Source organism: Chenopodium album, chromosome 5 (assembly GCF_948465745.1).
Source record: "Chenopodium album chromosome 5, dcCheAlbu1.1, whole genome shotgun sequence".
In the NCBI taxonomy this organism is placed as follows: domain Eukaryota; kingdom Viridiplantae; phylum Streptophyta; class Magnoliopsida; order Caryophyllales; family Amaranthaceae; genus Chenopodium; species Chenopodium album.
This window is the reverse complement of record NC_137838.1, coordinates 12,861,227-13,005,405: the sequence shown is the minus strand read 5'-3', so window position 1 is coordinate 13,005,405 and position 144,179 is coordinate 12,861,227. Positions and strand designations below refer to the sequence as shown.

Below are 144,179 nucleotides of genomic sequence, written 5' to 3'. Positions count from 1 at the left end.
GCGCCAGGCACCAATGGCTAGCGTCTGGCGCCAAGCCTGGTTCTAGGCGCCAAGGCCTGGGGTTGGACGCCAGTCTTGATTCTAACGCGTTTTCGAAAATCCGATAAATTTACCGTACTGGAGGATAAAATAATATAATTTCTTCGAAAATGCTATTTGATCTTGATTGAAACTCTAAAAAGTCAACAAAGTCAACTTATCAATGCTAATTGAATTAGGAACGAAAAGAACCTTCTAGAAGATTCTAGAAGACTAAAACCATTCCTAATTGCATTAGGAATGATAAATCATATTAGGCCCTCCCCTAGATCATTGGGCCGCGCATAAAGCTCAAACCTGGTCCAGTTCAGTAAATTGGCCATAACTTCCTCAATATTCATTGGAATTGGACTTATAATATATCGTTGGAAAGGTCTTTGCAAGCCCCATCCAACTACACTACTATTGGACCCATATCATGGACCAACCAAACTGGATTGGCTGTTTTCTTTAAAATAAAGTTTTCAAAAACAGAGAGAAGAGAAAAGAAATAAAAACTTTCCGCAACACTAGACCTTTCCACACTTTCGTTTCATTCGATTATGATTCGACGTGAAAGGTACTCATCACTGGGTTTGGTTTTGGGGAGACACAAATGGGTGTCTACAACATGGCTAGTTTGCGTGACGAATTTCCATCAAAAGGTGAAAGGGCAATTATGCAATTGCATAATAAGAGGTTTGTCAATTGGTTTTGTAATTGAATAATGGGTCGATTGGATGATACTAATTTGTCCGATACAGTACGGTGGCTTGCGTACGGTCCTAGGGATGATGTTCGTTCATTTGAGGGATATGACATCAATAGGTACACTTTTTGGAGTGAGGGTCGGGATTTGAAATCTTCCTCCACCCAAAACAGTGGTGTAACTCTTGTGGCATCGTCAAGGGAGTTTGCAAGTGCTAAGGATAAATCACCTGTCGATGCAAAGTTGTCATACTATGGTCAAATTCAAGAAATATGGGAGCTTGATTATTGTAACTTCACGGTTGCTCTTTTCAAGTGTAAGTGGGTTGATAATATTAGTCGTAACGTCAAATATGATGCTTTACTCTTGTAGATCTTGGCCACTTGAATGATAGTGCGAAAACCATTTATCCTTGCATCTCAAGCTAAGAAAGTGTTCTACGTAACTGACCCAGTCGATTCAAAATGGTCTATTTTTCTAGCTGAAAAAAGAAGAATCCGGCATTAGAGATATTGAGGATGAGGAAGAATATGATGCGTTTGATGATTCTGCACCTTTCACTGTTCCTAGACCTGTTGTACCAAATGACATAGACGATGTAGCAAGTTATATGCGATCACACCACAACGAAGGAATTTCAGATTGAGATAGTATAATCAAAACACTAGTAGAAAAATAGCAAATGGCACCGGTTCAAACCCGGTTTAAGGCACCGGTTTGAACCTGTGCCTATGTGGGGGCTGCCAATTACACCCCTTTTTGGCACCGGTTCAAAACCGGTGCCATAAACCAGTTTTGGCACCGGTTAACCGGTGCCTTAAATAATTTCGCGGAATATTTTTTGTTAGTGGAAGTTGTTTTAGGCACCGGTTAACTGGTGCCTTTTTGGTATTTTTTTTATTTAAATTTACTTTTTTCTTGCAATAATAATAAAAATAATATACAAACAAACATGAAATACGAACCAAACAAAAAAAAATGGTGAAATACGGATTCTTGAAATTGTTATATTCAACATCAAAACAATGGTAAATCACATTATATTCAACAAGTAAATTGTTATTGTACCATACAAAAAAAAAAAAAAAAAAAAATTACAATGAATTATAATGAAATTTAACTCAGAAATTGAAATTGTAAAACAATAAAAAAAAAAAAATTTACAACATCAAAATAATATTCCAAAATCAAAATCTTGAATCCTTGTTGCATGAATTAACACCTGCATCAATTAAAACCCAGAAATTATTAAAACTAAAAAAAAAAAAAAAAAAAAAAGAGAAGCAATAACCCAGAAAACTAATGCATGAACGAGAAAGAGAAAATCAATTCAAAACAATGAATTATAATGACAAAATCAATTAGCCCAAAATCAAACCCAGCAATCAAATAAACCCAGCAAACCCAGAAAATCAATTAACCCCAAAACTTTCGAAAATCAATTTAACCCAGAAATTTCGAAAAATCAATTAAGTGCAAAAAATGACAAAATCAATTAACCCAAATAATTCCAAGATCAATTACACCAATCAATTTCAAACAATATTACAACAATCAAACCCAAAAAAATTAAGGCACATAGCATAAATAATTAAACCCAGAAACCCTTACCCCGAATTATTAAACCCAGAAACATTGAGTTCGTCGCCTATAACCCACTCCTTTGAGTTCGTCGCCTATAACTCGCCAATTCACTTAGAAGATAGAGTCGCAAATCAGGCTCTTTCTAAGGAGGTGGTTCTCAAAAGAGATCCGAGGCGAGGCGAGGCGGTTAACCGGGAAACATAGCATGCATGTCACAAGAGCGAGGCGAGCAAGAAGCACCTACTGCGAGAGGGGCGCCTCGCGTCTTAAGGCCGGGCTTAGATGTAGTTTTCAGGTCAGAAGAAGAGGACAAAGAGGGGAGAGAGACAAAGAAGAGAGGTCGGAAAGCTGAGAGGAGAAAGAGAGGAGAGAGAAGGAGGAGAGGCGCTCAGTTGGAGGAGAAAGAGAGGAGAGAGAAGCTAAGAGGAGGCAAGTAAACAGCTAAGAGGAGAGATAAGGACGTTAGGGTTTATAAATGAACAAACCCGGTTTTTTTTTTTTTTGGTGCACCGGTTCAGTGGCACCGGTTCAAACCGGTGGCCTTGTTATATTTGGCACCGGTTCAAACCGGTGGCCTTGTTATATTTGGCACCGGTTTGATCTGAACCGGTGCCATTGTTCTTGGTCTAAATCCCCGCCCAATTTTAGGCCGGTTTTTGGCACCGGTTTGGTCTGAGCCGGTGCCAATTGGGGGTTGCCTATTTGTATTTTTCTACTAGTGAAAGTTAGTAATGGTTTCATTGCAAATTTAGTTTAGTTATCATGTATATATGAGCATAGGTAGGCAAAAATGACATAAATGAGCTTGTATTTGACCCAAATCCTTTGTTTTGTATATAAACTAACATGTTTGTCGTTTGAAATTTCCTAAGTGTACTCATTATCATGCATATACAAGGTTATAGGACCATAAGTAGGTGAAAATGGCTTAAATAATGAGCTTCTACTTAACCCAAGTCCTTTGTTTTGTATATAAATTGTCATTTAATCATTCTAACAACTCATATTCATTATAAATTTAACATGTTTGTAGTTTGAAATTGCCTAAGTGTACTCATTATCATGTAAATACAAGGTTATATGACCATAAGTAGGTGAAAAAATGGCTTAAATGAGTTTCTACTTAACCCAAGTCCTTTGTTTTGTATATAAACTAACACTTAATCATTCTAACAACTCATATTCATTATATTTAACATGTTTTTAGTTTGAAATTGTCTAAGTGTACTCATTATCATGTAAATACAAGGTTATAGGACCATAAGTAGGTGAAAATGGATTAAATGAGCTTCTACTTAACCCAAGTCCTTTGTTTTGTGTATGAACTAACATTTAATCATTCTAACAACTCGTATGCATTATATTTAACTTTTTTTATGTTTGAAATTTCATAAGAGTATTCATTTGCACTAATACTTTACTATACACTAATATCGTTTTATGTTTGTTTTGATAGGTGCTTATATCTCATGGAGGACGATCATAACCTTCATTGTGTAGAGGACATTGAGGATGATGACTATGAGGACGAGGACGAGGATGAGCCTTATGATGTGAACAAGGAGGTTGATTTGGGTGAGCCAAAGGACCAGGCTCAAGATAAGTTTGAGCGTAGGCTTGAAGAATTTGAAATTTCAGTTGAACGTGTGCCACCTATTGAAAATACAGTATGTGAGCTTGTTGGTGAGAAATCGACTCCTAAAACTCATGGCCAAGGACAGGATCAAAACAACATAGGTGGTGGGGGGGGGGGTAAAGGCACCAGCTCAGAGAAAGGGTAGGGGTCCGACGACAAGTTTTAAGAAACCTAACGGTCCCATGGTCTTGAAGTATGACAACAACGGCCAACCCGCGGGAAAATGGCGTCGACAATATGCTAATCATGTTGGCATGTGTGCGCGCAAAATCCCCATTACACTTATAATGCGGCATGTACCTCCGGGTTTGATTCAAACCTTTTCGGATGATACAAGGGTATTTGTTTTTTTGGCACATTTAGACAATTTAAGAAACCTTCACCTTACGGTTGTTTGTAAATAGAAACTAATAATCAGTTTGTATTTGTGCTTGCAGAAGCTATTTTCTATTCCTAATGATGCCGAGAAGAGAAGGGTGTTTGAATCTTTATTAGCGGAAAGATTCAGAGGCTTTAAGACCACCTTAACTAATGGATGGATATATAAGAAGAAGAAATCAAAGAAGAAGAAAGATGTTGAGGATGACCTTCTCCCGTGGCAAAAATGGTCGAGCGTGTCAAAAGATGACTGGGAAAATTTCGTTATTCAAATAATTCAAAAGAAAGCTGTAAGTATGGGTAAATCTGATGCCAATTGAATAATAGCTTGACTCTTTTTATAGTATTGATACTAACATTTGTTTTTATGTAGGAACTTCTAGCGCAAAATATAAAAAATGCATTGCGGAAGGAGTACACCCATCATATAGGGGCTAAGACATTTGCTGAAAAGAGACTTGAGTGGATAAAAAAGGATTTATACCCTAAATCGCTTCTAGTGCCATCGACAAAACCCTCTAGTTCCACGGTCACTACTTTGGTGATTCGTGCCGGTGATTTCTTTTGTTCTCTCCATATGTTTGATAAGAAAATCGGAAAATAGGTCATCAAGGGTCCGGAAACCAAAAAAAATGGCAGATGAACTTGTAAGTTACCTATGAACTGTTGAATTTTAAGAAGCTTTTGTATCTAAATCACTATACAAACCATTAACTATATTATATTGACATCCTTTTTCCTTTTGCTATAGCTTAAGCACACTAAAGAACTAGGTGAGGGCAAATTGGTCCCAACTGTGGAGAATGACCCTTTCACCTTAGCTTTGGGAAAGCCATACCATCCAGGACGAGTAATAGGTTTGGGAGGGTCATTGCTAGGATAGAAAAAGGTGATGGGTCTAGAATACACAAAATCAGGTCAATCTCGAGCAAGTGTTAACTCACCGGATGAGTTGGATGCCAAGGCGGCATCAATTAAGGAACAAGTACGCAACGAGTTAGTAGGTGAATTCAATGCTTGGGCGAAGCAGATGAACTTACCGAGTTTGTCATTTCCCGCGACTACACCAGTCGACTCATGTAGTCACCCGCAAGGACAAGGAGAAAGTGATAGACATGGAGGAGATGAGATACATGGAGAAGATGTGCTACCTGAGGTAGTTTCAATTGTATTAAAAGTTTTAAAATATTGAGTTACGTGAGATATGGGGTGGCATGATTGATGAACTATTGCAGGCTGCTACTCCTACACATGTGGACTCCAGATTTACAGGTGATTTGTTTGGTTCTAGCGTAATGAATTTCGTTATATTATCAATGGTGTAGGAAAAGACCTATTTTAATAATATCTTTTTTTACAAGTGTAGGCAGACCCCCGGTGTGCACTTCTAGCCCCGGGGCTTGCAAACAGGGTAGTGTGGGGAATAAATTTCAAGCGTTAATCCCCTTTGCTTGAACCCCACTGTGATCATACACTAAAGTACGGTGGCGTCCAAAAGGGAAGAAGATAGAGCAAAAGAGTCGCCAAAAAGTTTTAGGAACTTGTAAACCGTTCACAAGGTGAAGGTCACACCCCTTAACTATCCAAGAGATCGTCAACTCCATAAGGTCTTGAACCAAATAAGGGTTCGGGGATGAAGGTACAAATCCAACCTAAAAGAGATTGAACCTGCCATAATAATAGGCCTCTACTTTATTCTGATCGTATTCATGTGCGCTTTCTGATTAACATGCAATCAATAGGATTAACCCTAAACCTGTTTAATCTATGTTGGTTGAATATAATGCACAAATAAACCTATTATTGGCGATCACTTGAATTATAATCATAATTAACCCTAAACAAGATTATTAATTATCTTATTAAGCGTGATTACAAGTACCAAAATTCCCTTTAAACATGCATAAAAGGTGTGATCAAGCAATAACAATAAATATCAAGCAACATAATAATAAACAAAATAATAATTATAATCATCATAATAATAATTAAAATTATAATAATCATAATAATAATCATGTTAAAGAATAATAATAATAGCAAGATCCTAGGCATGATACTAACAAGATTAATAACAAACTCTAGCATGTCACTAAGCAATAAAAATCAAAGCTTTAGCCCTAACATGATACTAACAATAATAAATATTAGGAAGAACATAGGAAGCATCATACTTTCAATCATACTTGATATTAAAATTACCCTAGACATGATACTGGGAATATCAAAATAACAATCTAAACATGATTTCTATATCATAACATCAATAAAAACCATTAAAGTACTTACTTTGATGCCTCGTACCTCTTTGTAATAACAAAATATACACGTTAGTAACTTCAAGGAAAATAATAAACAAACAATCAAATTAAATAATGGAAAGAGAGATTTGGGACCAAAACCTCAGAAATTAAACCTTTCACGTCTAGGGCGAAGGCAACTTCGAATATGGCTAGGTGTATCTAGATCTAATGAATGCGGAATTTTGTATGTAAAAGGCTAGTTTAAAAAGAGAGAGGGAGAGAATTGATGAGAATTGATGATTGTGGGTGAATGAAAACTGGTTATCGAAAACGGAGTTTTTAATACGTTATTTATAGAGAAAATCAGCCAAAAATATAAAATATCAAAATAGAGCATTGGCGCACAAAAAACAGAACCAGCGCCAACGCTGGTTGTTGGCGGCTTGGCGCCAAGCGTAGCGCCAGGAGCTACAGCTGGCGTTTGACGCTGATCTGGAATTTCACGCGTTTTCTTAAAATCAGATAAAAATTGTCGTACAGGAGGATAAAATCGTATTTTCCTCAAAAATGCTCTTTGATTTTAATTAAAACTCTGAAAAGTCAATTTATCAATGCTAATTGAATTAGGAAAGAAAAGAACCTTCTAGAAGAATCTAGAAGACTAAAACCATTCCTAATTTCATTAGGAATGATAAAACATATTAGTCCCTCCCCTAGATCATTGGGTCGCATATAAGGCTCAAAACGGGCCCAGTTCAGTAAATTGGCCATAACTTCCTCAGTATTCATCGGAATTGGACTTATAATATATCGTTGGAAAGCTCTTGTCAAACCCCATCCAAATACACTACTATTTGACCCATATCATGGACCAACCAAACTGGATTGGCTGTTTTCTTAAAATAAGTTTTCAAAAACAGAAAGAAGAGAAAAGAAATTAAAACTATCCACAACACTAAACTTTCCACACTTTCGCTTCATTCGATTATGATTCGACGTGAAAGGTACTCATCACTGGGTTTGGTTTTGGGGAGACACAAATGGGTGTTTACAGGTAGAATTAAATTTCGTGGCGTATGTTAGTGCACAAGCGACAACGGTGATACGGAGGGGCCACATTATTACTCGGTTAGGATCGCTTCGGTGATTGCGGGGTTCGAAGACATCCCACTACCTGTACCGATAGAGGAGGTTGAGATAACAAAGCTTTGGAAAGCTGTAGGTAGCTTAATTGATTGGCCACGTGCGTGGGTGAGGTTGATCAACGAGGTAATTTATTTATTTTCATTTTATTTAGTGTTAAATAACCGTTAGGCACTCTCTAACTGCACCTCTGAAAATAAAACCGTCGAAATAACACGACTCCCCGGCCCCCATCTCTGATGCCAAGGCTGCGGTGGCCTCGGCTGCCGCTCTTTGGGCTGCTCCGGCCTCGGCAGCAGCTGCCTGCTTGGGCTGCAGCAGCCCCGGCAGCCGATGCCGCGGCATGCTGCAGCCCGCTGCAGCCTCGGCAGGCGGCTGCCAGGGTTGTTGTGGCCTCAGCGGGGGCTGCCTAGGCAGGAGCGGCCTTTGAGGCGGCTGCCTAGGCTGTTCCGGCCTCTGCGGCTCCCTCAGCTGTTCCGGCCTCTTCGGAAGCTGCACTTTTTTTAGGGATTATTTTGAGCCATTATTTTTTTTCTTAACTCATTCGGTCGTTGAAGTTTCAGATTTCGCATAGAAGCTAAATTTCAAAGAGGAGGGTAGAGAAGCCTAAAAGAATTGATCAACCTAACAAGAAGCTGAGTGAACAACAGTCCAAGAGTGAACAAGCGTTGAAGTTGCACTCTTCGAGAGGTTCACCCATGCAACCTACTCCACTTGTTGAAGACATTGTTCTTCAATCTCTCTCTGCTGATTTAACCTTTCTTCACAATCGTGCTTGTCATTTGGTCGATCCCATGGAAGTTGCACTTCCTAAGGCAATGTTCCAGATGAGGATGCAGTTGCATGGATTAGCAAAGAAGATGTGAAGGAATTTCTACGGGTTTCAAAGCTTAACATTTCCCTCATTTAAACATTCATGAGGTACTTCAATGCCCACATAATCTACACTTTTTTCAAGTTATTCAAATTTGTGGTGATTATCCTTCATTTGATTAATTATTCAATGTTCATGCACACAGAACACTACATGAGCACTTATCTGAAACTGATTCTCCTTGTAAAGTTGGGTGGTTATGCCCCGAGAATTTCTCCACTCCTAGAATCATAGGCAACCCCCGTGACGTGTTGTATTATGTTGAACAGAGTATTAGAGAATCAGTGCGTGCGGGAGACAGTACAAGTTTATATTCGCCCCATGTTATATAGAGTAAGTCTAACCATGTCAAATTCAATCGTTTGGCCTCATTATATGTTGACTCCTAGATATTAATTTGTTTGTCTATTGTGAACTTATGTAGGGAGCATTGGAGCCTCATGGTGATTTGTAATTCCAATAACACAATCTATCACCTTGATTCAGCTCGATCATCGGAGAAGTGGCTCGTGAAGTCTATATTGCAAAAGTAAATATATATAGCTACCTAGTGATGATTATTGCTAACTAATTTAGTAGTCAGACGACTAATCAAATTTGAATGTACTTTATTTACTACAGTGTTATGAAGAAGCTACATTGTCGTGCTCCTCAGGGTCCAACATGGAAGTCACCGATGGTAATTTACACGATATTGTGATTATCTTAAAAATCTATGTTAGTAAATATTTGCTAATTTCCTTTGCATGTTTCACTGATGTAATTTGTTTGTCATATGCTAGTACGCACAACAAGAAAATGGACTTGATTGTGCTATGTATGTGATGAGATTCATGCTTGACATAGTGACTCATTATACGGACAGTCAACAGCTTGATGAGGTAAGTCCTAAAACTTAATGAAATGATCTTTTGATATGATTTCAAGAATTAGACATCTAAAAGTATATAACATTAACATGTTATGAGAAATAAATAGTTCATTTGATAAAAAAAGGTAGAAAATGGGCTAAATAGAAGTCATATAGGCCATATTTGTGCCATTTTTTGTTAATATGCTCTTTTGATGTGATTTCAAGCCTTAGACACATAAAAATAGGTAACAGTGACATGTTATGAGAAAGAAATAGTTCATTTGATAAGAAAGGTAGAAAATGGGCTAAATAGAAGTCATATATGCCATATTTGGGCCATTTTTTGTTAAAATGCTCTTTTGATGTGATTTCTAACCTTATACACCTAAAACTAGATAATATTGAAATATGATAAAGAAATAGTTCATTTGATAAGAAATGTAGGAAATGGGCAAAGTAGAAGTCATATAGGCCATATTTGGGCCTTTTTTAGTAAAATGTGTCTTAAATCTTAATAATATGTTATTTTAATTCAATTTTAAGCCTTAGAAATCTGAAACTAGGTAAAAATGGCATGTTATGTGAAAGAAATAGTTCATTTGATAAGAAATATAGGAAATGGGCAAAGTAGAAGTCATATATATAGGCCGTATTTGGGCCATTTTGAGTACAATGCGTCTTAAAACTTAATAAAATTCTCTATTGATGTGATTTCAAGCCTTAGAAACATAAAAATAGGTAACATTGACATGTTATGAGAAAAAAAATAGTTCATTTGATAAAAAGGTAGAAAATGGGCTAATTAGAAGTCATATAAGCCATATTTGGGCCTTTTTTTGTTAAAATGCTCTTTTGATGTGATTTCTAACCTTATACACCTAAAACAAGATAATATTGACATGTTATGAGAATGAAATAGTTCATTTGTGTTATTTCGGATGATATACTACAAGAGGGGGGATGAATTGTAGTATGTTCCTAGTGCCTACTTTTCGTGGAATATAAAGTGATTGTTGTTAGGAACTTAGACAATGCAAAGCGGATTTAACGAGGAAACCTTCCAGGGCCCAACTAGAAGTAAAACCTCGACCCACCAAGGGATTTTCAACACAAACATTTCACTATAATAGGGCAATACCAAATTACAACCTATTATACACAGACCTTTCTCACAAGTTCCACCAAGGACACTTGTTACTTGATAGAACCCTATCCTACCCAACCCAAGTCCCACACTTAGATTCACTCGTACTCCCAAAGTACTACTCATAGCTCTAACTCGAATTTTAGAGACTTTCAAACTCCTCACACCCCAATACATAAAACACCCAAAACCCTTTTTCCCAATTACAAGATCTCAAAGAATAACTCTAAATACATATAAATGAATAAAGTGATAAAACTAATATGCTGGATGTAGACACCCAAGAGTGTCTCCCCAAAACCAAACCTAGTGATGAATACATTTCATGTCATTTGATTATCGAACAAAGTGAAAGTGTAAAAAGTCTAGTGATGAGGATGTTTTTATTAAAATATCTCTTCTTTCTGTTTTTTAAAATATTTCTTTTCATACCCTATTTATGAAAAAGGTGCATTCCAATTTAGTTTGTTCCATGATATGGGTCCAATAATGGTGTAGTTGGATGGGGCTTGAAAAGACCTTTCCAACGATATATTATAAGCCCAATTTCGATGAATAATGAGGAAGTTATGGCCAAAATACTAAACTGGGCTCAAACCGGATTTTACCTACGGCCCAATGATCATGTGGAGGGTCCAAAGGTCTAATCCTATTCCTAAACTAATTAGGATTAATTAGAAGCTTCTATAATTTTCTAAAAGATTTTAATTATCCTTTTTGAAAAGATAAGATTAAAGAATTTGAGTTAAATAAAAACTTTCCGTTTATAAAAACTTTCCTTGTTAAAAAATCCTAATTCTACTCGAATTTAAAGATATTCAAAGACAGTCAGATATTATTTTAGTGCCTCATAATCTTTATCCAAATTTTATATGGTTGGATAGATCTTGAAATTATCTTTCCAATGATTATTATAATATTAAATTCGAGCTATAATGAAAAAGATATGAATGGAATATGAAACTCTATCCAAAACTGACACCCTTCCACTATTTTGGTCATATCTTTTTATCTACAAACGATTTTAATCTGATACTAATTGTGTTGGAAACTACACTTCAAGATATTTCAAACGACATATTATATGACTTATTTGGACTTCTGGATCAAAAGATATGATAAAAACAAAATCCGCAAAAAACTGTTTTTTAGCCTCGGACGACAGGCCTGTCGCCTGGCGACAGGTCATGTTGTTGGCGACAACGTCGTGTTTTATTATTCTTCAAACTCTAATTCTTTTTTATCATATCCGGCTGACTTTCTTATAAATAGCCTCCTAAAACCTCTATTTTCAATTATCAACTATAACCAACTCTCATCAACTATAATCAACTCTCATTAAGAATTTCTTGATTCTCTCTCTCTTTTTCTAAACCAACCCTTTTTAAACAAAATTCTGCATTCACAAGATCTAGACACGCCTAGCCAAGTTCGAAGTTGCCTTCGCCCTAGACGTGAAAGGTTTGATTTCTGAGGGTTTGGTCCCAAATCTAGTCTAAACTTTCTTAAATCTCTATTTCAATTATTTAATTTAATTGTCTTGATTCTATTATTTACCTTGAAGTTACTAACGTGTGTGTAGACACCCATTTGTGTCTCCCCAAAACCAAACCCGGTGATGAGTACCTTTCGCGTCGAATCATAATCGAATGAAGTGAAAGTGTGGAAAGTCTAGTGTTGCGGATAGTTTTAATTCTTTTCTCTTCTCTCTGTTCTTGAAAACTTATTTTTAAGAAAACAGTCAATCCAGTTTGGTTGGTCCATGATATGGGTCCGATAGTAGTGTAGTTGGATGGGGCTTGCAAAGACCTTTCCAATGATATATTATAAGCCCAATTCCAATGAATATTGAGGAAGTTATGGCCAATTTACCAAACTGGGCCCGGTTTGAGCTTTATATGCGGCCCAATGATCTTGGGGAGGCCTAATATGATTTATCATTCCTAATGCAATTAGGAATGGTTTTAGTCTTCTGGATTCTTCTAGAAGGTTCTTTTCATTCCTAATTCAATTAGCATTGATAAATTGACTTTGTTGACTTTTCAGAGTTTTAATCAAAATCAAATAGCATTTTCGAAGAAATTATATTATTTTATCCTCCAGTACGGTAAACTTATCGGATTTTCGAAAACGCGTTAAAATCAAGCTTGGCGTCTGACCCAGGCCTTGGCGCCTAGAATCAGGCCTGGCGCCTGGAATCAGGCCTGGCGCCTGGCGCTAGTGCTGGTGCCTGGCGCCAGCTAGCCAGGGTTGGCGCCAGCTCTGTTTTCTGAGCGTCAGACTCTGTTTTGTTAATTTATCTTTTTTGGCTGATTTTCTCTATAAATATCGTATCAAAAACTCCGTTTTCATTCATCAAGATTCACCAATTCTCTCCATTCATTCACCAATTCTCCTCATTCACAAGTTTTTCTTTATCATTCATCTCTCTCATTCATCTTCTTCCAAACTCTGTATTTTAATACAAAATTCCGCATTCGCAAGATCTAGAAACTCCTAGCCATATTTGAAGTTGCCTTCGCCCTAGACGTGAAAGGTTTAATTTATGAGGGTTTGGTCCCAAATCTCTCTTTCAATTATTTAATTTAATTGTTTTTATTATTATTTTCCTTGAAGTTACTAACGTGTGTATTTTGTTATTAGAAAGAGGTACGAGGCATCAAAGTAAGTACTTTAATGGTTTTAATTGATATTATGATGTAGAAATCATGTTTAGATTGTTATTATGATTCCTAGTATCATGTCTAGGGTAATTTTAATATTAAATATGATTGCTATGATGCATTTTATTCTCTTCCTAATATTTATTCATGTTAGTATCATGTTAGGGTTAAAGATTTGATTTTTATTGCTTAGTGACATGCTAGGGCTTGTTATTAATCTTGTTAGTATCATGCCTAGGATCTTACTATTATTATGCCTTAATATTAACATGAACATTATATTTATTATTTTGATGATGATTATTATTATTCATGTTATTTCCAATTATTATAATTTATTATGATTATTATGTTGCTTGATGATATTTATTCTTTATTGCTTGATCACGCCTTTTATGCATGCTTAAAGGGAATTTTGGTACTTGTAATCACGCTTAATAAGATAATTAATAATCTTGTTAGGTTAACTTTGATTATAATTCAAGTGATCGCCAATAATAGTTTATTTGTGCATTAATATTCAACCAACATAGATAAACAGGTTTAGGGTTAATCCTATTGATTGCATGTTAATTAAAAAGCGCACATGAATACGATCAGAATAAAGTAGAGGCCTATTATTAGGGCAGGTTCAATCTCTTTTAGGTTGGATTTGTACCTTCATCCCCGAACCCTTATTTGGTTCTAGACCTTATGGAGTTGACGATCTCTTGGATCGTTAAGGGGTGTAACCTTCATCCTATGAACGGTTTACAAGTTCCTAAAAAAAACTTGTTGGCGACTCTTTTGCTCTATCTTCTTCCCTTTTGGACGCCACCGTACTTTAGTGTATGATCACAGTGGGGTTCAAGATAGTGGGATTAAAGCTTGAAAATATTCCCTACAGTGTGTATTTTGTTATTAGAAAGAGGTACGAGGCATCCAAGTAAGTGCTTTATTTGATTAATTGATATTATGATATAGAAATCATGTTTAAGTTGTTATTTTATTTCCTAGTATCATGTTAGGATGCTTTTCTTAGTATGATGTTTAGGGTAATTTCTAATATCAATTATGATTTTTAGAATGCTTCCTATTTTCTTTCTTAATAGCATGTTAGTATCGTGTTAGGGTTAAAGCTTTGATTTTTATTGTTTAGTGACATGCTAGGATTTGTTATTAATCTTGTGAGTATCATGCCTAGGATCTTGCTATTATTTTTCTTTAACATGATGATGATGATTATTGATTATAATTATTATTATGATTATTTTTATAATTGTTATGATTATAATTTTGATTATTATTTATGATGATTATGTTGCTTGCTTGATATTATATTATTTTTATTGTTTGATCACACCTTTTTTGCATGTTTAAAGGGAATTGGTACTTGTATTCACGCTTAATAAGATAATTAATAATCTTGTTTAGGGTTAATATGATTATAATTCAAGTGATCACCAATAATAGTTTTGTTTGTGCATTATATTCAACCAACATAGATAAACAAGTTTAGGTTAACCTAATGATTGTATGTTAGTCAGAAGCGCACATGAATACGAGAAGAATAAAGGAGAGGCCTATTTTTAGGGCAGCTTCTTTCTCTTTTAGATTAGATTTGTACCTTCATCCCTGAACTTCCAGTCATGGTTCCAGACCTATTGGATTTTACGATCTCAGGGATTGTTAAGGGGTGTAACCTTCATCCTGTGAACGGTTTACAAGTTCCTAAAACTTGTTGGCGACTCTTTTGCTCTAGCTTCCTTCCCTTTGGGCGCCACCATTCTTAAGTGTATGATCACAGTGGGGTTCAAGTTTGGGGTAATTCTTGAAATATTCCCTACACAGGACACTTAAGATCTGTCTGGAACTTACTGGACAAACTGAAACCAAACCTGACTGGAACTTTGACCTGGAGGTTTGATTTAGCTTCGTGGTGAAGGATGAAACCATTAAGCACGACCACTAAGCTTCGTCAGCCAAGCCTTTGAATGAATACATATGAGCATATTTATAGTACACCCAAATCGTTCTTTCCGTAAAAGATAAGTTTTCTCAAAAGATATATTTAAAAGATATTTACCAAAAATAAGTATTCCAAAAATATATCTTTTTGTTAAGAATATATTCTGTCAATAATAATAAGATATATTTGCTATAAACTCAGATTTTATTTAAAATTTATACTTTCCAAATATGTGAACTTATCTTTTTCCAAAAGATATACATATCATAAAATCAGATTTTATTCCAAACTTATATTTTCCACATATACTAGTTTATCTTTTTCAAAGATCTACTTTTAATAAAATCAGATTTTATTCTAAACTTATTTTTGCTTAAAATACTTTCCAAAAATAACTTATCTTTTTCCAAAAGGGATTTATTAGAAAATAAATATTTTTATTCTGTAAAACCAGATCCCTAAAAGATATGCACGTATTAGGTAAATATTTAAATCATTAAACCGACCTTTAACGACATATAGGCTTAACTTTCGATTAGGTTCTGGAACTCTGACAGTCTTTGAGTTGTCAGAGTTCCTGACAAGTCAGTAACTCTAATTTCATTGACTATCATGAGTTCACCTTGGTTCTTTAGTCTTGTTCCAGGCTGACTTTTATGTCCAACATACTTACATGAATCCTAGAGCAATATACTTCGATTTCTCCGTCTTCATTATGTTTCTTTGAAACTCTTGATCTGGAACCATGTAGTATTGATGTATTCTAGATATTAGGGCAACGTTCCACTTCTGGAACCGCAGGACAAGTTCCTAACTGGAACTTGCTGTCTTCAACGCAGACCAAGTCAACTCCTTAACTTGCTGTCCTCAAGTTCCTGTTAGGGAACTTAGATAGTTCTTGTTAGAGAACTAAGTTCCTGTTAGGGAACTCTTCATTTATCTGTTAGGGAACATGGAACTCTTCATGTACCTGTTAGGGAACATGCTCCGGATTTTGTGGGAAAGCCTGCCAAAAGTTCCTTCTAGATCTTGTTAGAGAATACCTTCAGGTTCCTTCGTGGTTTAGTTCTCATGGGAGAACCTGCTTTAGGTTCATTCATTCTCTCTTGTTCCTCTTGAAGTCTTCTATGTTCCAACCCATTGAATTCACCTAAGTCATTTCCTGTCTTCACATAAACACTTAAGAGAAACATTAGATTGAAGTTTGTTTTGTCATAAAAAAACTTCAAGTGAGAGAACTAATTAAACTTAAAGCTTATGTAAAATACTTCTACACATATACAACTCGTGTATGCATAGTGTACTTACCTCATGAAGCTAACATATGCAAACACCTATTTACATAGTTACCTTCATGGTTCTTTAGCCATCATCATGCTTATCAATCATGAGACTCATCATTGTTCTTGTTTCTCTATTGCTTATCATATTTGCTCTGGTTCCTTATATATATACTTGACATTGCTCAGGTTCCTTGTATCCTATTCCAAGCATAACTTGTTCTTTCTAAGCACAACTTAATAAACACGTTAGATAGATATTCATCATTAGTTTACAACCATCAAAACCTAATTACTCAACAATTTGATAAGAAATGTAGGAAATGGGCAAAGTAGAAGTCATATAGGCCATATTTGGGCCATTTTGAGTAAAATGCATCTTAAACCTTAATAAAATGTTCTTTTGATTCAATTTTAAGACTTAAACACATAAAACTATGTAACATTGACATGTTATGAGAAAAAAATAGTTCATTTGATAAGAAAGGTAGAAAATGGGCTAAATAGAAGTCATATAGGCCATATTATAGCCATTTTTTGTTAACTTGTTCTTTTGATGTGATTTCTAACCTTATACACCTAAAACTAGATAATATTGACATGATATGAGAAAGAAATAGTTCATTTGATAAGAAATGTAGGAAATGGGCAAAGCAGAAGTCATGCATGTAGGCTATATTAGGGTAATTTTTGGTAAAATGCTCTTTTGATTCAATTTTAAGCCTTAGACACCTAACACTAGGTAATATTGACATGTTATGAGAAAGAAATAGTTCATTTAATAAGAAATGTAGGAAATGGGCAACGTAGAAGTCACATAGGCCATATTTGGGCCATTTTGAGTAAAATGCGTCTTAAAACTTAATAAAATGCTTTATTGATGTGATTTCAAGCCTTAGACACCTAATAATAGCCAGCATTGACATGTTATAAGAAATAAATAGTTCATTTAATAAGAAATGTAGAAAATGGGCAAAGTAGAAGTCATATAGGCCATTTTTGATAAAAGACATATTGTTTAACCTATTAATTAATTCTAACATAATTTTCTGTATTTCAAGTTTTGCAAGGTACAAAAGGATGGTCCGTTGACAATCAAGGAACTTAATGAAGTTCATGACATGTTGGCGTCTTTTATCACCTTTAACGTGTAAATGTCACTATTACTGTGAATTTATATTTTGTTAACTTTTTAAGTATATTATTATCCATTATTAATTACTTACTATCCTTTGTGTGTGTGTGTGTGTGTGTGTATATATAACATTTTTTTATTGTATTGCATTTGGGAATATATATATATATATATATATATATATATATATATATATATATATATATATATATATATATATATATATATATATATATATACCGGTGCCAAAAGTGGCTGCCACCAAAAAAAATGCGCGGGCTTTATTATTGGCTCCGATTAACCGGTGCCAAATCCAGCTTATACCACCGGTTTTAAACTGGTGGCAAAATTGGGAGGTATTGGCACCCCCCACATTGTGACCGGTTCGAACCGGTGGCTTAAACCGGGTTTGAACCGGTGCCTTTCACGTTTATTCTACTAGTGGGGTGGGTAGCGAAAATGGGGATTGGAAAGGTCGCCGGCCAAGGGCGGGGGAGTTTAGGCGTCGCCGGCCGATGGCGGGGGAGGTCAGGCATCGCCGGAAGGGGCCTAGCCGCCTGCAATAGGGAGAGGCTGATGGTTTGGTTGGGGAGGGGTTTTGTTTTTTTTTTTTTTTTTTTTTTGAAAAATATTTTTTTAATAATTCAATTATATTTTTAAAAAAAATCTACCTATAGTTAAGGATTTTTATTAAAATAACACTTATCAATGGTAATTAATAATTTAAGTTTACCTTTGATAATAAAATTTTAAAACGTTTACCACTTAGAAAATTAAAAAGTTGGAGTTCAGCGATGAGAATTTCCTCTAAAAATAAAAATTATAATAAAAATATTTAATAGCTTATTTCTTAATAATTTTTTTTTTTAATCCATTGTATATCCTAAATTACCAAACAATACAAATTGAATTTCATAAGCATATAACTTATCCAAAATTATGTAATCACCAGCTAAGCATTTTGTGTTATTACAATCTCATTGTAATTACATAATCATGTCATATATCTCTTAAGATACATTATCAAAATTGATCACAAATGATCATATAATACATAATCAAAATAGATCACAAATGATATGATTATATAATATTGTACAAATATTTTGTTAAAATCAAAAGAATATTGCATAATCAAATCTATAAATACTCTCTTAAGACTTCAATCTATTCATCCATCATATTAATTTCACTCATCTCCAACCTATAGCTCTTCATTCCTATATTCTCAAAATGGTTAGGAAAAAGGTGAAACTAGCTTTCATAGAAAATGACTCTTCTAGGAGAGTGACATACCGAAAAAGAGTGAAAAACTTGGTAAAAAAGACTAGGGAACTAAGTGTCTTATGTGGAGTTGATGCTTGTGCTATCATCTACGGGCAAGAGGAGCAAGCCCCGGTAGTGTGGCCTTCTTCCGAGGAAGAGGTAAAAAGGATTATCTCCGACTATTATAGTAAGTCGGAAATTGATCCATCTCAAAGGGGGTTTAACCAATACACCTTCTTAAATGATAGCGTGATCAAGGCAAAGGAAAGATTGTTGAAGCTCCAAAGAAAGAACCGTGAGAAACAAATCTCGAATATGGTGAGTGAAATCTTGAGTGGAAAATCCTCTCTTAACCAAGTTAACCCTAGTGATTTAGGGGACTTGCTATGGGTGATTGAGGATAAGATAAGAACAATCCAATATCGGATTAGAGTTACTAAGGAGGGTGATAATAATAATAATAATAATAATAATCCTTTTATTTGTGAATCTATAAATTCAACTAATAACGATGATCCAGGTAGAATGTGCGCTATTATCAATCATACTCCATCGTGATCGACAAAAGTGGGATGTTTCACCTTAGAAAAAATTGAAATGATGCTTCGTTAAGATTAATGCAAGTCCACAAACTCATATTAGTTGCTAATATTTTGTTTTTTTTCTTCATTATTGTTGTCCCATAGATTTTACCTAAGCATAAATTTCAATGAGATTATTAATCACAATTTTATAATCTTACGCAAATTAAATTTGGAATTGCCAATGAATTTGATATTTTCTCCTATAATTATTAGAGTAATGCTATACATAGCCCTTAGGGATATATATAAGTATTAAAAACACACTTGGAAATTGTATAAAATTAGGAATTCATGACAAAAACAGTGTAATTAGTGTGAATTTGTCATGATTTCTTAAATTTAAACAGTTTTCAAGAGTATTTTTAATGCTTATATGTAGCCCTAAGGGTTATGTATAACATTTTTCTAATTATTATTTCATATTTAAAATATGTGACATGTAATTTTCTTTTTATATATTACAATAAACAAGGCTGGCTTAAGGAGCTAAATACAAATCGTAGATTTCAATGTTACAAATATGTGTAAAGTATGTAGAGACAAGATTAAGGTGTTTATACTAGGAGTAGTAGTGATGCCATCATATTCACACGAAGACGGACAGTTTTGTAGTTTAGGAGAGAGAGCGAGATAATGAAATCGTAACTTAACAATGGATATAGGATTATGCTAGGGTATTCATAGGAAAACAACCAAGCCGGTGCCACTTATAAACATCGGTGGCAAGTTGACTTTGTAGGCAACAAGTGCCTATGTGTTCGTAAGTAGCTCTTCATGTGGCCGTGATTAGGGTCGTTATGGAGAGTAAGCCGATATGCGTAATAATGGATCACTAATAGCGTAACATATTTTAGTGGACAAACCCTAACAACGTCCCGTACAGAATCTATAATACTTTTAATTTCTAATATGGTTATTTGAGCACATGTTAATCAACCATATAATAGTGTCCCCTCCATTCCATGATATAATGATCGTTATAATAGCTATCCGTACGTCTCATCATTAAATCTGAATTGAAAAAATTAAGAAGATAAGCATAAGAAGGGAGAAAAAAAAAATAGAAATACAATTAATAGAGAAAATTTGAGAAAGAGAGAAACACAAACATTATAATGCAAATTGCACTCTTTTTTTGTTTTGTTTTTGACAAAGAGAACTTCATAAATAAAGAGCAACTTACAACCTAAGCTAATTGAAAGAAAAATTACACTTATGTTTAGCGGCAATTGGAAGTGAACCAAGTCACTCAGTTTTGAAACAAATTATCCTTGATCTAAGTATCATACATTCATACATCTATTACATAAGACACTATTGGAAATTCCAGCAACGTGTTGTTCAAATTTTACATCATTAGAAGAGCATTATTCATCAATTAGAAAGTACATCAGTAGATTATGCTGTTCATTGACTTTAGAGGATCGATTCAAACTCTACAGAAGATTAATTTGAAAAATAACACAAGAACTATGTACGAAAATTAATTTCTGCGATAAATTTAATTCATGGGAAGTGTAGTACAAAAATATTAGAGCACAATGCTACACTTGTTATTAATTCCTAGTTTACAAAAGTTTCTGAGTACATTTTAGGAAACTTTTTGAGAAATGTCCTTTTTAAGTATGTCTTTTGTTGTAAAGGTTTTTTTTTAATAAAAAGGTAGCACAATAGGTCCTTTTATCTCACTTAGGTTGTGGTGAGGGTCTTTTGACCGGATTCCGGCAATTGACTCCGATTCTAGTGTTTCACATTAAACTTGAAGACAAATTATTAAACTCCGATTTTAGTGTTTCGAAATAAAATTGAAGACAAATCGAACAAGGTAATGGGAAAAGTGGGTAAAAGTGGATAAAATGGGAAAAAAAAATTTAGATGTCATGTACAACACACATAATTTTTTTTTTTTGCTGGAAAAAGGTAGGCCAATGGTCAAAATCCAGTCAAAGGACCGTCGGCACAACCTAGGTGCTATAAAATAACTTTTTGTGCCACTTTTTTTATATAAAAAGCTTTACGGCTATTTCACCGAATGTCACTGAGTACTTACAAAATTCACCAAATGCCATCAAAGTTTTTAAAATTCACCAAATGTCACTGACAAACAATACAATGACACCTCGTGCCACTAATAGCATATGGATGTTAGTTTTCCGTTAATGCAATTCTTATTTCACCAAATTCCATTACTTTGGAAAATTATTTCACCAAATGCCATTACTTTTTAAAATTAATGCACAATAATTATTTATTTTAATTTTTTTTTTTTTTTGGTGCAAACGAGGGGCAAGGCCCCGGGAAAACAATAAATAAACAACTACGGGGGGATAAAACGTGGCATAGCCACACCTACTACATCATTATGCAAAATACGCCCTAGAGCTAAGGTGGGGACTTGAATCAACTGAAATTTGTTGTTCTGGTTTACTCCTTGATTGGCTAACCAATCCGCCGCTTGATTTGCTTCTCGATAAATATGTTTCACTTGAATTTCCCAATTTTGCAGCTTGATTAGCTTCTTGCAATGATTTACATCATGGATGCATTCACCATTATAGTTATCATCATCATTTGAGAGGATTTGCACTACTGCCAAATTATCCATTTGCAAAATTAATTTGGTAACCCCCATATTTCAAGCCAATTCAAGCCCATATTCTGCTGCCAACACTTCTGCTTTGAAAGCGCTGCAATTTCCCAACTTCAAAGAGTAGGCATACTTGAGTCTTCCAGAGCAGTCCCTTATAATGCCTCCTCCACCATCTGGGCCTGGTGAACCCTTAGCTGCGCCATCTGAATTTAAAGTCATCCACCCAACTGGTGGTGCAGTCCATTTGATGAAGGCTTCCCTCCTTGCAACCACTTGGGAATTATCTGTTGCACTATCTCCCATAACTCTCCACACTTCCTCAAAGCGTTCCAATAGGAATTGCTTAACATCTACTGGGATTTCGTGGCTTTTCCCAAATGCAACCGCACACCTCCACCTCCAAATCCACCATATAACAATAGCAAAATAAGTAGGCCAAATCTTAGGAGATAAGTTATTTCTATATTGTACCTTGATATTTCGAATTAGCCATTGTTGTAAATTGCCACTTCGAAAGTCAAACGCATTTGCAGGCCCTCCTACTTGTCTCCATACTTCCCTAGCCGCTTTACAGTCTCTTAATGTATGAAGAGTGCACTCCTCAATATTTGCACACAACTTGCAGCATGGGTCATTTGTTAAAGATCTCTTAAATCAATTTGCATTTGTCATCACTCTGTCATGAAGAACCAACCAAAGGAATACTCGAATTCGTTGCTGAACTTTTAGTCTCCAAACCAGCTCCCAGGAGCCATCATCCTGCTCTACATTATCATTTCTAATTATTTGCAGAGCTGACTTGATTGAGAACTTGCCCTTAGGACCAGTTTGCCAGTATACCAGATCCCCTTGCTCCGGATTCTCAATCAGGTTATGAGACTCGATTTCACGTATTATATCTTAAGGCAACAAATCAGCAAAAATAGCCCACTTCCAACCTAGATTTTCATCCCACATCTCCGCAACTGTAGCCCCTTCAATGTCTAAGGGGATAATACCAGTTGTCAGCTCCCTTAAAGTCTTCGAGCAAGCCCACTTATGATCCCAGAACAGAGTTTTTCTTCCATCACTAACAGCCACACGAGTTCCCTTTGCAATTATTTTAGCATTTTCCGTAATTCCCCTCCATACATTTGACATATTTGCTTTTGGCTCAAACATATCAACATCGCATCTTCCCTTACAATATTTGCTTCTAAGAACGCAAGCCCATAGAGCATTTGGCTCGGTAAGAACCCTCCACCCAAGCTTTGTTAGGAAAGCCGAGTTAGTTTCCCTTGATGATCGAATTCCCAATCCCCCTAAATTTCTTGGCTTTTGCAACTTTTCCCATGAGATGAGATGAATTTTTCTCCTTTCTTCATCCCCTCCCCAGATAAATCTCCTTGTACGTTTGTCAATATCATCGCAAATTGTTCTTGGAATTCTTGCGGTTTGCATTGCATAGGAGGCCATAGTTGTGATAGTTGACTTGGCTAAAGTAATTCTCCCTGCCAAGGAGATATACTTAGATTTCCATCCCGACAACCTTCGATCAATTTTCTCACAAAGGTATCCAAATGTATCTCTAGTAACACGGCTAGTTAAAGTAGGCATACCCAAGTATGTGCCTAAATCATCAGTTTGCTCAATCCCCAAGAATTCAGTGATATCATGACGCTGCCCCTCACTAGTATTTCCCGAGAAATAAATCCTTGATTTTGAGCAACTCACCTTCTGCCCTGAAGCTGCACAAAAATGATCTAAGCATTGTTTCACCCATTTTGCTTGATCCAATTTGGCCTCAGCAAATAAAATGATATCATCGGCAAAAGCTAGGTTCGATAGTTGTGGTCCATTGCGACTAGCCCTTATTGGTTTCCAGCAATTAAGAATAATTGATTCTTCAATTATCTGATTTAACCGCTCCATACAAAGTACAAAAATATAGGGAGATAAGGGGTCTCCTTGTCTAATTCCACGCTTAGGAGAGAAGGCTTGGGTTGGCTCTCCGTTCCATAACACACGCATAGAAGATGTTGTTATACATTCCATGATCACATCCACAAGCAAAATAGGGAACCTAATTTCCATCAGAGTATCCCGAATAAAATCCCATCTCAATCGATCGTATGCTTTCTCAAAATCAATTTTTATAGCCATAAACCTGGTAACACCTTGTTTATTCTTCATAGTATGAATTACTTCTTGGACTATAACAATATTATTAGTAATTTGTCTCCCTGGCACGAAACTAGTTTGTTTGCTCGAAGTAAGGTGTGGCATCATAGGTTTAATTCGATTAACAATAGCTTTCGTAATGATTTTATAAGCAACATTACATAAGCTAATAGGGCGAAATTGAGAAGCTACCTCCGGATTATCAACTTTGGGGATGAGAACCAAGAATGTATCATTCAAATGTTGCGGCATTCCTTTTCCATTGAGCACATCAAAGACTAGGGTGTACACATTTTTTGCAACAAGATCCCAGTTTTTCTGATAAAATAAAACTTGAAATTCGTCTGGCCCCGGAGCTTTGAGCGCACCCATTTCTTTTATCACCCTATCAATTTCACACTTGATGAATGGCCTTGTTAAATTATTCCAATCATACGTAGTAAATTCTGGAAATATGTCACGGGGGAGTTCAACTTGAGGTTGCTCATCATCACTGTCGACCAAGGTCTTAAAGTAATTCACAATATTGTTTTGAACCTCCTCTTTCTCTGTTAACCATCGACCCTCAGTGCTCTCTTTGATAGCAGAGATTTTATTCCGCCATCTACGGGCTATAGTACTTAAGTGAAAGAACGTGGTATTACGATCACCATCTTTTATCCACTCCACCCTAGATTTTTGATACCACAACAATTCCTCTTGTGCAAGTACTTCATCCAATTCAATCCTTAATTTAGACTCAAGTTTAATTAGATCTCGAGCCTTTTGAAGTGCCAGAGCCCGCTGTACCCAATAACATTAGCTATTTTATCCGCTTGCGCCCCTCCCATATGAGTTTCCACGAAAGCTACTACATTCGGTTTATTCACTCTAATAATTTCTTTAAGAGCATAAATAAATTCTCTACTTCCTGCACCTTGAACGTTCCAAATCATACAGGAGATTGCAACATAATTTGCGGCTAAGATAGGAAGAGTTGTATTCATGTTATCAATTGAATAATTGGGATTACTTAAATAAGCTTCTTGAATCAATCGAATAAGTCGATTAACTTCAACAGGAATTTGGAGATATACCACTAACTCTGGTGGCTCCGGCATCGGTTCTATCCATGTCTCCGTACGGACCTCCATCACATGGGTACAAATAATACTTTTTTTCCATGAATAAAAATAATAATTTTTTTCTAATACTTTTTTTCTAATGAATAAAAATAATACTTTTTTTTATTTTCGTGACGAATATTATTCGGGTAAGGCTTTGGGGGTCATTTTGAGCCTTTATGGGTACAAATTAAACTCGAAATTGGCTAAAAAACATAAATACCCCGGTTTACATTTTTTTTTCCGAAAAAAATACGATATCGACATACAAAAAGGGACATATATGTTAATTTTTTAGTCAATTCCAAGCTTAATTTACTATAAAGGATCAAAATGACCCCCAAAACCTTATCCGATCAATTTTTATGGTTAAAAAATAATGACACGCTAATCAAAATATTTTTCAACACACAGAACGGAGCATTTACTTTTTTTTTGTCAATTCTGAGCTTAATTTGTACCCATAAAAGGTCAAAATGACCCCCAAAACCTTATCCGATCAATTTTGATGGTTAAAATATAACGACACGCTAATCGAAATATTTTTTAACACATAAAACGGAGCATTTTCATTTATTTTTTTTGTCATTATGGGCTTAATTTGTGTCCATAAAGGGCCAAAATGACCCCAAAAATTATACCCGAGTAATTTTTGCCACGAAAATGAAGAAAAAAAAATTATTATTATTAATTAAAATAGATAATTAAAATTAATCATTCCTATTATGACACGTGTCAAGATTTGTCGTTAGTCATTAATGGCATTTGGTGAATTTCTATAAAGCTCGATGGCATATGCTGAATTTTGAAAACCTTGATGGCATTTAATGAATTTTTTAAATACCTTGTGACATTTGGTGAAATAGCCGAAAACTTTGTAATAAATATTTATAATAAGACGAAATCATGATTTATCTAATAATATGTAAATGACTAATCAATCAATACACATAATTATATGTATTAACTCTGTGCAATATAATTTTGGGAAATTCTCAATGGTGCTCTTAAGGTTTCTATTTTTCTCAATGGTAAACACTAAAAATACAAATTATCAATAATAATCTTTAATTAGTAAAACTATTAAGTGGTAACAATAGTTAAACATTTTAAAAAAATATTAACCATGGTTAATGTTTTAAAAGAAAAAAAAGCTTAAAATACCCTTTTTGAAAAAAAATTGACAACACCCACTTCTTCCCCGCCACCCCCTGTCCGCCCAGCCCCAACCCCTTATCCGGCAGGCACCAGTCACGACCACCCAAATCCCCTCCCCGGCGCCAGGCTGAACTCCCCCCCCCCCCTTTGCTGTTGCAAACTTGCAACCTCTAAACCACCCAATCCCCCTTCTTTACCACCGCCATTTTCAAAACTTGGCCTCCTTCCACCTCCTCAACCCCACCTGCATTTCATCGAAAATCCCAGAATTACTATGCCAAAACCCCCATTTTTGAGCCAATCCCATTTTCGAGCAAAAATCGATGAAAACCCCCCTAAAGTACTTTGAATCGAGCAAATAACGACTAAAAAATCAAATCAAAGCTGAAAATTTCGCCCCCAAAACCCCTAGAAATTTCAACCAAAAATCGAGGTGGGAAATCAAGCGAATCGAGGAAGGGGGGAGGTGGCTTGCCATGTCGGGATTTTCGTTAGTGGTTGATGGAATTTGCTCGTAGATTTTAGTCGCAGGTTTTGTCCCAGGTTTGTTGGTGGTTGATGGAGTTTGTTGGGGATTTGTTGGTGGTATAGTTTGATTTGGGTGAATTGGAAATCGAGGGAAGTGGGAATAAGGGGAAGGAGATGCTGCTGGGCTGGGAATCGAGGGAGAAGAGGGAATCGGTTGCTGCTGGGCCGCGCCGGCACTAGGAGAAGGGAGGGGGGGATTACCGCCCGCGGCCGCCGCTGGCAGGGGAGGGTTGCTGGCAGTGTGGATTGTGGTTGGGGCGGCAAGGGTTTTTAAATTTTTTTTTATTTAATTAATAGGGTTAAATTAGTCATTTTGCCTTTAGCTAACTAGGGTTAGGCTAATAATCATGAATTAATGTCATTAATATTACCACTAAATTAGTTTTACTAATTGAAGATTACCATTGATAATTTGTTTTTTTAGTGTTTACCATTGAGAAAAAAAAGAAACCTTAAGAGTACCATTGAGAATTTTCCTTTAATTTTTCTTATGAGTAAAGCTCAATATACAAGTATAAGGATAAAATCACTACTAGTGTAATCAGTTTTATGACTTTTATCCAATTCACCAAAAGTATTACAATTTTAACATTTATTAAACAATATTTTATTATCAAGAAGATAGACTTAGACAAGTTTTAAAACTACGTGCCCAAAAGAATTGGGAAATCTTATAGGACAAAGGAAGTATAGATAAACAAGCTACAAGTCACTTATCATCTAAATTACGTGGCATGAGTAAAATCAATTTGGAATGAAAGGGGTAAAATTTTACAAGAAGAAACCTTGTATAGGACCCTCTTTCAATTTGATTGTTATGGAGTATAAGATAAGATAAAGATCTTTCCTCTCAATACTTTTAATTAAAAACCATTCTTAATAAATGCATCATATAGATTTGACATTAAAATTATTATAACTACTTTATTTTTAACATGCCCTACCTATTTCAGCGACTTAGCTCCTAATACATCCACAGCTGGCTTATGGTAAGTCAGCAAGTTACCCAATAAGAATTTTATTTTTATAATTGTCACAAACATGTTCAAATTTTTTAATCAATAACATAATTTATTATTTATTTGTATATATAAAAAAAAATATACTGAAAGTGGATGAATTATCCACTAAATAAAACATTTTACTACATGAAAACCTTGTTTTATATACAAGTAAATAAATAAATATGATAAAAGTATATGAATACTGAATAATGAAACTTAAAACCTATTGCAAATTTGCAATATATGGAGTCATATAAACACTCTAGCACTCTGCTTCATAACCAAGTGGGAGAGCAAGCACCGAGTTGCTTGTATCATTTGCAGAAAATTTCAGACACCAAAGAGTGGGAATTTACATAATTTACGTAATTTACGTAAATTATATATATTTTCTTAATTTATAAATAAATTTACGTAATTTGTTAATATATAATTTTTTTAGCATTATTTATCAATTTAATTTTCCATATCTTATTATCAATATCTTAATTAACATCCAAGATCGCAGTTTAATCACCAATATCCTAATTAACATCCAATATTGCAGCAAAATCTATCATCAACTCTCAAGTTCTAACTTCTAAAATCTGAAAAGTTCTCAAATCTTAAGTAATAATCGTAATTAAAAAAAAGAGATATTATAAGACTTTTAAGGTTCTGCAATGTTTTTATGTAGTAGTAAAAAAAAAAATCATGGAGATAAAGTTATATAATATATTAGGGGAAATTAGGAATTGTTAAATATGTTATTTGGATTTTTTTTATTTCGTAATTTTATTATTTGTTATGGAGATTAATTAGCCATAATCACATGATTAATCCATAGAGGTTAGGCTTAATCGTTACTTTATCATGTTTGAAATATTTTCAAAGTTATAGATCATCAATGTCGTTGAAAATTGAGACGGAAGAATTCATATTAAATATATAACTGTTATTCATTTTTATTTTGGTCGAATATATAAGCGGTTGAGATTATTTCAATGAAATTTACTAACTTATATTAAAAGTAGTTATAGTATAATGGCTACAATTTTAGTGTCTTTAATAAATAATATTTATATAATTTTGTAGAAATAACAAATTCAATCGATAGGATTAACTACGATGTACTTCAATTTGGAAAATTCGCTAACCGAATTGTGCAACTCGCGAACTTGGATACTCAGTCATCATCATATCAAAATGAGGACAATATGTTTCCGGTGAGATTGACACAAGAAATATGCGAAGAATGTTAAGTCAACCAGATAACCACCTTGAAAGAATTACAATAAGTATTTCTTTGACATTTTTAACAATACTAATATTTACTACTTAGTATTTCTTTTAATAATAGCCTCATAAGAAATAATTAAAAGAGTATGTAGATTAAAAAAATAAACAAAGAATTATGTAGATTTTTCAAAAAAAAAACGTATGTAAATTAAATAAGTAATTAAAGAAGTATGTAGATTAAAAAAAAGTAGTTAAAAATTATGTACAGAGATATTTATATATAAAATGATTCTTTTGATAACATATTAGCAAACAAAATATAAAATTACAACTTGTAAACATATTTATTTCCCGGAAAATTTATATGCACGGTACTTTCAGCTTTATTAATGTACAAACTATTACGATGATATGATTGTTTACTTCTTAATATAATTGGTTAATATATATTTGTTTAAATATAAAGATAAAAAATGAGTGTAACGTTAGATGTACTGATTTACAGGGACTTGTCTTATTTTGTGATCCATACTCTCTTGTTTTAGGAATATGATTATATGAGTGATTTTTATGTGTATTTGACCACTTGTGCAAGAAATTTCGTGGAATTCCGAGTCAATTATAATACTATTAATAATGTCACCGATGTGATATATAGAAAATTTTTTTTTAATAATATTGTTAAAATCATTACCATATTGCTTGCGAATGAAATCATAAATAGAACATATCTAATTTCAAAATAACATAGTCAATTGATTTACTTATTTAATAAACTTTATTATTTCAAATATTTACAACAAAATCATGATTTACTTAATAATAATATGTAAATGAGTATTCAATTAACACACATAATTATATGTATTATCTATGTGTAATATAATTTTTAAGTAGTTATATATAATTTGTTAATTCATATATAATTTTATGTAATTTGTAAATACATATATAATTTTATGTAATTTGTAAATACATAAGTTCTTAAACATTATTTATCTATTTTATGTTTCATATCTTATTATTATATTTTTATAATTTTTTTCATAGAATACATTTAAACTTTTAAGGTTAAACAAATTAAAATAAATCGGAGTGATTTAAGAGTCTTGAGTCTTTACATCATAGGTGTTGAAAATACAATTGAGGAACAATAATGGGAGGTAAGGTTAAGTGTGTTTGGAAATACCGATAAAAATGCAAATGACGGTCACCAAGTTTTGGCCTAGAAATTTCATTTTCGTTGTGTTTGTCCAAAAGACAAATTACGAGGAAAAAATATAGAATATCAAGTAGTAGGGGTTAAGTTAGATATTATACCTTTTGCGTTGTGGTTGTTCGAATGAATAGAAAAACACAATATTGAAAATTGGCCTAAAACAAAAGGATTTAAGGGATTTAGTTCTAAAATTAAAAAAAAAAATGAATAAATTAGTGGATCACTAACGTATCAACATCATGTGGATGATAATTTTCTTGGAATTTCACTCCTTTTGCGTTTGTGAATCAAGAAAATTTAATGTATGATGATGGGTGAAAATAATGTTACAGTAAGTGTGTATTGTTATTTAATTTGTTTTTTCATACTTTTAAGAGGTTATCAAGTACGTATAATAAAGTATTTTTTTAACTAAGAAATTACACATGAATTTGTAGGTAATGACCCGATTGAAGGAATCAAGATTGATCTGCAACAATTTAGAAAGTTTATTGATAGGATCGTTCAGCTCACAAATTTGAATAGGTGTTTTTATGTAAAAGGCAACGTTCTGTTGTAAGAGTTACCTCTGTAAAAAAACTTCAGTAGGTTTAATTTTCTACATTATCATTATATTTATTTTTATATGTATAACTACTAATTAAGTCATAGATTAGCAAATTGCATAGCAGCATAATTCATTTTTTTTTACTACTATACCTTGACTTTTTTTTTTTACTTACTATCATACATTGATAGCTTTACCAGAATAATTTATTTTTTTAAAATTAAAAAGAAAAGAAAGACCATTTTTTTTTTTTTGAAGAAAGACGGTTGAAATTATATTTAGATAAAAGTTTTTTTTTATTTACCCTAAGTTTAGTGGGCACAACAAGGAATGTTGAAATGAGGATTAAAGCGAAAAATGAAATGGAAGTTGAGACCCAAATTATAATATTAGGGTAAAACATAATTTAACGTGTCTAACTATCATGCGAAAAAGTTAGAAGCATAATCTAATGATCACCCAAATTGTACTCTATAATTTTAAAAATTAAATTTAATAATATTTAACTTAGGGTAAATAACACTATAATAGTTTAATAAACACCCCTAGGTTTCCTTAAATTACAATATTTCTTTTGCTTTCTTACTCCTTGCATTACTTTTCACATTTATCGATATAGTCAAATTTAGAGGGTAAAAAGTTGTGCTAGAATTAATAAGTTTTAAATACAGGTAACAATTTAACTTTATTTTGGTATACCTCTTTCTAGTTTTATCTCTCGAGGTTGTCTAATTTGAGGAACCATTTTTTTTAAAAAAAAGGTATTTGTTTTGGTGTGTCAATTTCTTGTCGGGAAAATTGCCCGTAACAACGCCAACTATGACACATGTGCGTGTAGCAGCACAACCTTTCAAGGGTGCACTCAACATCACAAACTATGCACTTCTTGGGTGCACATAACAACGTAAATGGCATTGGAAAAATTTAGATTTCTTGTGAAAGTGAAATCTTAAATATTTTTAATATTTTTTGTTTAAATATATTATTGTTTAATTCCATTCTACTTAATTTCCATCTCATTTAATTAAGTAACCATTAAATTGAATTATTTCAAAAAGTTTATTTTCACCATTATTTTCTATCGTTTGTTACTTCAACCACTTTTTTTTACATATCATGTGATGATTGACTTAGTTTCTCTTCCATTATAATTAATTTTTTCAGTTTGAATTATTCTCTCTCAACCTGCACAATTTAAGTGTTGTACATCAAAAACAAGAAAATTAATTTGGCATATCCTAAAAGCCAATTCTAAAATTATTTTTGAATCAAGTATTTAAAATCATTTTGTGGGGTTTGGTATTAGAAAGTTACCCATGTATCCTGAAATCTTATAGAATAAAGGTATTCAAATGATTATTTTTATTAATCAATTTAGTATTTAATTAAGTGGAAAGGGAAAGGAAACTAAGTCAATCATGTGAAATGATATTAGAAAAAGTAATTGGAGAAGCAAATAAAGGAAAATAATAGCACTTTTTTTTTTTTTTTTTTTAAGGAATCCGCTTAATAAAATGGTGGAGGTGAAGAAATGCTTAAATGAAAAAAATAAATAGAAGGCAAGGATATTTTAGTCACACATGATGAAAAATCATATAAGTTTAAATAATGTATAAATAATTATATAAAATAATAAAGATTTCACTTTTTCCATGGAACCTTAGTTCATTAGTGTCACTTATGTTAATATGTGCACCCAATTACATAGTTTGTGTGGTGACCGCACCCTTAAAAGATTGTGCTGTTACACGCACCTTCATTATAGTTGGTGTTGTTGCAGCCAATTTTTCCTTTTTTTTAATGAACTATTATTCTTTATCTAAGTTAACATATGTACTCCGTACCAAGATAGTTCTCAATAATAATTTATGTTACTACTATACACTGATTATTTTTTTATTATTTTACTTTCTACGTTACTGTATTACAAGAATTAAGTTCTTTTTTTAAAAAAAATGAAATGGAAAAAAAAAATTCTTTTTTATTTGAAGAAAGACGGTCAAAACTATATTAAGATAAAGGGTTTTTTTTTATTGACTCTAAGTTTAATAGGTACAGCGGGGAATGACGAAATGAGGATAAATGAAAATGAAAATAAAATTAAAGTTGAGACCTAAACTATAGGGCAAAACATTTTCGTCAATATATTGTGTGTCAAGATCATATGAAAAGTTTCAGTAACATGCAGTATGATGTGATGATCACCCAAATTAATTGTACAAATTTTAAATTTTATTATTATTATTATTGTTGTTGTTGTTGTTGTTGTTGTTGTTGTTGTTGTTGTTGCTGCTGCTGTTGTTGCTACCGCTGCTGCTATTATTATTATTATTATTATTATTATTATTATTATTATTATTATTATTATTATTATTATTATTATTATTATTATTATTATTATTATTATTATTATTATTTAAGATCTACTTCTTTAAAAAAAAAGGGGGGTATTTATAATTTCAAGCAAATTCCTATTGGGATTATTATTTTTTTTTTTAAAGCAAGAAATCTCTAGCTACAACCATTGGAATTGCTTTTAGCCTTAGGGAAAAAAAATAGAGTTTTTTTTTTTCATTATTCATTGAATTATGAAATCAATGAGGGAAATGAGTGATGTGTGGACCTAGTGGTGGATGTATGCTTGGTCATGGTGGGTCACATGACCCACCATTTTGTAAAAAAAAAATTGAGTTTTTTTTAATTAAATAGTTTAAATGTATTATTATCCTTATTTAAAGAATTGATTATTATCAATAACCATAGTTAGATAGTTTAATCTAATTCAAATTATTACTATGGAGTATTTATTAATTAATTTAATAAATTTATATTGTTTAATCTATTAGGTTATAACTAGTCTTTTGGCCCATGCATATACATACATACATATATATATATATATATATATATATATATATATATATATATATATATATATATATATATATATATATATATATATATATATATATATATATATATATATATATATATATATAGGAATTGAATATACATGTAAAGAAATTAATTGGGGAAAATAAACTAACAAACATTAATGCATGTTGAAAATCTAGCTTTTTTTTTGTTTTTTTTTTTTTTTTTTATTTGTGTTTTAGAAAGGGAATAAAAAAAATAAAGAAGGTGACATGTGTGTAGACACCCATTTGTGTCTCCCCAAAACCAAACCCGGTGATGAGTACCTTTCACGTCGAATCATAATCGAATGAAGCGAAAGTGTGGAAAGTCTAGTGTTGCGGATAGTTTTAATTTCTTTTCTCTTCTCTCTGTTTTTTAAAACTTATTTTAAGAAAACAGCCAATCCAGTTTGGTTGATCCATGATATGGGTCCAATAGTAGTGTAGTTGGATGGGGCTTGACAAGAGCTTTCCAACGATATATTATAAGCCCAATTCGGATGAATATTGAGAAAGTTATGGCCAATTTACTAAACTGGGCCCGGTTTGATCCTTGTATGCGGCCCAATGATCTAGAGGAGGGTCTAATATAATTTATCATTCCTAATGCAATTAGGAATGGTTTTTAATCTTCTACATTCTTCTAGAAGGTTCTTTTCATTCCTAATTCAATTAGCATTGATAAATTGACTTTTCAGAGTTTTAATTAAAATAAAAGAACATCTTTGAGGAAAGATACGATTTTATCCTCCTGTACGGCAAAATTTATCAAATTTTAGAAAACGCGTCAAAAACAAGATTAGCGCATTGGCGTCTGGCGCTGACGTTGGCGCCTGGCGCTAATGGCCAATGGCTGGCGCCGATCTCGTTTTGCGTGCGCCAGACTCTGTTTTGTTTATTTTATCTTTTTGGCTGATTTTCTCTATAAATAACGTATTAAAAACTCTGTTTTCATTCATCAATAGCCAGCTTTTCAATTATAATCGCCTACAATCAGTTTTCAATTCTCTCTCATTCTCTCTAATTCTTATTCTTTCATTCACCAATTCTCATCAACAATCAGTTTTAATTAACATTCACCTACAATCAGTTTTCATTCGCTAATTCTCATCAAGATTTACTTAATCAATTCATCAATTCTTTCTCTTTTTTCTAAAACTAGCTTTTACATACAAAATTCCGCATTCGCAAGATCTAGAAACACCTAGCCATATTCGAAGTTGCCTTCGCCCTAGACGTGAAAGGTTTAATTTCTGAGGGTTTGGTCCCAAATCTCTCTTTCAATTATTTAATTTAATTGTTATGATTATTATTTTTCTTGAAGTTACTAACGTGTGTATTTTATTATTAGAAAGAGGTACAAGGCATCAAAGTAAGTACTTTAATGGTTTTAATTGATATTATGATGTAGAAATCATGTTTACATTGTTATTATGATATTCCTAGTATCATGTCTAGGGTAATTTTAATATTAAATATGATTGTTACGATACTTCCTATGTTCTTCCTAATATTTATGATTGTTAGTATCATGTTAGGGTTAAAGGTTTGATTTTTATTGCTTAGTGACATGCTAGGGTTTGTTATTAATCTTGTTAGTATCATGCCTAGGATCTTGCTATTATTATGCTTTAATATTGACATGAACATGATTATGATTATAATTGTTATAATTTATGATGATTATGAATATTATTATTATTATTTTGATGATGATTATTTTATTTATGATTATTATTATTATTATTATTATTATGATTAACATGATTATTATTTTAATATGATTTTTATGATTATTATTATTATTATTATAATTTTATTGTCATGATATCTATTATTGTTATTATGTTGCTTGATATTTATCGCTTGATCATGCCTTTTATGTTTAAAGGGAATTGGTACTTGTAATCACGCTTAATAGGATAATTAATAATCTTGTTTAGGGTTAATTTGATTATAATTCAAGTGATCGCCAATAGTAGATTTGTTTGTGCATTATATTTAACCAACATAGATAAACAGGTTTAGGGTTAATCCTAATGATTGCATGTTAGTCAGAAAGCGCACATGAATACGATCAGAATAAAGTAGAGGCCTATTATTAGGGCAAGTTCAATCTCTTTTAGGTTGGATTTGTACCTTCATCCCCGAACCCTTATTTGGTTCTAGACCTTATGGAGTTGACGATCTCTTGGATCGTTAAGGGGTGTAACCTTCACCTCGTGAGCGGTTTACAAGTTCCTAAAACTTGTTGGCGACTCTTTTGCTCTATCTTCTTCCCTTTTGGACGCCACCGTACTTTAGTGTATGATCACAGTGGGATTCAAGTTAGGGGTTAACGCTTGAAATTTATTCCCTACAATGTGGCATGAGTGCTTTGTTTTTTAAATATTAAGCATAGATATATATAGATATAGATATGATCTTTTATTTCTATTTAATTAATTTTTTGAGCATTTTTTAAGGAAAATTTGGTAATTACTAACGCATATTAATGTCATTTTTAAAATTACTAGCACGAATAATTAAAAATCTCGTGAATTACTACCATAAAAAAATTTTAAAATTTATTTTACTACTAGACTCCACTTTAGACCATTTATGACGTCATTTATCCCTTTAACCTACGTTTAACCCTTAATTAAGCATTTAAACGACCAAAAAAAAAATCACCCCAACCCATGGTTACCGTAGCAAACTAACCTAACTAAAACCCCATTTTCCTTTCTTTCTCTCTTATTGATCTTCCTCCTTCACCATTGCTAAAGTCCCTTCAAGATTCTTGCCCCAAATTGACACTAATTCCTCCCATGTATTCTTCAATTGCTCTAGACAAATGTGTAATTCAACTCAAACAAATTTGTTTTCGAATTCTAGGGTTTTTGGATTTTAGGATTTTTGTAATTTAGGGTTTATGGATTGTGATTTTGTTGATTAACATAGGTTTTTTGTATTTTTCTTTGAATTAAGTTATCAATTAAGTATAATATGTGATTTGACATGTTCGATAGGATAGAAATACAAGTGTGAAGGCTTTAATTATGAAGTGTTGGACCAAAGAATATTTAGAAAGAAGGTTAAATTAGAAGGGTAAATTAAAGTGCATAGTGTTGTGTAATGAAGGTTGTAGGTCAAAGGGAAGCTATGAGAGAGAAATGTGGGTTAGGTAAATCGGGTAACCTTAGGTTAGAAGGGATTTTTATTTTTTTTTGCTTAATTGCATAACTAAGGTTTACCGTGGGTTAAGGGGGAAAGGTGACATCATAATTGGCCTAAAGTGGAGTGTGGTAGTAATAACAAATTTAAATTTTTTTTTTTACGGTAGTAATTTACAAGTTTTTAATTCGCGGTAGTGATTGACATTAAGGCATTAATATGCGGTAGTAATTGACAAATTTCCTTTTTTAAAAAAAATTCTACGTTTCCTTTTATGAAGCATAGAAAACAGTAAATAATACTCCTATGGTATAAATTTTAACATAAAGATGGGCTAAAATCACAAGGATGTTGTTTGAATGGTGTGTCGCGTACCTAACAAAAATAACCTAACAAGACCACTACTATGTAGATGGGCAAGTAAGGGTCGGATCCCAAGAGACTATGGTTCAACTAATTAATTAGACTCAAGTAACTACTAAGCAAGTAACCAAATCAAATAAGTGAGAATTAATAACTAAAGAACTAATTAAAACGATTAAATCTAAGTAATATGACAAATCAAATGGTAAAACACCCAAGATCAAGCATCACCACGAATACAATTAATGCAATAGTCGTTCTATCCCTAACATATAATTCAATTGATTAATGAGAAAAAGTAATTCCTGAAAGTTAGGCGGATAAACTATGCCACCTGGATTTTCGGGGGTGAGCTCGGACTCCTGGATTTTTAGAATGGAGACCTCAATTCCGTTTACTTGACCGTCTATTTGGATGCGCCGTTATTCGTCCATCTCTTTCACCGTCCAACTTAACAGGACTATCTTTTCACCGTTTGAATTCTAGGTTAAATTTTCAAATTATAACTTTTTGAATTTTGAAGGCGGGAAAGATGAGTTTACTATTATGCCCCCATAAATTTTGCCTATATATATAGAGGGTTTGACATCACTTTTGCACTTTGGAACTTCGCGAATTTTAGAGAGAGATCCGAGCTTTTTAGAGAGAGAAAGTGATTTCCTTTGAATCTTCAAGAGCTCCGCCGTGTGATTAAGTTTTTCAGGCACATTTTGGAGATTTCCGGTCAACTTCCAAGACTTCTCAAGAACTCTTCGAGTTTTTTACACGAACAGAGGTAGGCCGCCTGTTTTCTCTCCCTTTTACTTTACTTTTTTTTTTATTATTATTTTTCCTTTTGTTATTTAATTTTCAAATCTGGCTCAACACTCGGCTTCGTCCGTTTCTCCTCATGAGGCCGGCCGTTTTCCTGGGACTGAGGAGTCTAGAGTGGACGGAGACGAGTTGTCTCCTTCATGGAGTGGGTCCATTTCTAGTGCGTACCAACTCACCTCCACCTATTCTTCTCTGTCCCTGCAGTCGGACATGTCAAGGACAATGCAAACGCATGATCTTCATGCGGCCAGAAATCCAGACGCTAGTCTGGTTAATCCTAGGACCCCTTATGACCTAAATAGCACAGACGTAGAAACTAGGTCTACTACCCATACGACTGCTTCCACGGGTACTCATTGCTTGGTCGTGGAAGTATCTTCTTCTTTTGAAGAGCGCCAACGTGCACAGGGCGTCTCTTCCGCTGTTGGGGTGTCCGGGCCAAACCCGGAACTCAGGTCCTCACAACATGCCAACTCGACCATGCAATCGGCCGAGTTGCTATCTCGTGAGAGGCCTCCTTCCCTTTCTCGGACGACCACTGCTGGTCCGTCCGTCTCAGTTCCTACACCATCCTATCTCCTACATAGCAGGTCGAACAGACCAAGGGTTGGAATTTCCATTAATGAACCGTCCGACTTGCCTCCTCGTAGTGGCCCTTCTTCTAAAAATTGGGCGGCCACTGCCAAGGATAAGGGCAAAGGTCCCTTAGTGCCTGAAGAATTTCCTTCAGCTGGGGGCGGCCATGGCTCCAGGAGCCGAAGCTCGATTGAGGCAGCAGACTTGGACAGAGTGCTGTCCTCTAAATTTGGAACTGCCCCTCGCCAAGAGGACGAGGAGGTAGAAAATGAGGCTGAACGTGAGGCGGCCGATGGTGAAATGGTCGAAGGTGAAGCGACCGAGGGAGAGGCAGCGGCTGGAGGAATCGTCGCCAACATTGATAATTTCAAGGACCCGTACGCCTGTACGGTGGGTGGCACGGCCTTGGGCTACATCAATGATGGGTTCGAAGAATACAAGGAATTTATCCATCTTGGGGAGGGATTCGAGCTGGTGGCGCCACGGAAGTCTCACTCCATAGCCACCTAGGAGGATGAGTAGCCGCGCTGTAAAGCTTTTAGCGTCTATAGGGCCGCCCTAGACGTTGGACTCCGCTTCCCCCTTCACCCCTTCGTCCGCACCGTCCTGGACGAATACAACATTGCCCTCTTTCACCTGATGCCGAATAGCTGGTTGAACATTTTTGGGTACTTGGTTGCGTGCATCCACAAGGGCTTCAAGCCGGACTTTCCAGTTTTCTGTGAGATGCACTCCATGACCAAGCTGGAAAAGCACACGGACGGCTGGTGAAGCCGAGTGAGCTTCTAGTGAGAGGCTGAGTGAGTAGTACTCAGGGAGTACGAGTGAATCTAAGTGAGGGGCTTAGGTTTGGTAAGATAGGGTCCTATCGAGTAGCAAGTCCAGTTAGGAACTTGTGAGAAAGGTTTGTTTGTAATAGGTTTTTAACTAGGAGTGCTTGACCTATTATAGTGGATTGGTTTGGCTTGAAATCCTTTGGAGGGTCGAGGTTTTACTTCTAGTTAGGCCCTGGATGGTTTCCTCATAAAATTCGCTTTGCATTGTCTAAGTTCCTAACAACAATCAGCTTTATATTATGCAAAAAGTAGGCACTAGGAACATAATACAATTCAACCCCCCTCTTGTAGTATATCATCTGAAATAACAGTAGACAAGTGTCATGGAATGATTTGCTTTTAGTATAGGTTAACAGATTAAAATTCCGAATAGTTTCTCTTTTTCCTACAAAACTCTGTATTTTTTTGAGGGCTCCTATATAACTCTCTTCGTTCCTTGTTTTCTTCTCCTGAATTTCATTGAGTTGAATTTAATTTATAATGTAATAAGGCCCGACCATATATACTCCTAATTCATGTATACAAGTGCATTAGCCAAATAATTAACAATAGTCTAGGTCATGAATGTATTAGGATAATTGAACCAACTAGCTTGACATCATATACATAATTAAGGATAATAACTTTAATAAAACCTTTTGGAAATACAAAAATTAGTTATATACAGGAATTTCTAGTCTCAAGATTGACTTGTGTAATTGAGGATCATAGTAAAGAAAGGGTAACATATATCAAAGTAGCAGTGGCGGACCTACAGAGGCACAAGGGGTATCACGTGCTACCCCTGAAAAAATAAATAAATAAATAAATTTAAAAAAAAAAAAACCAAAAAATGGGAAAAAAAATCTCTGGTCATCTCCTATTCTCCTTTTTGCTTTGTTGAAGACTTAAAGTTCCCTGCTCAGTCACAGTCTCACGGAGTCACTGATTCACGACCCAAGTTCTTCTCGGCGGCAAGTCGGCGACCTGACGAAGTGACGGTGTTCAGGGGGTGCTCACTGTTCAGTGTTCTCGGCCTCCAACTCCTCCAAGGCTCCAATTAAGGTCCCCTTCATTCCTTTCTCTTTTGTTTCAAACTTTCAATAAGGTTCTGTTTTTTGTTGGTTAGAATTTGAGATATTGAGTATGAAATTATGAATTCAATTATGAATTGAAATATTGATTAATTGAATTGAAGATTTGAAGTAATGAAGTATAATGTTGTTTGCCTGCTTATATAATAATTGAATTGACCAAATTTGCTATGTTGAATTGTTGATGAATTTAACTTGCTGATTTATGAATTGAAGTTGTTAATTGTTATGTAGATGAATTAAATTTGCTAATTGCCCACTGCCTTACTCACTTGCTGCCTAGTTAAAGTTCTATTTTTTTTTTTTTTAAATTCAATTGATGCTGTGTGTAATGATGATTGAAGTATTGAACTTGCAAATATGATAATAATGATATATGTTCTGATAAAACATAATAATGCTACAGATTTCAGAAATCTAATTCAATGAAGAGATCCCAAGAAAGAAGTATTTCTAGTTCTTTTTTTTCAAAAAGAACACAAAGAGAACCACCTGATAATCATCCTTCCAACCATCAAAACCCACCAAATTATGAAAATCCCCCTTTGTTTAATCAAAATCCACAAAATTTTCAGCCACAAAATTATTAGCCACCTGATAATCACCCTCAAAATCATCCTATCCTTGAGTCACTAGATGAGATTGCAGATTCTACTCTTGACAAGGGCATTCAAAATAAAGCACAATCAATAACAAACTTGTTGATGACTTTTGATTTTGTTTTTGTGGCACACTTGATGGTAGCTATTTATGAGATCATAAATGAGTTGAATTTGGCCTTGCAAAGGAGTGATCAAGATATTGTGAATGCCATGAATATGGTTGGAGTAACTACGATCTATTTGCAAAGGTTAAGAGATAATGGATGGGATGCTCACTTGAACAAAGTCACTTCATTTATGGAGAAGAATGGTATTGAGACTCCAAACATGGAGGGATTATATGTCCATCCGGGTAGAAGGATTTCGTGGTAATATGCCAAGAGTGACTAATCTCCATCATTTTCGAGTTGAGGTTTTTTTTAGTGTCATTGATTTACAATTACAAGAGCTTGAAGATTGGTTCGATGAGAAAAGTAAAGAGTTACTCATTTGTATGCCTGCTTTCGATCCTTCTAATCGATTTGAGGTCATTTGACATAGCAAAATTGACTAGACTTGCCGAGCTTTATCCTAATGAATTTTCAAGTAGTGATTTGATGTACTTTGATCATTTGCTTGGAAATTTCATTGATGATATGCAAAATGATGAGAGGTTTTGGAATCTAAAGAATCTCAACGAGCTTTCTATGAAATTAGTTGAGACGAAAAAGTATCGAAATCATCAAAAGGTGTACTTGCTATTGAAATTAGTATTGCTTCTTCCCGTGGCTACTGCAACTGTTGAAAGAGCATTTTCTGGAATGACTCAAATCAAAAGCAAGCTACGAAATAGCATGGGAGATGGTTTGTTGAATGACATCTTAGTTACTTATTTAGAGAAAGATTTGTTCTTGAATGTAAGTCTTGATGCAATTGTAAATCGATTCCAAAATATGCAAACTCGTCATGAACATTTGTAATTTTTTTTTTAAGTACATGTGTTGTGTAATGTAATTACATTATATGTACTTTTTAAATTTGATTTTGTATTGATTAATTTGTCTTAACTCATTTTTAACTTAGTATACGTTGCGCTACCCCTGTCCCCAAATCCTGGATAGATCCGCCACTGCAAAGTAGTAGTATTATACTTGTGTCTTCTAATTCTAATCCTATTGCAAGAATCTTATTAGTGGTAGTACGTATACAAGTTTAGTCACTAATCAACGTATATCTTTAGGTACACTCGCATTAAAATAGATTGTAAAAGGTAGTCAAAATTTTATTTATTTTTCACACATCTAATTATCTAAGTTGCTAGTTATAGTCGCCTTTTTAGCTTTGAATTTTGAAACGAGAATGGAGTAGAATTTAAAATAACATTCAGAATATACATAGTAAATCACATCAACCATATTACATTACTGATGCGAAAAAAAAAAAAAAAAAAAAAAAAAGGGGATGTCATCAGCAAACGAAAATTGTTAGGGTTCTAAAAGATTTAAAGATTAGATTAGTCAAAATTGTTTTGTTTCTTCAACTGCTTGATGAGCATGCAAGGAGGCAATCACTATTGGCATTTTTCAAATGCGACAATCTTCAGCCTTTTTACAGTAGTCAAAAACATCCTGCATGCAATAAAACACACCAAATTAATTAAATCTATAGTATATATTCAATCATTGTAAAATAAAGCTGAAATATTTGATTTAAATAGAATTTATTTTGAACTTTAGCTTAAAATGATTAATATAATTTGATGGTATTCATTTCAATATTGTAAAATGTACTTGGATTTTGATAGTGTAATTAATGAGTAACATAAGCATTATTAGAAAAACAATGTTAGTCTCCGTTACATATTAGTTCCAACTTTGGATTTTTTTATGTCTTACAAATAATACTGCAAAGTTGCAACTTATATGTAACGGATGAAGTATCTTTTATTGTTAAAAATAAATTAATGTTGATTAGGACTTAATTAAGGAATTAATGTTTTCTATGTGATGTAGGAAAATATAATGATTTATTAGAATAAGCCCTTTTTTTTTGGGTTCATTTAGGTGATGGTACTTGAAGAAAAAAAAAATTAGAGTTATAATTGTATAGAGCTTATAAAGGAAGATGAAAGTACTTACTCCCAAGGAACATCTCCAACCATCATCCAATCTCCTTCTTTATCCTCATAAGTGAGAATATGACAATTTTCTGGGGAATCATGGCAAATTACATCGGAAGCTGTTTTTACGCCACCAAAAATCAAAGTATTGTAATTATTAGATCTTATTCATTTAATTAGTTTAAACATAAAAAAAATTAGAAAGAAAATGATCATTTTAAGCCCATAAAGATCATAAAATAAAAATTGTACTTTCTTATATAAAATACAACAATTACATTTGTAACAGTGGGTTTCTGGTGCGGCTGGCCGCAGCATGCGGCAGGTTGTCAAATCAGCAAATGACAAAGTAACCCCCAAACAAAGTAACCCCAAGACAAAAGTAACCCCTGACTGACTTAGTAACCCTTGACCAAGTAACCCTGACTGACCTAGTAACCCCTGACCTAGTAACCCCTAACCGACCTGGTAACCCCCGACCTAGTAACCCCAAGTAACCCCTAACCGACCTTGTAACCCCCGACCTAGTAACCCCAAGTAACCCCTAACCGACCTGGTAACCCCCGACCTAGTAAACCCCAAGTAACCCCTAACCGACCTAGTAACCCCCGACCTAGTAACCCCAAGTAACCCCTGGCCGCCGACCTAGTAACCCGAAGTAACCCCTAACCGACCTAGTAACCCCCTACCTAGTAACCCCTAGTAACCCCAAGTAACCCCTGACCGACGACCTAGTAACCCCTAACCGGACCACCTAGTAACCCCGGATCTAGTAACCCCTTACCCACCACCAACAAAAAACTACCACCAACAACCACCACCAACGAACCACTACCAACCTAAACGCCTTGCCACTAGCCCCTAACCCACAAACAAACCCCGATCCAACCAAACCATTAAAAAAAAAAAATCAAATCAAACAAATACCTTAAAATGTTAACAATGGTTTCGAATATCACTTCAAAAATGGCTAAAAAGGCCAAATTCGACCATGAAAATTCTAGATCTAGAGTTTTCATGGCCGAATTTGGCCTTAAAAACTTTGAACTTGTTTTCCGACGACGGAGTCACCAAACCACCACTACCCTCCCAGTGAAACCACTACTTCCGATGAACGAATCACCGACGAACGAACCATGAAGACGACTATTGATGACGATTGCGAAATTTGTGTTACGTTCTCTGAGAAAATGAGATGAATGTTTTGGCTTGAAGAAGAAGAAAAGAGGAGAGAGAAAGAGAATAGAGAGGAGAAAGAAAGAGAATAGAGAGGAGAGAGAAAGAATTTTTAAAAAATAAAAAAAAAATTGTGGCTGGCCACACCGTGTGGCCAGCCACATATGATGAAACTTTGTACATTTGTAAAAAAAATTACTCCTAAAAAATATAACAAGTTACATATCAAACTTTTCTATTTAAGTTGAACTATTAAGACATTTTATAAAAAAAACACTCGTATTACTTATTTCCATTCACATAGATTTAGACACTTTCAAAATTTTCAAAGACGTCACAACTTCCTGATGACAACTTAACATATATCCAACCAAATAACCACTTGTAAATCGAAAGAAACTTGATAAAGACGAGATGGAAAGAAAAACAAAAAAAAGGGATTGGATGGATGATGGACACTTACAAAGAATAGTGGTCCTAAACATTTGAACAAGGGTAGTAATCAAGCTATGATAACCATGATGAGCAAGCAAGTCGAGTTTCCTACCAATAGGAATGCCTTCCATACTAACTTTGACAAACAAAGTTTCTCGTCGAGGCCGGCTATTACTTGATTTTTCTGCTGCAAGCGTGCTCCTCAACAACGCCTTCATTGGTGGCCAGTCACTATACTGCCCCCTATTCACCATTTTTTATCATCATCAGTCCAACCAACCAACCAACCAAACATAACAAAACTTTATTTTTTATGCATATATCTTTTATTTTAATCTCTAGATTAGATAATATCAAAGTTAGTTCAACTCATGTAGATTATATGGATTAGTCGTCCAAGTTTATCTTAAATTGACAAACATTTTTTAACTTCGGCTTTGTACAGAATATATTTCCCTTTTTAGTATCAAGGTGAAAATTTATCAACAATTCACGAGTAAATTGGTATAACAAATATTTATTTATTGTCAATTCTTTCCATTTTTAGTGCAACATGTATCTTTTTCCTTTTTAAAATGAATGGATCTGTTAAAATAGTTAGGAAGATTTTTTAAAAGATAGTAACATTAACCTAATTTATCTAAGAGAATAACATGTTGGCATGTCTTACACGGTTGTATTAGCCTATTGTAGTTAGTGTCTACATGGTCTTGCAATTGATGAGTGTATGTCTCAAAAAGGAAAACTAGTTTAATATGTATGTTTTTATCTTTCATGACTTTGCACCAAATATTTAAGAAGTTATTGATTGATACCACTTGAACATTTCAAATGGAAAAAAACTTAGCTTGTTCTAGATTCTAACTTCATGTTACGCATTAAATTTACTTGCAATTTTTGTTGGTAAATTTGGACATTTTAGAGGTTATAATGGTTAGAATAATTTTTAGGATTTAGCCTAACCTTCCTTTTTTTGTCCTTTCACCAATCACTATCTCGATTGTCCTAACTAAAACTAAAAGAAGTAAAAAGACTTTTGTGCTTCAAATGAATGAAAAATACTATATTGCATTTATCAATTGGCCACTTTATTAGTTAGATCCACATGTTAAAGTTATGGCACAATTTTTTTTTTCTTTAATTTACGGTTCAAAGAAGAGCCAAAGGTCTTGTTGCAATTAAATTTTAATTCTAGATTTTTAATGTGTAGTATTTTTTTTATTTTATTTTTTTTTTTTGGAGGGAATTTTTACTGTGTTATTTTAGTAACGACATTGGCACCTAATTATCAAACAAATTCATAGCTTATTATCTTATCATAAATACAATTGATGTATTGTAATTTTCTCCTTTACAATCTTATGACATAAAATGTACTAGTACTACTTCCTCTATATATATATTCTCTAATGTTCAATTTCTAATTAGGAAATTTTGTGAAAAACTACCTATTATAATCCAGAATTTGCGAGAAACTACCTATTAAAAAAAATGTTGTAATTGACTACCTAATTTTTTAAAAATGTTGTATTTTACTACCTTTACGCCGGATTATGAAGGATTTTGACCAAAATTCTCCGGCTTTGACTTGGTCACGTGACACTTAGTGAAAGAAAAGGGTCATTAAGTGTCACGTGACCAAGTCAACACCGGATAACTTTGGTCAAACTCCTTCATAATCCGGCGTAAGGTAATAAATTACAACATTTTTCAAAAATTAGATAGTCAATTACAACATTTTTTTTAATAGGTAGTTTCTCACAAATTCTGGATTATAATAGGTAGTTTTTCACAAAATTTCCTTCTAATTATGTGTACGTTGTTTAAATTAACAATTTCAATTCTCCTTTACATTTTTATTATTACAAATTCACAATATCACATGACTAGTTATTGTACATTCATACACCTTAACTTGTTAACATGCGGGAAGAAAATAAAATAAAATAAAATAAAAAAAATAGAACAACTAATTATACAACTATATATTTATTTCAACATTGAAATAGATTTATCTCAATCTTCTCTCTTAGGGAATATTGATTACTTATTCATCAATTAAAATATATATATATACATAAAAGATTAAAAAAATAATAATAATAAAGAAAGAAACTCTAAGGGAAGAAGAAAAAAACATAAAATTAAGTAATAAAGAAGAGAATAACAAACAAAAGTTACCTTTGAGAGGAAGACAAGCCATGAGAAGAAATGCTCAAACCCAATCTAAGATCAGTGCTCAAATCCTTGCTACCAAAATCATTTAAACTCGTCGTCGCGCTATTGTACGATGGAGAAGCTATAGAATGCGAATTACTCTGAGCATGATTAAGAGCATATGAATTATTATTAACGTTACTATCAGTTGATGAAGACGACGAAGAATAATGTTGATCATCATCTTCTCTTTTTCCCATTTTTATTTTATATAAATAAAAACCTTGGTATATAATTATATAACACTCTTACTTAATTACACACGTACTATTGACGTTTTTTTTAAGGAGGGTTTTTGAGTTTGCTTCAATGGAGGAAAATATATAAGTTGTTTGGTATATATATATATATATATAACTATGTAATATAATTAAGAGGATATAATTAGAGGGAAACTTGTGAAGGAGGGTTTTATATAATAAGATTATTAATTACTACTTTTATGAAATTTTTAATTTATAAATGAGAAAGAAAACAAAGTGGGGACACATAACTTGACAAGAAATACTTTGTCCGCCTTTAACTGTTTTCATGCTGGCCGACATTTATATCTTTGCTTATGTCATAGTCTAGTTCATGTTTTTGATTAGTGCTAGATTAGTAGAATAATACGTCTTAATTATCGCATATGTTTAATGGGTGGTTTAATTTTATTAGACTTTGGATTGTTTGGAGTTTTTAGGATAAGTGTACTTTTGTCTAGATTACCTGTTGTTTGGTTTGATTAAGGTTGAAGGAATGGAATTTCGATCGATAGAGGTTTAATTAGATAGATAGGCAGGGTTAGGTGCGCAATTTGTTTCATTATTATTTGAAACTGTAAGACTTTTGAAAGTTCGTTTTCCTTGTTTTGAAATAAGGTTGATTAGTTTTACTTTCATTTGAAAGTTAGATTTTATGCGTGCGTGTTTTGTATCACTCGATTTTCATCATCGGTCATCATCAATGGCGTAGAATAATAGTTTTCGAATAATTAAATAATACGAATTGTCTAAGGGCGTGTTCGCTTAAGCTTAATTTCAGTTCATTCAGTTCAGTTCAGTTCAACTTCTATATTCGTTCTCTCATAAAATATTTATTTTAGTTCTATTTAGTTCAGCTCAGTTCAGTTTAGCTCCAATCAGTTCAGTTCAGCTCACTTCAATAAATGTGAACATACCCTTAAGTAGGAGATGTTAGCTTATAAATTTCTTAATTAGGTGATATGTACTTTGTAGTTTTTAAATCGTTTTAACCAAATAATTACATTTTCGTCTTCTAAGAGAGTTAAATTTCTTGCATTTCTTTACTAGGGTTATCAATTTTCCAAAACCTAAAATGAGCAATTAACCGGACCACACCTGATCAAAGAGAATCTCTTTGTATTCTCTAGGTTGATAAATTTTATTTTTTTAGAGTCTGTCTTGTCGATATGGTCCAATCCAATCCAGATCCCAAAAAGAAACAGAACCCAATTGAAGACCGAAACCCACTTTTTTTTTTTCCTAACAAGACTTTTTATTTAGTCAACCCAATGATCACACTGTTCACTTTCATAAGAGACTGATGAATAGATTATCTTCCATAGTTTTAATTCCAACCACTGACTAAATTCAATTCGGTTAGCAGTCTTAGCACACAAAGCTTCTAGGAAGCCTCTTTAAACCAGGGCCATAAAGACAACAGAACAAGGTCCCAAAGCAACAATGACAAGAATACAAATTAAAGCTACACTAATTTAAAGTACTCTTCTAGCTCAATATATAAGGCATAAAGCTAAGCCAACTGTTTTTAGCAGGATTTGATCATATGTTATTGTTTTCTAATATAATACAATTATAAATCTAGTAAGATATCAAATCTAATTCCATCAAATAATGACAAGGAGGGTATCACTACTACACGTCTACACACCCTGGTTTCGAAAGACAAATTTGGTAGATCATACACTAGCATTATCAAATCGATTAGAATTTAGAGCGTCTATTATACATTCGTGTATATCACCCACAACACACTTAAACTTCATTGATTTGAGCTTTTAGTTGAACAACTCAACAAATTATTCTTTGATATACAGTACACACTCAAGTGTATAATAAAATAGTCATTTTTTCATTATTGAGTATCATTAAAAAATATGTAAAACGACTAATTAATCTAAGAATACATTCTAATTAACTAATCAATATGGAATATTAACATTGATCAAAATACCAAATTGTTGAACATTAATAAGTATGTGACATCTTGGACCTCCAAATATTATTTTATAAGTTTAATTATTAAATAATAATTTGTTGGACCCAACAGCTAAGCACTTAAGCACTAATTAGCAACCCCCCAACATCCATGGAAATAACAAATAAGCCCACCACTACTTAATTTTTATTTATCATTAGATACTCCATACATATTAAATTGAAATGTGTTAAATAGGCCACATATGGACCCACACGGTGGACAAATAACAGAAATTAGAGAATTTTATTTTATTATTATTTTCACAAATCTAGTACTTATATTAGAGCTTAGAAATCGCATAAAATAATCAATTAATTAATTAATGGATAGATATTATGGGTTAATTAATAAGCTAGCTAGGGACAATTAAACAAACTTTAAAGTAATAGCATCACTACTTTTTTGAGGCAAACAAAAAAATAGTTGAATCTAACCTCTTTTCTTGTTTGTTCTACTAAAAACCATCCAATTTCTTTAGGTATCCTCTCTTTTCCGTGATTATGTCTCCTCTATCACATGCTACGTTCAGAAAATAAAGTTGAGTGTAACTAACTAACCTTCATGTAAGTGAGAACACAAGTACACTAGCTACTAGATAGGACTCATATAGGAGTCTAGCTTAGTTTATACTCGAATCTTTATAAATTTTTGGTTGTAAAAGGAGTAAAAGAGTGAGTACTATGCATGCAATAATGTTAACTTTTTAGTGATATTAAGTGATTTTTGTTGTGCATGGTTGTCTTGTGTTCAATTATGGTTTTACTTGTAGTTTGGGGTGGGATAGGGGTGGGAGTTAATAGAGTTGCTTGTGAATAGTTTGGATTCAAATGAATTGGAATTATGTCAATTGAATTTGAATTATTGGCTCGTGTGCTCATGATTTTAAGTTCAGATTTTACTCCGATTTGTATTAAGCTAAGATTGATTGACAATTTGACATATATACTTTGTCCACCTTATGTTGACTAACGACTCTCCTTATTTTTGCTTTTTTGAATTTTTTTTGAGGTAGTCCCGGTTAATCAATTTGATAAACAAAATTTGTTTATCAAATGGCAAAATGTTAGATAAAACAACGTATATGTCCAGTCATCATGGAATTTTCGTAAATAAATCAACAACAGTGGGACCCAAATTTTGTTTATCAAATTTTGTATATCAAATTGATTAACTAGTATATTTTTTGCTTTTTTTTTTATCTGATTGAAACATATTTTAATACGGAGTATTTTTTATGAGGTATTGTATGTTTTATTTGTCACAATATGTAGTTTTATAATATCGAATTGTCACAATTGTTGTTGATACGTAAATATATAATTGTAGATATTGATAGTGAAAAAATGTACGGAGTATATTTTAAAGACCGTGCAAAGTCAAATGGGACTATCGAATTAAAACGGATGGAGTATCAATTTTTAATGCAATCTATAACTAAAAACACATTGCTTATTAAGGAGTATTAATTAAGTCAATTACATTATTAATGCTTTTCTGACAACTAATGAAGATAATTTAATTGCGTTAATTAGAAGCAATTAAACAAATAAATTTCCAATGGCTTTGAAATTGCAACCTTAGTCATCTTCATTGTCGGAATGTCTCTCTTAGTTTATCAAAACTGATGTATGACAGTATGAGTTGTTTGATTATAATCATTCGGTTGGAATTAATTAATTAATTATAATTAAGTCATGAACTCATGATCTTAGTGGCAATCATGAAACATTTAGACACGAGTGCCTGATGAATAATAATGTATAAATTTCTTATTGATCATATATTTGTACCTGTCATGATATTATTGTTTACACTTAACTTCTGTTCTTTCTCCTATCAAAACATTGCATAATAATAACTTCTTTAATTTCTTTATTAGATTGAAATATGATGATCAAAAGGTAAGAAAAAAGGGCTTGTTTTGGTTTCTTTGTGTCATGATTACATGCATAGATATATAAAGAACGTTGGCCTTTATTGTTCAATCAAATCGATTCTTATACTACCTCCGTTACAGGTTATGTGCGACGATTAAACATTTCCCCTCTCTGCTTTATGTCAAATAGTTGCATATAACCTGTAACGGAGGTAGTAAATATAAGTAGTAGTTGGTTGAAAATATTGGAATTTTTTTTTTTGAGAAATTAAATTGACTAATAAATACTTAGCTTGGAATTATCTTAATACGGAGTAAATGTTTTTTACTCCGTAAAAAATAACTTATGACTATGAGAAAAAAAAATGTTTTCGACTAACTACTTATGATTTTCGTGTGGTCACTTTGTTGCAAACAAGACACTGAGGAAGCATTTATTACTCCCTCGGTTTTTTTTTAAAATACATTAATTTCTTTTTATGGGTGTTTTTTTTTTATAAATACATCACTTTCTTATTTGGTAACATTATACTATACTTTATTATTTCTCTCTCTTACTTAAAACCCCACTTAAATTATTTTATCATTTCTTTCTCCTACATGGTCTCCACTTATATAAAAACAATATTTACACTCCCTCACATTCTTTCTCTTTCATGGTCCCCATCTAACTTTTACTACTCCCTCGGCCCACGATTATCTACACCAAACGTCCTTTTAGCAGACTCTTAGGCAAAACTTTTAGTGTAGTTTAATTAAGTTTAGGTGGATTTAATTAAGTTGTAAAAAGGAGGGAAGTAGGAGAGAGAAAGTGGTCACATATGTTTAACTTTGTTAGTGGGTTAAAGTGGGTGGGAAATAGGAAAGAGAAAGTGGTCCCATATGTTTAAGTTTGGTAAGATGATCTTTTTACACTTTAAAATTTACTAAAAGAGGAAAGACAAAAATTTGTTGCACATAATAGAAAGCATCCATTTATGGCAAATGTTGCAGATAATTGTGGGCGGAGGGGGTATAATAAATTATTCACCCACTCATAATATTATATTACTCTCCTAAAACTCCGTGCATCACCGAGTGATGCAAATAAAAAATGGAGGGAGTACTATTATTATTACACAAGGTTTTATATGTAGCTGGCCATACCATGTGACATAGGTTACTTCGTTAGTGTAATAAGGGGGTTACATGGTCAGTGTTAAAGAGGTTACTTCGTCAGTGCTATAGGGTTACTCGGTTAGTGTTATATGGGTTACTCAATTAGTATTACAAAGGGTTACTTGGTCAGTTTTAAATAGGTTATTATGTTGAGCCCATGAAACAACCCACATGTGAGCATTCTATTGTCCCACAATAAAAAGGCTAAAGGGGGAGTGTAGTGGTAATGGAACCCACATTAAAAGAATTTAAGAGTTACCACCACTATATAAGGCTAAGAGGCTACTCCCCTAATTGCCATATGATTTTGAGGTGAAACCTCCTTGATCTTGTAAAGTGGTAGACTTGCACTCTTTCGTGACGGGTACGGCCCAAACTCGTATTTGACATATTACTTTGTTCTTTTATAAATACCAGACACAAAACGAATTGTTCAATTTAATTCGAACTCCCTCTTATTAATTCTTAATTTTCTCATCCATTTCAAAATTCTAGAATGATTTTTTGTCTAGAATGTCGGTACGTAATGAGATAGATAGGATTAGAATAGTTAGTGACAAAGGGGTTACTATTGCAACACTAGAAGTCTAGAAGGTTAACTATTAACTCAAAGTCTCAAACGAATGCACAACAGGGTCAAAAGTTATATGTTTCTCCGTATTGTACTCACTGTTCACCCTAATCGGCTAATCCCTTGTGGCTAGTGTAGTGTACTGCAATTATGAAACTCTTTATGACTTTATTTATGTGGTAGTTGAAACTTGAAAGATTAGGATATCTTGTTGGGCCGTGGGTTAAGGCTTACGATAGAATGATGAGAGATGATCCACGTACAAGTTAAGTGATGTTCCATCTTAAATTTATGGGGGATGTTAAATACCGCCGTCCAAATTTATCGTCACCGCCATCATTTCAAGCAAATTGACGATTTTGCCCTTATTAACTTTTTTTTTCCATTTCATTCTCTAACATTAGCCCATCAACCAAAACCGTGTCAACCACCACCTTCTACACCGGGCAGCTACAACGACGACGAAAGTCGACGAGAAATGGATGGTGATCGAGGAGGCTCGACGGAAAAAGAATCGGGGTCAACCGCAGCTCCAAGGTAACCGGATTTGACCTCGGTCACCACGGTCAACCGGAGGTCAAACCCGGTAACCGGTCAACTGGAGGTCAAATCCGGTTACCGTCCACGGTAATCGGAGGCCAAAACCGGTTACCGACGCCCAATTCAAAAATTGGTCAGTTTTCTTCAAAAAAAAATATGTGGTGGCTGGTAACCAGAGGTGAAAACCGGTTGCCCACCATGGTAACCGGAGGTGAAAACCGGTTACCGGCTGCAGTCAACCAGATTAGGTCGCCGGTTACCGGTGCTGGCAACCGGTGGAAACTACTTACCTCCTTTCCAGTTTCCACCCATTCCGCCGTCGAAGTCGCCATCGCTGCCTGAGCTCGCCGCCAATTGCTTCCCGATAATTCTCAAATATGTGGTAGTCGTGTGGTAAGAAAGGTGAGTGGTTGGTGTTTGAGGAGAGAGAGAAAAAAATAAGGCTGGAAAATGGGTTTGGGTTTAATAAGGGAAAAATTGTCAGTTTGCTCGAAAAGATGACAGTAGCGATAAATTTGGACGGCGGTATTTAGCGTTTCACTAAATTTATATGTCTAAGCTACTGCCCTTCTATTGTGAAGTAAGAAGTACTATTACATAATATTTACTACTTTACTCACATATGTAGGAAACTCTCTATGATCTATCTCTTCACGCGTGTTTAAACATTGCTAATTGTACTTGTACACCCTTAGTCTCAAGTCATAAAAGGCCTAAGTTGAAACACTTCTCAAAACCTTTCCGGGAACTCACCAATCCGACTAGGCGACTACAAAGTCTACAATCACATCAATACATGCGACTTCTTTTCAGCACATCGCTTCTTAGCTACCACACGGCGTCCACACCTTGCCTTTGAGCCACAATACACAACTAACATGTTCCACTTCATGCTTACATCAAATTGGTGTGTTCCACTCTTTTGTTTTGCATGTTTAGGTCAGGTATCAACTGTTAGTTGACCAACTCAACCAAAAGTTTAAGCTTATGCTTGAGGTACAGGAATATGTTTTATATATGTTCTATCATCAACTAGGGTTCACCCATCCTTCGATAAATAACCTCATACTATGCCACCTCCAAGAGCTTGCAACCACGCCATCAAGTTACACCACTTGATATAGCATGACGCCCATGATTGCATTTGTTCTCCTAGCGTGGCTCTCTACTTCTCTAGGACTCTTGGTTGTTAAGTACACAATTGCTCTAACTGCGCACTTAATTACTTGTCACTTCTTTTGCTCCCCATGAATAGTAAGTGAGTCGAACTTTCACAAACGGAGGTAGTACTATGTATTCATATATGTGGCCGCACAACTCATTAGTTGGCGGTATGATTGTGACCACGCATTTCACATATAACATAATTAATTCAGTAATGGAGGTGACGGTGATTATGTTAACGGATGAGGGGTTTTTTTAATAAATGAAATAAAAAAAATGTGGATTACCTAAATGAACAAATAGGGTTATCTTTTCTTCTATTAATTGATAATGTTACCCGTCTATTGAATTATTAAAGTTACTTTTATGGATAAATTAAGGTTAGCCCTTTGTGAATATAAGAGGCTAAGCAATTCAGCATTACTAACACACAACACATGTTGTATCTTTAATTGATTGTTAAAAATAAATAAAACATAATTATTTAGATTGATATTATATAAAAAGATTAATAATGATAATACAAAATTTTACTTATAGATATGGTAGATGAGTAAAAAAAAAAAAAAAAAGCAAAATTTTGATCAAATACACCCCTACTAATTTTAAACTGTACTTAATCCTTTTTTTTTTTTTTTTGACAAGAGCTTAATCAAAACAAGGAATCAAACTAAAAGACAAAATTAAAGGAGGATAAACTACTGTTTGCAGTCGTAGCAAGAACGTGAGCCTTGTCCACAACCACCCGATCCACCTTCAGAATGGCACACCAGTCAAATCTACTACTCAAGTGGCGAATACGATCAAGTGTCCAACGAACAGAGACATCCAAATCTTGGTCTTCCCGAAGGCAACGGACAACTGCAACGGAGTCAGTATAAATTGTAACCGCTCGAAGAGACCTACTCAGAGCCCATTGGAAACCTCCAATACAGGCTTTCAATTCTGCATGAAGAGCACACTGAGCTAGCCCAGAAGAAGCTCCTCCGAGCCATCCTTGTTCCCCCCACTACTCCTGTAGTTGTGGACACCAACCCATTCCCGATCTGTGAGTACGCTTATTCCACGAGCCATCAACCAAAATAACTGTTTGCGGTAGCAAGCTTCCAGAATCTGTGTCATGCAAAACAACACGCAGGAACCCCGGGGGGTAATCACTTACCAATTCAGGAGGATGCAACGCACGTAGATCCCCTGCCTTCTTAGTAGCAAAAATATCGTGCTGTCAGAGTCCCTCCGAGATAATTCCCTGAGTCAACAGATGGTTAGCGTCCACCGGGTTGAAGACCCTATGGTTACGAGATATCCACAACCCCCAAAGAGTTGCGATGAAAAAAGTCGTTCTATGACCATGAAAACCATCCTGGCTTAAATAAAGACGGATATAGTAATGAATCCAATCGATGAAGGATTGGTCTGCGTTAGCTTCTGAGTGGATCCGTAAGATCCCACCCCTCCATGCATCTCTAGCCGAACTGCAAAATCTGAACAAGTGTTGTAAATCTTCCACCTGTATCCCACAGAGGTCATAGTGGATAGTAACACCCAGCCCCCGTCTTCCTAAATTAGCCTTTGTGGCGATTCCATTATGGAGAATCTTCCACATAAAGAGCTTCCACTTAGGCATGACGTTGAAGGACCAGAAAATCTTACAGAAGCTTGAGATGTCGTGTGATGATACTGTGTCCCCGGTTTGTTTGAGGAAAGCGTACCCTGTCTTAACGGTAAATCGGCCTGACTGATGGTATTGCCAGTACAAATAATCCTCTGATTCCCCACCAGGTAACTCCATACTTGCAATAAGAATGGCGTCCGTGTAGACAAACACCGAGTTAAGCCTGGCAAGGTTCCACTCAGACCCAGACGGACATATGAAGTGACTTGCCTTCCAGTCCTTTGCTTGACGCAAAGTAACTGTAGACTTAAATTCTGGCACTCTACCCTCCATCCATCTATCCTTTCCTGCTACTATAGAGGTTCCATTTCCCACCTTCCACTCGCACCCTTTAGAAAGAGTGTTCCCCGCCCTGATGAGGCCCCTCATACCCCATGAATAATTCCTACCCCGATATCGAACCTCCATACCTTGACTCAACGGACTCAGGAACCTGGCCGCACACACCTTGGCAAGCAAGAGCTGAGGATTATGAAATAACCGCCAAGCCTGCTTCATAAGTAAAGCCAATTTAAAGGCCCCTAAACTTCGGATACCTAACCCACCCATCCCCTTGGGCATGCACACCTTATCTCTACTCACCCAGTGCAAACCCCTGGAATCCCTATTTGACCAAAGGAAAGCCGCAAGAAGAGAATCAACCTTATTCGCAGTACCAGTTGGCACCTCAAAGCAGCTGAGGACATGAGAGGCAGTTGCAATGAGCACGGAGTTAATCAAAATCAATTTCTGTGGCTGAGACAGACTGATAGAATTCCAGATCACCAACTTTTTAGCAATGTTGTCTATGATGAAGTGAAAGGAGGCTGATTTGCAACCTGTCATGTCAATAGGGACTCCAAGGTGGGACGCGAAACGGTCGACCTTTGCCATGCCCAAAATAATTCTGAGCTCGGTTTGTAAGGACAATGGAGTATTAGGGCTAACTTTAAAGTGGGACTTTGTCAGATTAATTTGTTGGCCTGATATGTTGCTGAACCTGTGAACAACGACTGCAATGGCGTGAGTACTATGAACACTGGCTTTGTAGAACAATAGAGCATCATCTGCAAAGAAAAGATGAGAAATAGAAGGCCCTCTTCGCCCTAGTCTTATACCGTCGAAAAGGCGCATGTCACACCCCTGTTGCAGCATACTTGAGAGCACATCCATACAAAAAAGGAAGAGGTAAGGGGATTACAGATCCCCTTGGCGTAACCCACAGTTTAGTCTAAATTGTTCACTCGTCTCCCCATCCAGTAAAACTTTGTAAGAAACCGTCGAGATACACTGGCCAATCATCTGCAACCAAGTGGGCGGAAAACCGTAGCGCTATAACACCTGGTTCAAAAACACCTAATTTACCCTATCATACGCCTTGCTCATGTCAATCTTAACCGCTGCCAAGTACTCAAACCCTGTAGACCTATTGTTTATTCTATCCAAAACTTCGTGGCTGAGGAGAATATTGTCCGTCATTAGTCTACCTGTAATAAAAGCATAATGGGACAAAGAAATTAGTTTCGGCAAAGCTCTCTTCATACGATTTACCATACATTTAGAAATGCACTTGTAAACTGTGTTACAAATGTACTCTATGTTTTGATGATGACCCAAACAAACTTAACTAATGTTTTTATTAAGTTCCTGTGCGTAGATGAATGAAGTTCCCGAGAAGGAACATAAAAGAATCTGTGTTACAGACTTGGCAAAAACAAGCGAACGAAAATCAAGTAAATATTTATCATGTTCCTTTTGGGAACAAAGGTTTATCTAGTTCCCTTTGGGAACAAGTGTGTGTCATGTTCCTTAAGGGAACAAGCTTTGTTCATTATTCATGATCCTGAGTGGGAACTTGGAATGAAGCAAATTGAAGCTACAGAGTTGGAGCTTCAAACAAGAGAAGACGTGAAGACTAAATTTATTTTAGGATTTATGTAAGTGTTGGGAACTTATAGTGATTTGGAACTCAGAAGGAACATACTTGGTTTTTAAGAACAAATATGAACGTTTATTTTAAACTCTTTGAAAATATATTAAAATTATTTTTTCTTGAAAAGCTAAAGATTTTGATGTGATAAAATCTATTTTGGTAAAAAGATTATTTATTTTTGTAAAATAAATTTTAGATATTATCTTTATTAAACTTTCTTTTTCTCCAAGTTAGTTTTACACGTTTTAATCTTTTCTGACTTAGTCTTAGGAATACCGTTAAAGATATTTTTATCACTTGGTCATCACGTTCCCATGTTTTCCTTAACAATCAGTTATGGATTCATGTCCTATGATCATGGGAACATGGCTGTTGTGGGGAGAGTAGGAAGTCGTTTAGAGTTTATGAGTACTCTATAAATAGAGAGTTGTAAACTTTGAACGACTCACCAGACTTAACTTGAAAAACATTCTTGAAATATCTTTGAGCTTTCTTTTAGAGTCTGAGTTCCTATTGCATAAGTTTTTCCTACACACTAGATTACAGAGTTGTATTTTGGGTTTTTGGGAAAAGGGTTGAGTGAACTCTTGTTGTAGTTAGGCTTTGAGTTGAGCCTAAGAGTGTAAGAGAGAGCTTCAGAGTCGAAGCTTGTGAGTACAGTTGTTTGAGGGAACAACTGTGGGAACTTGAGTTTATTGAGAAACTCAAGTAGAGGTCCTTATAGGTTGTAACAGAGTCGTTGCCCTATAGTGAAAGAGTTTAGTGAAATCCGTAGTGGTCGTGGTTTTTCTTCTTGATTGGGCCCAAGAAGTTTCCACGTAAAAATCCTCTCTTGCATTTTTGTGTTCCTTATAGCTTTCATTTAAAATTCTGCTTTAATTTTGCTATAAGTTCTTGTCTACAATTCACCCCCCCTCTTGTAGAAGTTCATCTGGTTAACAAGTGGTATCAGAGCAGGTTACTCAAATTATACAGGCTACCCTGTAGAGTTAATTTCCTGAGAAAGATGAATTCGCACGAGAAACTCGAAGAAGGTTACTCTACGCAAAGACCTCCCATGTTCAACGGGAAATTCTATTCCTATTGGAAGAACAGAATGGAGATCTTTATTAAGGCGGAGAATTACAAGGTATGGCGTATAATTGAAGTTGGAGACTTTGAAGTTACTTCAACCAACGAACAAAACGAGGTAGTTCCTAAACCTATCTCTGAATTTGATAAAGATGATTTTGAAAAGATGGAAATTAATGCTTTGGCTGTGAAACTACTTCATTGTGGTCTTGGACCTCATGAACACAATCGTGTCATGGGATGTAAAAATGCTAAACAGATATGGGATCTTCTCCAAGTAACCCATGAAGGAACGAATGAAGTTAAGCGTTCTAAAATTGATCTATTAATGTCAAAGTATGAAAGATTTGAAATGAATCATAAGGAAACTATTCAAGAGATGTTTACTCGCTTTACTAACATAACAAATGAATTAGTTTCTCTTGGTAGAATTATTCCCACAGATGAACAGGTGAGAAATATTTAAGAATTCTCCCTCAAGACGAACGATGGAGAGCTAAGGTAACCGCACTGCAAGAAACAAAAGATTTCACAAAGTTCAATATTGAGCAGCTGGCAGGTTCTCTTATGACACACGAATTACACTTGGGAACTAACAATGATGAGAGTTCTAAGAGTCGTGGTCTTGCTCTTAAAATTGGGGAAATTGATGATTCTTACACTAGTGAAGAAGAGGCTGCCATGATCGTTCGAAAATTTAAGAAGTTTTACAGAAACTTCAAAGCAGGCGAGCAAAGAGGAAAGAACAACATCAAGAAAAATCAAAGTTCCAAAGGAGATGCTGCTTGTCACAAATGTGGTAGCTTGGATCATTTCATCAATAAATGTCCTCTATGGGAAACAGAAAAAGGGAAAGGAAAAGGGAAGGAACAAACCAAGGAACGACCCAACAAATCTTCCTTCTCTAAAGTAGACTACCGTAAAGCCATGATTGCTGCATGGGGTGATGATTCTGACTCAGATCAAGATGATGAACAACCTGAAGAAGAGACAACCAACTTATGTTTGATGGCCAAACATAATGCTTCAGACTCTAGAAGTTTGAACAATGAGGTCCTAGTGAGGGGGAACAACACGTGGTACCTCGACAATGGTTGTTCAAAGCATATGACAGGTGATAAATCAAGATTCCTCTCACTCAAGGCCTATCCAGGAGGAACTGTGACCTTTGGAGACAACAAGAAGGGAGAAGTTGTTGCAAGAGGAAAGGTTGGAAGGTCCAGTTCTCATTCAATTGAAAATGTACTTTTAGTCGAGGGATTGATGCACAATCTGCTGAGCATATCACAATTTTGTGATAAAGGAAACTCTGTAAGTTTTACTTCGGAAAAATGTAAAAACATCAATGACATAACAGGAAGGGTTGTTCTTGAAGGAACAAGAAAAGGGAACACATACATAGTGGATCTTAATTCTGTCCCAAAGAACAACCTTACATGCCTTAGTGTCATTGATGATGATCCTTTATTATGGCATAAACGCTTTGGACATGCAAGCTTCTCACTCATAGATAAAATCCGTACAAGGAACTTGGTAATTGGTTTACCTTCAGTTAAGTTCCTTGTACAACATATATGTGAAGCATGTGTGAGAGGCAAGCAAGTCAGATCTTCTTTCAAAAGTAAAAACATGGTTAGCACCACAAAGCCATTAGAACTAATTCACATGGATTTGTGTGGCCCCATGCGTGTTCAAAGTAGAAGTGGAAAGAAATATGTGCTAGTTATAGTTGATGATTATTCAAGATTTACGTGGGTGATTTTTTTGTCCAGCAAAGATGAAACTTTCAACGAATTTGTGTCGTTTTCCAAAAGAGTGCAAAAATCTAGTGGATATGAAATTATTCATATTCGATCTGACCATGGAACTGAGTTTGAGAATTCAAGCTTTAATGAGTTTTGCAAGGAACATGGCATTGATCATAATTTTTCAGCTCCAAGAACCCCACAACAAAATGGAGTTGTTGAAAGAAAGAACAGGACGTTAGAAGATATGGCAAGGACTATGCTAATAGCTAGTGGACTTCCAAGGAACTTCTGGGCTGAAGCTGTAAACACTGCATGTTATATTATTAACAGAGTTATGATGAGATCAATCATCAACAAAACCCCTTATGAACTGTTTAAGGGTAGAAAACCAAATATTTCTCACTTCAGATCTTTTGGATGCAGGTGCTTTGTGCATAATAATGGAAAAAGAAACATTGGTAAATTTGATGAAAGAAGTGATGAAGCTGTGTTCCTTGGCTATGCCTCAAATAGCAAGGCTTATAGAGTTTATAATAAAAATTCATTGTGTGTCGAAGAAAGCATTCATGTTATTTTTTATGAATCTAACACTTTCATGAATGTGCAGGAACAAGAGACTAATGATTATGAAATTGGGTTAATAAGAATCAGGTAAGAAGATGAAGACATCGAGAAGTGAACCAAAGAAGGTGAAAAGGAACCAGTGCAGGAACAACAAGAAAACGTTGAAGTTCCTCAACCAGAAATTCTAGAGGAACAAACTAATGAAGAACTTGCAAATGATGAAGCAACAGGAGAAACTGAGCCAGAAGTGCCTCAGATAGGAGTTCCAGCAAGGGAATTTCAACCAAAGCCGTTTAAATATCAAAGTTCTTATCCCACAGATCTCATCATAAGTGATATTGGCAGAGGAACTCAAACCAGATCACAAATGAGGAATTTCTGTGCCTTCCAAGCCTTTCTATCCATAATTGAGCCAAGAAATCATACAGAAGCCCTAAAAGATGCCGACTGGATCATTGCTATGCAAGATGAACTCAATGAATTTGAGAGGAACAAGGTTTGACACCTTGAGGAGAAGCCTAAGCATAAAAAGGTAATAGGGCTCAAATGGGTATTCAGGAACAAGCTGGATGAATATGGCACTATTGTAAGAAACAAAGCCAGGCTTGTGGTGAAAGGCTACAATCAACAAGAAGGTATTGATTTCGAAGAAACATTTGCTCCTGTGGCTAAATTAGAAGCTATCAGAATATTAATCGCTTTTGCTTCTTTTATGGGTTTCAAATTATACCAAATGGATGTGAAATGCGCCATCTTAAATGGATTTCTTGAAGAGGAGGTATATGTTGAACAACCTCCTTGTTTTGAAAATTCTCAATTTCCAAATCACGTCTTTAAACTTGATAAAGCTCTTTATGGGTTGAAACAAGCGCCTAGAGCTTGGTACGATAGACTTTCAAAGTTCCTTCTTAAAAATGATTTTAAACGAGGTAGAATAGATAAAACTCTGTTTTTAAAATCTAAAGGAACTGATCTTCTAGTTGTACAAATCTATGTAGATGATATAATTTGTGGTGCAACTAACGAATCTTTGTGCAAGTATTTTGCTGATTTGATGAGTAGTGAATTTGAGATGAGTATGATGGGGGAACTCAATTTTTTTCTTGGTTTGAAAATAAAACAAACTGAGAACGAAATTATGATTCATCAGCAAAAATACATCAAGGAACTTTTGATGAAATATGAGCTTGAAAGCGCCAAGATTAATCACACTCCCATGGGAACGGCTACAAGATTAGATGACAATCCCAAAGGAAAAAGTGTGAATGAAACAAAGTATAGAGGTATGATTAGGTCACTCCTATATTTAACTTCCAGTAGACCTGATATTGCATTTAGTGTAGGTTTATGTGCAAGATTCCAATCAAATCCAAAAGAGTCGTATATGACTGCTGTGAAGAGAATCCTTCGATACCTAAAAGGAACAGACGACTTATGTCTGTATTATCCAAGGAGTGACACATTTGATTTAAGAGGATATACTGATGCTGATTATGTCAGAGATTTAGTCAACAGAAAGAGTACCTCAGGTATGGTTCAATTTCTTAGTCCTTGTTTGGTTTCTTGGGGTTCCAAGAAACAAAATTCTGTTGCTTTATCCACAGCGGAAGCTGAATATGTAGCTGCTGCTGCATGTTGTTCCCTGTTGCTTTGGATAAAACAACAGTTGCGTGACTTTGGAATTATTCTTGAGTGTGTTCCTATACATTGTGACAATACTAGTGCAATCTGTATCTCAAAAGATCCATTTCACCATTCTAGAGTTAAACACATTCATATCAGGCATCATTTCTTAAAAGATAATGTTGAAAAAGGCTTAATACGGTTAGACTTTTGTCAAACCGACAATCAGATTGCTGATATTTTAACAAAGCCTTTAAGCAGAGAAAAACATGAAAAATTGCGACTAGAACTTGGAATGATCAAGCTGACTTGATTGCTTTTGACGCTCCCCGAAGGTATGTCCATTTTTTTTTTAAAAAAAAAAAATAGTTAAATATTGGACATATAGTCACTCATAATACTTGTGTGCACAACACTGTTAAGATTTACACATTGTGAAGGACTCTCCTAATTATGAATATGCTTAGTACTTGATAGCAATGCAAATTGGGTGTTAAACGAAAAGAGTCATAAGCCTTGTTGGATTGTTCTGTGTTCCAGTTGTTTTAATAGCAAATAAATCATTATCTTTTTAGTATCTTTTATTGTCGTTTTTTTTCATAAACTTCAATATCTTATTTTTCTATCTTTTTTTATTTTTCTCCAAAGTAAAAAAAAAAAAAAAAAAAAAAAAAAAAAAAAAAAAAAAAAAAAAGCCATTAATTTTCTGTATGAAGAGATTCACTAAATATCTCTTTTCTATTCTTATCTTTTTACTCCACCCAACTATAGGGTAACTTTTGCTTAGTTTTGTTTTGTTTTAAATTAATAGTCAACACCAATTTTTCTTCACTCCAATTTAATTATTCACCTATACCTCACTATAATTCTACATCTCCCCTACACCCCTCAAACCTTAACCATGAGAACTAGCTTCAACACTCCCGTACCCACACGAAAACATTCTCAAACATCATCAACAACCTCCAGCCCTATGGAAACATCACCTTCTCGTGTTCAACCAGCAAAACCACCAGCAACCTCGCCAACCGACTCCCCTATGGTTGAATCTCCCATGGATATTCAACCCACCCTGGTTGTCGAGTTGCTCACACCCAAAGAACCTCCAACAAAACTTAATTCCCCTCCTAAACCTAAGCCAAAACCTCGATGCTCAAAGAAAAGAAATATTAATGATGCCGAAGGCTCTGAGATGGACGCTACCATTGAGGGGGAAAAACCGCAAAAATACCAACCTGTGTTATCGCTAAATCTACATTGGTGTAAATCATGTAATTTTGTTGAACTCCTTGACTTACTTGAGTCACAACAATGGGTTTATTTGTTGGATGTGTGTGCTAAACATATGGTGTATCCGAAAATAATGGATGAATTTTGTAAGTCTTTTAGCTGTGTGAAGGGTGTTTGTTCGGGTATTGTTAAAGGGACTCAAATATCTTTTGATGCTGAATATTTAGCTAGTTTGTTTCAAGTTCCTAATATGGGGCACGGGCTATATTTTAAGGGTCGATGCAATGTGGAAGTTAATGGAGTCTCGGCGGATGAGATGCTTGAATTCATTGGAGGGGTTCCTGGAGTAATAAGTACTAATCATAACCTTTCTTCACCTCGTCTTAAATTACTCTACAATCTGGTAAAAAGAACCATCTTACCTCGACCCCATAAGCGCAAGATATCAAACCTTCTTGATACTACAATTATATATTGCCTCGCCAATAAAATTCCAATCAACTTTCCCGCTTTAATGATCCAACATCTTAGTCACTGTATCTCTACCCTATCTATTCCATATGGATCATTATTAACCTTTGTATTTCAAAGTTTTGGTTTCGATTTTGATGGAGAAACTTCTATTCCCTTGCAACCTGAAAATCGTCTTCAACCTAAAATGCTTCATGGAATCAACTTAGAAGTCATAGGGGGAAAAACGTGTTTTGTGAAGATGCCCGGTGAGGATGAAGATAAACAATCTGAGAGTGAGGGTGATGATGAAGTAGAAGAGGAAGGAGAGGAAATTGAAAAAAAAGGAAAGGTTGTGGTAAAAGAAAAGAGGGTGTTTTTGAAAGGAAAAAGAAAGAGTTCAAGAATCGCATCTAAAACCGTAGCCCCTGTTTATGTTATTGACGAAGACGAAACTGCGGAGGTAGTACCTTCTCCTAAGGGTGCTGCGGAGGGAGTCACATTGGGTACCTCGATACCTAGTGTTCCTCCTATTGTCGGTCACTCAACTGGTGTTCCCTCTTCGTTTTCTCAAGATTTTGGTTTTGCTGCATTTGGGTCGTCTAGTCCCTCTAAAACAAAGAAGGAGAAATTATTAGAGGAACTTAAGACTTCTTTTGTCAATGTGATTAAATCTAATGAGCAGCTTGTTGGCAAAGTACAGGAGCTTGAGAAGACTGTGGCTTCTTTACAACAGGAACTACAAAACCTTAAAGATCAAATGTCTCAAAATCATCAAGCAATCATGTCAACTATCACCAAACCGTGAATTTTGAATAGCCAACTTGTTCCACCCATTCTTTTCCAAACTATGGTGTTTATTATTATTTTAAAACTTAGTTAAATTTTTTTTTATTTTTCTTATGTTTACTCAGTTGTTGGGTGAAGACTTTTTTTAATGCTTGCTATTAATGGAACACATGGCTTTTGATTTCCTATTGTGCAATTACCTGGTCTTGCAAAGTTTGATTGCCTAATCCTATAAATATGTGGAGATACTTTGCTTTGTTTCTAAGGGGCTATTTCTACGGAAGTAGTGGTGTGTGTGGCTATTTTGTTCAATATTTTTCTTTTGATGAAGCCAAAAGGGGGAAGACAAAGCAAACTTGTACGCTAAAGTTCCGAGTTCTCAGGTAGTATAGTATGTATATTCTCAAATAGTATAGTATGTATAGTTTATTTTTTTTATGTATTGTTATGAGTGCTTGATTTGTGCTTGATTTTTATTTCTCTCTCAAGTTTGATTTGGTTTGTCATCATCAAAAAGGGGGAATATTGTTGTACTCTATGTTTTGATGATGACCCAAACAAACTTAACTAATGTTTTTATTAAGTTCCTGTGCGTAGATGAATGAAGTTCCCGAGAAGGAACATAAAAGAATCTGTGTTACAGACTTGGCAAAAACAAGCGAAAGAAAATCAAGTAAATATTTATCATGTTCCTTTTGGGAACAAAGGTTTATCTAGTTCCCTTTGGGAACAAGTGTGTGTCATGTTCCTTAAGGGAACAAGCTTTGTTCATTATTCATGATCCTGAGTGGGAACTTGGAACGAAGCAAATTGAAGCTACAGAGTTGGAGCTTGTAGGGAATAATTTCAAGCCTTTAAAATCCCACTAGCTCGAACCCCACTGTGATCATACACTAAAGTACGGTGGCGTCCAAAAGGGAAGAAGATAGAGCAAAAGAGTCGCCAACAAGTTTTTTAGGAACTTGTAAACCGTTCACGAGGTGAAGGTTACACCCCTTAACGATCCAAGAGATCGTCAACTCCATAAGGTCATGAACCAAATAAGGGTTCGGGGATGATGGTACAAATCCAACCTAAAAGAGATTGAACCTGCCCTAATAATAGGCCTCTACTTTATTCTGCTCGTATTCATGTGCGCTTTCTGACTAACATACAATCAATAGGATTAACCCTAAACCTGTTTAATCTATGTTGGTTGAATTTAATGCACAAACAAACTATTATTGGCAATCACTTGAATTATAATCACAATTAACCCTAAACAAGATTATTAATTATCTTATTAAGCGTGATTACAAGTACCAATTCCCTTTAACATGCAATAAAAGGTGATCAAGCAATAACAATAAAAAATATATCAAGCAACATAATAAATAATCAAGAAGAATAATAATCATGAATAAAATAATCATCATAATCATGTTAAAGCATAGCAAGATCCTATGCATGATACTAACAAGATTAATAACAAACCCTAGCATGTCACTAAACAATAAAAATCAAACCTTTAGCCCTAACATGAATTAATATTAGAAAAAACATAAAAGGCATCATAGCAATCATATTTAATATTAAATTTAGCCTAGACATGATACTAGGAATTATAATAACAATCTAAACATGATGTCTACATCATAATATCGATTAATCAATTAAAGTACTTACTTGGATGCCTCGTACCTCTTTCAAATAACAAAATACACACGTTAGTAACTTCAAGGAAAATAATAAACAAACAATTAAATTAAATAATTGAAATAGAGATTTGGGACCAAACCCTCAGAAATTAAAACCTTTCACGTCTAGGGCGAAGGCAACTTCGAATATGGCTAGGTGTTTCTAGATCTTGCGAATGCGGAATTTTGTGTTAAAAAGCAAGAAAGAAAGAATGCTAAAGAATACTTGAAAGCTTGAGAATGAAGAGAATTGGTGAATGAAAGATGATGATCGTTGATGAATGAATTGTTGATGAATGAATTGTAGATGAATGAAAGAGAGTTGATGAATCGATATTGGTAATTGGTGAATGAAGAGAGTTAATGAGAATTGATGATAATTCGTGAATGAAAACGGAGTTTTTGATACGATATTTATAGAGAAAATCATCCAAAAAAGATAATTTAACAAAACAGAGTCTGAAGATCGTAAAACAACATTGGCGCCAACCCTGGCTAGTTGGCGCCAGCACCAATGGCTAGCGCCTGGCGCCAATCCTGGTTCCAGGCGCCAAGGCCTGGGGTTGGACGCCAAACTGTTTTTCAACGCGTTTTTGAAAATCTGATAAATTTCCCGTACTGGAAGATAAAATAATATAATTCCATTGAAAATGCTATTTGATCTTGATTAAAACTCTGAAAAGTCCTAATTGAATTAGAAATGAAAAGAACCTTCTAGAATGTTCTAGAAGACTAAAACCATTCCTAATTGCATTAGGAATGATAAATTATATTAGGCCCTCCCCTAGATCATTGGGCCGTACATAAAGCTCAAACCGGACCCAGTTTAGTAAATTGGCCATAATTTCCTCAATATTCATCGGAATCGGGCTTATAATATATCGTTGGAAAGGTCTTTGCAAGCCCCATCCAACTACACCACTATTGGACCCATATCATGGACCAACCAAACTGGATTGGCTGTTTTCTTAAAATAAAGTTTTCAAAATTAGGGAGAAGAGAAAAGAAATAAAACTTTCCGCAACACTAGACCTTTCCACACTTTCGTTTCATTCGATTATGATTCGACGTGAAAGGCACTCATCACTGGGTTTGGTTTTGAGGAGACACAAATGGGTGTCTACAGAGCTTCAAACAAGAGAAGACGTGAAGACTAAATTTATTTTAGGATTTATGTAAGTGTTGGGAACTTATAGTGATTTGGAACTCAGAAGGAACATACTTGGTTTTTAAGAAAAAATATGAACGTATATTTTAAACTCTTTGAAAATATATTAAAATTATTTTTTCTTGAAAAGCTAAAGATTTTGATGTGATAAAATCTATTTTGGTAAAAAGATTATTTATTTTTGTAAAATAAATTTTAGATATTATCTTTAGGCAAATGCTATATGCAGCCCTAAGGGCTGCATATAAGCATTAATTAGATATAAGATTCCCTTATATTTCCAATAATATAAATACAAATCTCAATTAATTAATTTTATGATTCTGCCATAAAATATTTAACAACACTAAGTTTTGGCTAATAAAAAGGGGGGAAATTTGGCGCCATATTCTATTAAAATTTTGCATCCCTTCAGTTTCCATTATATGGTCTTGTCAAACATAAAATTCCATTAATGGATATCAATCAACATTCCATCAAAATTTCTTCTGACAAATAAATCCTATCAAAGTTACTGTTAATTTGGGGCAAAAGGCACATCAAGAACCCACTGGTATGTATATATGTTTTCTTATCACTTTTGACTAAATTAATTCTTTTTCTCCCCTTTTTTTTTTTTTTTTTTTTTTTTTTTTTTTATCTTTTCTCATGTTTTTTATTTCTCATAATCTAAATATGAAACGTTAAGCATGTTTCTTATCTTCCCTAAAAAAAAAAAAAAAAAAAAAAAAAAAAAACATGTTTCTTATCTTTTCTCATATTTCTAATTTTTTATCCTAGTATTTGTGTGCATTTTAATTTTATCTAAGAAAGGTATGGTTGAATTGTTAAACAGATTTTAGTGATGCTTGATTTTGATTTGAATGAACCTTTTAATGAGGAAGATCAGAGGGATTATGATGAACCTTTTATTGGACAAACCTTTTCAAGTCAAGAAGAGGCGTTTGTCTTTTATAATAATTATGCAAAACGACAGGGTTTTGTAGCTCGCAAAGATCGTTCGGATACTAAACATGGTAGAACTATTAGACAAGATCTTTTATGTCATCGTGGAGGTAACCAACGTTTAAAGGTATTTAATCCCTCTATAGCTCAACGAAATAAGGGATCATCAAGATGTAGTTGCAAAGCCCATGTGAGGATTACTTTGAAGAAGTGCTTTGACATATTTCCAGAGGAATGGCATGTAACAAAATTTGTTAAGGAGCATAACCATGGTATGGTGTCACCACAACAAATGCGTTTTCTTGCAGCAAATCGAGTTATCACAAAAGAAGATGAAAAACAAATTTTATTATACAAGGAAGCGGGGTTGCCGGTAAGACAAATAATTCGAGTGATGGAACTACAAAAAAATGTTAAGCATGGGGAGTTATCTTTTCTTGAAAAAGATGTTCGTAATTTGTTTAGTAGAGTTAAGAGGGAGCTTGACATGGATGATATAAAAAATCTTTTTGAGCATATGAAGTTGGCAAAGCAAGAAAGTCCACTATTTCAATATGCTTACACAATTGATAATGAAAACAAATTGGAAAATCTATTTTGGTGTCGAGCTCAAAGTTTTGATTGGTACCAAAAGTATGGTGATGTAGTGGTTTTTGATACTACCTACAAAGTTAACTCATATAACATGCCTTGTGGAATATTTGTTGGTATTGATAATCATGGGAAGACAATTTTGTTTGGGTGTGCTCTCCTTCGTAATGAGACAACATCAACTTTTAAGTGGTTAATGAAGGTATATTTTTAATATTGTTTTCATTTTTTTTTACCCAAAAAATAATAATTATCTAGTATATGTATTCATATATACAGTACGTAATTCCTTATTAACATTTTTCATTTTTTTTTATTTTTTTTTTTTTTTTTTTGTGAATTAGACCTTTGTTACTATTATGAAGAAAGCACCAAAAACTATCTTAACCGACCAAGATTTATGGATGTCCGAAGCTATAGCAATTGAGATGCCAAGCACAAAGCATAGTTTTTGTATTTGGCATATCACTTCAAAATTTAGTTGTTGGTTTGCTGCACTCTTACGTGATGCCTACCAAACTTGGTGTGGTGACTTTTACAAGCTATACAAAATGACAAATCCCGAAGAGTTTGAACAACATTGGCCTCTAATGGTAGCAAAGTATAACATGGAAGACAATAAACACATTCAAGGTCTATACGAAATAAGAGGTTTTTGGGCACCTGCTTATCTCCGTGATAGTTTTTTTGGAGGGATGATAACTACCGGAAGATCGGAAAGTATAAACGCGTTTATCAAGCAGTTCGTTTCATCTCATATAAGTCTGACTGAATTTGTTAAGCAGGTTTGTATTTTTATTTTTTATCTCAACAACTAAATATATTCTGATAGTGATATTTGTTTGGTATCATATTTGATTATTTGTTAAATATAAGTCTGATAATATTTGTTAGGTATCATATTTGATAAATATATTGTGTTTATCTTGTATAGTCAAAGGGCATTAATCGTTGCCGATTTTGTAGCCTAGAATTATGTTAGGCTCTTGTATATATGGTTGTACACTTGATTAGATTAGTTCAATGAAAATTTTCTATCCATTTTCTTCAAATATATTCTATACTCGTATCTAGTTGCTAAATAAATTTTGTATAGTTTTTTTTTCCCTAGTATCTACCGTATATTTTCGCACTTAAAAAATTACTTATAAAAATTTATGGATGATGTTTTTTTGTTTGTTTATGGCTAAATAATATATGTGGATATTGGTGTTGAAGAAATTATTCAAGGACATGCACATTTGAGCTTGAATGCCTTAATTAAACCAACTTCTTTGAAAACAAAGTCACCTTTGGAAGAACAAGTTTTTGGAGTGTTTACGCCATTTGCTTTCAAAAAGTTTCAAGATGAACTTACAAGGGCAACTCTATATTCTATAATTCATGTAGAAGGTCATGAGTTCACGGTGAGATATTATGAAGGTGACGATAAAATCTCTCATAGAGTCTTTTGGGATGGAAAAAATACAGCCATGTGTAGTTGTAAAAATTTTGAGTTTTGGGGTATACTTTGTCACCATATATTACGGGTGTTGTTCCACAAAGATTGTTTCAAGATCCCTTTATCCTATCTACCTCTACGATGGTGTTGTGATGCATTGCAAGATACTACTAGTACTCAAGAAGATGCATTACAAGCTAATACTAGTACTCAAGAAGTTGTACAAGAAGAAATGTTTTCCGTAGAGGAACTTACTCCGACGATTAATGCATCCATGGGTGATGTGTTGTGCCCTCCACAATCCAAAACTAAAGGGCGTCCCAAAAAGAAGCGTGAGAAGGGTGGAAAAGAAGTAGCAAAAAAGAAGACTAAGAGTTGTTCCATTTGTAAGCAACCTGGTCATACAAAACCTACATGCCCTTATAAAGAAAATATTTTCCCCTCACAAACTACAAATGATGGTAATTCTACTGTATCACATAAAAGGCATAAGAAAACAGCAGAGGATTTAGGACTAAACCCTATCTTTTCTTTGAAATTTTAGGTAATGTTCTCCTGACTTTTTTTTTATATATAAAAGTTTAACATGTATATCTTTATTTTTATTTTTTTCTGACATAATCTATACAATGTGCAGATTGAAGAATGAAGATTGATGAAACAAGAATTGATGATATTATAAGAAAATCTTTTTTTTTTTTTTTTTTTTTTTTGGTGTACTGTCATATGGAATATACTATTTTTTTTTTTTTTTTTTGAAACCTCGAAGATACTATTTGTGAGACATTTGTTTAGGATCTAAGGTTTTCTTTGGCTCAACTTTTGTCATATTTATCACATAACTTTTGGATGATTAGCTTTCATGATTATCAATTTAAGGGTATTTTTTTTTTTTGGAGGAAATTATCAATTTAAGTTGTACAGTAACTTTTTTTTTTTTTTTAAAAAAAAATTAGGAGAGAAAATTATTTATTTTAGTTAAAGTTGGTTGGACATATTTATTGAAGGGATGGTAGGACAGCTCAATTAATAACATTCAAACAACATTTAATAGTTTTATTATCAATCTAATACAATTTTTAATTAGATTCCATTGAAATAAGTAAATATGCATTAATTATGGGAATTTGCTAATTTTTATGTACAACCCTTAGGGCTGCATATAGCAGGACCGTTATCTTTATTAAACTTTCTTTTTCTCCAAGTTAGTTTTACACGTTTTAATCTTTTCTGACTTAGTCTTAGGAATACCGTTAAAGATATTTCTATCACTTGGTCATCACGTTCCCATGTTTTCCTCAACAATCAGTTATGGATTCATGTCCTATGATCATGGGAACATGACTATTGTGGGGAGAGTGGGAAGTCGTTTAGAGTTTATGAGTACTCTATAAATAGAGAGTTGTAAACTTTGAACGACTCACCAGACTTAACTTGAAAAACATTCTTGAAATATCTTTGAGCTTTCTTTTAGAGTCTGAGTTCCTATTGCATAAGTTTTTCCTACACACTAGATTACAGAGTTGTATTTTGGGTTTTTGGGAAAAGGGTTGAGTGAACTCTTGTTGTAGTTAGGCTTTGAGTTGAGCCTAAGAGTGTAAGAGAGAGCTTCAAAGTCGAAGCTTGTGAGTACAGTTGTTTGAGGGAACAACTGTGGGAACTTGAGTTTATTGAGAAACTCAAGTAGAGGTCCTTATAGGTTGTAACAGAGTCGTTGCCCTATAGTGAAAGAGTTTAGTGAAATCCGTAGTGGTCGTGGTTTTTTCTTCTTGATTGGGCCCAAGAAGTTTCCACGTAAAAATCCTCTCTTGCATTTTCGTGTTCCTTATAGCTTTCATTTAAAATTCCACTTTAATTTGCTATAAGTTCTTGTCTACAATTCACCCCCCCTCTTGTAGAAGTTCATCTGGTTAACAAAGACTAATAGAGCGGAGGTGCGCTGTGGTCTCAGAGACGTCAATCTTCGGGATCATCACCAGGATGGAATGATTCCATTCCTTAAGAAGGTACCCGGTGGCAAAGAAACTCTGAATAGCTAAAACGACCTCACTTCCCACCTTATCCCGGTGTTTTTTGAAAAAAGCAGTTGTGAAACCATCAGGTCCCGGGCTTTTATCCCCATTAAAGCTGAACATAGTCTTACGAACTTCCTCTGCTGTAACCGGCTTAGTTAAGATACCCAGCTGATGACTATCTAAGGTCGGAATATCAAGCTCCCGTAATAGCATGTTCGTCAAAGCATCTGTATCTGGGTCCACCACTGGGCATAACACCTTTTTCATTGAGTCAACGACCAAGTCCCTAACAAGATCTTTATCCTCCAGCCATACACCCTCATCATTTTGAAGAGTGTGAATCAGATTCTTCTTCTGTCGCATTTTCACCCTTGAGTACAGGAGGGAGGTAGGGAGATCACCTGAAGCCAACCAATTCTCCTTTAGCCGTTGTTGCCAAAAAGCTACACTCAATGAAGCCGCTTCCGTAGACGAGACCACATTTGTGACGTAAGAGTGAGCTAGCGGTAGATCCTCCGCTAACATACCCTGGGAGGCCAAGTCCTTTGTCAACAATTTCTAGATTACCCCCCAAAGCTTACTGTTGTTTAAGCACCAGTTTCGCATATGATTCCTTGTTGTAACTTGTTTTATAGAGACAGAGAACGTAGGAGACCCAGTACATGTGAATTCCACGTGTGCGAAACAATCGACCCAATTTCTGCAAAATTCAAGCACCAATTATCCACCTGATAAGGTCTATTGCTCTGTTTCGGAATGACTTCATTTGTAAAGACAATGGTTGCGTGATCAGAGGCCACCAACGGTTGGTTAATAATCCTGCTCTCCGGAAAATGAAAAAACCAATCATTTGACATATAACCCCTATCCAATCGTTCCAAAACCAGGCCATTAGTAATTCGTTTATTCGTCCAAGTGAACCTAGGACCGGAAAAAGGAACGCCTAAAAGAAGATTATCAATCTTCCAATTTGTAAAGACCTCACTACCTCTAATTTGTACGGTTCCTCCCAACTTATCTTCAAGTAGTTCCAATTGATTGAAGTCTCCTAAAATTAGAATATTAGGGAATTGTTGGAATTGTGGGAGCATAGTACTCCAAAACACAAACCTATCCTCAAATTTAGGCGGTCCATACACAAAAAAGATGTTCCATATCATACCATTCCGCTCCTTTACAATACAATGGACAAAATTTGGAGTCATAGAGACACAAGAAATAGGAAAACTAGACCACCCTAAAACCACTAAACCTCCACTAGCACCAACCGAGTCAACACCAGAAACAAAAGTAGGATTCCTAGAACTAAACATACTGGTAGCTGTACTAACCGAGCATTTAGTCTCGGAGAGAAACAAAAACATAAGTCTATGTACATTAAGTAGCCACAAAAGATAAGGAAGCTTAGGAGAAACATGATCATTTATCCCCCTTGAATTCCAGGAAATCGTCTTCATGGAGAAGTAGAGGAATCCATCCCCGATTCGTCATGACTAGCATCCTGATTAGAGTTAGAATCCTTGCACCTATCAATAGAATCTGTGGAGTCCGAGTTCTCAAAGGTAGTAACTGTGAGATAATATAAACTCTTTGATCAGAGTGATTTCCATTGATCAATATTTATAGGGTTACAATGAGAAACCTAATCATATTAGGTAACTATAAGATATGTACAGATATCAAAGATAATCTTATACAAAATATATCCTAAACCTAGGATGAGAATATTCTATGGATATTCTCTATCACACCCCCGCAGTCAGAGCGGGAGAAAATCGGATGCTCAGACTGGATCTGAATCAAGCATCGAACGATAAGGATAGTATAGTAACCCATGATCAAAAGAGAAGTAGTAGGCATGTGCTGGTGATGACGATGAGAAGCAACAACCACGACCTACGTATAGTAGAGATATGCGCTTTTAGGCTGAAGGAGAAGAGTCATGCATATACTTGGGCCAAGTTGCAGATCTAGAGAAGAATAAGTTAAGGGATCAAACCATCATCGGGGAGAAGACACTACACTACTACGTGAAATCACAGTTGAAGAAAAACAAATAAAATTGCGCAAGAAAAGATTAAATCCCACCGCTTGAAATTAATCAATTCTCAAAAGAGAAACCAGGTAGCAAGAATTAATACTCCACAAAGATTCCAAGTGCTGCAACAATAAAAGGAGCTAACTTGATAGCAAAAGAGATGTGCAAAAGTTGACCTTATTGTGATATACCACCACCAAAACAAAATCTATGTGATTATGTGTAAGAAAAAAAAAAACCAATGAGGCAATGTAAGAATCATTGTTGGTCATGGGGAGGTGGAAATAGAGTGCGGCACATGGAGTAGGTTGGCAGATGTGGTTACTGCCAGTAGGGGGAGGCGGTAGTGTATGCGATTGCCAACAACGATGGAGGAGGCTTTCGCGATTGCTACTGTTGGTAGGAGGCGCAAGGTTACATAAAGATTCTAAAACTAAAAAAAAAACTTTGAGAAAAGAAAAAAAAAATCTATATGTGTGTTTGCGGAAGCATAAAAAACTTTGTATATCCCGCCGGTGGGTTTAATTTTCTAACCCACCGGCAGGGTGAGAATTTTTGTATATGATCCCAAGATCTAACCTAAGCTGTGATACCATGTGAGATAATATAAACTCTTTGATCAGAGTGATTTCCATTGATCAATATTTATAGGGTTACAATGAGAAACCTAATCATATTAGGTAACTATAAGATATGTACAGATATCAAAGATAATCTTATACAAAATATATCCTAAACCTAGGATGAGAATATTCTATGGATATTCTCTATCAGTAACCTTGTGCTTCTTGCAACGATCAAGTGGGAGTTTAGAAGCTTGACGTTTCCCTGCCAAAATAGAACGGTCCTTGCGGCCCTTACAAGACTTAGAAGACGATGCACAACCCGGCTCTACTCCCATATCATCAGCCATTGTGACATCGGTGATGCACTTTGATAATAAGACCTTAGCACCATTTATCCCCGACCACAGATTAAAACCCCTTTTCATCTCTAACCTCTCTAGACGTAACCGACGCCTCTTTTGGAGCCAATCCGAAGTGCAGTATCTAAGAGCAGAAGGCATATCCAGATACTGAGATCGGTCCAAGCTGGTAGCAAAAGGTCAAGCCCTTTTACGGGGCCACCCCTGAACAGCGTCAATCTGCATCGGTGTAGGTTGTTCAGGGGTGTTATGCTAATAACATTATGTTTGATATATTACCTTTTACCCTTTCTACTTAACTATATTTAAATAATTACAACTTTACAAGTGAGTAAACTTCTACTTAAGGGTTGTTACTTGAAGTTGTTAGATCCCTAATATGAAGGGTTACAATTATAATTACTTATCCTCTCTTTTAATTGTCATGCTTTTCTTTTCTTTTACGGCATGAAACTAATATTACTTCATCAATTATTAATCTGAAGCTAAAATAAAATGAAGGGAGTACGTGGCGCATATATTAAGCGTTTTGTGAAAAAAACAACTTGCTAGCATAAGGAGCAAATAGAGGAACAACTGCCTGTCCAAAAAAACTATAGAGGAACAAGTAAGAAAACTTGCGCCTAAAGGAAAGAAGAAAAGCTCAAAATTAAGGAAGATGATCATAAAATTGAACTTGTCATACAATACAAGAAAATAAAAATTGAGCAATGTTTACTTCAAGGTTGCTTCTGTTGGCTATCTTTTTATTACTCCAATGACTTTTACACTTTTATTACCATAATACAATGTACTTTGTGTGAAACTCAAGCACACTCATGTTTTCTCTAAGATTATTATACCTAATTAAATTTAGTGCTCCATAAAAGTGGTAAATTTTGAGACATTTGGTATGGCAAATTTACTTTGGAATGGGGTCGTTGTTTTATTTTGTGTGGCAAAAAGGAAATAGGCTTTGAAATTTGAGCCTAATTTTGAGCCCTCACTAATTTATCTTTGTGTCTTGAACCTTTGACAATTGATTTTCAACATTGACCCATATTGTTTACAATATTATATTATATTATACTTTATTAATCATGTGATTTGTATTATTAATAGTGAGAATATGGTCAAAGGTGTGCAAATTGAGTTTTAATGAACTTTATTAAAGTTTTATTTATAGGCTATTTGTCGAATTCATGTTCTATGCATGATAATGATATGTACAAATCATCATCAATTTTTTTATTCATATTAATAGCATATCTACGATTAATTAATTAATTGGTATATTGTTAAGGTAAAACATTTAAGTTGTGTTTGGTAAATAGTTTTTTTGAGCAAAATTAGCTATTCGACCAACTAACATTAACTTATTAATTATATAAGCTAATTTTATTTAAGTGTTCGGTGGAAAATTTATACCGCTAAATAAGCTCTTTTTCAAAAAGCTCCTTCAAAAAACAAAAAAAAAAAAGCTTATTCAATGTCTTAAGGTGAAAATGACACTCATATACCCATTTAACTTAAAATTTAAAATCTTACCTCAACTACCTACCCCCACAATTAGCTTATTGGTTATTTTCCAAAACTCAAACAACTTCAAACAATTAGCTAGTCAAAATCAGTTAATACAATTAGGTTCAGCTTTTAGCTTTTCATCAAACACAATTTTAACATTATTAATGCTTACATTTAAGTTTAATTGTGTTCGTAAATCGTACTCTCTCCGTCCCTATTTGCCACCCCATTATTGAAAAAAAAAAAGAGATGGAGGGAGTAATAGTTTTAGCCTTCTTTGTGTTGCTATGGCCTATGGGCTTTGAAGGTTTGCTTCATGGGCCTCACTGCTTAACTTGAGATATAGGCCTTGCTTTTCCATGAGGTTCTAAGGGAAGGCCCTTCAGTTTTTGTTATTGTTTTGCTGGATAATGACTTGATGAAATAACGAATAGCTTGCTTACAAAAGTAGAAAAAATATAATTAGTTAATTCAAAATTATTCCCTTTGTTAGCACTAAATAATTTATGTTTGTCAACATAACTAATAATTTGACATTTTAAAAGTTTACTATAAGAAAATTAAAAAATATCTATTATCTATACACGAGTAAAACATGAGCTCAAACATTGTATGAGTTATGCTAAATTCGAACTATAACAATATTGAGAAAATAATATCTTCGTACTACGTATTTATAGTAGCAACCATAACTGTACCCTTAAACAAATATTAACACATTGACAAAGCGACTAATGAAGTAATGATGAGGACATATTATACAAACTAGTTGGTAGCCCAAACGTTGCCCTGGGTCATTGCATTACATGTTTTATGCAAAAAATGAATTAAAAATAATTGTTGAATTATGGAATGAAATGAGAAATATAGTATTTATGTTTGATTGATGAACTTAAGTTCGTTACGAATTAAGCTAAGCCAATAGTTGGCTCCTCCCTTCACTCTTAAGTGATTAAAAGTTGCACCTTACAACAACTATAACAGACTACTACACCCTTGCTCATCATCATGTATATGGATGATAATTGTTTACCTTTTCACTCTTGCATTGGTTGTTTAGACCCTCCTTTTATTGATCTCTATGCAATCTTCCTCTTTATATATAACAACACACACACAAAATACTACAAATTATAACAATCGTTCTCTTGATGATCTCTCTCCTCCAATAGTGAAAGGTGACATATTCTATATAGGGGTGATTAGTAATAAAATATTTGATAGAAATGGAAGATTTATATAAAAGGGTTTAGTGACAGTAATGAAATAATTAATTAAGATTGGAATTGGTGATGTTATTAACGATACGTTAAAACTTTTTAAACAAATAAAAATAAAACCCAAGAATCATAGTAATCCATATGAAGGTGAAATATTGAATATATATTCAGATTTTATTCTTGGTCAGTTACAAAATTAATTAGTATGAATAAAAAATAGCTACTCCATAGTTAAAAACTTAATTTGTATATGAGAATAAATATTGACTACTCAATCTATGATTATGAACAATGTCAATTACAACTATATTTCGGGTCATTCATTAAGACCGGCATTTAACTATTTAGCGTAAATCATGGTAAAAATTAAATTTATGATTAATGAATCAAGTAATGACTTAGTGGTAAAAATTGCTATTATTAATATATAATTGCTTATGTGGCGCTTGTCAATGAATAGGGTGAATGAAAAGGTTTGATGATGTGGCTAAATAAGGAAAAGAAAGTAACACATGGCGGATTGGAACTCCTCGCCTTTGAGTTTTAATAATGCTATGTAATATTGATATCAACACATTGATAAAAGTAAATTATTGATGATGAAGAGGTTAAGGATTCAAGCTTTATTTGATATCAAGCAGTTAGAAAATTTCAAATGATAAAAGCCAACTAAATAATGTAGCTCAAATTCTTAGACTAATTAAGCCCAAATAAATGTGGCATAGTACTATGTAGTGTAACTCGTCCTTTAATTTTATTATACATCACACACTCAATTATAGGCAGTGAGACATTATGAAGTAACATAATTTCCTACAGAAAGTAATTACAAGAAATATTTTAATTTATTTTATGTTAACTTTTATTATACTCCTCCATCGTGCATTAATAATTTCAATACTTTAATATAATCATTAGATAAAACCCATTTAAATGCATCAATCACATGTTTAATTAACAATTTTAATATAATTAACTGATGCACTACATTTAAAAACCATGTTTCATGAGACATTCTAATAGGAAAAAAAAAATCATTTAATTAATGCATTACACATTTAGTAATTAGTATTGTAACGACATGCATGCATAGACAAAACTTAACTTAACAATGACTAAACATTTTTTACAATTAGATAATGACAAATAAATGTATATATGATTTAGGTAAACATATAAAATACAACCTTGATTATTATTTATGAAACAATATTATAGAAAAAATCCAAAATAAATAAATAATTCCCCCATAAAACAAAAAGAAATAGGAAAGAATTTAATTGATTGCTTCCTTTCATCTCCTAACAAGAAAGCTAATCTAGGAGTGCAACTTTTGACAAAACAAAGCATCAAAATATGGATATACATGCATCAACGTGTTCTTTCTTCCACCAATCTTTCTCCCTCCTAACTTCACCACCTCCCATTCTTCCCCACTTGAAATTTTCTCATCACTTGTCTATTCTCATTTATGTCTATTTTTTGTACGTACAAATATTTATTTCCTTTTACATAAAATAACTCCTCCATTCTTTAAAGATTGCTCCATTTTTTTTACGTATTAAACTGTTCTTTAAAGATTACCCCATAACATAATGTATAAGAAAAACAGAGCTTTACTCTCACAAACATTACTTTAGAGTTTCATTAGTCTTTTGTCTAATCAAATTCACTCGGCCAAAACTTAATAAATTACTACCTCCGTTACAGGTTATGTGCAACGATTTGACATAAAGCAGAGCATTAAACATAGATCAATTAGCAAACGAGTAGCAACGTCACCATATATATTTTCCCCCACAAATCCACGTTATCCTAATATTGTTAGTACTACGTGTATTTTTTACGTACTCTATATATATCCATATTCCTTGAATTTATATAAATACATACATAAAAATGAGACATATTTAGCTCTATTATTCATATCCTCAAAAAATAAAAATTGTTTTATCTTATATTATACCTTGATCATGGCTCAACCTGCTACTTTGCCTCTTCTTCCTCTTTCTATTTCTACTACAACAGGAAATAATAGCAACCTAGGTTGGTTTATTCTTCTTATACATACTTTGATATAAATGAATTAATAAATTTATAATTATTATATTTTGTATTTTGATTTATGAAATAACTAATACTAAAGTGACAAAACTAAAGAAAAATAATTTGGGTGTTATGCAGAAGAAAGTGATGAAGAATTGTTTATGGTGCCGGATATGGACACGGGAGAGGAAGAGGAAACAAAGATGATAAATCAAGGAAGCTTACAAAGCTCTAATGGTAACAACAATGGTGGCGAAGTAGCGCCTCCTAAGCGTAAAAGAGGCCGTAATCCTGTTGATAAGGAGTATAGAAGACTTAAGAGGTTTGTTAATAGTTAATAATTTTGTTGTGTTCAATTTGAGTCATGATCTATGCAGATTTTTTTTAAAAAAAAAAATTACTTAATAACCAATAATGATTTAAGTTAATTAATTAGTTGGAAAATAATTAGATTTAGCTGTAATGTAAGAGATATTATCCTATTAATTAGAAAATTTTGACTATTAATTTTAATTATTATTATAAAAAGGATAATGGCAAGTACATTAGATTATTTAGAAATAAGAATGAAAGGTAGAACATAACTCTAACATGAAATTTAATGTACTATAAGTCTATAATGTAGGTGCCTCAATCTTTTTACCTTCCAATTGATTAAACACATATTGATTGTTAATAAGGCATTTTGCTATAATCAACTACTCGTCAAAAAAAAAGAAAATCAACTAAAAGAGAAATAAATAAATGAATTTTGCTCGATATTATAGTATGTTAATAATGGATCGTAGATTAGTGCTAACAGATTGATTGAGTCTTAATTCTTAAATGAGCTTAGGTAGATCTAATGATTTCTTGTGAGATCATTTAGCAGAACAATTAGTCCTTAAGAAGGATTGGTAGTACCTCCATTACTCATCAAAAATTTATTTGGAGTAGATAATTTAATTGGGAGTGTAATTATTTTTATTAATTAATAATAATAATAATAATGAATCTATATTTCTTTACCCTATTGGTCTGATAAACGGGCAAAATATAAAAGTATATTAAGTATTAGATTTAAAAAAAAAAAAAAAAAAAAAAAAAAGAGACCTTTGATATAAGTATATATGGATCTATCAAACATTGCATTGTGTAAAATATATTAAGTGGATTGTAAGTTTGTAACCATGGTATGATGGTAATCATATATATAGGTTGTTATCAGTTTGTCATAATTTTATCTTGAAGATCAACAAAGTCAATTGTTAAGAAATTCATTTATTTGTTCTTAATATATGCATTGCAATTTGCAAAGCTAAATACACCCTTTTACAGTATGAGAGATAAAAATTAAACCTAAACCTAATAATTTGCATACCGATCATATCTCAAAATTTAATATTTTTAGAAACCTTGTATACTTCATATTTATCTCAATCTTATTTTTATTTTTTATTTTTATTTATTTTAATTTTTTTTAAATTTTGAACCCAACAAAGTTTACATATATACGTTGTATATATGAATATGTTTTCTTGATATGATGGTGATGTGTTAGTTTTTGAGCCTTTCCTTTTTCATACATGCAATAATTGTATATTTCTATTTAAGTTTCAAGCTAAAAATTAAGACAATAAATTCCCAAATGTTGGTGAAAATATAACATATATATGTGAAATTGTTTGATAGAGTGCTGGAAAAAATTTTTTGTCGAGCGTGCAACATTGTATTATTGTAAAGTAAAAAAAAAAAAAAAAAAAAAAATCCTTAAGTTTGTAGTTGTATTGTTTAATGGGCCAGATAAAAAGCCATTCTATATCAATAGAACAACTATATACCAAGTAACCAAGATACAAATTACAAGTACTTAGTCGACACTCAATGTGGAAGTCGATCTATTAGTAACTAGAAATGTAAGGTCTATTCCACATCACTGTAGTTTTTTTAATTTTTTTTTTTTTTTTTTAAAAGTCTTATGATATATTTCATATTAACAATAAAAAAAAAAAGGTCCATATCACATTTTTGTAGTTTCCTTTTTTGTTATTTGTTTTTTTTTTAAAAAAAAAAGGAGAAAAGACAAACGAGTCCATAATTATTTGTTTTTGAGTTCGAGTCCATTGAAAAACAAATTAAAAGATATGTTAATTTTTACACAGTACTATTTTGAAGGGTTGTTGATTTATTGGTTGCCCGCGGCTCCTAAAATGACGGTCATATGTAGCGTTCGACAAATAAAGAAAGTCGATCAAAAAATATTTAAGATCAAATTTGAGTCTAAGCTACCTACCTATACAATTAAGAGTTAAATTAAATCATCTGAATTATGTGTCAATGTATGATAAAGAGGAAAGAAAGGTAAACTTCTTACATGCACTGATAGGCTAGGATTCAAACTCGTGACCTCAATTTCACTAAACAAAAAAGAGGAGATAAATATAATATATATCCCAAGTCCCTCCACAAGTCCACAACTCCTCTAGATAAAGCTACATGCATGTACATGTAGAAATTGGAATTTTGGATAAATGATGAAGATTTTGTAGTAATGAAAGAGAAGGATATTTTGTAATTATGGAAACTAACTAAGTTGGTTAAAATGCATGCAGGTTGTTAAGGAACAGGGTGTCTGCTCAACAAGCACGTGAAAGGAAAAAGGTTTATGTGAACGATTTAGAGTCAAGAGCCAATGAATTGCAAGAGCAAAACTTCAAATTAGAAGAGAAAATTTCTACTCTTGTTAACGAAAATACAATGCTTCGAAAGGTATATATATTACTAATATATTGCCTACATATCAATTAAATATTATTTTATTACAGAATAATTGAAATTTAATTTATTTCAAGGACAAATAAAATACATAGCTATTTTCTTTCAAAAAAAAAAAAAAATACATAGCTATTTTAATATATACAGAATATATGAATATAATGCCTCCACACCCACAAATCCTTAATAATGCAAAATCATTGGTTCATATTGTTTATGTTAAATAGTCATGATTACTTTTTTTTTTTTTTTTTTTTACAGGAATAGTCATGATTACTTAGACATAAGATAACCATTAATCTTAAATTTATCACATTTGTCTCTTCGGAGACATCTGATAAATTTATCACATTTTATTATTCACTTTATTTTCAATTAACTATTTGAATATTTTTTTTCAGTAGGATTTTTTTTTTTCAGTAGTTTGATAACCCTAATATTTTCAAAATTGGGTTGGACTAATTTAAAATAATTATATAATTCCTATTAATATAATTTGAAATTGGATTGTATGTTGAAATTCTTTAAAAAGTACATAATATAATTAAAGCTTTAATAACTTTTTTTAAAGGCAAATGATATATGCAGTTAGTCACAAAGTGTATAAGAAGATTCAAAAGGAAGAATTATGTGTTACATGGTATTACGCATTATATAATAACATTGATCGACACAAGATTTTGTTATAAATTCCAAACTCTTACCATTTTAGGGAGTGTATTTAATTCTTATAATATAATCTTAAGAGCTATATACTTGTATCATATACAAATTAAAGTACCCTGAAGTCTTAATGCCTAAAAGTCATATGTTCCATTCTCCCTATTTTAGGTCTAATAAGTTCTAATAAATTCAGATAAGTTCAGTTTGTGAAAATAAATTATGATTAGAGTTATCTAAGTTTAAATTACATTAAATATAAAATTTTATTAAGTTTAGAAAGATTTAATAACTCAATTCAGATAAGTGAAAAGCAGGTAAATAATACACCTGCACTTTAAGTGTCTAACCGTTAGACCGGCACGGTCATCCACCACGAATGCCTCACTGATAACTTCTTTTGAATGAAATAGATTTTGTATATATATATATATATATATATATATATATATATATATATATATATATATATATATATATATATATATATATATATATATTTGAAAGAAGAAAATAGAAAAATTGTTAAATCATCATAACTTTGACAAATTTATTACTTTTTTTTTTTTTTTGACACAGACAAATTTATTACCTTTAAATTCATCAAAATTTGACTCTAATAATAAAAACCAGACGGACCTACCAGTCTTACCAGAAATGAAGTGTAATAATGTTGTTTGGTAATTGCCAAAAAAAAAAAAGTTTTTTTGATACACTCTTACGTAGTACGAGTATATACAATCATTAATTTGTTTTGATAATATTGCAGATACTTATGAATACCAGACCAAAGACTGACGAAAGTGAAGACCCCAAGTGTTCATAATTTAAAGATTGCTCGCATTTTTATTTTCTTATTTTGCAAATTTCTATTTAAAGAAGTAATTTGTAAAATATTTGAATTATTTACATACAAAAGCTTATATATAGTTTAAGCAAAGATACATAAACTTACCATCAAATATACGAGGCTAACTGTATGCATGCATGCACATTACTTAATATACTGTTTTAAATTTCAATTTTATTTGGTGCGAATGGGTATGAAAGGGTTGATAATGTACAATTTTTATAACTATTTATATTGCTTAGAGCTGTCAAAAACCGACCCGAACTGGTGAATCCAAACTGTTTCGAACTGTTTCGAAAAGAAACCGAACCGATAAGAACCTGTTATTTTAAAACCGTAAACCGACTTGACCCGATTTTTCAAAACTTGAAACTGAACCGATCCGAATATTTGAGAACCGATAATGAACCGTACCTATTATCAAGCCGAACTGATACAACCCGAAACCAAGAACAACCCGAACCGAGTACTTCCGAACCCGGTAGCAACCCGACCCATTGTAAAATGAAACCATTTAAACCAGACAAAAACCCGATAAATCCAAATCGCTTACAACCTGTAACTAGTTAGGACCGAACCATTTATAACCCGTACTAAATTATGACTGAACAGTTTACAACCCGTAACCTGATGAATCACATTTATATAGGATTTATAGGCACGTTTATGCTAAGTTTATAGTTGCTTTTTAGGTCTTTTAGTTGCTTTTTAGGTCGTAAATACATAAGTTGTCCATTTTATGCTCTATTACGCTTCGTTTGTGTTTTCTTAATGTTTCAGGTAGTTTCCATAACTATTTAGACGCTTTCGGAGTGGTTTTGGAATAATAGGACAATGAAAGGATGAAACGTCGATGAATCGAGGTCGCTCAGTGAAGGATATATGAATTTGTGGAAGCTTATTATGAGATTAATATGTATGAGAAATGAAAATAGCATCCACAAGGGTCGTTATGCACTTTACGGAAATGAATTTGAGTCAGAAACGAAGAAAAACGAAGGTTTGCAAAGTATCAAAAATGACCTTTGCTCACTCTTTTGATCATAACTCGAGTTCTACTGATCGGATTTAAGTGATTCAAGTTGCATTGGAAACTAGACTGGAAGAGCTTTCCAATGATATGTCACACGCCCCTAGAAGCTTCCTAGAACAGAAGTTATGAGCATTTGAATCCAGACGTTGCAGTCAGCCACCCGCGGGATCTTGCTGCGGGTCTGTCCCGCGCCCACTCGAAGGCTGGTGCCGCCACTGCCAGGGCGCGGGAACCACCCTGCGGCCGCGGGTTCTGACTGATAGAGTATAAAACATATTCTTGGGCCTCAACCATCAGCTTAAGCTTTTGGTTGAGTTGGTCCTCTAACATGGTATCAGAGCCAGTGTGACACAAAGGTCACGGGTTCGAATCTCATCCACCCTTCCTTTAAAGTGGAATTAATTTGCACCAGGTATGAGTGGGCCTGTGTTGCATCCACATTTCAAGCCTAAAGGGCCTTTCATGTGAGGGGGAGTGATAGAGTATAAAACATATTCTTGGGCCTCAACCATCAGCTTAAGCTTTTGGTTGAGTTGGTCCTCTAACACTGACGAGCAGCCAAAGCAGCCACGTGTAGCTCGTATTCTCGACTTCTCTTGCGGTTTTATGCCACGTCATCTTCTATCATCCAATAATAATTCAACTTATGTATTTATTATTTTCTTATTACTTTTCTTTAATTATTTTTTAGATTAGTTTTAGGATATTATAAATATTCCAAGGGATTTTATTTTTCCCTCATGCCTTTTTATGCTTTTTGTTATTTTACGTTCTTTTGAGTTTTCTCTTGAACCCTAGTTTCTCATGGCATCTCCATGGATTCTTCCATGGATGATTCTTGGGTTTATTATTTCAATTCATTGAGGTATTTTATTTATATCTCTTATTTTTAATTATGTTTTATTCCTTAGATCTAGTTTTAATTATTTCTTCCATGTTTGAGTAGTTTATTTCTAGGGTTTGGGAATCCATGTTTATATTATGAATCTTGATTGATAATTTTAATATTTTGATTATTGATTTCTCTAATTGATAGTGTTCTATTGTTAATCTTGCAACTTGATCAATTGTTTGATTAATTTTTGTTAATAAGAGTTTGAATTGAAAGATCTTACTTTTAGAGGCTTACCTACAATTAGCAATTCTGATTATGTTAGCGACCGAACTACATATGTTGAATTGAGAGTGTTAAGACCCGACTGTAGGCTTAGCAATTGCTCTAGATAATTGATTGATTGAATTGTTATTGATATTTGATAGATTTAGAACTATAAACATGGTGAACCATAACCCTAGGTCTTTTTATTAATTATTTTATCCCTCTTTTAATTTAGACTATTTTTCTATCCCAATTTCGTGACATAGTTTAGTTTCTCCATACCTTAGAAGTTAGATTGAATAACCATATCTCTATGAATTCGACCCTACTTACCCTACTACATTGTTAGTTGGTTTTGTTAGGAATTTATTTTTGACAGGTGTACGACAACCTATCATAACTGATTATAACCAAACCGTTTATAACTCTTAAGTCCGTAACCTGTTATGACCGTAGAGGGTTTTTTTTTTTTTTTTTTTTTTTTTTTGTATATTTTATCGATAGTAAAACAAAAGTATTTATATTGAATAGGTTTGGAATTTTGATGTCAATGAAACTCTTATGATAAAATATTATCGTCCTTTTACGAGTAATGGCTTGTGGAACACTAAATTGTATTAAAAAAATCTGAATCAAAAGGCACATCTAGATTTGTTAATATCATTTGATCCTGAAAATCATTATACAAAAAAGGGACATAAAGATAAACAACTAATTAATCCTCCATATGATCTACTGGAATAACTAATTAAAGAATGTAGAGGGTATACTAGAAGATATACGTTAACGAAACCCGTTTAAAACTGGCAAAATAAGTTGTCAAACCGACTGAGTTCAACTCGAACCGATTATGACCTGAACCGATTACAACCCGACCCGATTAGGACCCGATATGTTTTGACCCAAAACCCGATTTAAACTGATAAACCCCGTTTTTAAACCGACCTAATTTAACCCGAACCGATTAAATTATGACCCGGACCAATTATAACCTGACCCGATTAGAATCCGACCCGAAAAGAAACTGTGATAAAAATAAACCAAACCGATACATACGACCCGAAATTATTTAAAACCGAACCGAACTGACCCGATAATAATTCCAACCCGTTAAAAACCGACCCGTTACAAACCGAAAACCGATAAACCGAACCGAAAACCCGATTGACACCCCCTAATATTGTTATAAACTATAGAAACTTTTTTAAAAAAATAAAATAAAATTGTGCAATATATGATTTGTGCTTCTTACTTTGATCTGTGCAATTTTCATATATACATGTCTTTTTTTTTTTTTTTTTTTTTTTAACTTCTCTGCAATTAATTACAATTCAATTCGATCAGTTTAGTTTAATTAGGTTGTTTTAGTTTAGTTTAGTTCAGCTCGTATATGATCTATAAATAAGAAAAATATAGTATGTGAGATCATTATTAGATTAATAATTGAAATGATGTAACAATGTATTTTTTAGGGAGAAACCTCTAAGTACTTGGTATAGACAGGGCGAAGCTTCTAATAGTACTTTGTATTTACTTTTACTCCACGTGCCCGGAAGGGCGGACTCACCCTGGCAGACCGGGTGGACCTTGCAAGGCTTTGGGAAATGCGTTTTAGCCGGGTTTTGTTTCCTTATTCTTGATTCCTTTTCATAACCTAAAAAAAACCCTATGCTATTAATTATTTTTTACAGAGACAGAAAAACACAAAGTATTGTGAAACCCTAAACACAATAAACAAAAGCCATTCCCATAGAGATCTGAGCAGTTCTTGAAGTAATTCCAACCTTCCAATCGGGGTACGAAGTTGGAAGTTAGCTGTGTTACCCTTGGGGAGCATTCATCATGGAGAGCCTCATACCAGTGGTGGCGAAATACGCTTCTAGGATAGCCGTAAAACGCATCACAGCTTTAGTAACGTATACGAGATCTACAACCCTAAACACAATTTTCCGTCGTAAGCTAGCGACGGATTTATTTTCGTCGCAAGTTTCAAATTCAGCGACGGATGTTTTTCGGTCGTAAACTTTGATTTGCGACGGAATTTTCCATCGTTGTGGTCATTGCAACGACGGATTTTTCCATCGTAAAATTGCGACGAAATATTAACAAAAGTCAAAATAATTTCCGACAGACCATTTTTGGTCGGAAAATCCGTCGGAATACCCCTTTTCGACGGAAATTTCCTCGAAAAAACATGTTTTTCTTACCAACTGTTTTCCAACGGAACTCAACGACAGAATTCCGCCGTAAACGTGTTTTGCGACGGATTTTCGAACTTCGGCGATGGATCTTTTCGGTCGGAAATATGCCATTTTCTTGTTGTGGGAGTATTGTATTTTTTCCCTAATTTCTTTATTATTTTCATGATTACAACATCTTATTTCCAATAGTATTAACAAACGCAAAATGAGAAGCGTTGTAATTTTAGTAAAATTAAGGAAGTACAATTAGTTAGTATCATAATATGTGTTATGATCTTTTTCCTTCACAACTTTGTATTCTTAAACTGATCACTAATTTTTATGGGAAAACTTATTACAATTGGATTTTGGATGTTAAAAAACCAAGTGTGAGGTTCATTGTCATATTCCAAAGTGACATGATTTTTGGCCCAAGCAACATGAGAAGTGTTCTATTCAAATGAATTAATAGGGTGTTTTTGCATTGGTTCGAACTTTAGAGATTTATTGGATCTTGTCAATCTAAAAAGTTCTTATGTGTTTGGTTTGATCTTATTATTATATATATGACCTTATCATTTAACTGAACTTTGATCATATGTTTAATTGTATCCTAATATGTATGTTGATAATTTAATTTCAGGACTTCAGTACGAGTAAAAAAATCCATATATATGGCAATAAGCAAATGCCAATCCATTAGAAGATACGAAATATATGATCTAATTTTAATAAGATTGCTTAAATAGTTTCTCGCATGAAACAAGTTTAACTACACATAACTTGATTAAATCAAAAGGGAAAAAATGTGTCTTTAAGGGTTGCCTAAGCTAGTCTCCTAGAACTCGTTATTGGTGATATATTTCTTTTAATTGAGCCTTTATATAAGTCATGTTCATTGAGGTTTATGTTCATTAATAGTATGTCTTCATGTTTGTTTTATACTTGATATATGTATTGTGCATACTATACGCCTCCACCATCATATTTGACTTATCTCTCCTTTTCAATCTAATAGCAAAAAATATCTTCAACTCAATGCGACGACACCCCCCTTTTTGGTTGCCACCCACTTCCCTATCCATCGTTAGCCGCCTTTACCCATCCACCTTCCCACCTACCTTTTTCTCTCTTCCTTCACTCAAAATTTTTATTTCTTTTTGAAGGAATGTAGGTTGGATGTGACCAAATTGATGATTCTGGATAGGGTGAGGATTGGGTGGGATGATCGTGATTTGATGTGTGTGTGTGTTGGGGGGGGGGGTGGTGTTAGTTCATGGTTATTAGGTTGGGTGATTTTGAATTGGTTGGGTTGAGTTTCGAGGTAAGTTGAAGGTGGGATTGGGTATTTTAAGTTGGTGCATGGGGCGGTTTTAAGGGTGGATTAAGTGGTTTCAAGATAGGATTGGGTGATTTTATTTGGATTTTAGTTTGGGTGGGGGTAGGGGTTGGATTTTATTTGTTTTTATTATTCTTTTCCCAGGTGGGTGTAAAAAAACTTGGATTAATGGTGGTGGTTGAGTGGTGGAGGTGGTGGTGGCTGGGTTGCGGTACCGGTATTGCTTTTATCAAGGTTCATTTACTATTCAATCAAGCCGAGCTTAAACTCAAAATAATAATAATAATAATAATAATAATAATAATAATAATAATAATAATAATAAAATAAAAAAGCACATTTGTGAACAAAGAACAAGTATTAGCATCATTAACATAAATTTTATACCATGATAAGATACAAAATATCATCTAATCGTCTAGAAGACTTGTAGAGTCGTCGTAACCCATTAATCGTTATGCATTATGATTTCCTCATACTCTAACCACTAATCTACCACTTACGCCTAACACCTTAACTTCCATCAAACACATGTCAAAACAATTTGTTTTCTTTCAATCAATGAAGACTTTTAGGCCCCCCAAAATTTGTTAGACAAATAATCCCACATTGGTGATGAAACCCATATGATCCATAACCCTACCAATTAATTTAAATGAAAAGTTCCATTACCCTACCATAACACTTAACACCCCCTATTTTCTTCTCATGCTACCACCGACAAGATTTAGAATTTTACCAAAAAATATTGTATTTTGGTTCTAACAAGATCAAACACTCCTTTTACCAAGAAGAATGACAAAGATTTTACCCGGGAATATCGCCCAATTATAAAATTAATTCGTGCTAAGATTGCTAACAATATCACTGTAACACATCGGTGCAACATTAATTATTATAAGATTTTTAACCTATAGTTTTTATGTAATTAATAATAATTATGAGTAATGAGTAAGAAGACCAACATTTCCGTGAACTACAACTGTAAAGTTCAGCTGCATTCACATTTCTCACCTCTTTCTGTTTCTGTCACTTTCTTGGTGGCCCATTTCACATCCATTTTTTTCATTTTAAATAACAATTTACTTACCATTTCTATGATAAATCTTGCTCTTAAAAAGGGTATTTTTTTTTTAATTTTATTTTTATTAAACAATTTATATTCTTTTGAGTGAGATTTAAGCAGGAATTTAGATACCCAAATGGGAAATTTAAGGTTATTGTTAAATAAACCCATGAAAATTTTCTGGGTTTTGGGGGTTGTTTTTGTATTAATTTCAAGGAAAAGAGTTGATTGTTTTGAAGGATTAAATGTGACAGAGATTGTTTATGGTGAGCAGAAAAATGGGTGGTCTAATAGACCTCTGTTGGTGGGTCTCACTCTAATTTCTTCTGCTGCTGCTAAAGGAGCTGGTATACTACTCTTCATTTCTCTATTATTTTCATAATTATTACCCCTTTTTTTTTTTTTGATGATTTTTGTCTTTTGAATTATAGCTTTGTTTCTATTTGTCAGTTAATATGCTTTTGTTAGTATTTATTTGAGAAATTGTGAGCATTTGATTTTCTATTGCATGACTGATTTGTCATTGTTTTAGTTCAAGTAGTTTGCATGCATGCTCAATTCATTGATGTGTAATGTCTTCTTAGATTGGATGCTGACTTTTTGAGATCGAATCTCGTTTATATCATTGTCTTTTGTGACTTTCTATACGCCAAAAAGTTTTTTTAGCTTCCTAGAGCTTCAATGTATAAGTCTAAGGATTTGTTATTCTAGTTATAGTTAAGCTGCTTAGATTTGGTCCTAATTACACGCATTTGTACATTATTGCCTTTGCAAGATGAACTGGATGTATATTTTGGAAAGTAGCATTATAAAGATGTTAAATTTGCTGTGTAATTTGAATTTTTTGACTAGCTCCATGTTTGTGAAGGGACTATATATTTGTTAGAGTTCAGTGTGTTGTCGAATTCCTGAAGTGTTCATTCTTAATTGGTTTGCACCGCGATCACTTTCACATGAACATGTACTCATTATTGCTCTGTGATCACTTGTACATGAGCATGTAGTCATTAAAATCATTGTGATCACTTGTACATGAAGTCATGAAGATCTAGTCATTATAAGTGCCTTTATAAATATGATTTTCTCCTATGTACTTGATTTGGATTGCAATTACAATTGCATTTTAGTTTGTAAATCTACATTTTAGCTCAAGTGGTCATGCTGGCTACTGGACACTCATATATAAGAATGTGTATGGACTATGGACACTTCAATTTCAGTCAATAAACACTGTTTTAATGCATGTATAACAGAAGATCTCCATATCATAACTTTGGGCACTAGTATTGGTGTCCACATATCTTAAAGACTTCAAGTTGAGATCTTTTCATGTCACTCTCAGATCCATACCCGAGTCTGACACTTTTATCTATGGTCCAAGCATCACACTTCATATATTAGACACTGTCATTGCTCTCATTAGACAGCCATAATAGCTCCATATAAAGTACCTCATTGATCTCAATGTGCAGTCTGCTTGGATGGATCATTGCCGGGATACCATCTTCACCGTGGATTTGGATCAGGGGCAAACAGTTGGCTTGTTCAACTTGAGGTGCGTGAAAAAACTTGAATATTTAGCGACATGTTGCTGGCATTGCTGTTCTTCAGCTGGCATGCTCCACAAGTTGGAATCAATTTCCCCCTTGTTGGCTGCAGTACTGATTTTGTCACTTGAGATGATAACAGGGGGGAGGATGGTGTGATACAATAAGAAATTGTGTGTATAGAAAGAAAACACGTCATGGTTCCTCAAAGTATATGGAGAAGTTCATATCGTTTTCAGGATTACTCAGCAATAAGCGTTCCGAGAATCCTGGTATATGTTTGTTCATTTACTTGTTATTTCTTCTTTATTCTTTGCTTATTGATTTCCATTGGATTTCTGTTCTATCAATGGACTAATTTTACTTCATTAATGGGTTAATGGTTTCTGCAGATTTTTACAATTGGAACCGAGTAAAAATTCGCTATTGTGATGGTGGCTCGTTCAGTGGGGATAGCCAGCATAAGGTTTGTTAAACCATGGTTTATTTTACTGAAAGAAATTGAGGATATCATTATAGCACAGCATAATTCTAGCCTATTAAGTAATACTTCCTCCGTTCTATTAATATTGCAACAAGGAGAAAATTACGCATCCCAATGCACCTTTTATATGCTAAATATCTATAATTGTGTAAGAGTAAAAATTATAAAAAGTTGATATTGTGAAAGTATTTTATGAGACGAATCCAACAAGATCTCACACGATTATATTTTGTTTAACGTATAAATCATAATATATGGTCAAACAAGAGTGTTGAATAGTGCAAAAAGTCCATTGTTGCAATATTAACAGAACGGAGGAAGTACTAATTACATTTTTCTGTTAGCAATATTTGCATTGTCAAAGTTACTGTGGTTCTTGTTTCCTTATACTTCAATTCAATACTTTTATTTTTACTGTAGGGAGCACAATTGTACTTTAGAGGACAGCGTATATATTCAGCGGCTATGGAGGAGTTAAAGTCACTAGGAATGAGGCACGCAAATCAGGTAATGCTTCTTTTGTTCTGGATGGAACCTATATATGTATATCTGGGTATCTGCATATGTTGACAGTTGATTCTATAGGCTCTTCTCTCTGGATGTTCAGCTGGGGGTGTGGCGTCGATACTGCATTGTGATGAGTTCCGAGCATTGTTCCCAGGACATACAAGAGTAAAGTGTCTGAGTGATGCAGGGTTATTCCTTGATGCGTGAGCTCCTATTACCTTATTGACTTGCTTATAGTCATCCCCTCCCCATATTTAATCATACCAAAATATTCCTGTAAACTATTTTGATGACAATTGAAGCGATCAACCTTTTTTCCATGGATACAATAATATATTTTTTTCCCCCCGGTTGGATGAGTATCTTATATCTTGCAAGTTTATCTGTCTAAAGAGATGGAAGCATCCCTAATTATTTCAATTGTAAATACTTTGTTATATATCATATGCACAAAGTTACTACTATTATTGTTGAGATAAAAGTGTATGAAAAAAACATACAAATGAAAGCATGACTAACGCAATCTTATCCTGATAAATGTAGTGGGGAATTAGTAATAAATCATTTTTATATATGGTGATTTATTAGTTATATGATGTCTGTCGAACAATAAGAAATTATCAGTTGAAATAATAAAAAGGGAAATCAGAGCTGGAACATGAGGAATGGTAGAGAGAACTCGCTAACAAAAGAAAAAAGAAAGCATCAATGGCATTCATGATTTTCTTACAGTTGTATTTGGTATTACAGAGTTGATGTGGCCGGTCAACGCACTATGAGAAAATTATTTGGGAATGTTGTTCGCTTGCAGGTATTATTCTGAAATGACTCTTGTTCTAGTAGATATAGCTCATATGCAAGCATGTGCAGCCTATGTTAAGTGTTAATTACTTAATTATGTAGAAATTTGAGGGATACATATGACAAGGCCTTATACAGCCATACATCATCCTTGTTATCCATACTTTAGGAGTCAGCTTCATGATCATATTCATTGAAAGTTCTCTCAATTTTGTATGCTTTGTTCAGTTAGACTTCCTTTCCCATTTGAACAGAATAAATGTGAAGTTTGTGAAACCGTTTAATAAGCCGCCTATTTTCTCTTCTTTTTCCTCCTTTTCAGTTCTTTATTTTTTGATACTAAAGTATTCTTTCTTGTAAAATTTGCAGGCTGTGGGTCCACACCTTCCTCGCAGCTGTACTAGTCGCCTTAATCCTATCATGGTAACATATTATGCAAGCAAGCATGTTATATGAGTTAAAAATAGAATTACAAACAATTTTTTATGCCCCTAGCCTAATTTTCTGTCAACTTTCTCTTCCACAGTGTTTCTTCCCTCACCGTTTAATAGCAGATGTCAAGACACCATTATTTCTCGTCAATGCAGCATACGACTCATGGCAGGTATATCTTTTTCGACTTGAATTTTTTTCAGATGAACTGTGTGTCTGTCACTATGTGCATTGTGAATTATATTTTGAATTCGTCGTGGTACTAGTGTCTTTGAGAAAGGAAAGTATGCAGACTACTATGGCATCATCTATTTAACTATGAATTTAGGATGAATCAGGCAATCAACATCATCTAATAAAACTTAATTTGTGGATTTATTAGCAACAGTTGCATGACTTTTCACTGCCCTCCTCATCTTATTATCACTTGTTAAAAAGTGTCATTCAGAAATTAAAACTGTTGAAGTTATTCATTTTTAGTATGTATTAACTTACCTTAAACAGATTTAGTGAATTTTAAAGTAGCTCTTGATGAGAGGCTAATGTTCTTGCTTGACAAGTGATTTATTATAGTGTTTAGACCTAGAACCCGTGGTCTCCATGGCCTCAAATTTAATCTTCAGGTAAAGGCTTCACCAGCGCAATTCACAACACCCTACAACTTTTTGGTTGGGTATGTCCATTGCTCTGGAGTTGGGGACCATAACTAGACCAAATTAAAATGTTATTGTTTCTGTCTTGTCTTTGCCGAGTAGTAAATACATGGCAGGACCCAAATTGATTGGTTGATTGGACTGCTCAACTATCTCTACACTGCATTAATCTGCCACCTTTTTTCAATTTTTGCGTATCCACTATTGTTCAAACAATCCTTACTCTCTTTCATAATAAGATAGAAATTAACCCAAATGACTTACCTATGATCCCAAATTTTGCTTCAACCAGATTCAAGCAAGTTTAGCTCCTGCATCTGCTGATCCTCATGGAAACTGGTATGGATGCAAGTTGAATAATGCACACTGTAGTGCTCCACAAATCCGATTTCTCCAAGGTTCATTATAGCTATCTTATTTTCATATCCGGTCTTCTCATATCCTGTTATGTTTTGGTTCCTTTCTTTATTGATAGGCTTGCATTGAAACAAATTACTGAAACTGAACCATTTTGAAACAGGTTTTAGAGGACAGATGCTTGGTGCAATTAGGCGCTTTGGTAAGTTCAGAAAGAACGGGTATTTCATCAACTCATGCTTTTCTCATGGCCAGACTGAGAGACAGGATACGTGGTTTGCTCCTGGCTCACCTCACATTGGAAATAAAGTATGTTCTTGATCCCGTTTAGTTCCTATTGTTTTATAGTCCTCGAAAAAGCATTGCTTTGCCAATCAATGGTCATTTTAGTTTCTCAAGTTATAGTTTAGAAAATTGAATTATTATATTGTGGGTATATAAGGCCTATGTGTGCTTTGTGCCATCTCGATAGTGCATGTTTACATAATTACATTAAAAGCTATAGTAAAAATATTCAAACATTAGGGCAACTAAAACTTCCAGGAACAAAATATTCCAGCTCATAGAATCGCTATTATATATACTAACTAAAGAATGGATACCATTTCATAACCAAAGCTTCAATCAGAGCAACGATATACCTATAGCCTTGGTTAATTGGTCAATAGAAGAGCTTTGCTCTTCTTCAAGTAATGCTAGTCCCTGATGACTCCAGTGGATCCTATTGGTACTAAATCATGCTGACCAATTTCAGTACCAGAATATTTCTTTGTTAGCATCAATAAGAATTCAGGCTTTGTAAATACCAATAGACTTCCTTTTCGGAACCCAATTGGTGCCTACAAGGCTACAATGCACAAATTAGTACAATAAGATCCCACTAGTCTTCAAGGACCTTTGTGACTAGAGGTAGAGACTTTCTCATCATTGAATGATCAGCCCTTTTTTTTACCCACCCAATTTTTTTTTGTATAGTTATGACCATTAATGTCTTGATTTTTTAAATAAGCCAATCCAACTGTTTCTTTTTTTCTAGGAAAGCCAATCCGACTCTTGTACCCTCTTTTTCTTTTTCTTTTTCTTTTTTTTTTTTTTTTTTTTTTTTTTTTTGCATCATTTTGTCAATAAAAGACCAACCTACGTAATTTTGTACGAAAATTTGTTCATTTAATATTAGTTCATGCATTTGTTGTATTATATTGCACCTTCATGTTTTTGTTTCTTGTTTCTATGTAAAACATAGCATTTTACACTATCACGTATCTGTTGTTGACCCAACACTACCCTTTGTAACCACAGTAATAGGCATTTGTGCTTTATTTAACCTCTGTTCTTGCCCCATTCATTGCATCAGTTGATTAGCGATTTTGTCATGCAATATTTACTCCAGTCAATCCAATTATCATCTTGTTAACATAAGTTATGTATAAATATGCAGGGGATCGCACAGTCGGTTGGCAACTGGTATTTTGATCGAGCAGAGACGAAAATCATTGATTGTCCCTACCCTTGTGACAGAACTTGTCACAATTTGGTTTTTGCACATCTTTGAAAGCCTATTCAATTTTTGAATTCACACACCCAACCCAACACGACCCAAACAAAAAAAGAATACAATACAGCTGCACATCATTTCATAGTTTTATAGCGAGCATAGATAGAATATACTTCATAGTATCTACCAATAAAACCTTTCTTCGGCTATCAAAAATCACTATTGATTTGCTAGAGATGTAATCAAAGAATTTATAGCTGAGATTGAAGCTTATAACATTTGTGCTCGAGTTAAGCCCAAGTTTCGTGTGGGAAGTTTCAGTGTTAAACATGGCTCATGAATCACACTGCAGCATACTTATACAAAACATAGGCTTGGAGCTCAGAAGTGTAAAGGTGGAGGCTAAGCATTAGTCCTCGAAGAAAGACGAAAAGCAGTGAAATAGTATATTGGAATAGAGTATAATGTTGTATACTAGTATGCGCGGCTATGCAAGGAGAAAGAATAAAAGCAGCAGAATTTCCAGAACAATGCATAGACGGATTTTATCATAATATATGTTGTTTCCATTCATTAAAATTCTGTATAAGTGCAATTTAAGAAAATAATTTATATAAATTTAAGTGTAATACATTATAATTTTTGGCTATTTCTCCCTTTACGTTTTCATAAATTGAAAGATACAGCATACTCCATATGACCATATCTGAGCTTTGCCAGGTTTTATCTTCCTGATAATTTGATATGGAGTAAACAACATTTGTTTTTCAAGTGGCAACGTTATACTTCGTACTTCTGTAGTTCGGTTCTATTTTAGTTAACATATTTTGACTTTCGCCACTATTCACATAAGTTTATTTTGTTATTAATAATCAATAACTATACACATGTCATTCTCTTGTTAAAAATTTTCCCGCTCATTTTACTTTCTGTTTAAGGAATTTATTTTATAATAATCCAAAATATCTTTCTTGCAATTAAAATTTTAAACAATAATAATTCTCCATTTAAATCTAACTAATATATTTTTACATGTATGAAATATTATACTAGGTATTTTTTTTTTTTAAATGAACGTATATTAGGTAAATCCGTAAATATTATTAAACAATACTTCTGTAAGCTATATTATCTTAGTTTTCCATAATACTATTCCAATTTTGTTACTTTTGCAATAATGTTTAATTCAATTAAAAATAAAAATATTTTGTTAACACATATATATACACTTTATTTTCTATTCTTAAAAGTCATATTAATAATAATGCAACACATAGACCCTTTTTTTTAGAATCAAATCTAAGTGTCACTAATACATTGGTATAGCTAGGTATAAAATTAAAGTTACATTTATTTTTGAATTAGTGTTATGAATATAATTTTTTTTATATAATTCAATACAATAACTCTTTATAAAATTTAATAACGACTGTGCATTGTACAGGAATTAAACTAGTTTATCTCTAAGGGAAAAAAAATAAAATCAAATCGAATGAGTTATGTTTGATTCGTCTCAACTTATATTTTCCAAATATAAATTTTTATTATTTTTGGTATTACATAATTTAAAATCTATACTATATTACTATATATTTAAAAGCGTTCTTAAGAATGTCGACGTGTCACGTACTCTCTTTTGTGTTGCACACTTGCACCATGTCATCTTTCCATCAATTCATGATGCTACGTCACCACTCAAACAACCAACTTTATTCCATATAAAAACGTTAGGATAAGGTGTATCGATCCCTTAACCTCTTATAAGAGAAATAATTATTTCACAATCTAAGCCAAATAATAAGTATGTTATAAAAAAAAAAAAAAAAAAAAAAAAAAAAAAAAAAAAAAAAAAAAAAAAAAACTTATATAAGTGTAAACCACAAGGTTTAATTAATTCTCAAAAATAACACAATTTTATTTTGAAAAGTCTTTAGAAAAAATTTATCGATTGTATGTCTATAACAATAGCAACTCGAGGCAACGCCCGAGCTACTCACTGGTTTACTACTCCGTCCTTGATAAACAAACTAAACTTGTATTTTCACCTCCATATATATTTCACTAATTATCCACTTTAATAACAACTAGTCTTTTGGCCCGTTCGATGCACGAGTTCTTATCTAGGTTATTTCATATGTAGGTATGTTTTTCAATAGTTGAAACTTTTAATATGAAATACGAAGTAATTGTTTTCATTGCTAAAACTTAAAAGGAAAAAAAAAATGAGGATAGAACTGTGGAAAAAGATAAAGGAATTTAGATACGTATATATACATGAAGATTGTAGGATATGAAATGACATATTGGTTTAAGTTATATTTTAAGTCTATTAGTTGAAAAAGACAATTTTTATATAATTCAATTCATATGTTTATGTGATGTATATTAATTGGGTCAACTTTATTTTATTATGATGGAAATGAAACACTTCATTTTCTTAATTGAATTTGCAAGTTATAAAATGTATAAAGACTTAAACAAAAAGATCAAAAGGGGTGATATGTGTCATATGTGGTAGTAAGTGACTTATAATGACACGTGTCATATGAAAAATTATGGTTTGTGTTTTTAAATACTAGCTATAGATAGATATAGATGTTATCACATTCCTCCTAACCAACAGGCGGGACAAATTTGTCAGTACAGAGACACACAACAATTCATCCTCTCCAACACTAGCAGAGAAGAGAGAATTTCATAGCTAAACAACCTCAGAACTTCAACAATGGCGGTTTCTTCATCTTCCATGAACACCGCCTTTGCTTCTCCTCAATCCGAATTCATGTCTCTACTCAAACAACGCTTCAGTTCATTTCATCCATGGCGTCCTCACCTCGCAGCTAACCCCAAACTTCCCGCCATTTTTACGCCTAAATCGAGGTCTGAACTTCTATTACTTCCTTTACTCAATTCATTCTTAATCATATTGTTGATTATCGATTAATCATACTCAATTTCATCCATTGTTTGTAATTATGAGTTTGCAATTGAATTTGAATTTCTGATAATAACTGTGAATTACTGTATGCTTCTTTCAATTGAAATTGTAATATGAAGTTGAAACGCAATTATGTAGACTATATTTTCGATAATTTCGAATATGTGCAGTATTTTTGTATGTTTAGTGAAGAGATAAACCTGGAGTTTCTGGCTAAGGAATTGTTGGATTTTGTAGAAGTTTGACGGTTAGGGTTAATGCTGGTTACAAGAAGAGGCCGATGGATACACCGGGGGCGTACGAGTTGATTGATGAGGAGAGTGGTCAGAAAGTGATTCTTTGGGGTGGAGTTGATGATGTTGAACCTTCAATTCCTAGTAAGAAAGTACTTTCCTGGACTCCTAGTAAAGATCAGAAGAAATCTTCGAATGCTCGGGAAGTTATTGAAGGTACATCGTTTTCAGCTTATGGGTTTTGTGTAATGGACTTTTGTTATGATAACTTGATAACCTCTTTGATTATGAATTATGTAACTTACTTATGTTGCCAACTTGCCAGTTCTTGGTTTAATCCATATTATGTGCAATTTTTCTGAAGTTGATGCATGTTATAATGTTTACAACTTTTGTTGTTGCCTTGTTGGTATTTATAGAAGAAAACAATCTTCTTGGTTGAGGTGGAGGTGTGACTTAATGGGTTGTTGTCAACGGATGAACTTTGGAAATAAAGGAAAGGGGTGGTGGAGGTGTGACTTTTATGGTTTTTGTTAACAGATGAACTTAGAGGAAAAGGAAAGAGGTGGTGGAGGGTGATTTGTATGGTTGTTGTTAACGAATGAACTAAAGGATTTATTTTCTTGGTTGGAGGGAGTTAGGAAGGATATAATGAACAATTTTCTTGGTTAGGAAGGATACGAAGTATATGGATTTGCATGAAAATGAGGCATTTGATTGTAAGGGATGGTGGAGGAGGATTTTTGTGGATGACTATACAGAATAATCACTTTTGGTTCATGTAGTCGATCCCACTTATAAGATTAAGGCTTTGATTGATTGATTTGGAACAAAAAAGAAATGTAATGAACAATTAACTTTAGAGCTCCTTCCTTTCTATTATGTTCCACTCGCTTTTATAAGTGGGTTATGCAAAGATCATCCTTTTTATCCATTAATTTGATCGTTGAAAAAGGGTTTGATATGAGTTCTAATAGATGAAAGTTCTTTTTTTTTTATTATTATTATTATTATTTTTATTTCTTATTTTGTAAAGAAAATTCTGTATCCTTGATTTTACTTTTTTTATTTTAACAATTTTATTTTTCTTTTTTTACTTTTCTATGTATCCTTCATAGGCAGTGAACCTTCGTCCGCTGTTCAGAAAAATGTTATGTCATCTCCAACTACTCTAAGATTGTCTAAGGGTATTGGAAGGTTGAAAGCTGTCAAAATCAAAAGCATCGTAAGGAGGACTTCAAGAGAAAAGGAGAAAACTAACGATTATAGATATGAAGAACCAGATATAGATGAACTAGATGATGATGATGATGATGATGATGATCCAATTGTATCTTCGGATCCTCAAGGTGTCTGGATCAGAAAGAAAAATATTTCTGCTAAGAGTGGCATTGAGCAGCTCATGGAAAATAAATTGTCAAGGAAACCTGTTGAGCGAAAGGATAACTTGACTGATGCTGGCTCATATGTTTCTGCTACTCATTCAAGAGGATGGAATGATAGAGAACCAAGACGTGCTTATAGGGGTGAATCAAGAGACTTGAAACCTACACGTAAATATAATGCTGGGAGTGACTTTTTCAGTCGAAAATCATTTAGAGAATCGGGTTGTGGTGATGAAATGATTGAGGCTCTGAGGGTACAGGATTTTGTTCGCCCTTCAAATATTCAGGTACATCAATTTATTGCTTGTAAAGTTCATTTGGAGTTTTCAAGCTACTCTTTTGTCCAATTCACTTCATTCATGCACCTATTGTGTATCATCTAGTCTTGTGTTTGTCTTTTCTCGCTCTTGCAAACAGTAGAATCTGGTCAGTTGTGTCATTTAATTTATTGGTTCAAAGTGATTCCTTTTCAAACATTAATGAGTTTAAGCCTATTTTACTTTTCTTTTAGTTTAAAAAGTAATTTTTCAACATATTATAACCCTATCTATCATAATATGAGTGGGTACCATAATTGTTGAGCAAAATATTACTTAAAAAATCATGTTTTGTAAACTACATAAGTAATTACTCCATATACTATATATTTTTGGCCAATTTAAATAAAAGACGGGATTTAACAGGTAAAAAATTGTTCTAACATGGTGATTCACTGTTACATAATGGAATATGTGGTGAAAAGGACGTGATTTTTGTCGTGGATTCTGCAGAATGGGAAAATCCAAAATATATTACCGAACAACCATTCTGTAACAGAATGGCTGATTTTTAATTCCATCCAAAATCTGACATCCATTTTGCACCATACTGTCATGTCTACCAAACCCCCTATTTTCCCAATTAACTGCATCATATTGTGCAGAGTAATTCAGAAGCTATTTTCCTCCAAGGCTAAAAGTTAATGCCAATATTAAACATAAAGAAAAAATTACAGTACTTCTGATTGGTTTCCATTATGTTTTGTATACTATATGAGTGCTATATACACTTCATGAGACTTACTATCATTTGAGATTGTTGAATGCAGGCAATGGCATATTCTCCTGTTGTAGAGGGGAAGAGCTGCATTATAGCTGATCAAAGTGGATCAGGGAAAACATTGGCATACCTGGCTCCAGTTATTCAGCGTCTTAGACAAGAAGAGATTGAAGGAATTAGTAAATCGGCAGCAAAAAGTCCTCGAGCTGTAATATTAGTCCCAACTGCCGAGCTAGCTTCCCAGGTGAGCTGATAATATGCCATGATTGCCATCTTCTTGCTTGTGCATCATCTAGTGTTTAATATGCTTCTATTTTTAATATTATACCTGTTTTGTTATTGCTCAATATGCACATTCATAACATAAATTTTCTCCGAAGGCATTTCTTATGTTTCTTCTTAAGCTTCACAAATTGACATGCCCTTTTCTCTTGAATATCCTTGTTTTACCAGGAATATACTTGAGAAACACATCATTTTCTTTGTTTAATGGTTTTCCTTAATTGATTAATATGTTACAAAAACATGATATGCAAATTATAACTAAAGATTTGAACATTATTTCAATTGTGAATTGTAATATATGCGAGGAGCATGGAGCCTATGTGCCTGAAATTAGAATAACTAGTCAGAAGTGTTCTGAAATCCTGTTCTTAGTGGGGTCCACCCTGTGACAGTGGCTCTAGACTGTCTTGTTTTTAAAATTTTGTTACACTGAATCTGCACTCTATTTCGCTCATGTTTAAATGCAGGTTCTGCTGAATTGTCGATCCATCTCAAAACATGGTGTTCCCTTCCGGTCTATGGTTGCAACAGGAGGCTTTCGACAGCGAACTCAGTTGCAGACTCTTGAACAGGATTTGGACGTGCTTATTGCCACACCAGGACGTTTCATGTACTTAATCAAAGAAGGGTTTTTACATTTGACAAACCTTAGATGGTATATATCCTTCTCTCTCTCGCTAGGGATTCATATTACTTCTTTATTACTCCGTTGTATATTTATGTATATTACTTCTTTATTACTCCGTTATATATTTATGTATGTGACGGTAAAGGAAGCATTATTTTTAATATCTTTTTATAATTTATGTATGTGACGGTAAAGGAAGCATTATTTTTAATATCTTTTCTTCCCAATGATTACTGCTTACATTTGAGAGAATCTGTCACCTTGTTTACCATGTTGTCAATATGGAAACACTTTTGATACTAGTGAAGAAATTAGTTGTAGTTGCATAAGTAGAAAATTAGTTAGAAACACTGAAGGTTTTCTCTTTCTTCTTTTCTAGTTTGTTGTCATCTGTGAGGTCATCTCAACTTGTGGATACAAAATACATTTTAGATACTGAATTCCCTGGTCTGGAATTAGGCGTTTTGCTGTAGATTATAAATATGATTATACCTGGGTAATTCAAGTCACCCAAAACTATATACTATGATTTTGAGTCAAACCAAAACTATCCGGACCCAATTGGAGCTTGAGTCAACTCAAAAATAATATGACTAATATGATTGATTTTTCATAACAGTTAAATTTCAATAGACCCAATGTGATCCTGACTGAATTGATCTGAACTGAATCAAATGACTCATTAGCCTAATACTACCCAAACTGAAATAACTTAAGTCAAACCCAATGGGAACGATCAATTTCCACCCCTAGACATGAATATGCATGATTGAACTAGATACTAAGCACATTCTCTCACAAGATCAACAGGATATGACTCCCTCCATCCCACTTAAGATTGCCTTTTATACCCTTAATTCACCTTTTAAAGAGTTCATTTGAAAGCATGTAGTGTTCTTATTTGTCTTTTGTGGTTGCACATGGATTATTAAGGGAGGAACATATACTAGTAAGGGAATGGGTAAACACAATGGGACATCCAATTTAGGATAACTTCGTGGGATGAAAGAGTAAGAGATAAGAGCAGATGATAGGTACCAATAAGACAGTCATAAAATTTGATCTCTTGTCAGTAGTACCAGGATAAAGCATTTTACTTAATTTGTTCTGAACTTCTGATGATGATGCACTGTGTTTGAAAATTTAAAGACAATTTTTATAAATATTGTCTTCCAATGCAAGTATGCAACTATGTAAGCTGGTTTAACCTGTATGATTGAGTGACAAACTCTCATTACTACACATATACATCTGTGAGAACTGAGAAAAGTCTTTGGCAAAATGAATACAAGTAGATGAATTCATTGCTAGAATTATTAAAAGATGGTAGTGTAACCTGTCAATTGACAAAAAGCCATCCCTTCAACATTGGTGTACATAATTCCTTGTTGCAGATGGGACGTTAAGGTTTGAAGATTTCATAGAGATTATGAGAATAGTACCATCATAAGGTGACTATTAATTGCCTAATTGGGATTACTGGATTATGAATCACTTACATATCAATTGTATTTACTGTCAAGGCCTTGAGATTATGGTCAGTCAGTTTTTTTAAGCAGTTATTTGCATATATATCAGAAATATCAGATCAATAGATCATACCAGACCAGATCATGTCTTTTTTATTTGAGTTTATTTATCGCAAAATTTCTTTTATTCCGTAATAATAATAAATTACAAAAATTTCATATTTGGAAAGTATACATTAATATGAATTTAATGACATTTCATATGATTAAATTTTATCTTAAGGATTAGTGTACAAATAAGGTCCAAGTTTAGTCAAATCTGGAAGTCAAACTAGGTCATATTATAAGTTTTGAGACCATGGTCTTGTGAATGGAAATTCATAGTCAATGCCTTCCATCCTACCAGTATTGTTCTACAATAAATGTCTTTGTGTAATGAGATAATTGCTTGTTCCATATTGGGTGACATTGCAAGTTGATTGTACGATGCTTAATATGACATTGGTGACGGGCTTGCCTTTTTTTTCTTTAATTTGCTTTCAGATCTTGTAGGCTTACTGTAATGACAGCTCAGTAGCTTCACTTTCATCTTACTCTTACATTTGTGTCACAGTGCTGTGTTGGATGAAGTGGATATACTCTATAGTGATGAAGATTTTGAACAAGCTTTGCATAGTCTAATAAACACAGCACCAGTTACTACGCAGTACCTCTTCGTGACTGCCACATTACCTGTGGAAATTTACAACAAACTAGTTGAGACCTTCCCAGATAGTGAGGTGATCATGGGTCCTGGAATGCATCGGACGAGCTCCGGTCTTGAAGAGGTGCGTATTATACTACATTCATTTTGAAACAACCTCTTTGAATCTGTTATCTGACATTACTTAAATTATGCACATGAAATTCTTTCCGTGTGCCGTGCCAGTCTAGTTTCCAAATTACTAGTATGCTATATGGAGCTTCAATATTCAAAACATAAAGAGGATATTTTTGGTTTTTATCTATGCTTGAAGAGTGGCACAAAGGCTTAATTAAAACCGTTGAGTCATCTTTTGGTTATCAAAAGCAGAGATATTAGCTTTACTGTAAACTGAAATATTCTGTAGGCTGTAATTCTATTGACATGTTGAAGCCCATGGCTCTTCCTATAAATTTAACATCTATGAACTGAAAAAATCTTAAACAAATGACAATGTGGTGACTCAACACCAGTTACTGTTGTTGAGCAGGTTCTTGTAGATTGTAGTGGGAATGAAGGGTCAGAAAAGACCCCAGAAACAGCGTTTGCCAATAAGAAGTCTGCCCTTTTGAGGCTTGCAGAGGAGATTCGAGTTTCTAGGACTATTATATTCTGTAATAAGGTAATTTGGACTACTTTCCATTCTGTGCATACTTGTGAATGATTTGATTGCTTCTTACTTTCAGTCTTTGATATATGTAGATTGAGACATGTCGAAAGGTTGAGAATTCCCTGAGACGTCTTGATAGAAAGGAAAATCAGATACGAGTTTTACCATTTCATGCTGCTTTGGAACAAGAAACAAGGCTCACGAATATGAAGGAGTTCCTTAATTCGAATACAGAAAACCGCTCTCTGTTTCTAATTTGCACTGACAGGTATGTCACTGATGCTTTTGAGTTTTAACCAAAAATAAGCTTTGGCTCTTCTCTATTTACGTTATAGTCATGTTGATCGAACTTGTCAACAGCTGAAAAGCATTGGCAATTTGATTATTTATATGACCTATTCAGATTTTTTTTTTTTCCCATCTGTTAAGATTTCAGTCCTTTTGTCACTGACATTGCTACTTAGGGACGAAATGAAAATTGCATTTTACATAATAATTGATAGATTTGTTTTAATTTGGCCATCTTGCTTGCTAAAAGTAGTATAGTACTCACTACTCAGCTACTCACATCCTGTGTTTGGAGTTCCTAATTTTGAGTGCTGAAACATTGTTATAGGGCTTCACGGGGAATTGATTTTCCCAGCGTGGATCACGTTGTACTGTTTGACTTCCCTCGCGATCCTAGTGAATATGTACGTCGTGTTGGCAGAACAGCAAGAGGTGCAGGAGGTATAGGCAAGGCATTTGTGTTTGTTGTTGGTAAGCAAGTTTCTCTGGCAAGGAGGATCATCGAAAGAAATTTAAAGGGTCATCCTTTACATGAAGTGCCTTCTGCTTATGAATTAGTACGGTGATAAGGCCTGGACAGACCTGCAGTCGTGATTAGTTGTAAGGGGTCAGGTTACTTGTGTAATTTTTAACCTGACTCCCAACATTTTTGAGTTGTAAAATAAATTATACGAGTAGTTATCATGGCTAATCATTTAATTGTTGACGAGTTATAGTTGCTATTAGTAGGAGTGAAATTAAAGTATGATCTGGTAAAATGTATGAAGTTTTTTTTAGTTGTGCATGTTGATAAAAGTAAGATATGCTAAAATATAGAGTTTGTCAGTATGATATTTTACTGATTTATGGAAGGTATACCCTGTGCTAATGTAAATCGAGTCGGGTCACCAGTTCACCACTGAAGGTGCTAATGCTTGCCTAAGTTCCTTGTAGAAGATGCTGGGTAAGTTGATAACGGTGGTGCACAGCAGTGATTTAGGAGATGCGAAACAGAGGGAAATAGGAGGTAAAAGGACTCATTCAATTAGCTAAACGAGTTAATCAAGGTGTGATTTTCCCCTAAGTTTATTGCCCCTAATTAAGAAATTTTTAAATAGATTCAAATCTATTTATTTCATGTTTGTGGTTGATTTTGTGCTTTACGCAATAACGCATTTCAAGGTTGAGTAAAAATAAAACCAAAATTTTGATAACATGTTGAGAATAGAATAGTTGGAAAGCTGAAGTATATTGCAATGTATCAGTTATATAAAAATACAATGGTAACTAACCTAAGCTTAATCCTAGAAATTAGGTATATACATGGACTAACTATAATAACAAACTAAGAATGTATATCCACTATCCAGTAATTACAAAAGATATAGACAGAAACATTTTAGATTAATGATAATCCCCTGTATCAACGGATGCGACTCACATGAGCAAATGGCTCACGAGTCGCTTCTTTCTTAGGCGTCACTTGGTCTGGATTGCCAAATACATTCCAGATGCGCAAGGTTTCATCCCCTGCAGAAGCTACTGCCAAGCCATCAGGGCTCTGTAACATAAATTTCAGAACATCAGTAAAATACAAATAATGAGGTAACTTAGGAAATGGAAGCTGCATTTCTCAATAAATCAAGAAATTTTACCTGAGACATGAAAAGTACTCTGGACGTATGCCCAGTAAGCTCTGCCATCTGCACCATTGATGGGTATTTCCACAATATTAAATTGTTATCAGGAAGCCCATGTGAGCTCAGCAGCTCGCGCTCATTATTGCTCCATAGCAAAGCCGAAACCTGGGATCCAGTGTTTACTGAGTTCAAGCATGCACCAGTATTAATGTTCCAAAATTTTATGCATTGATCGTTCATGCCTCCTCCAGAAGCCATCATGTTACTCTGAAAGGGACACCAAGCAAGGGCTTTAACTGCAGCAGTGTGGTTTTGAATCCTGTGCAGCCACTGAGTAGCAGAATTTAAACTGGCCATTGATCGATCCCAGATGTGCACAAGGTTGTCGTTGCCTCCACTGGCTAGATATCGACCTGAAGGTGACCATTTCAACCCACAAACTTCATGCCGGTGTCCTCTGTAAGTTTCAACTATATGACTCCTAATTCTCAAGTCATTGTTTATGATTCTGCTGTCTGCTGATCCAGTGGTGAGGATGTTTCTGTTCCAAGCCAGTGAACCAATACGAGCTTGGTGACCTTCTCTTAATGTTCTCAACTACAAGAACAAAACGATAACAGTAAGAAATCAAGCCAAACATAAAACCCTATAAAGCAGATGAGAAACAAGGACTACTAACAAAAACTAGAAATAAAGGAATATATGCAAGTTAGATTTATTCACCTTTCTACTGGCCGTGGAATCCCAGACCTGAATTACAGAATTGTCCAAGCCAATGGCAATATGACGACAATCAGTCGCCCAGCTCACACTAGTCACTGGGCCTTCATCATCAGAAACAGTCACAAGCTCTGATGTAGAATGTGTGGATGCATCCCACAGGTATACCGTGTTTTCAAGAGCAATGGCAAGAACATTGCCCTTACCCCAATCGAGTAAGTTCAAGTAGTAGTCATTTACCAGGCCAGGGCAATCCAGTATGCGCTCTGCAGTCTGCAACACAATCACAGTGTACATTTTAACAATAGAACCAAGAAAATATCAAAAAAGAGCAGAACACAGTAAGAATATGGTGTTGGACCTAGGCACTAAGCAACAGGCAAGTTCACATGTGTAGGCTAAGCAAGACTATGCACTTCAGTTAAAGATGATTGGTAACTCATACCTAAGATTTACATACAAACACATTCAGGAACTCTGAAAATAAGATATACTATAGTATTCATTCAAAATTTCAAAATTATGCCTCATAAATTTAAAAGTTATTACTACAATCCTACTATGTAAGATTTTTCCTCTTTTGCTTAAGAGCTTTGGAAAATTGTTGCCAATAACGCGCAGTCATACACATTTATCATACACTAAGCCCTAAACAGATAATTTGACAGTAGAATTGTAGAAATTAGACTAAATCATAATTAATTAACAACTCCCAAAGAAAAATACTAAAGTTCACAATCATACATATAAATTTCATTAAACACCATCATAATATCAATCTCATCCAAGTAATTTAAAGAGAGAGATAAATAAGTTAATAACACAAGGGTTCATGATTAATTTCTTCTTTAAAACAATGTCTTAATAATCAACATCACCAAAACACAACATACAAAACAAACATAATTTTTTATGACATACTCATCTTCATAATATTCAGACTCATTTCCACAACACCAAATTATAACACACAATTGAAATCATAAACACAGAAAAGTGTATAAACCTGAGGAACACGACGTATTCGCTTTCGAAGAGACACAGCCTCCAAGCTGGGGGTGGCAATGGGATGTGGGGCAGGTGGTTTGTTACTGAAAGCAAGAATCCTAGGCCTGTTCATCCCAAACACCTCCTTCAAACGCTGCCGGTACGCTTCCTTCGACGGCGAAGAGGGAGATTGGTCCTTCTCCTTGTTCTTCTCCTTCCACCCTTCTGTCAGCATGTAGTGAGCATAATCGAAATCCATAGCTGATCTGTTTGGAATGAATCGATCCAACTCCAACTGATTTTTTCAAATCATTCCCAAAAAACCCCAAAAAAACACAAATTATCAGTAGCCGTTAACCTAATTTCCGATAATTATTCAAAATCAATAAAGAAAGAGGGATTAAATTCTTACGTTTTCTTTGATTCGATTATGGGTCAAATTGTAGCGAATGTGAATTGACATGGTGTAAAATTGATTGAATTGCAAGAATTACCAAGTTCCGACGAATGCAACAAAACCCTAAAATTCAAACAACAACAAAAACAACAGCAACAACAACAACAAAAATAATACAAAAGAAGAAATATACAGAGCAAATAAAACAGGGTTAGTATTAAAGAAGAAGAGAAATTGAAAAAAAAAAAAAAAATGTTACTGAATTACGACAACGAAAGGTTGGCGCTTGCAGAGAAGAGAGAGAAATTCAGAGAGATTTCAGTAAATTCAAGCGTCGATAGTCGGTTGTTTGACGGAGATGATGAAGATGATGAATGAAAATGAGGCAAACAAGTTGAATGTTTTATAACGGTAAAATAATGTTTTATGGGCGCGCTCGTAACTTGTAAGTAGAATACTACCTAGAATTTGTTATATACACTTGGGTGAATTTAATTATGAGTTGTTATTTGTGTAGCCGCCTAGCACCACATTACTAAATAGGGTTTTTTATGTTGGTGAATTTTGTTAGGAGGGGTTTTGTTTGATGACTTTGATTTTTTTGTTTTACCAAGTATTGTTATTGTTATTGTTATTGTTATTCATAACATATTGAAGGTTCATGGACGAAGAGCAATGGCAATGCAGGGTTAGGGTTGACTTTTTCTTCAGATGGTAACATCTTCGAGGATGGTGGAGGGCAGTCCTGCAAGGCAGTTTCGGCTTTGCATGCGGAGGCTCTTGTCTGCTTAATGGCATTACGATGGGTTGTTTCGAAGGGTTTTCCTGTTCTCTGATTCTTCCATTTTGGTTAAAACTCTGGGTAATCAGCTGGCAGCAGATATCAGTATTTTGTGGACTATCCGGGACATCCAGATGATGGCTGTGAATATTAGGACTTGTGTTATATGGAAGGTTAGTAGGGACCAAGTGGCTCAGGCCCACGTTATAGCTAATGACTGTAGAATTAATTTTTTTTTCTTTTGCTTCTTAGTTTCTTGTGTTTTGCTGTTGTCAAAAAAAAAAAAAAAAAAAAAAAAAAAAAAAAAAAAACATATTGAAGGTAAAAAGTGTTGGAAAAAAATACATGTTGATTTCATGAATAATGGTAATAGACAAATCAAGAACTTCCCTAAAACAAATTCGATCTACATACTTGAATTAAAGACATGTTCTCCTTCTGTTGTGTCGTGGTTTGGTAACCACTACCTTAGAAGCGAAATACGCCACCACCAGTAGTCCAGTACAGGTTTTACGGTGACGCACGCCCCCCAAGTTTTACACAACGACCTCCACAATTCGTGTACCTTCTGTTCATATTTTGTGTTTAGGGTTTTAAGGAGTGAATAAATCCATGACAATTGTTGGTAGCAAGTATACAATTACGACAGTTCACCGAGACAGCCCGCATTATATATATATATATATATATATATATATATATATATGGAAAATTCGTAAATTGCAGCCCGATTCAATTTTTTCATCGGTTTACATGTTGAAAAATCTTCGATTAAGGTTTTAGGGGTCATTTTAGCCCTTAAGGACCCGAATTGAGCTCGGAATTAGCAAAAAAAATAACGTAAGTATCTCATATTTACAATTTTCCACAAATCGATACATTTTTGTTACGCAAAACGAGATACTTGCGTTATTTTTTTGCTAATTCCGAGCTCAATTTGGAATCTTAAGGAATAAATGGCCCCTAAAACCTTAATCGAAGATTTTTCAACTTGTAAACCGATAAAAAGTTGAATCAGACTGCAATTTACAATTTATATGAATTTTTGTGTTGCAATCTGCAACTTTTTTTAAAATGGCTGCAATTTGCAAAATACGAACTTTAAATGGCTCCAATTTGCAAATTTAAAATATATATATATATATATATATATATATATATATATATATATATATATATAGTGTGGATCACGTGAAAACAAACCTATGGCTGAAAACGGGCAATTAAGACCATTAGATTACAATCTACACTAACTCAGCAAAGCTATCGGTTGAGATTTTCTCCTCTATTTTCATGCTAAATACGGAGTATCTATACTTTCTCTCTCTCCTCCTTCATTTTCCACGTTCTATTCTTTTTCCTCATACTTTCTCTCTCTTACTTTCCCAATTCTTCTGCAAAATCTATACTCACTTTCAATTACTTTGATTCTTCATCAATTTCTCAGCTCTACATCTATTATCATGTGAGTAATTTGGTTAAATTTTATTTTATTTGATTAATGTCGCTAGTTTTCTTGATTTGAGGTACTTAATTTAGCTTTATGCTTTATGAATTTAGTATTCTGAATTTCAGGAGCATTTTTTTGTAGATTGAACTTGAAATTTTAGCTCCAAATCGGTGTGTTTTGAGTACTCCGTAATTTTGTTTTTGAGTATTTCGTTTCTGATTTGAGTAATTTTTTTTTTACTTTTTTTTTTTTTGTGATTCACTTCATAATCGTTGTTTTTGAGTTTTTTTTTTTTTTTTTTTTTCATAATTTCGTTATACCATTGTTTCTGAGTAATTTTTCAAGTTTTTCGTTTATGATTTGTATATTATTTTAGTTTTTTGTTTCTGATTTTTGTTTAATTTTAAAATTTGCCTTTTTTTTTTTTAATTATCGACTTGATTTGAATTTTTGAGTATCAACTACATTTTCATTTTCATAGTTGTAGGTTTGAATAGTATTTTGTTTAACTCTGATTGATTTTAGTTAATTAGGTTTCTATGAGTAATTTTTGCACTTAACTTTGTTGTCCTTGTTTAATTTTGTAATTTTTGCATATAATCTATATGCATGTCAGTGGAATTTAATCGTCACGTGGCTGAAATGTTGGTTGTTGGAGGTCGAATTGGTGATGTTGGAGTCGGGCTTTGGTGGCTAATTGGTGGAGCAATTGTTGGTTGTTGTGTGGGTGTGAGATGCGACTATAACTGATTTACAGTCTGAAAGCCTGACTTTGGTTGTTGGAGTATGAGTCTCAGCTTTTGTCTCGTCGAAAGGTAATTGAAACATCAAAAGTTGCTTCAATCACATGGTTGTTGTCAAAAGAACATCATGTGGCTGTTTATTTTGCCATTTATGCATCAGATTTGGTTTCTTGGTTTTGCAATTAGAATTTTTATATTCTTTTCCTATTAATTGCTACGATTGATGGTGTTTGCTTAGGCATTTGCTTGTGGTGTTGTTCGGGAGTTGCTGCAGCTCGGATTGGTGTTTGGTAAGTGGTGCAGCGGCCGAGATTTGGTACGGTGGCGAGCTAATGGTTGCAGCTGGTTGTGCGATTGGAGATGGAGCTACTTGAGTGATAGCCTGATAGGCTTACATATAGTTTGGCATGTGGTGATATAGTGACCTTTGGGTAAACGGTTGTAACCTTGTTTCTATATATAGTGACCTTTGTGGCTTTATGTGAATATCGTCAAAATTGTTATACTTTAACATAGTTAGTTTTTTTTTTTTTTTTTTTTTTTTTTTTTTTTTTTTTTTTTTTTTTTTTTTTTTTAGTGACCTATGGGTAAATAGTGTCAAATTGATATAAATATTCCAAGTTTATATATAGCTACCTTATTTTTGTATATAATGTCCTTAGCATCATGGATACGTTGTAAAATTTGTTTCAGTCAGCTTATTTTTGTATATAGCAATTTTTATGTAAATGTTGTTAGAATTGATATAGTTACCTAATTTTTATATACAGTGACCTTTATGTAAATGGAGTAAAAAACTCAAAGTCGATATAATTACCTTATTTATGTCCATAGTGACCTTTATATAAATGGAGTCAACAACTCATATAGTTATCTTATTTTTGTACATAGTGACCTTTATGTAAAAATGTTGTCAAATTTGATATAATTAAATTACCTTATTTTTGTATATAATGACCTTTGTGTAAATATCGTGAAAATTGATATAGTTACGTCATTTTTATATATAGTGACTTTATTTTTATATATAGTGACCTTATGTAAATGTAGTAAATTTAGATAAAGTTACCTTATTTTAGTATGTAGTGACCTTAAAACGATTAATTGATTATATGTAAGGTTGGAAAGATCTTAGGGCTTTTAAATCGTATGATCTTTTGTGATAATATTGAATGGTTAAGATTTGTTGTTTTCAGCTTAAGTCTTGTTTTCAGCATAAGCCTTGTTTTCAGCGGAACTACCCCGTATATATATATATATATAGAGGGGAAGGCTCTCGTGAGAATTTTTCTAATGTGAGAACACTTTTTATGTTCTAAATTTTAAATCTGATGTTCTAAACTTCTCCTTAGGTGTTCTAAATCAAATCAAATGTTCTAATTTAGTACTCACATGTTCTAAAACATAAATTAGTTAAGTTTGATGTCATAAATTTTAAATAACTTGTTCCAAGATTTTAACTTATATGTTCTAAATTTTAAAACGTGTGTTCTAAGATTTTTAATTATATGTTCCATATTTTAAGGCGCATGTTTTTTTTTTTTTTTTTTTTTTTTTTTTTTTTTTACTCGTATGTTCTAAATTCTTTACTCACACTTTCTATATTCTATATCAGTTTGTTCTAAATTTTTATTCACATGTTCATAATTTTAAATCAGATGTTCTAAATTTTACTCATATGTTTAAAATTTCATAAAGCAAATTTTATATATTTTTAATCACTTGTTCTAATTCTTAAATCAGATATTCTAAACATAGTACTCACACAAATGTTCTAAATTATTACTTATATGTTCAAAATAATAATTTGAGTCACATGTTCTATATTTTAACTCGCATGTTCTAAATTTATACTCACATGTTCTAAATTTTAGATCAGTTCTCATATAAGTATGAATTCTCACATATAGACATATTCTCACCGGATCCCTCCCTATATATATATATATATATATATATATATATATATATATAAAGAAAATTTTATACTGATTTATCATTGAATTTCTAAAACACTCATGTGGTCTAACATTTACGTAGATGTAGTTTTAATATACTCAATTGTCTAATTGACTCTTTCGTTATATTTCATGCTTCATTTCATTATATACACAAAATTAAAAGATAATAAATATGTTATAAATGTATTTTATCTATGCTATTTTTAATACAATTTTTTTTTCCTTTTATTGATTAAATTTAGTGAAATAATCATGCATGACACAGGACCTAATATAGTTTGCTTATAAAAACCGGGAGTTTCTCATTAAAACATTGTATTTGTAACAATTAACTCTATATGAACCTTTTGAAAATTGAGCACTAAATAAAAATGTCATTTGAAGTATAACCAACACTTTATTGATCAAATCGCGATACGAAGTTACTATTTACCAATACGTCAACTAACCCATTAAATCAATTTTATAAACCATATAATTAAACTCTCAGTCGCATAACATAATCAGTGTCACCAACCTACTAAAACAGGAAAACCCGAAAAATTGTCAATTACTACCACGTATTAATGTCATTTTTAAAAATTATTACCGGGAATTAAAAATCTTGTGAATTACTACCGTAATTGATTTTACTACCAGCGTCCCCTTTAGACCATTTATGACGTCATCTTTTCCCTTAACTCACGTTTAATTCTTGATTAACCAATTAAACAACCCAAAAAAAAAGGAAAAATAAAATTCCTCCTAACACATGGTTACCACTTACCCTAGCTAAACTATACCCCCATTTCCTATCTTTCTCTCTCAAAACTCCACTTTGACCTCTTACCTTCAACCTCTATTGAAGACCACCCTATAAATTGGCGTCACAATCTTCTGCTCTACAACTGAATACTTTACTTTGCAAAATTGATCAGAATTTCAAGCAATGAATGAAAAAGGAGGAAGCAGTAAAGGAGGGAGCCCAAAAAAAAAATATTTACAATTCAAAGCTAGAATTCGTTGAAAGCTTAATTCAAAGCAAAATCACAAATTATGCTTAGTTGATAGCGCTGATTTTTTTTTTTTAAAAAAAATGGAATAGGGAGGGGTGATTTTATTCAATAATAATAGTCATTCGGCACTTACAATAATCCCTTAAGAGATTTAAATTCTCAATACAAGAATTAAACACCAATTAACTAATGGCATCACTTCTAGATTGCTCCTGAATAAATTTAATACCCTGGATTCGAAAACCCTAAAAACCGAATTTAATAGAGGTGAATTACATGTTCATCGGGACCAATTGGAGAATCAATGGGAAAAATAAGTGTAAATTTGGAGCAAGAAGCTTGGAGAATATTTAGCAATGGTGACGTGGAAGATTAGTTAGCTAGGATAATCAGGTTAGGAGGGATTTTATTTTTCTTTTTATTTTTGAGTCGTTTAAATGGTTAATTAATGGTTAAACGTGGGTTAAGAGGAAATATGACGTTATAAATGGTCTAAAGGGGAGGCTGGTAGTAAAATCAAAATTTTTAAATATTTTATAAAAGTAATTTTCATAAGATTTTTAATTCGCAGTACTATAGTAATTTTCAAAATGATATTAATACGCGGTACTAGTTGACAAATTTTCTAAAAATAAATAAACCAATAGTTCTTTGTTTATCAAATCACGATACAAAGTTACTATTTACCAACACATCAATAAACTCCTTAAGTCAATTTTACAAACAATTTAACCTCTCACTTGCATAAAATAATTAGGGTCGCTAACCTATTACTCCGTAAAACAGGAGAGATTGTTATATATACCCAGTTGTACTGTACTCTTATATGAGTTTTTGTTCTCATTTTAACGATTATTTTTCATTATTTTTTTATTATATTATCAAATGAATGAGCAAAAACTAACCTTTAATGAGTTATTAGGTGTACGATACACCCGGATGTATATATCAAATTATAGTAAAACGGTAAAACACAAAAAAGAAAAAAAAAATAAAGGATAAGGTGCTCAACGATAAAAAGGCGGGGGAACGGCAATGGAGAAGATAAACAAGAGTGAGAAAAACAGAAGCTCACAAAATATTCAGGCATGGCTGCCTCTGCCTCAGCATCACTCTCATTCTTCCATTCCACTTTAGCTTCTTCTTCTTCCTCACAACAACTCTTTCAGCCGCCCAACTTCGTCAATTTCCGCCCACAAACTCTTCCAATCATTCAAGCTAAGGCTCACACTCGCCGCGAAGACCGCACTGCCCGCCATGTTCGTATTAGGAAGAAGGTATTATTGAATTCACCTCTTTTCTCTTGTTGAAATTGAAGCAACTTTTTGGTTTCTGGGTTTGTTTTGTTTCTGGGGTTTGACCATTTTGCTTCAATTTTTGTTGGGTATTTTGTTGTTTTAAGAATTGTTTTGTTTTGAATTGTAATTTTGGAAGTTACTGTTTTGGTATGGTGTGGACATTGGTTGGGGAATTGAAGTGAATTGTGAAAATTATTGTGTTGGAAGTTGAATTTTAGGGTCCTGGTAATTTGATTAAATCCCATGAATTGGTATCCAAAAGAGGTGATTGGTAGTGTGTTGATAAATTTAGGTAGTGAATTGCGTTACCATACCCGTTGTCGTGCCACAAATCGGGTGTCCGGATTGTTAGGAAGAATGTAGGACTTGTATGATTGATGGATGGTTGGATTCATTGAGAGTCTTGATGAGTATGACCCTATAAATTGTTGCTCTTGATCTTTGGAGTGTAAAAACAATGTTGGAATTATAAGATTATGTAAGGGAGAGTTTGTTTGGATACATGTTGTGATTTGTGAGCTTGGTTCCTTAGTATGCAATCTAAGAGCATTGGTGTTTTTGGTGTGAAATTATTTCAGTTGGAATGTGGTTTGAAGTCCATTAAACTGTGTTGCTGTGTCATTTTGCGGAGAATTTAAACGAATAACGAGTATGGACATAATAATTTGGTTCTTCTTGTGATTCTAGAGTTCTATATGCATCGTGTATCCCTCATTGTTGGTAATTTCAGAGGCCTAAGTTTTGGTGTATATGGACTGTTTATTTGGTGCAAGATTAGCTCTGCTTAACTGAAGGGTTCATAAAACAGGCTGTATGGAAGAGAATCTATTTCTATGGTCTTCATAAGAGCAATGTTGATGCACTTAATGAACTATTTACACCTTATTTGGTTTAGACTCATAATTTCATGTGGGGGACAGTCACACACTTAATGCATCAGTCAAAACTATCTCTTGATTATTGCCTCATGAAAGTGTCATTATATGTAGCTGTTAGAATGTTATAATAGAGCAAATGGTTACTTCCCATGGCTCCATATCCGGGAAAGTCAAGTGGTATGAAAAATGGAGGGGATGGGTCATTCAACATTAGGAAACTACTATATATACAAAGTCATTTGATACATATTATTTGTTATAAAAAGGTGGGATTTTTATATCAGTTCAATCAATCAATCAATCAAAGCCTTCAACATGCTTTATATTAATTTTGAGGATAACAAGAGAGTAAAAAGAGCATCAAATAGTATAATATTGTAACTTAAATTTGCTGATCACCTTTTAAGTGCTGAGAGTGGTTCAATTGATGAGCTTGAATTCATCGTACATGTGGGATGAACTTGGAGCAGTTCTTTTTGCCTTCTTTTTGTTTAAGGTTTAAGGTTTTTCAAAGAAACTAAACTCAAGCGTGTACTGTCAGCAAATGTTAATTTTCCCTTATCACCCCTTCTTGAGCTCTCTTTAAAAATCCTATCCTCTATTATAGTTCTTGTTTGAAATGTTGCTTTTTGGGGGTTTTATTCCTCTGTATCTTAGAATCCAACTCTACAGTCTTGGAAGTTGACATCTCACTGTATTCCAAGTGTTCCAACACTAATTTTTGAGGTTCCTCAGGTTGAAGGGACACCAGAAAGGCCAAGACTTTGTGTTTTCCGCTCCAACAAGCATCTCTATGTGCAAGTAATTGATGACACTAAAATGCACACTCTTGCTTCAGCTTCTACAATGCAGAAACTTATCTCAGAGAGCATTGACTATTCATCAGGTCCCACGATTGTAAGTATATTGTCTTTAAAAACATTGCTTTCTATCTTTTTTACACAGGATTTTGTATATGATCATCTTTGGTATCCTGGCTTGGCTTGCATTTCTTATCCTTCTGAAACACGATGAAGTATGTTAAATTTTCTAAGCTATTTTAATCCATTATCTAGAATTCAATCATGAGAGCTTGTTTAAGGTGAGAATTAGCTGTGGCAGGAATCTGGACTTTCTACTGTAACAATATGTTCTTGTAGAGTGGTGAACTTTAAAGTCTACGTTTGTAAATAATAACAGGCCACATGTCTAACTGTAGTTCATCGTAGAATAAAGAGCAACTTTGTAAAAATAGTATCTTCTTTGAGACTGTTAACAATCCAACATGAGTACATGGAATTCTTATCTGATCATTTTTTGTTTAAACAAATTTGTTTGAGTACAATTTTTCTGGAATGTCATGCTGATTATTGTGTATTTGATAACAGGAAGTGGCACAGAAGGTAGGTGAGATTATTGCCAAAAACTGTTTGGAGAAAGGAATAACTAAGGTGGCCTTTGACCGAGGTGGTTACCCTTACCATGGACGTGTTAAAGCCCTTGCTGATGCAGCGCGAGAACATGGCCTTGTATTCTGAAGTTAATTGTAACTAAATTCCCCTTCCTGTGAGAAAAAATTTTCCCCCGTCTGCTTAGTTTTGCAGCTGCTTTAGCAAAGAATCGTAGTTGTAATGTTAAATTTTTTTTATTTATTTTTTTGGTACACTAAAAATGGCATTTGAAGAAGTATAATTGATGTCAATGCATGTAAAATTTACATTTGCAGAGGTTGAAGCACTTTGCGTAATTTTCTTGTCATGACTTCTAATATATTCTGTTCTTACTTCTTAGGGCTTGTCAGCAAAATTAAACACTACCTCAAGGCTATTACGACTGCCAAAAGTCTACTTGCCTTAACTGTTTAACTAATTGTTTTGTCTAATTATTATGTTAAACAATTAATGGCAGTTGCCAAATACGGCATCAATACAATTTCGACTTAAAATGGAAGTAGATGGACAGAGTAAATTCATTTAATCAGCTAACAAGCATTCCATACAAGGCATACTGTTATGTTCAATCGATTTATGTTACCAGACTAAAATACTGCGCCATCAATTTCTATCACTAAGCTAAACCCTCATTAGTAAATAAAAAATCTTATGCGATGAAGTTAAGGTCTAGATTGAAAACAAATGACATCCAAAAACAACTTGCACAGAGATTGTCTTTGTCGTACAGGTTCAGTATTTACACCAATTTGATTGCCCAAAAGTTTTAATAGCCAACTTCCAACAAGGATAGGTGACATCAGATATTACATTTCCAACAAATCAGAGAATTTTCTCGATAAATAAGATAATTTCACACCAGAACACAAACAATAACCTGAGGAGTTGGTCTACATCGAGACAGCCATCAATAAGCTGGCCTTGACCAAGACAGCCAAATACTAGTCTTGTTTAGTAGTAGCAGATTCACCAGGCAGGTCTAAACCACAGCTGCTAACAAGCGTTAGTGTAGCAGTTTCAGTCTCAGCTGGCAGATCTACATCACAGCTGTTAACAAGAACTAGTTTAGCAGTTCCAGTCTCAGCTGACTGGACAACGTCACAGCGGCTAACGAGCGTCTCAACAGCAACCTTCATCACATCACGCCTCACTCCAATGTCAGCCACCAGCCTGCTAACACAGTACATACCACATCCCACGGCTGCCAACCCACTACAGCTAGTGGTTAAGAATCTTAGTGGGGAAGAGACAATTGCACTCACAGCTGCTACAAAAGCAGTGGCTTGTCCACTTCGACCCACACTAATGTCTGTTACCACAAGCAAACCCGTCTTACAATATATGGCAAAGTCCTCACAGTTGTTCCTGAAGATGTTGTAACCACCAAAACCATTTTCTAGGAGAAAAGAAGCACGGGATAGAACATCTTCTGGTGGGTCTGAGGGGGCCAACGTGCAGGTTCCACCACGTGCCTTAGCAAGGAAGAAAGCAGGTGTTACCTTGTATTCAAAGAGATAAAGCTCGCCATCCCAGAGGAAACAGTCAAGGCAGGATGAAATGACACCGCTGAGGTTTGATTGGTCACCACATACAGGGCATGGACTTTTTGTGCGATCAGAGGAAGCTGATGAGCTGAAGACGATATTGTCTAGAAAAGTTCCTGTGCCTATTTCCTGGCCTGGTCCTCTTGTAAAGTGGATGACTTTTCCCTCGCCAGCATATATGCCTGTCACGGATTACACCAAAGCCAGGTAAGCACTTGTAAGTTCTCCAAACACATTATTGATGAATTTAAAAATACACTTGTGAAAGTCTCATCCAATCACACCATCAATGGGCCTAAATCACAATAGCCAAAAGATGAGGCTAATTATCAGAACTGCAAGTTTTGTCAAAAATCCTACCAAGTCTTGATGTACAATGTTTACTCCAAACTTTAAGACTTGTTAGAGTTGTGAGCGGTCAGACTATCTATATCAACCATGACAAAAGCACTATGCCTTATTTCTTAAAAGGAATAAGGATACACATAAGCGTTCAAAGTTTTCTTCAAGATATAACTTCTAAATAGTGAATTAGTGATGGAAACACAGCTTTTATTTCTAAGTGGAAGAAAGTTGGACAATTTTTCAATCAACAAAAAGTATTAAGGGAACCAATGATATTATGCCCTAGGTCTAAAAGCATCGCATAAGCAAACTTACACATCCAATCTATCCCAATCAAACTCATCCCATGAATTGAAAGATACCAATAAACTCTTCAATGAAAAACCATATTACAACTTTTAATCTAACAAACTTAACCCACAGCTACTAGAATGAGGACTAGTTTCGTAACGATTAATATATAGATTGCTCCCAAATAAATAACATTTCCATCAAGAAATACTATATCTTGAAAACAGCATGTTAACCACCAAGATAGCATTACACATCTAAAAATATTTTGAGCAAAACTTTTGTTTGCATTAAAAAGCAGTATAATTGAACACAGAATTGGATTTAGTGGTTTACCGCAAGTCATAAAAAAGAAAAAAATAGGGAAGCCACTATGAACCTACTACAAGCTATCATGACTGAAAGTGACAAAAGTACTGATCTATTCTGAAACAAAATTGTATATTCACTCGTCACTACTCCTTGTGCCACCCTTCAATGTCAATACTTCTCATAGAACAGGACTTCAAATAAAGGAAACAATAGCAATAAAAGAATGATGCAACAACATTTCCCTCTACCTTAGGTATAAGAAGAAATAAGTTGAAAATTGATACTTTCATACCACGACCATTTTCTCCACAGTTTTTTTCTTATTTATTTATTTTTTTTAACTTACATCCCTGACTTTCCATCGTGTCAACCCTGAACCAGCACTACATGGCTATATCCTGATAAATGGATATAACGTAACTCCAAACCAGAATGAACATCATGTTTTGAACAAACATAAACCAAATCATGGAGAGATAATGTATGACAAGCAGTGATGTCTAAAATTTAAACAACACGCAAGAATTCAAGGTGAAGAGCACAACAGAACCATGTATACATCTAGAAACAAAGTGAAAATCGTACCATAACTGTTCTAATTGATTTTGTTTGATTACCAAACCCAAACACTACTTCTGATAAGAGCAAATAACAGCCAAAATCTACAGCTACCTTCATTACAGAACATAATCTCAATCACGCTATTTCGAGTTAAGTGGGAAGAGTATCGCAGGGTTCTTATTCTCAGGCAGTCAAACCATATAGAAGTCCAAACATAACTGGTCAACTATATTCTACAAAATAATCCATAACTCGATGAATGAAACCCACTAAATCACATACTTCATGAAATCGTGAAACATATGATTCATATCAATCCAACAAATAAGCTGAAACTAATCAGCAATAATTTGTGCTTACTTTCCCATCATCAAAATGCTCCCAATAAAATACTTGTTTAGTTACAAGATCAAAAGCTAATAAAACACAATTTCATAATAAGATAAAAGTAATAAATACCCTTTGTCAAAACCTCAATTATGTTTCAAAAGTATTAGATTTCATTATCATAAAACTAAAGATAACAAAGTCTAAAATTAGAAAGTTCCAGAAAATGACAAAATTAGAAACAAACAATTAAAACCCAATTCCCATAAACATGTAAAAATCCCAAACAACATTTTAACTTCTACCCATTAAATTACTAAAATTGATTGAAAAGGGTTTTCAATAATTTCGGCTACATTTTGCTTTAATTAGAAAAGGGTACAAAATAAGGAAGAAAAAACCCACAAAATTACAAAAGTAAAATACAAATTAATTAAAATAAATCCAGAAAAAGTGGAGAGAAGAAAAATACCATGATGAGAGTAAAGATAGGCGTTTCTCCAAGAATAGATGTGATCTCCGGGTTTCAGGACTTCCTTTGAAATCTTATTCGAGAAAATTCCCATTTTTATTTATCCCCTTTTATTCTGGTTTTCTTCTTTCTCTGAGAAGTGGGGATAAACTGCAAATCTATGAAAAAAGCAGAATTTAAATTCGAAGTTCCCAATTATTTTGTTTCCTTCGTAGTTAAGGCAGCAACAGATTTTACACGCTAATTTTTTTTTTTTTTTTTTTTTTGATATTTTTTACACGCTAATTTCAGAGTTGATAATATAACGAATTTTTGTTGATCGAGTTTTTCCTTTAAATTATTATATCAGTACCATAAATATTCCAATTAGGAGTCTTCAAAAAATAAATAAATAAATAAATAAATAAATATTCCAATTAGGAAATAAGAATACTTAAATATATTCTTTCCAAAAAAAAATATATATATATAAATATTAAATACTCCATAATGTTTCACAAAATCCTGTTGCGGATACAGTAGGAAATTGCTTATTTGAATAGCCTATGACCGTTTAGACAGTAAAAATAATTTTAGTTAAGCAAATTTGGTTCCGTAGAAAAAGAAATAAATTTCAGTACAAATAAATCTAATCAGTAAAAATAACTTTAATTCGCAAAAATGATTTCAATTCATTAAAAGTAAGGAAAATTTGACATTTGGTAGCAGGGAAAGCTCCTTGCTTCACATTTAATTGCTACCCCTTAAATTTTTTTTTATTTTTATTTTACTATCAATCAAACACATGAAGTGTTAGATTAACTACCATTTAACAGTTTATGTTAAAGAAACGTTACTGGGGCCCACACTCTTAACTACCTCCCCATCTAACTCCTTCTCTCTCCCCGTAACTCTGTTCTGCCTTTCTCTCTCTTCTCCCATTAATTCTTCCCAACCTCCATAATTGACCAAGTTGAAGTATTTTATTTCCCTTTTTTCTTTTCGAATCTTTCTTCCTCTCTCTTTCAGTTGGTCAATCTACTTCTCTCTCTAACTTATCCTCAGATTTAGGGTTTTTGTGTGCGTTTAAGAAGGTGATTGAAGGAGGAGGTCCTACTGGAAGCAGCATCAACTTCATTGCTGAAGTGGAAGCTTGAAGATTCTCCTGACACCATTTGACAGGTAAGAACCCATTTTTGTACTTGTAGTGGTCCAATAAAGCATCATTTGTGGCAATTTACAATATTATACTGTTAATGTGGGCAGTTTAGACAAAATTATTGTTTTAGTAAACCCTAGTTTTCTGTGTTTAGATTTGTTAATTTATTCCCTAATTGTGCAATTAACTAATCATGTGTGGGTATACAGTAATGTGGTATTATGTGTTTATAATTGTTACTTTGTGTATTGTGTTGGGTGAATTAAAAATTGATTTTGTTGTTTGTTGGACTTGCTTTAATTGTAGAAATATGGATGGTGAGGATGAGACTATTGACATTAAGCTGAGGTTATTTGGAGGGTTTGTGGAAAAGGAGCGTAGGGGGAAGAAGTATTTGGTTTATGAAGGTGGGTTTGTTCACTGGAAGTATGTTGTTCCAGTGTCATATGTGAGGAGTGTGACTTATTTAAGGTATTTGTGTAATGAAGGGTTAATAGCTTTAGGGTTTAAGGAGGCTTTTGAGATTTATAATTTGTGGTATAAGGAGAGGGGAAGGACTTGGGCAACTGGGAAGAAGAGAATTGATAATGATGATGATGTTAGGGGCTTCTTAGAGTCCAAACACAATGAAGGACATGTGGAGCTGTTTCAAACTGTGGGGTTGGAAGAGTGGGGCAGGTATCACCCTCCTGAAGTTATTTTGGATAACCCAACCACATCCAACCCATCCGCAAGTGGATCACATCCACCCCCTTCTAATCTAACTGACCCAAGTCCAAATGATAATGGATCTAACCCATCAAATTCAAACCCATCCCACATCAATCCTTCTCAAACACAAAATTGCTGAAAATTAAAAAGCCCAACAAAAAACAAAAAGACCCTAGATTTGAGCATTGTGCCAGTGTCTAGGAGTAGCCCAAGGTTGAGTAAGTGTACTAAGAGTGAGGCAGCTAAAACTACCTTACCTAGAGCAAAACTGAAACCTAACAAAGCTAAAAAACCTATTCAAGCTGGTTGCAGGAGAAGCCCTAGGTTTGTCAAAGAATCTGGAGAGGAGGGGGCTGTGAGTGGTGTGAGTGAGAAGGGGAAGGGTGTTTCTGGTGAGGTGAATGAGCAGGAGAAGGGGAACAGGAAAAGTAAATCAGTGAGAAAGTGTAAAAAAAGGCTATTCAAGGATGAGGATTGTGGATCAGAGTCTGGTTCATCTTCTTCTGAGTTAAGTGATTTAGACATGGATTGGAAGGCTGGTGAAGAAGATTTGGATGGCAGTGAAGAGGAACAGGACGAGTGGCATATACAGAATAGAAGAGGTCTAGCAGGGGTGGTGGAGAAAAACTTAAAGGTTGTCGATGTTGGTGAGCAGTCAGATCAGAAGCTGAATCAGCTAATGAAGGACATTGGGTGTAAGAATCTTGAGCTGCAGGAGGAGGACAGTGTTTCAGATGAACTGAGGTCTCTATATGGGTCAGATGAGGATGAATATTCAAGCCCCTGGTTCAGAGAAGACAATGGATTCAAAAATCCAATTGTTCTCCTAGACAAGCAGAAGTTCACAAGCAGTGTTGTGCTTAGGAAGGCACTCATAACTCATGCTATAGAGAACAGGTATGAGTACTACTACCTGCATAATGGAGGGAAAAGGATTACCACATTTTGTATGAGGAGGTGCAATTGTGAATGGAATCCAAAGAGAAGCCAACTGCCTCTTTGCAAGTGTGGTGATGAGGTGAAGAAGTGTGAGTTCAAGGTGTCAGCAAGGAGGTTGTATGACAGTTCAGCTTGGCAAATCAGAGAGCTAAGGTTAAAGCATAGGTGCATGAGAACCAAGATGAATGCTTGTATGTCAGCTGAGTATTTGGCAGAGAGGTATGTAGAGGAGTGGAGAAGCAATCCTACATGGAAAATTAAGAGCTTCAGAGCAAGGGTGCTAAATGAGCTAGGAATACAGATTGGTTACTCTTTGGCTTGGCTAGCAAAAGCTAGAGCAAAATTGATGATTTATGGGTCAGCTTTAGAGCAATATTCAAGGGTTTGGGATTATGGAAAAGTTGTGCTCAAGTATAATCCAAATAGTGGGGTGTATGTGGTAGTTGAAGGTGTAGACAAACCAGAACCCCCTATTTTCTTGAGGATGTACATCTGTCTGGCAGCTTTGAAGAATGGGTTTAACAAAGGTTGTAGGCCTCTCATAGACCTTGATGGTTATCATTTAAAGGGGGCCTACCCAGGTCAGACATTGGTTGCTGTAGGCAAGGATGGGAATAATTAGATATTTCCCTTTGCTTGGGCAACAGTTGAGATGGAAAACAAAGAAACCTGGGGCTGGTTTATTGAATGCTTGAGGAAGGATGTGGGTGATGTCAATGGTGGATTAGGGCTCACTTTCATGAGTGACAGACAAAAGGTGATGTTATTTACACTCCGCTCATGCATTACACCTTTTAATTTTCTTTTTTAACTTCTTATAGTTGATTGTGACTAATTGTTTTGTTTGATTTTGTAGGGGCTGCTAGAAGCCTTTGATGATCTTATTCCATTAGCTGAGAAGAGATATTGTGTAAGGCATATTTGGGATAACTTTAAGCTCCAATTCACTAGTTCTACTTTCAAGGAGCTTTTCTGGAATGCAGCCAGAGCAACTACTTTGGTGAGTCTCTAGATCCTTGAGTAAACTCTTCCAATTATATCATGTTCTGAGTTCTTAGTCTAGTTGTGAACTATTTTTGTTTGTTTATGTATTGTAGTTTGATTTTGAGGTTGCCATGGAGTCTATAAAGTTCTTATCAGAAGATGCTTTTGAGTACCTAGCAAATATTCCTGCCAAACACGGGTCCAGACATGCCTTTGATGATTTTTGCAAGTCCAATATGCTTTTGAACAATCTTTGTGAAACATTTAATGCTGTTATAAAAGATGCAAGGGATAAACCCATTCTCACTCAGATGGAGTGGTTAAGGAATTACATGATGAAGAGGAACTGTGAGAAATGGGAGGGAGTTCAAAAAGTAGATGGGAAGAACATGCCATATGTGGGTAAGGTGTTTGGTAGGATAGAAAAGGCAGCAAGCTAGATATTGCATAGTCCAGATTTCAAGGGGGGACGGCTATGAGGTGAAATTGAATGGGGACCAAGTCACAGTTGACCTAGGACTTAGGCAGTGCTCTTGTTACCACTGGCAGTTGAGTGGGATCCCATGTGTACATGCATTTGCATGTATATTAGATAAAAGAGTGGACCCAGATGACTATGTGGATGCTTACTACAGTAGGGCCACCTATGTTCTAGCCTATGAGGCAACAATTAACCCTATGCTAGGACCCAAGCATTGGGAAAGGGTGGACCTCAGACAACCAATTCCCCTTCCAGTTAGGGTTATGCCAGGCAGGCCAAAATCAAAGAAAAGGAAGCTTGAAAAGGGAGAGTGTGCATCTGGCAGCAAAGAGCCTAAACCAAAAGCACCTAAATTTCAAAAAAGGTGCAGAAACTGTGGTCAGCTTGGTCATTATGCAAAGACCTGTGGGAATGAACCTAAGACTGAAGCTGCAACTTCTGAGCCAAAGTTATCAGCGCCAAACTTGTCCTAAACACACCATAGTTGCAGGAACAAAGGAGAAAAAAGGCACAAAGAGCTGCACATAATGTAAGCTTGTGTTTTAAGTCCTATCTTGTTTTGTCATGTTTATTTATGTCAAATATATGTATCTCAGTCTATATTCTTATTGCCATACAGACTGCAGCTGGTGTAGGGCCGTGGAGCATTGCAAATAGGTCATTCCCACAAGAGCAAAACCAGCAGCAACCATGTAACACCCCAATAATTCTCTCTTAAAAACCAATGAGAAACCTGTATATAACCTAAACAATTTCAAGAGAATTACTGGTGTGCTACCGCCACGTGTTCAAACGTTAAGGCTATCTCAGAAATTAGCAGCGGAAAACCAAAACAGTTTCAAATAAACCTCAAAACAAAGGAATTAAATCAAAATAAGTATTACAAGTTGGAACCATTAAGGCCCTTATTCAAAACCCAAGAAAAGTAGTAAGTGATTAAATTCAGAGTTCCAATAATTTCAACCTCAAAAGAATTAGTGTCAACTAAAAACGAATTAAAATAAATTCAAACTTTGCAAAATAAATAATATGGAAACAACCAACTCTCTACTCAAGATCCCTGATGAATGCTGCATGTGTAAGAACCTGTGGTTATTCTGCTCCCCAATATTACAAGTGTAAAAATTGGATCGTCACAGGGTCATTGAAAGGCGAGGGCCATGACCAAAGAAAGACACACACAAAAGCACGCAGTCAGCAAAGCTGAGTACATACAAGCTGCGAAAACAAATTGAGAAAATACCTAACATGCTACTAATATTCAAGTACAAGCATCATTAAATATAGGCTCAATTCACGACTCGATTATCAAATTTATTAAGACCTCACTAATTAATATTAACTGACTCGTTTATTTATTTCATTGGATTTAGCAATAGACAAGGTTGTCCAACCCATGTCCCATTTGGAACATCAATAAAGAAAAACCCCATGCCTCCTTTCGGAAACATCAATAAACATCCAACGACCACGGGCGCGACTCCGTGACCGTAGTTAGTATGAGATCTCACCTAACTCCTAGTTTTAGAAAAATAATATTTGAAAGAAGAGACTCGTAGATCAGACGACCTCGATAAAAGTACACGGCTAATACCCCATGTACCCCAACCCCTGATTGTCATTACTCCAGATGTGCACCATTCCAGAGTTTTATTGCTCATCCATCTTGCACTTTACGTGATTTACAGGTTTAGACTTAGTGATGACTCTTATACATATCAATACAAACATCCCAAAAGCAAATCAATCAAACATGGCAAATTCTCAATTTAGATTCTTAATTTATTAGTGACAAATAACATTTATTAATTATTCCATTACTACCTCAGTGTATAAACACCTTGAGTGCATAAGGCACCCCAAAACCTTAACCTCGTCTTACAAGACTTGAATTTCTCCTTTACTCATCCTGTTTACATAATCATGAACGAGTAATAATTTGATCTTTACACCAATCACATACCTTTGCCTTTAAGCGCACCTTGCATAATTAAAGCACAAACAATACTTGCATTATAAACTAGTGCACATCATTTGAAATTCACAATGTATAACCAGACAATTTAACCCAGTCAATCCTATACATGATACTAAGTTCTCGATCCGTCCTTAAACATGCACCTACAAGCAAGGTTTCGTATCTTGTACGTACCTTGTGTAAACAATCCGGTTGGCCACTTTAAAACTAGAAGTCGCCTTCTACAAAGTCCTCTCCTAAACCAAACAATTAGGAATAAATCAATATCAAAGCAATTAAAATTACAACAATACTAAACTACTTTAAAACCTCTTAAATTACCAAAATAAAGTCTTTAGATTGTCCCCAAAAATCAAAGTTAGTAATATAACATCCCAACTTTAAGTTTACATGTTAGAATTATGAAAATATAGTGTTTTATATCAAATTACAGCAACTTTAAAGTGGGTAAATAAATCTGGAATTTTGTTTTAAATATATAAAATAACCCCATAAGCATAATTACTTGAAATAGTCATTATGTAGCAAGTTAGTGTGTTAAAAACCCAAGAATATATCAATTCAATGCAATTAGAGGCTTCAAAATAAAAGGTATGAAATCTGAAAATTATTTTTAAAGTTAGAATATCAAGTTCAAAGCTTTTTCAATCACAAAATACTCACGATAATTATTTTATAGGTTTAGAAGCACAAAAACATGAAATTAACACTACTTGTTCATAAAAATTGAAACTTTAATAAATCTGAAAATTTATTTATGATTAAGATAATTGTATTTTAATGTAATTTAAACATAGTATGATTAGATAGTTTGTTTAACACGTAATCAAGCCTTAAAACATGAAAAATCAACGTTTTAAACCCTAAAATATGCAAAATACATAATCTGAAATTTTATTTAATAATTTAGACATACAAAATCCATAAATTTATAATCTTTTGTAATTTATACATACTATTAAAGCCTAATAACAATAATTTTATAATTGAAATCAAATAAAGATTGAATCTTTAATCAAATTAATAAGAAATAAAGGAAGAGAAATAAGAGGAAGGAGAAGAGGGGAGAGCGAACTGCAGGTGCGACGGCAGGGGGGTGCGGCGGCGGTCAGGTGGCGCGGCGGCAGTCGGGTGGCGCGGCGGCAGCAGGGGAAAGCTTCGGCTTTTCTCTTTTTTTTTTTCTTTTTTTTTTCTTTGCTGAATGTCGTGAAGAGGAAGGAAGAAGAAAGTGAGGGTTTTCTCTTTTTTTTTTTTTCCTTTAATCTCACGTGAAAGAGGAGTAGAGGAATTAAGTGTTTGGGCTAATAACAACTTAGTAGTTTTAGTTTGAAAATAATTAAAATCATAATACTTTACCCCAAATAAAATTCATACTTATAAAATAAAAAAAATATAAAAATATTTGTAAAATAAATACTAAATAAATACATTATTATTAAATTGAAAATATGGGGGATTACAAACCACCTACTGTATCCACTCAGCAATCTCAAGCATCTACAACAACAGCAACACTACCAGTAAAGAAGGGAGCAAAGGGCAAGAGCAAAGTTGTTTAGTTCAATTATGTACCCTTTGTAGCTTGTGTTTTAGTGAATGAACAATTTGTAGTATCAACTTCTGTCTGTAATGACTTATTATATTATTTCTGCTAGCTTTTGGAACAATTGCACAACTTTACATTGCAATGATATGAAATTAAGTCAGTTGTCCCATAAATAATTGTTGCATTATTTATTCATAGCCATAGTTGTTACAATTTGAAGGAGTCCATTGTAGTTCAACTTAAGGTTACATAACCACAACTAACAGCAACAAACCTAAGCTTACATTAGCACAACTAACCTAAGCTTACTTAAGCACAACTAAACCTAAGCTTACTTAAGCACAACAATCCTATGCTTACTTCAGCACAACTAACATCATCCCTAGCATCATCAAAACACAACAAATGACAACACCTACAGCTACACACCCAAACCACTTCTTGTTCTGCTGCCCTTCTTTAGAGTACCTCTTCCTGTCACCATTGAGAGCTTTGCACTTTAGCTTCAAGTTGTCAACCTCAGTCAGCAGGCACCTTCTTTATCCAGTAAGGTCCTCCACTTCTCTTTGCAGTGAGCTAGCTTATCTCACCCTTCATGAGGTTTTTGTCAAGGATCAATTGGTTGATCACATCCCTTTGCCAATCAGTCCCATCATCTACATCCACCCAAAGCTCTTGCATCCCCTTGTTTTAGTTTTGGGATTATAGAATTTGCAACTCATAAACTTTATGCCTGGATTCTCTCTTGTCCATGAAGTTCGCCTAGCCATGGGAATACCACAGTCACACTTCTTGTATTTTGAGGGTGAGCACCTAACCAAAGCCATAATTCACTGCATATTCACAACATTAAGGATACATTAAAACATTAAATACTATAATTACCCACCAACACTTTCAATTTCATGATTAACACACCCAATTAAAAACCCCCAATTTAACAATACTCTCAAGAACCCTAATTTATTTTCCAGAAATTAAGTATCAAATTACACCCACTACAATTCAATTAAAGCTAACACATCATTCCTATGTACTAATAAAGTTTCTAATTAATCATATAACTGAAGATTAATGGCCTAAATTGTTCGATTAAACCAAATAACTAACCTTTTCCGCTGCGCAATTCTTCCCTATTCAACCCAGCAATCACCAATAAACCACACTCACTGAATTTGCTTTTGCTTTTGATTGTTTAATTGAATTTGTGTTACAATTTGAAGAATTTGTGTTTTAATTTGCTCCAATTGATACCAGAACGATTGCAATTAAGGCAAAGCATGAAAATCGTATTTAAATGGGAAGAAAAAGGAAGTAGCCGTTGGAGTGGACCCCACTTCACATAAACAGTAACAGAATAATGCCAGTGGTAGTTAATCTAACAGTTCATGTGTTTGAGTGGTAGTAAAATAAAATAAAAAAATTCAAGGGGTAGCAAATGTGAAGCAAGGAGCTTTCCCTGGTACCAAATGTCAAATTTTCCTAAAAGTAATTCTATTTAGTAAAAACAAATTCAATTCAACAAAATTAATTTAAGGGATCGTTTGATTTGAGGTAATCAAAGGGAAAGGGAATCAACCACCCTGATTCACTTTGTTGTTGTTTGTTAATCGTTTTTCCCATTCCCTTTACCCCTCCATTCCCCCAAATCCTTCTAAATTCATTTCCCACCCCCCTTGGTATTTCCATTCCCATTCCCTACCACCACCACATCACCACCTCACCACCTTCCTACCTACCCACACCATCGGAGCCCATCCCCCGACCCTCGCCGCCCCTCTCCTGACCCTCGCCGCACCTTCCACGACGATTCCAATCAAGCTTAGTAACATCAATGGTGGAAATCAATTTATCACCGTTGTCGTCGTAAATCGTCGTAAATAACACCGAGGTTCGTCCATTTAGCAGAAGGAAGCCTCGTCGGAGGTTATCGCACTTCCCCCATCGCTCGAAAGCCTTCATCACCGCCCCTGTTTCGATTGAGCGATGAAGTTCAATTTCGATTTAGGGTTTTTTTGGGGCTGAGGGAGGTTTTGCGAGGGGCGGGGATGGCCGAGAAGGGAGGCGAAGGGTGAGGGAGGTTCGGCGAGTGGTTTTGCGGTGGTTTGGTGGTGGAAACGTTGGAGAGTGAATGTTTCAGGTGGCAGTGTGGTGGTCGGACAGGTGGTCTCATTCCCTTTGTTTTTTTAAAGCAAACACCACCCTAAATTTTAGATATTTTCATTTCATTCCTTGTCATTTCCTTTGTTCATTCCATTCCGATTACCCCATGCTAACCAAACGACCCCTAAGTTTAGTAGAAATAAATTCTAGAATCAGTAAAGATAACTTTAATCTGTAAAAATAATTATAATTCAACAAAAATAATTTCAGTTCAATAAAATTAATTTCAGCTTCGTAAAAATAAGGTGGAGAGAAGAGGACCTAATTAAATTTATTAGTTTTTTTTATTTAAAAAAAAAATACAATACTAAATTCCTAAAACTATATCTTATTCTCTTTCTAAATATTAACTAGTTTTTGGGCCGGGGCGATGCTCTGGGTTATTACATGAAACTAGCTGATCATTAATATACATTGTAATTTACTAATTTATGATTTAATTTTCTTGTAATTAAATTTGTTATTCATATTGTCACGATATTAATATTTTGCATTCAAAAAATTACATAAAGAATCACATCGTCATAGCCTAAAACTTTGTTAGGTTGTCATTAAAAAATTTCCATCCAAAACTATAAATGTTGTCATCATTTTACAATTTTTTATTTTACTTTACTAAAATTTGGTCAGCTATTTTATTATTAGTATCAATTTTCGAATAACAGTCAATTCTCTCAAATAATAATAACTAGTTCTTTGCTTAAACAACGCTCGGATATTCACTTGAAAAAAAATATTTTAAAAAATTACTCTAAGTTTGCACTCGGTATTTTTTTATAGGTTTTGTATACATTGCTTACGTAATCAAATTATTATATATGATACACGTTAATACATAATATTTCTATTTTTATAGTTCGATGACAAATTATAAATACAAAATTGAGATAGAATCCTTTATTTAGTTGGAAATGAACAATTCATTTTATAGATTAAATTAAATCATGAAGATTTAAGGGATTATAGATTATTTTCTAATCCTAATGTATAATTAAAACCAATCATCTATCTCACTTTTCTTTTTTTTTTATTTTTAAAGCAAAGAAAAGAAAATTTATTTATTCAAAATTGTTGTGGTAGTTTTGGTTGTATATTAAAGAAAAATAACTTAGGAACAAAAAAAGAAAAAAAAAGTTTTTAGCGGGAAATATTTTAATGAGGAAGCAACACGTGTATTTTAGAAATACTTCTGGTGATAACTTTAGTATATAGTATTGATTGATTTAATTTTTCTTCCTCATGAAGCCCTTTCGTCATTCAATTTTTATATGAACTCTAAATTTTATTTTTAATATTTGATACATTATTTGGTTTGGGAATTTTTTATTTTAAAAAAATGGTATTAAAAAATAAACAAATTTAGAAAATTTTATTTGTTCCAACCATGCATCACACGAGAGTAATCTAGTTGCTCTAATATTCCCTTCGTTTTTGTAATAATCACAATAGTAGGGAGGACATAAAGTTTTAGGAAAATGATATGGTGGGGACTAAAAAGCAATTTTATTATATAAATTAGAGTGAGTCTAGGCGCATAGCACCTATGGACGAGCTATGTAAATAGGAGGGTAAGGAAGTAATTTTTACTGATTCAATTTTTGCTTCTAGAAAAAGTTGACTCTCTAGTGGTACATTATAATGTATCATTATGCATGTTTAATGTACCGCTAAAGTATAAGTTGTCTGAATAGTACTTTTTGTGGACTATTACGAGTGTTGTGGTACTTTTTAACATCCTAAGTTTTAACTTTTGGAAAAAGTTGACTCTCTAGTGGTACATTAATTATAATGTACCATTATGTATATATAATGTAACACTAAAATATAAGTTATCTGAATAATTTTTTTAATTGCAAAATTGTCATCCTATATATGCTGAAATCAATAGGTGCTATGCGCCGAGATTTAACCTATAAAATATAGTTAGTAAGGGTCTATTTAATACTCCATAGTTAGTATGAGAGATAAATTTTAAAAAGCATAGTAATGTATACTAAGTAGGGTTGATAGGAGATAGAAAAGGCAATTCCATGTTTCTATTCTTGATAAACATGAAATGTATCTCATGGGGTTAAAATTGTCTTTTCAACTAATAAAATAAGGATAATTATGTAATTTTTAATTTTTTTCATCCTTTTTCACAATTTAGAATTCAGTATTCCATTGTGTAAAAAAAAAAAAAAAAAATTCAGTATTCCATTGAAGGTTTGAATCAAGTATTGTGTTTTCTCTCCCCCGTCCCTCCACCATTGAAGCAACTTCTGAGTATAATATGATTATAGTAATCAATTTCAATGTTTATCGAAGTTCAATTTCACAATTTCCGTATGTTAATCGAGATTCATCAATTTTCAATTTCTTAATATAGTATGTAGCAATTCCAACGGAGGAGAGGAAACTCACAAGAAAACGAAAAACACCCTTAAGAGTTAAATGCCCTTTATTCCTCAACTTTTTCCTTAGGGTTTTCGTAGAATTCAACGACAAAGCTACCAATAATGGCTACCGAAATGGTGGGTTGGGGTTGGTGTAGAAGGAAGGATGAGGAAGAGGGAGACTTAGCAACTAAAAAAATAATGTATTGATCTGATAAACTTGCTTTTAATTACAATCCTTGCCATTAGAGAAACATTCAATGTTTCTGGCCAATTGACCAGATTGGTAAATTAAAAAGACTTCTAGCGACAATTTGGTAAAAAAACTTACTCCGGCGACAGTTTGGTAAAAAAAGCTAACAATGTGCGACAATTTGGTAAAAATAATAAACTCCGGCGACATTTTGACCAAAAAATCTATTTTATTCCCGACAAACTCTTTAAAAATCCTATTTTAATTTGTTTTTGTGTTCTTAAATTTATTTTTTCCATTTAAAATATTGAATTTACATGTCATCCCTTTTTATTTCCAACCCCTTTTTAAAAAAATTTCGTTAATAAGGGGTATGAAACTTAAGTGAAAATTGATACTTAACGTTTTTTTCTTCAAATTGTAATTTCCGTAAAAAAGGGTTGGTAAAATAACAAGAAAAACGAACTATATTAAGCATTCGTGAGTAACTTATCGAAATTTTTTGTATTTTATGGGTTAAGTGTCGCCTGAGATTATTTTATTTACCAAATTGTCGCTTAAGGTTAGTTTTTTTTACCAATTTGTCGCCGGAGTAAGTTTTTTTACCAAATTGTCGCTAAGGGTCATTTTTATTTACCAATCTGGTCAATTGGCCGAATGTTTCTTGAGAAGAAAAACCGAGGATCACCCAGAGAGAAATAATAAAATGTGAGAATCCTAACCAAATAAGTAAGTGTTGCAATTATTACGAAACATATGAAAAAGGAAATTGTTGTGATTATTACGAAACAAAGAGAGTACTCTTATCTGTACTATACCTTCTTTAGCTAGCTTGTCCTATTTAATTAAATTTTGGGATGATAACTTTAATTACTTCATATGAAAATCTTTAAAAAATTATTAGTGGAAAACTTATTCACGTGGATTGATTCGTTTTGATGTGTATTCTCTTAAACCCTCCACTCCCATATATTAAACCTATTTTGACTTTTATCATACATACTCTGTAAATTTGACTGCCAATATCTTTAATCTTACTTATTAACAAAAAAATATGCATTTTTCCAAAAAAAAAAAAATGCGTGGTAAAAGTTTGCAAAAATCAAAGTGTGTCAAATATTCAAGAATGGAGGGAGTAAGTTTTATAATTTTTTTAGTTTATTTACTTACAAAAGTTGCAACACAATCTTATGGCACACAATAAAAGACTTAACAGTATTTGCACATAGTACCTAATCTTTCCTTATATAGCCATAAAATAATAAAGGACAAAAAAGGAAAAATTGTCGGGAACTACACAATTAATAGGGGTATTTGGAAACAACTACCCACTAAAAAATTTTATCAAAAAAACTACCCCTAAATTTAAAAAGTTAGAGTAGCACTACCCATATGCATTTTCCGGCGAGAATGTCCGGCGCGTGGGCCCACTTTTTCAATTTTTCTCTGAAAAGGTGATGAGTGACATTTATGCCACTCTTTTATCCTTTTTCTCTAAGGATTCTTCCCTCATTTGCACTTGTTTGGCCCTTTTTCTAAGCATTTTTACTTAGTTTTGCTTCCTCTTTTCTCTCTCCTTTATCTTCCCTTTTCTTAGTCTTCTCGCTTTGTTCTTATTGTGATTTTCATGCTTATGCTTTGTAGGAACCATCGGGATTTTCAAGAGGAGGAAGCTAAGCTCAAGGGAAGCTGTAGGAAGCATGATTCAGAAGAGGTTCGGCCGAACCTCCTGAAGGTGTGGCCGAACCAAGGTGTGGCCGAACCTGCTCAGTGGTTCGGACGAACGTTGAGGCAGGGGCAAGATGAAAATTGGCAGTTTTGCAGGAGTGGCCGAACCACAGGAGTTCGACCAGACCAGGATCAGGGAGGTTCGACCGAACCTACCCATGGTTCGGCCGAACCTACCCTGTAGTCCGGCCGAACCTACCCTGTAGTCCGGTCGAACCTTCCCATTTGTTCGGTCGGACCTCTCCTTTTATCAGTTGGCTTTGTACGGACTATATAAGTCCTATCTTAGAACGTTTTGAGGATGAGATTAACTTAGTTTTAATTTTTCTACATTTTTAGCTTAATCTAGAGAGAGAAACACTATTAGTCTTCATTGGTAGAGAGAGAAAGTGTGGTTTTCTTCATTGATGAACTTGGATTTTGAAGAAGGAGTTTTGTTCAATCCTTTGTAGACCTTCATCTTCAATTAATGAGCAATCTCTTACTCTTTCTCTTTACCTTTGTTTTTTATTTTGCTTATTTGCTTTGAATTTTCTTCTTTGTTTATTAATCATGTTGATGCTTATTGATTTAATGATTGATATTGTTTTCAATATGATTTGTGAGTAGTCACCTAGCCAAGGGTGTGGGTATGGTGTAGTTGCTAATTGTTCATGCTTATAATGTTGGGGTTATGTTAATGGTGATTAAAGTCTTTGCATGCTTGATATTCTTTGGTCTTTCTTGCAAGTGTACATTGTTAGTTGATCAAAGATGAGTCTTTACTAACAAGTAACGGAAGTTGACTTAGTTGAGATTCATTACTATCGATAATTCTTTGTTTGCACCTTCTAATATATGGTTCTAATGTGGAAACATGGAGGCTATGTTAGGAGAAACCAATTAACCCCGGAAGGCGGTTAGATTGGACCCCTTTACTTCGGTATTCATGCATGTTTAGTTTACCATTTATTTGCTACTTTGTTATTGCATGATCAAGCGTCAACTTCACCTACCCATTTCCCTTGGTGCCTAGCTATATTAATTTTAATCCATTTCGTTCTTAGTTTAACCTTCTAGTTATTCACACTTCTTATTCTGAGATAGCTTAGACCCTAGGTAATGAATGCAGTGCTTAAGCATTTCTCCCTGTGGTTCGACCCCTCTATTTACCCTATACACGTATTAGGTCAGTAGAGCGTTATAAATTCATTTGATTTAGGTGTAGTCGCTCAACGACACGATTATTGCCTTGTCAAATTGGCACGATGCAATGACAAATTGGACCTTAATTTGTATCCCAAGGATAACCAATTTGAATTAAAAGCAACAAATTCAACCAATTTCAAATTATCCCCCTCTTCTTACATTACAATGCCCCAAGGATGCATGTTTTGTTCTAATTGTGAAACCTATGATCATGATACCTCTCATTGTGTATATGCTTGTAAAGTTCAACCCCCTTCCCATGAACATGATGGTAATATGGAAAATGTCAATGCTATGAATTTTGCTCCTAGAATGGGAAATGTAGGAAACTTGAGGCCAAACTCCAATCAAATGGGGAATTGGAATCAAGGTGGAAACCGTGGTTGGAACCAAAGTGGTGGTGGTTGTGATAACCAATACCGTGGTGGGGGAGGCCCTTCCAATTTCAATGGAAGAGGCTACTCTAACCAAAGGGGGTATGGTAATCAAAACCAACAACCTAATTCCCGATACCATGACCATCAAAATCAAAATTTTGGTGACCAAGGTAACATGGGAAATAATCAACAAAGCAATGTTCCTAACCAAGGCACCGGAGGCAATAGGGGCCAATTTGTTTCTAACTATGCCCAAACTAATAGGCCTCTGGGTTTCCATCAACCCCAACTTCCTCCACCTCAACAACCTCTTCAACTTGAAGCCCCTCCAATAGATCTCGTGATGGCTAAATTAGATGCTCTTTTAAAAATGCGTGAGGAGGATCAAAAGAAACATGAAGAGGCCCAAAAACGAACCAATGCTCATATGAAAATGCTTGAGACCCAAATTTCTCAACTTGCATCTAATTCATCCCCTTCTTCATCTTATTCTTCTTCTTCTCACATCCCAAGTCAAGGAGTCAACCCAAAACCTTTGTATGTCGTGACAACAAGGAGTGGGAGGGTAGTAGGGAGTGACCCTTTAATTGAGGAAGAACCCCAAGAAGAGGTGGAGTTAGAGAATGAGGGTGAAAAACCCAATGAGCCATTGAGTGTTGAGAAGGAAAAACATGTTGAGGTGCCCAAGGAAAAAGAAGCCACCGCCTTGCCCCTAAATCGCCAACCTAGAGAAGAGAAGCTACCCTTTCCACAACGATTTGTGAAAGCTAAACTTGATGCCCAATTTGGGAAGTTTTTGGAAGTCATTAAGAATTTGCATATTTCCGTCCCTTTTGTTGATGCTATGAAGAAAATGCCCCACTATTCCAAATTTTTGAAAGATCTTTTGAGTGGGAGAAGGGAGTGTGAGACGGTGAGTTTGACCGCCAATTGTAGTGCAATTCTTTCCAACAAACTACCTACCAAATTGAAAGATCCGGGTAACTTTTCCATCCCTTGTTCTATCAATGGCATTGAATTTGATAAAGCCTTGTGTGATTTAGGAGCAAGTGTGAGTCTCATGCCTATTCCGTCTACCAAAAGCTTAGTGTAGGAACCCTCTCTCCCACTAACATTACTCTCCAACTAGCGGACCGTTCCGTTAAGTTCCCCATGGGCAAAGTTGAGGACATTCCCCTTAAGGTAGGAAAGTTCACATTCCCCGTGGATTTCTATGTGCTAGAGATGGATGAGGATGAGAGGATTCCTATAATTTTGGGTAGGCCATTTCTAGCTACTTCTAGAGCTATCATCGATGTGAAGGAGGGGAAGATATCCTTGAAAATTGACAATGATTCTATTGAGTTTGATTTGAATAATGTCATGCAACAACCCTCCTCAAGTGGTGAATGCTTTAGGGTAGATGTTCTTGATACGGTTCTTGATGAATTTTCTCGCTCCCACTTGCATGCTACTAATGATCCTCTTGAAAGTGTGTTGTTGAATGAATCAAAGATAGGTACTCACAAAGAAGACATACAATTCTATGAGGATTTGCTTGAGGAAAGCAAGAATGAGTGCGAGGGCGCGAGCATGGAAGAAGAGGCTCCTTACATTCATGACCTCTTTCAAGTTGAAGAAAGAGAAGAGAGCCCCAATGGTAAGGGAGCACCAAAGGTAGACTTGAAACCTCTACCTTTGGGCTTGAGGTATGCATTTCTTGGTCCCGATGAGTCTTTCCCCGTGATTGTAAATTCTAACCTAACGGAGGAGCAAACCTCCCTCTTGATCAATGTTTTGAGAAAACACAAGAGAGCTTTGGGTTATACCATTGATGATATCAAAGGTATTAGTCCATCTTTATGTATGCACAAAATTGATCTAGAGGGAGATGCCAAACCCGTTAGGCAAAGGCAAAGAAAGCTTAACCCTTCCATTCAAGAGGTTGTGCGGAAGGAAGTGGCTAAGCTTCTTGATGCGGGAATTATTTACCCAATTGCTCATAGTGATTGGGTATCTCCCGTGCAAGTTGTGCCTAAGAAAGGGGGCATGACGGTAGTGAAAAATGATCATGATCAACTAGTACCCACTAGACTTGTTACCGGTTGGCGCATGTGTATTGACTATCGCCAACTTAACACAAGTACATGCAAAGATCATTTTCCACTACCGTTCATTGATCAAATGTTGGAAAGGCTTACAAAGCATTCCTTCTATTGTTTCCTTGATGGTTACTCGGGATTTTTCCAAATCCCGATTGACCCCAAGGATCAAGAGAAGACGACTTTCACATGCCCCTACGGTACTTATGCGTATCGTAGGATGCCTTTCGGGCTTTGTAATGCCCCCGCAACATTCCAACGTTGCATGATGTCCATTTTTAGTGATATGATTGAGGATGAGATAGAAGTCTTCATGGATGACTTCTCCGTTGGAGGAGCCACCTATGAAGATTGTCTATATAATTTATCTCGTTTCTTAGAAAGGTGTGAGAGGGCTAACCTCGTGTTGAATTGGGAAAAGTGCCACTTTATGGTGGAAAGTGGGATTGTTCTTGGGCACAAAATTTCCCATGCCGGCATTGAGGTTGATAGAGCCAAGGTTGAGGTCATCGAAAAACTTCCTCCCCCCACCAACGTGAGGGAAGTGAGGTCTTTTCTTGGCCATGCCGGGTTCTATCGGCGCTTTATTAAAGATTTTTCAATGATCGCTAAGCCTCTCACATCCCTATTGCAACAAGATAAGGAGTTTGTGTTTGATGATGCTTGTCATAAGTCCTTTTGTAGGTTGAAAGAAGCCCTTTGCACCGCTCCTATTGTCTAAGGTCCGGATTGGTCTCTTTCATTTGAGCTCATGTGCGATGCAAGCGACGAGGCTATTGGATCGGTTCTTGGACAACGAAAGGATGGGAAACTTCATGTCATACATTATTTGTCTAAAACTCTCAATGATGACCAACGAAACTACACAACTACCGAGAAGGAGTTCCTAGCGGTTATCCATTCATT

At 34.1% G+C, this 144,179-nt stretch overlaps 10 protein-coding genes and 1 long non-coding RNA gene across 12 annotated transcripts; 8 read left to right on the top strand and 3 right to left on the bottom strand.

Moving 5' to 3' along the window:
* The first annotated feature begins 18,841 nt into the window (after positions 1–18,841).
* On the top strand, positions 18,842–19,432 carry LOC145632614 (agamous-like MADS-box protein AGL80). The gene has a single exon (XM_081684967.1). It carries the CDS (start codon positions 18,842–18,844, stop codon positions 19,430–19,432), a length of 591 nt encoding a protein of 196 aa, XP_081541093.1.
* A 23,100-nt stretch (positions 19,433–42,532) lies between these two features.
* LOC145630474 (auxin-responsive protein IAA31-like) lies at positions 42,533–47,603 on the bottom strand. Of its 2 annotated transcripts, none has more exons than XM_081682732.1 (4): positions 47,210–47,603; positions 45,057–45,271; positions 43,437–43,536; positions 42,533–42,926 (listed from the first exon to the last, which is right to left on the bottom strand). In XM_081682732.1, the coding sequence occupies exons 1-4, from the start codon at positions 47,443–47,445 to the stop codon at positions 42,869–42,871; spliced, it is 609 nt and encodes a 202-aa protein (XP_081538858.1). In that variant the 5' UTR covers positions 47,446–47,603; the 3' UTR covers positions 42,533–42,868. The 2 variants fall into 2 exon arrangements, with proteins under 2 accessions (XP_081538858.1, XP_081538859.1); XM_081682733.1 differs by having other exon boundaries at positions 45,141–45,271.
* Positions 47,604–69,508: 21,905 nt separating this feature from the next.
* Positions 69,509–72,204, top strand: LOC145632613 (protein FAR1-RELATED SEQUENCE 11-like). The gene is made up of 4 exons (XM_081684966.1): positions 69,509–70,421; positions 70,564–71,004; positions 71,419–71,833; positions 71,876–72,204. The coding sequence occupies exons 1-4, from the start codon at positions 69,528–69,530 to the stop codon at positions 72,202–72,204; spliced, it is 2,079 nt and encodes a 692-aa protein (XP_081541092.1). The 5' UTR covers positions 69,509–69,527.
* A 9,038-nt stretch (positions 72,205–81,242) lies between these two features.
* On the top strand, positions 81,243–85,848 carry LOC145631933 (transcription factor HY5-like). Its single transcript, XM_081684166.1, has 4 exons — positions 81,243–81,407; positions 81,546–81,729; positions 83,999–84,155; positions 85,591–85,848. The coding sequence occupies exons 1-4, from the start codon at positions 81,335–81,337 to the stop codon at positions 85,645–85,647; spliced, it is 471 nt and encodes a 156-aa protein (XP_081540292.1). The 5' UTR covers positions 81,243–81,334; the 3' UTR covers positions 85,648–85,848.
* A 6,441-nt stretch (positions 85,849–92,289) lies between these two features.
* Positions 92,290–99,313, top strand: LOC145631934 (pectin acetylesterase 10-like). Its single transcript, XM_081684167.1, has 12 exons — positions 92,290–92,735; positions 93,861–93,943; positions 94,078–94,207; positions 94,328–94,401; positions 94,840–94,926; positions 95,005–95,129; positions 95,677–95,737; positions 96,097–96,150; positions 96,254–96,331; positions 97,105–97,210; positions 97,333–97,478; positions 98,608–99,313. Exons 1-12 carry the CDS (start codon positions 92,525–92,527, stop codon positions 98,719–98,721), a joined length of 1,269 nt encoding a protein of 422 aa, XP_081540293.1. The 5' UTR covers positions 92,290–92,524; the 3' UTR covers positions 98,722–99,313.
* A 1,955-nt stretch (positions 99,314–101,268) lies between these two features.
* LOC145631932 (DEAD-box ATP-dependent RNA helicase 50-like) lies at positions 101,269–109,135 on the top strand. Its single transcript, XM_081684165.1, has 9 exons — positions 101,269–101,544; positions 101,840–102,051; positions 102,954–103,507; positions 104,308–104,502; positions 105,011–105,198; positions 107,254–107,467; positions 107,873–108,004; positions 108,085–108,260; positions 108,609–109,135. The coding sequence occupies exons 1-9, from the start codon at positions 101,390–101,392 to the stop codon at positions 108,844–108,846; spliced, it is 2,064 nt and encodes a 687-aa protein (XP_081540291.1). The 5' UTR covers positions 101,269–101,389; the 3' UTR covers positions 108,847–109,135.
* Positions 109,136–109,498: 363 nt separating this feature from the next.
* On the bottom strand, positions 109,499–112,452 carry LOC145630473 (cell division cycle 20.1, cofactor of APC complex-like). The gene is made up of 5 exons (XM_081682731.1): positions 112,019–112,452; positions 111,626–111,901; positions 110,623–110,892; positions 109,915–110,496; positions 109,499–109,820 (listed from the first exon to the last, which is right to left on the bottom strand). The coding sequence occupies exons 1-5, from the start codon at positions 112,067–112,069 to the stop codon at positions 109,683–109,685; spliced, it is 1,317 nt and encodes a 438-aa protein (XP_081538857.1). The 5' UTR covers positions 112,070–112,452; the 3' UTR covers positions 109,499–109,682.
* A 1,644-nt stretch (positions 112,453–114,096) lies between these two features.
* LOC145630472 (uncharacterized) lies at positions 114,097–115,799 on the top strand. Its single transcript, XR_014112057.1, has 3 exons — positions 114,097–114,249; positions 114,851–115,049; positions 115,216–115,799. It is a non-coding gene; the product is annotated as an uncharacterized LOC145630472 (long non-coding RNA).
* A 3,170-nt stretch (positions 115,800–118,969) lies between these two features.
* LOC145630471 (large ribosomal subunit protein uL18c) lies at positions 118,970–121,813 on the top strand. Its single transcript, XM_081682730.1, has 3 exons — positions 118,970–119,210; positions 120,845–121,006; positions 121,477–121,813. Exons 1-3 carry the CDS (start codon positions 119,022–119,024, stop codon positions 121,624–121,626), a joined length of 501 nt encoding a protein of 166 aa, XP_081538856.1. The 5' UTR covers positions 118,970–119,021; the 3' UTR covers positions 121,627–121,813.
* A 416-nt stretch (positions 121,814–122,229) lies between these two features.
* Positions 122,230–125,668, bottom strand: LOC145631931 (protein LEAD-SENSITIVE 1-like). Its single transcript, XM_081684164.1, has 2 exons — positions 125,392–125,668; positions 122,230–123,265 (listed from the first exon to the last, which is right to left on the bottom strand). The coding sequence occupies exons 1-2, from the start codon at positions 125,483–125,485 to the stop codon at positions 122,481–122,483; spliced, it is 879 nt and encodes a 292-aa protein (XP_081540290.1). The 5' UTR covers positions 125,486–125,668; the 3' UTR covers positions 122,230–122,480.
* Positions 125,669–128,831: 3,163 nt separating this feature from the next.
* Positions 128,832–130,117, top strand: LOC145632612 (uncharacterized). The gene is made up of 4 exons (XM_081684965.1): positions 128,832–128,936; positions 129,036–129,179; positions 129,277–129,570; positions 129,713–130,117. The coding sequence occupies exons 1-4, from the start codon at positions 128,832–128,834 to the stop codon at positions 130,115–130,117; spliced, it is 948 nt and encodes a 315-aa protein (XP_081541091.1).
* The last annotated feature ends 14,062 nt before the right edge of the window (positions 130,118–144,179 follow it).

Coding starts and splice junctions, on each gene's coding strand:
- LOC145632614 (XM_081684967.1), top strand. CDS start 18,842: ATGGTTAGGAAAAAGGTGAAACTAGCTTTCATAGAAAATGACTCTTCT.
- LOC145630474 (XM_081682732.1), bottom strand. CDS start 47,445: ATGGGAAAAAGAGAAGATGATGATCAACATTATTCTTCGTCGTCTTCA. Junction 43,537..45,056: donor GTTTAGGACCACTATTCTTT/GTAAGTGTCCAT, acceptor GCGTAAAAACAG/CTTCCGATGTAATTTGCCAT. Junction 42,927..43,436: donor GTTGGAGATGTTCCTTGGGA/GTAAGTACTTTC, acceptor TATTGCATGCAG/GATGTTTTTGACTACTGTAA.
- LOC145632613 (XM_081684966.1), top strand. CDS start 69,528: ATGCTTGATTTTGATTTGAATGAACCTTTTAATGAGGAAGATCAGAGG. Junction 70,422..70,563: donor CTTTTAAGTGGTTAATGAAG/GTATATTTTTAA, acceptor TTTGTGAATTAG/ACCTTTGTTACTATTATGAA. Junction 71,005..71,418: donor TGACTGAATTTGTTAAGCAG/GTTTGTATTTTT, acceptor TAAATAATATAT/GTGGATATTGGTGTTGAAGA.
- LOC145631933 (XM_081684166.1), top strand. CDS start 81,335: ATGGCTCAACCTGCTACTTTGCCTCTTCTTCCTCTTTCTATTTCTACT. Junction 81,408..81,545: donor AGGAAATAATAGCAACCTAG/GTTGGTTTATTC, acceptor GGTGTTATGCAG/AAGAAAGTGATGAAGAATTG. Junction 81,730..83,998: donor GAGTATAGAAGACTTAAGAG/GTTTGTTAATAG, acceptor AAATGCATGCAG/GTTGTTAAGGAACAGGGTGT.
- LOC145631934 (XM_081684167.1), top strand. CDS start 92,525: ATGGGAAATTTAAGGTTATTGTTAAATAAACCCATGAAAATTTTCTGG. Junction 95,130..95,676: donor GCAGGGTTATTCCTTGATGC/GTGAGCTCCTAT, acceptor TTGGTATTACAG/AGTTGATGTGGCCGGTCAAC. Junction 97,211..97,332: donor ACAAATCCGATTTCTCCAAG/GTTCATTATAGC, acceptor ATTTTGAAACAG/GTTTTAGAGGACAGATGCTT.
- LOC145631932 (XM_081684165.1), top strand. CDS start 101,390: ATGGCGGTTTCTTCATCTTCCATGAACACCGCCTTTGCTTCTCCTCAA. Junction 101,545..101,839: donor ATTTTTACGCCTAAATCGAG/GTCTGAACTTCT, acceptor TGGATTTTGTAG/AAGTTTGACGGTTAGGGTTA. Junction 108,261..108,608: donor TTTCTAATTTGCACTGACAG/GTATGTCACTGA, acceptor ACATTGTTATAG/GGCTTCACGGGGAATTGATT.
- LOC145630473 (XM_081682731.1), bottom strand. CDS start 112,069: ATGTCAATTCACATTCGCTACAATTTGACCCATAATCGAATCAAAGAA. Junction 110,893..111,625: donor GAATACGTCGTGTTCCTCAG/GTTTATACACTT, acceptor ATTGTGTTGCAG/ACTGCAGAGCGCATACTGGA. Junction 110,497..110,622: donor ATTCCACGGCCAGTAGAAAG/GTGAATAAATCT, acceptor TTGTTCTTGTAG/TTGAGAACATTAAGAGAAGG.
- LOC145630471 (XM_081682730.1), top strand. CDS start 119,022: ATGGCTGCCTCTGCCTCAGCATCACTCTCATTCTTCCATTCCACTTTA. Junction 119,211..120,844: donor ATGTTCGTATTAGGAAGAAG/GTATTATTGAAT, acceptor GAGGTTCCTCAG/GTTGAAGGGACACCAGAAAG. Junction 121,007..121,476: donor ATTCATCAGGTCCCACGATT/GTAAGTATATTG, acceptor ATTTGATAACAG/GAAGTGGCACAGAAGGTAGG.
- LOC145631931 (XM_081684164.1), bottom strand. CDS start 125,485: ATGGGAATTTTCTCGAATAAGATTTCAAAGGAAGTCCTGAAACCCGGA. Junction 123,266..125,391: donor CTATCTTTACTCTCATCATG/GTATTTTTCTTC, acceptor AATCCGTGACAG/GCATATATGCTGGCGAGGGA.
- LOC145632612 (XM_081684965.1), top strand. CDS start 128,832: ATGGAAAACAAAGAAACCTGGGGCTGGTTTATTGAATGCTTGAGGAAG. Junction 128,937..129,035: donor TCATGAGTGACAGACAAAAG/GTGATGTTATTT, acceptor TTGATTTTGTAG/GGGCTGCTAGAAGCCTTTGA. Junction 129,571..129,712: donor ACATGCCATATGTGGGTAAG/GTGTTTGGTAGG, acceptor TACCACTGGCAG/TTGAGTGGGATCCCATGTGT.